The following is a 128,509-nucleotide window of genomic DNA, read 5'->3' as shown; positions in this document are numbered from 1 at the left end:
AGAGGACGAAGGCAATAAATGCCTTTGGAACAAACCCACAAACCGCTGATGATCAAGTAAAACCTTACCATCAGATTCCTTCATCTGGTCAAGCTTCCTCTTCATGTTTGTAGCATAGTCATGGGCGAGCCGGTGCAACTACTTATTCTCATGCTTGAGCCCTCTAATCTCCTGTTTGAGACTCATCACTTCAGCAGCCAATGATTCAACTTGGCGGGTTCTAGCAAATAGGCGTTGGGCCATATTAGACACAGAACCTGCACACTGAACACTAAGAGCCAGAGAGTCCTTAACAGCCAACTCATCAGACCGTTTGGAAAGTAGTCTGTTATCTTTGGGAGTAAGAAGGTTCCTGGCCACCACTGCAGCGGTCATATCATTCTTCATCACAGAATCCCCAACGGTAAGAGGACCAGTAGGGGATATGAAGGATGGGCGCCATATGTTGTCTGGAGAAGGCGTGGCTGTCTCTTCTCCAAGGTTCAAGTCAAAACGACGGTAGGAGGGTCTAGACATTTTCAAATGTGTTGAAGAAGGAAGAGGTCAGACAAATCAAGATCTTAGAAGTGCAAGAAATGAGCTTCTACTGGTAGAGATTCAAGTGTGCTGTGGAACTTAATGCCAGCCTCTATAAAAATCTGCACTCGACGGAGCTTCAGAAATCGAAGAGGCGTTTGCTTTCTCAAAAGCTGGGCTGCTCAGAGACCACGAGGGCCGATCTCAGAAATCGAAGAGGCGTTTGCTTTCTCAAAAGCTGGGCTGCTCAGAGACCACGAGGGCCGATCTCAGAAATCGAAGAAGCACCTGCTTTTTCAGCCTCGTCAGCACCTGTCACATGCACAATCAACTTTGCGGAAATTACGGGCAATCTGTCGAAGATTTCTGGTGAAGTAGAAAGCACGTGAATCTTACTGTTCAATCACCGCTCTCCATATGCACCATCAACTCCTCGGGTACCACATATAACTTTGTCAAAGATCTCTGACAAAGTTTAGGCACGAGAATTTCGAAGTTCCAGCTACCCTACTATTACCCATAAGGGTAAAGGAACAGCACCACTGCTTGACAACTGGAAAGTCCCTATGTGTGTCGACCTCCGTGTTTTGCGGCAAGACAGGTTGGCAAGAACGTCCAACCTTTACTCACATTCGAGAAAAGACTCCCAACATAATTACTTTCTCAAAAACCGGAGTAGCACCGCTTTCCGAATCTCGAGAGTCAGATCCTCGACGGGATTGCTTGTTCGAAAACCGAAGAGGCACAACTCTCAGAACTTCGAGAGCCAGATTTCCTTAGATAAAGCTTGTCTGTAATCTTCACACGTAATATCAGCTTTCCAGATGCCACATACCACTTTTTCAAAGTGCTCTGACAAAATTAAAACACGTGAAGCTGGCAGCTCCCACTACATTGCTGTGACCAAGAAGGGTAAAGGAATAACATTACTACTTGTTATTGGGAAATCCCTATATACATTGACCTCCCTCCTCAACGGACAGGCAAACCTGCAAAAATGCTCAACCCTTTCTCGCATTCGAAAAGGCACCCTCAACATAACCTCTCGAAATACTCAGCTTTATTTCCCCCCGATAATACCTCAGCAAATAAGCCACACCAAGAACAAGAGTATCTCATATCATCAGGGTCGAAAGCAAGAGTATCCCATATCATGCTTTCTCCCTGTCTTTGTCTTTGTCCTTGTCCACACCTGCAGGACAAGGAGAAAGAGAGCAGTCAGTCGGAACCTGAAATCAAACCTCCAATTTGGAACTGACTGCCTGGAGCCTTTACCTGGTTGCTTACTTAGCATTGCTCTCGAGTACTCATCCTCAACTGCTGTCAAGGTCACGAATTCCACCGGCAAATACCTCATGACAGTTGATCAGATATTGGCTCTTTACACTGAAGCTGCCAAGCGGGGATGAGTCACTATGAAGGAATGTTCTGAAGGACCATTTAAATGCAAAGGTTGCACACCACTTCTGCCATGCAAAAGATTGAAGCAGAAGGTTCAACGGTGGGCTGAAACAGATCACTACAGCACGACACCTTTCCATACCACATTCATTATTCCGTCAACAGCAAAAGTATCCCATATCATCAAGGTCGAACGTACTCTAGATTTGATGGACTTGTTTTGACCCTCAAATTTTTTAGTTGGCCTTATACTCTGAAGGGCACCAGAAAACCCTCCAGCACAGTTCAAGAATAAGCCTGTGGAAAGTTACTTCTTCAAAAGCAAAAGTATCTCATATCATCTCTTATCCATTTGCTTCTCCTTATCCTGACAGTTGAATGAGAGACAAGGAGAAGAAGAACAATCAACCGGAAGCCGAAGTCAAATCTCTGATCCTGGGTTGCTTACTTGGAAGTTTGACTGCTTACCTTGTCTGTCACCTCTTTCGGCAGATCTCCTAGCTCGGCGACTTGGGGGACTCCTACTATAGGGTTTGTATCACACTTGACTAAGCCCGAAACTACAACTAAGCTTCAAGTGAAATTGATACATTACCTTGTGCGTCAACATCAGCTAAATACACCATTCCCGGATGGAGGAAAGGTACTTCCAGAGAAGGGCAGATGAAGATCAGACCACACTTCGGTACTTAGAAGTTTCGTGATTACTCAAGGGATTGGATCTTGCAAGTCCCCAACCGAGGAGTTTCCCTCACTCGGGAACTTAGGGGAGCACTGTTTGTACCATACTTGACCAATCCCGAAACTACCGAGCACCGGCCAACGCTATACTGTCAAGGACCCAGAAGAGTTCCCCTCCGACCAGGAGGCCAATCACTACTCGACACGTGTCAAGATTAGAAGCCAATCAGAGCGCAGCACGTGTCGACATCAAGAACCAATCACAACATGACACATGTCAATGTGACAAAGCTACAAGTTTTTCTATAAATAGGTGTCATTCCCCCACAATATTGGCTAATGCCATTTGTGTTAAAATCATTCACAAGAACTCACTAAATTGAGAGCTTGATCCTTTGTACTTGTGTAAGCCCTTCACTACTAATAAGAACTCCTCTACTCCGTGGACGTAGCCAATCTGGGTGAACCACGTACATCCTGTGTTTGCTTCTCTGTCTCTATTCATTTACGTACTTATCCTCACTAGTGACCGAAGCAACCAAGCGAAGGTCACAAAACCTGACACTTTCTGTTGTACCAAAGTCTTCGCTGATTTTGTGCATCAACACTTGGAAAAAAAAAATTCAGGAAAAACTAAATGTCTTTGGAAAATGAAATGTATTAAGAGCAATAGTTTGAACATTGAAAATAATGAAGTTTGTTGGATACACACACACACACATATACACCAAATTGGTCAGAACTAATGGTGATAATAATCATGAGGACAATTATACCAAAGACAATGATGATCATAATTGAATGAACTGTTAATTTAGTTATTGGAAATTTGATGTGGAGGATAACCAGGATTAAATATGCTATGAAACCAACTGTTATAAACAAATAGAAAGAATTGAACAAATGATTGGTATGTGTTTACATTGAATTTGAGATATTCGTTAAATTGACTGTGAATAAGGATTTTATGCCATTCAAAATCAGTTGTTATGAAAATATTCTTCATAGTGAAAATAATGAATTCAAAATAATGATGCAAATATAATTTGAAAATAAGTTTTATTGCAAAACTTACAATGGAACTTACAATTGATTCTGACGGTTGAGTCAGCAAATAAAAAAATGACTGATGAAAAGGATATTAGTGCATGCAGGCATTCTTGACATTTGAAAATCAAAAGTGTTTACAATTTTGATTTCTTTGGATATATAGTGTGAACTCATAAATTTTTTACTGAGAGAAAGTAAAAATTGAGCTTGGTTTCTTCTTCTCCGGAGACATCTTCTTAAAGACTTGGAAAAGAGACTTGGATGATTGATTACTTTACTGTGGAAGCAAGGGATGGATGGTGACTTGCTTTTACTGTTGATGAATAGTGGTATTGTTGGAATAATTGCTACTTTTACAATGGAATGTGCAGGTGACTGAGTGATTCCTTACTTTGTCGGAATTATTGATAGAACTGTATATGAAAACTTCACATGGTGACTTTGGCTTCTTATAATGACTTTGAAAAGATGGCAATTATCATGATGACTTGACTTGATGACTTTAATTTTCACATGGTGATTAACTGTGTTCACATGGCTTTATGCAAATAGGTATTGGGAGTCCTGGTAGTCGGCCCACTTGGCTGATTGTGTTTTTTGGCTTGCTGAGTTGGCTGGTTTATATGAGGATGCGTCTGAAGATTCGGAGTCTACAACTTCTTATTCTTCTTCAGTATGGAGTATCGCTACTTTTGCAAGTAATTGTTGAGCTAGGTCTTTGAGTTGGGTGGCTTTTTCTTTGCTTTTTAAGCTAGTTGACTTGGATGACTTGGCTATTCCTTTAAGTGATGATGATGGACTAATGTCCAATAATGACTGTTCCAGGATGGCTGGCAGGGATGGTTGTGCTAGTTGTGCCGGAATTTATGGAGTAATGAGAAATTCTATGAGGACCTAACTGATGATTGAATTTATCCCACCACTTGATTGATCTGATTCTATTGACTTCACCAGTTTCGACTTCATAATTCCACTTCATGATCCATGGGACTTTGTATTTAGCCATGAAAAATGGGAAAAGTGTAATTCTGTAGTTGAATTGGCTTCTGTCAAATTTGTGCTGGAAACTGGCAGAGATGACCTGCATAAGCTATTCTGGTAGGAGACTAGTTATTGGGCGTGAATTGACCACCATATAGGGAACCATGCAGGAAATTTTTATCTAAAACTCTTGTCAAAATTAATGAAACATGAATGACTAAAATCTTCTGTTTGGTGGAGAAAGATGTTAGTCCATGCATCAATGTAATCAAAGTAATTGTAATGGTTATTGGGAATGTGGACATATTGGGTATGAAGAGGTTTGGTTTTGTAAAGGGGGATTCCCCAATCTGATTCGGTTAAAATTTTTCCAATGTACAGAGAATGGTAGAGGATTTGGTTTTCATGGGTTTGCTGTAGAGAGGTTTGATTGAAATGGACCCGGTTTCATTGAGGATGACTTGATAGTATTTCAATGTTTTATGTGGTGCTATAGGATGATAATGGAAATTGGGTGGAAAAACTGTTGTGGCTAATTTTTCTGGTGCTTGTTCTTGATTGAGAATGAAAGGAATACTAAAAAGATATTCATTGGGGTTTTTCTTGACGTATGGTGATGTTTTTATATTACTAACTGGTTAGGATGATGATGATTGATATGTTGGTTTCCAAGGACAATGATGATCATAATTGAATGACCTGTTAATTGAGTTATTGGAAATTTGATGTGGTGGATAACCAAGACGAAATATGCCACGAAACCAATTGTTATAAACAAATAGAAAAAATTGAACAAATGATTGGTTTGTGTTTACCTTGAATTTGAGATATTTAATGAATTGACCATGAGTAAGGATTTTATGCCATTCAAAATCAGTTGATATGAAAATATTCTTTATAATGAAAATAATGAATTCAAAATAATGATGCAAATATAATTTGAAAATAAGTTTTATTGCAAAACTTACACTGGAACTTACAATTGATTTACTGACGATTGAATCAGCAAATAGGTGCACGCAGGCATCCTTGACATTTGAAAATTAAAAGTGTTTACAATTTTAATTTCTTTGAGTATAGTGTGAACTCAAAGAATTTTTGACTAAGAGAATGTAAAAATTGAGCTTAGTTTCTTCTTCTCTGGAGACATTTTCTTAAAGACTTGGAAAAGAGACTTGAATGATTGATTGCTTTACTGTGGAACACGGGACGCATGGTAACTTGCTTTTACTGTTGGTGAACAGTGGTCTTGTTGGAATAATTGCTACTTTTATTGTGGAATGTGTAGATGACTGAGTGATTCCTTGCTTTGTCGAAATTATTGATGGAACTTTGTCTGAAAACTTCACACGGTGACTTTGGCTTCACATGGTGATTTTGAAAAGATGGCAATTGTCATGATGACTTTTATTTTCACATGGTGATTAATTGTGTTCACATGGCTTTATGCAAAAAGGTCTTGGGAATCCTGAAAGTCAACCTACTTCGCTAATTGTGTTTTTTGGCTTGTTGAGTTGACTGGTTACTACGAGGATTCGTCTAAAGATTCGAAGTCTGCGACTTCTTCTTCTTCAGTATGGAGCATTGCTGCTTCTGCAAGTAATTGTTAAGTTAGGTCTTTGAGTTGGGTGGCTTTTTCCTTGCTTTTTGAGCTAGTTGACTTGGATGACTTGGCTGTTTGAGTGATGATGATGGATTAATGTCTGATAATGATTATTCCAGGATGGCTGGCAGGGATGGTTGTGCTGGCTGTGTTGGAATTGATGGAGTAATGGGAAATTTTGTGAGGACGTGACTGATGGTCTTTTGATGGTTGAATTTATCCCACCACTTGACTGATTTAATTCTATTGACTTCTCCAGTTTCGACTTCATAATTCCACTTCATGATCCACGAGTCTTTGTATTTGGCCATGAAAATTGGGAGAAGTGTAATTCTGTAGTTGAATCGGCTTCTGTCGAATTTGTGTTGGAAACTAGCATAGAGGACCTGCATAACCTCTTCTGGTAGGAGAATGGTTGTTGGGCCTTGAATTGACCACCATAAAATAGGATGCAATGATACTTGTTGTAAAAAGATTTCAGTCCTTAATAAACAAGAAGAACAAGAAGATATTCTTATTGAGTTAATCAGCAAAGTAGATGACCCCGAATTAAAGTCATTTTATTTAAATAAACTTAAGAAGTTAGTCTCTCCTGAAGAAACCAGTACTAGACAACCCCAGGTGGCCCAAAAAATATGTCTTAGCACAACCCTGGAAAGGTTTAACAAGGCTAAGAAAGAAATTACAGTCAAAGATCTACAAAGAGAAGTCAACAAAATTAAGGAAGAAATTAAGTCCTTAAAATAAGAAAACATAGAAATTCGCTCACATCTCAATAGTATACAAACACAAGCACTCTTTAGCAATAATGATGAAGAACACAATAGTTCTTCCTCAGACCAAGAATTAGAATCCAAGTCCATAGAAAATCCAACAGAAAACCTAGTTTTAGGATTACTACACAAAATTAGGATCCATAAATGGTATTCTAAAATAAAAATAATAATTAAAGACTTCCAGTTAGAAACAATTGCCTTAATTGACTCACGTGCGGATTTGAATTGTATTCAAGAAGGTTTAATTCCCACTAAGTATTTTCATAAATCAACAGAAATTCTTAATGCAGCAAACTAGTCAACAATGCAGTTAAAATATGAAATCCCAAAAGCTCATGTTTGTCAAAACAATGTTTGTTTTAAAACCCCATTTGTTTTGATTAAAAACATTTCAAACCCAGTTATTTTATGTCTCTCTTTCATAGCTCTTTTATATCCTTTCAAAGTACACCATAATCTCATAACCATAAAAATGCTAGGTCAAAAAATCATATTTGAGTTCCGCACGGAAACAGATCTTAAAAAATTAAGATAATTACAAAAAAAATAGTATCTCGAAAACCATCAATCTAGTCACCAAAAAATCACAACAAATTAATTTCTTAAGAGAAGAAATTAATTACAAAAGAATCGAAGAACAATTAACAAACAAATCTTTGTTACAAACCATTGACAACTTTCAAAAGAAACTTGTTAATGAAATTTGTTTTGACATTCCTAATGCTTTCTGGCATAGAAAACAACACATTGTTAAACTTCCTTGAAATAAGGAATTTAATGAAACAAAAATTTCAACAAAAGCCAGACTAATTCAAATGAGTCAAGAAGTTATGAAATTCTGCAAAACAGAAATCCAAGAACTTCTCAATAAAGGAATCATTAGGAAAAGCAAATCAACCTGCTCTTGTCCTGCTTTCTATGTTCAAAGAGGAACGCCTAGGTTAGTCATTAATTACAAACCTCTTAATGAAATCTTAGAATGGATACGATATCTAATTCCTAACAAAAGAGACTTAGTCAAGCTGTAATCTTCTCAAAATTCAACATAAAGTCTGGATTTTGGCAGATTCAAATTCATGAGGATGACAAATACAAAATTGCATTTGTCACTCCTTTCGACCATTATGAATGGAATGTAATGTCATTCGGTCTTAAGAATGCACCTAGTGAGTTTCAGAATATCATGAATGAAATATTTAATCAATACAGTCATTTCTCAATTGTTTACATTGATGATGTTCTCATTTATTCCAAATCGATATATGAGCATTGGAAACATTGCAATATGTTTGTTAGGATAATTAAGTCAATTGGATTTGTTGTCTCAACAACTAAAATTAAGTTATTCCAAATCAAAATTAGGTTTTTAGGATACAATATCCACCAGTCAACCATTCAACCAATAGATAGAGTAATTCAGTTTACAGATAAGTTCCCAGATGAAATCACGAACAAAACCCAATTATAGAGATTTCTAGGATCTTTAAATTATGTTGCAGAATTTTATCCTCATCTTAGGCAACAATGCAAACCTTTGTTTGATCGTCTAAAAGAAAATCCTTCACCATGGTCAAATACTCATACTTCCATAGTCAAAGAGATCAAATCACATGTTAAGACATTGCCCTGTCTTGGCATTCGAACCCCCAATTCATTCAAAATTGTTGAAACTGATGCCTTTGAAATTGGTTATGGAGGTATTCTCAAACAGTCAATTTCTTTCGGATCTCCTAAACAAATTGTTCATTTCCATTTAGGAGTATGGAATCCAGCACAAAGTAATTATAGTACTACTAAGAAAGCAATATTATCTATAGTATTATGCATTAGCAAATTTCAAGATAATTTATTAAATCAAAAGTTTTTAGTCAGAGTTGAATGCAAATCCGCAAAACATGTTTTACAAAAAGATGTTCAAAACATTTCATCAAAATAGATTTTTGCACGATGACAAGCTATATTCAGTATTTTTTATTTTGAAATCGAATACATCAAAGTTAGTCAAAATTGCATCCCCGATTTCCTAACTAGAGAATTTATGTAGTGGAAGAATGCCAGCAAAAAGACCTGATCAGATGAGGCTTCCAGCCACTCTACCACCACCACTAGTAAAACAGGAATCAAGCCCAGATTCTTCATCGGCCTTAGCCATTACCAACCGTTTCACTCCCTTAGGTTCCACAATAGGAACTTTAAGCCAAATTACCAATCACCACGTCCCAATTACCAAACGACATTAGTTAGTCAATATGATCCTTATTTAACCCCAACATAACAATCATCATCATCCCAACCAATCAGGTATACCAAAACATCACCATACGTCAAGAAGAACCCCAGTGAAAATCTTTTCAGTATCATTTTCAATCTCAATCAAGAACAAGCATAAGAAAAATGTCAAAACAGTCTTTCCACCTAATTTTCATTATCATCCTACAACACCACATAAAACACTGAAATACTATCAAGCCATACTCAGTGAAATTGAGTCCATTTCAATCAAACCTCTCTATAACAAAACCCATGAAAACAAAATCATCTACCATTCTCTTTACATTGGAAGGTTTTTAACCAAATCAGATTGGGGAATCCCCCTTTACATAACCAAACCTCTTCATACCCAATATGTCCACATTCCCAATAACCATTACAATTACTTTGATTATATTGATGCATGGACTAACATCTTTCTCCATCAAACAGAAGATTTTAGTCATTCATGGTTCATTAATTTTGACAAGAGTTTCATATTGAATTTTCTTGCATGGTTTCCAAAATGGTGGTCAATCCATGGCCCAACAGCCAGTCTCTTACCAGAAGAACTTATGTAGGTCCTTTCCACCAATTTCCAGTAGAAATTTGACAGAAGTCGATTCAACTACAGAATTACACTTCTTCCAATATTCATGGCTAAGTACAAAGTCCTATGGATCATGAAGTGGAATTATGAAGTTGAAACAAATGAAGTATACAGAGTCAGATCAGTTAAGTAGTGGGATAAATTCAACCATCAGAAAACTATCAGTCAAGTCCTCACAAAATTTCCCATTACTCTATCTCCAGTAATTCAGGCACAGACAGGATAACCATTTCTGCCAGCCATCCTGGAACAGTCATTATCGGACATTAGTCCATCATCATCACTCAAAGGAACATCCAAGTCAACTAGCTCAAAAAGCAAAGAAAAAGCCACCCAACTCAAAAACCTAACTCAACAAGTACTTGCAGAAGCAGCAATGCTCCATACTGAAGAAGAAGAAGCTACAGACTCTGAATTTTTAGACGCATCCTCACAGCAACCAGCCAACTCAACAAACCAAAAAACACAATCAGCCAAGTGGGTCGATTATCAGAATTCCTAAGACCATTTTGTATAAAGCCATGTGAACACAATTAATCACCATGTGAAAATTAAAGTCATCATGACAATTGTCATCTTTCAAAATCACCATGTAAAGCCAAAGTCACCATTGAAGTTTTCAGACAAAGTTCAATAATTCCAACTAAGCAAGGAATCACTCAGTCATATGCACATTCCACAATAAAAGTAGCAATTATTCCAACAAGACCACTATTCACCAACAGTAAACACAAGTCACCATCCATCCCGTGCTTCCACAGTAAAACAATCAATCAAGGCAAGTCACCATCCATCCCATGCTTCCACAGTAAAGCAATCAATCATCCAAGTCTCTTTTCCAAGTCTTTAAGGAGATGTCTCCAGAGAAGAAGAAACCAAGCTCAATTTTTACATTCTTTCAGTTAAAAATTTCATTGAGTTCACACTATACCCAAAGAAATAAAAAATGTAAACACTTTTAATTTTCAAATGTAAAGGATGTCTGGGTGCACCAATATCCTTTTCATCAGTCATTTTCTTATTTGCTGACTCAATCGTCAGTAAATCAATTGTAAGTTCCAGTGTAAGTTTTGCAATAAAACTTATTTTCAAATTATATTTGTATTATTATTTTGATTTCATTATGAAGAATATTTTCATAACAATTGATTTTGAATGACATAAAATCCTTACTCAAAGTCAATTCATAGAATATCTCAAATTCAAGGTAAACACAGACCTGAGATTGATTATAAAGAAATATATTCTCCTACGAGGGGTGCAATATTACAATGATAATGTGTAATATATTGCAGAAATATACCAATTATTTATATGAACAAATATATCAAATCAAATGTATAATCACTATCGAACTTATGAAATTTAAATTGGAAAAAGGAATAAGAAAATCTGGCCTGTGAACCAAAGAAAGGTGCAATGTCGCTGCCCTAAAGCTATAGACACCTCCCTACGTGCAGGTTATGGCGGTGCCTACAACTCCAAGATACAACCCAAAGCCTCACAGGATGTCTGATCCGATATGCACGCCAACAGCAGACGGGATTGCTAAGTAGTGATCAATTGCCCAAGAATTATGAAGTAGGAACGCAAATAGACTGACAGAGATGTGAGAATTGAGGGAGACAAAAAAATTTAGTGTATATTGTTTTCTGTCTGAGGTTTTATATTTAAAGAACTTCTCATACCCTTTTGAAAAGGAATATGACTTTTCAAATAAAACACAACTCTTAAATATTATAAATAAAATAAAATAATAATAAGTTTTGAATCTTTAAAATAATTAAAATAACCAACAATCCCCAACAAGATTCAAAACTTTATGAGGAATAAAATAGACACAATTGAAGAAACGGAAGTTTGGGCAATTTGTATACCATGCAATGGGTGTAAGTGTCTTTTGGACTTGAACCTATACTTAGTATTCATAGTTTTCATCTGAAGGAATCATAGTGAAGTACGTCTTGAACTAGATTCCTTTAATTCAGATTACAACATATGACACACATAGTATTGATCAAAAACTTAGCGCGAGTTAGCACTATTAATGGCCATGCGCTTAATCTTGATTCTCATAAGTGTTTTCAGAGAACAACCCAATTCTCACAGTCGCGGCCTCACGACTACTCTCACTTAGGTGAGTCCTCCAAGAGTACATGTGACATGTACTCTGCGGGAGATTGCCTGCCTTAGAACTCATTCAAGACAATGTCTTTCATTAACATCACATATCATCAGAACAAATGTCATAGGGATGAGCAGGGGATTTTATTTCAAATCTCTTATTTTAGAGTGCTGGAATATAAGTCACGCATTGTGGATTGTTTCTACCCATTGAACCTTCTTCATGGGATCTCCAATCACAAAGGTTAGGTCTCTTCCCTAGGTGACTTCCTTATGGGTTTAAACTCATCCCCCTCGACAAATCTAGGACTCAATTTCTAGATAGACCTTTGGTCAGTTGATCGACAATGTTCTTTTCCGACTTCACATAGTCCAAAGAAACAACTTCTTTATTTAATAAGCTTCTCACAGATTTGTATCTAACATTAATATGTCTATTTAATTTCTTATTTGTATGTGTCTGTCTCACTAAATCTATCACAGCCTTATTATCACAATGTATGGAGATGACAGGTATAGGCTTGCTCACTAATGGAATATCAAGCAAAACATTCTTAATCCATTCAGCCTCTATACATGCAGTATCAAGAGCTATGAGTTTAGATTCCATTGTACTTCTAGAAATTATTGTTTGTTTCTTAGATCCCCAAGATACAGCTGCTCCTCCCAATAAAAATACATAACTTGAAGTAGATTTCACTTCGGAGCTATCAGTGATCCAATTTGCATCACTATACCCTTCTACTACATAAGGAATAGTTTATAGAATAATCTATAGTTCCTCTTAGATACTTAAATACTCGCATTAAAGCATTCCAGTGTCTTCACTTGGATTATGAGTGTATCTACTTAGCCTTCCAACCGCATAAGCTATATCATGTCTAGTTTTATTTGCTATATACATCAAAGACCCAATCATTTAAGAATACTGGAGTTGACACACGGGTTCACCGCTATTTTTAAGTAAGCACACACTTGGTTCATATGGTGTCGAGACAGGATTGCAATTGAAAAAATTGAACTTCTTAAGTATTTTCTCAATTGAACTAGCTTGGTTTATAATAAAACCTGCTTGTGTTCTTTCTACTTTCATTCCCAAAATAATATTGGCTTCTCCTAGATCCTTCATATCAAATCTCTTTGATAAATAAGACTTTACATCTTTCACAATTTCCAGACTTGTTCTGAATAATAATATATCATCAACGTATAGACATAAAATAACACACTGTCCATTGTATTCCTTATAGTAGACACATTTTTCATGCTCATTAATTTCAAAATCATATTCTAAAATGACTTTATCAAACTTCTCATGCCATTGCTTAGGAGCTTGCTTGAGTCCATATAACGATTTAACCAACTTACACACTTTATGTTCTTGGCCTTTCACTATAAATCCTTCGGGATGCTCCATGTAAATTTCTTCATCTAAGTCTCCATTCAAAAATGTTGTTTTAACATCCATTTGATGAACTACTAAACTGTGTATAGAAGCTAACACTATAAGAAGGATCCTAATTGTGGTAATCCTAGACACAGGAGAGTAAGTGTCAAAATAATCAATTCCTTTCTTTTGAGTGAATCCCTTGGCTACTAGCCTAGCTTTGTACTTGTTTATACTTCCATTAGGCATCAGTTTCTTCCTAAATACCCACTTACAACCAATTGGTGCAGTACCGAGTGGTAAATCTGTTAACTCCCAAGTGTTGTTTTGTAAAATAGACTCAACTTCACTATTTATAGCTTCTTTCCAAAATAGAGCATCGACAGAGATCATGGCTTCCTTATATGTTGTTGGATCACCTTCAATTAGAAACGTATAAAAATCATCACCAAAGTTCTTCTCCACTCTAGGTCTCCTACTCCTTCTAAGTTCAGCTAAAGGTTCTTCTTCATTTGAAACTTGATGGCTAATACTTGTGGAGGCTTTGTCAGTACTAGTGCATGATCTATCTACCACTTGCTTTTGCATTCTAGTCTTGAAAGGAAATATGTCTTCAAAATATGTTGCATCCCTAGACTCTAATATAGTGTTATTCGAAATTTCATTTATTTCAGAGTTGATGACTAGAAATCTATTGACACTACTATTATGAGCATAACCTAAGAAAATAGTATCCACGGTTTTAGGTCCTATCTTCTTTCTCTTAGGTTCTGGGATTGCAACTTTAGCCAAACACCCCCACACTTTCAAGACTTGGAGATTTGGTGTTCTCTTTTTTCCAAATTTCATATGGAGTAGTAGTGTTGTCTTTAATAATTACTTTATTTAATATAAAACATGCAGTCAAAATTGCTTCCCCCCACAAATTTTCCGGTAATCCAAAACTCAAAAGCATTGTATTCACCATGTCCAATAAGGTCATATTCTTCATTTCTGCAACTCCATTTGATTGTGGAGAATAAGGTGCTGATACTTCATGTATAATACCATGCTCTTCACAAAAAACACTAAGATCGGTAAGAGTGTACTCACCACCTCTATCAGACCTTAGTCTCTTTATCCTTTTCTCTAATTGATTTTCCACTTCTGTCTTATAAATTTTGAATTTACCAAAGACTTCATCCTTGGTCTTTATTAAATAAATATAACAATACTTCGAACAATCATCTATAAATGTGACAAAATACTTATTACCAGCTCTAGTAGGTAACCTGTTTGAGTCACAAACATCACTATGTATAAGCTCTAAAATTTGGGTATTTCTTTCGACGGACTTAAAAGGTTTCTTGGGTTGTTTTACTTGTGCACAAATTTCACACTTATGCTTGTGATTCATGTTTGACTTTGGGACTAGATCCAAATCTATCATTTTCTTAATTTTGAACAAGTTTACATGTCCCAAATGTCCATGCCAAACATTACTAGATTCAACATTAAGAACTTTTGGAATATTATTGCACTCTGAAGAAACACTTAACTTAAATAATCCTTCACTGATAAAACCTTTTCCAATAAATACATTATTCTTGGTTATTACAACCATATTTGATTCCATTACAACTTTGTAGCCTTGCTTTACTAAGCATGATCCACTAATTAAATTTCTTCTAATATCAGGTACATGTCGCACGTCCTTCAAAGTTAAGACCTTTCCAGATGTCATCTTTAGTTCAATGCCTCCAATTCCAAGCACTTGCGACATTGAGTCATTTCCTGAAGTTATACGTCATCCACCTGATTTCTGATAGGTTTTAAAAAATTCATGATCAAAACAGACAAGTACGTTAGCTCCAGAATCTACCCACCAATCCTTATTTTCATAAGTAAAATTGACAAAGGAATTATACTTAAAATGTGTTTGAGAAGATTGTTGCTCCATCAGCATATTCACTTGGGATTTTGGACCATTATGATTTGACTTATACTTGTTCTTCTCACTCTTCTTGTAGAAGAAATCCTTAGCCTTATGATTGGTTCTTCCGCAAATGAAGCAAACCCCCTTCTCTCTCCCTTGATCCTTAGTCTTGTGAAAGTTTTTATTTTGGTTGGGTGATTTGAATTTAAAATTTGTTCTTCTAGGTTTGAAATTCCTCTTATTATTTATGGTGAACTTGGTTTTGTTTTTTCCATATTTGTTGGTGTCATTCTCAACTAAGTTCACAGTTGTTTGTCTTTCGGTTTCCTTCTTTTGGCTTTATGCTTCTCTTCGATCCCAATTGAATTTATGACTTGAACCAAAGTAAATTCTCCTTGTTTATGCCTTAAGGTTCTAGCAAAGTCATTCCAAAATTGAGGCAATTTATCAATAAGGCAGGAGACTTTAAAGTCCTCACTAAACTTCGTTCCTGTTTTTTCAACACCTCTTAATAGCTCTTGATACTCATGTATTTGTTCTCCCACAAACTTATTATTTACCATCTTATAATCATTAAAGTTTGAGACCGTGAACCTATCCATCCCAGCATCTACAATTCCATATTCCGCTTCTAAAGTTTCCCAAAGTTCTTTGGCAGTGGATGTAGTAGCATGGCACACATCATAGAGATGATTAGAAAGGGCACCTAAGATTCTATTGTGACAATGGTATTCTATGAGTTCAAGGTTTAGTTTAGAAGACGACTCTTTAGAAGAGAAATCTTTGTTTGATTGAGTTTCTTCAAGTGCATATGCAAATCCTAAGACAGTTAACCAATACTTCACTTGTTTTTGCCACCTACGGAAATTATGGCCACTAAATTTTTCAGGCTTAACACTATTGGCTGCTTCTAGACTTGCCATTTGTTATGGAATACTGACTAATAGTAATAACAAGTGAGAGAGATATAAGATTGCTATAATACTGCAAAAATTAAAACAAGTATGTCACTCAAAAGTTTTAACAAGTATAGGATAAATTGTATTACTATGCAATAACCACATACCAATTAATCATGCATAGATTTAATTAAAGCATGAAACAATTCACAAATATCAGTTTGCAAAAATAGTCAAATTGTAATAATCTCGTTCAGATTTAATTAAAGCATAAAACAATCAACAAATGTCAGTATGCAATTGTAGTCAAATCACGTCTGTTCCAAAACTATTCAATTGTACTGTAAATTGATGACTGTTTAATATTTAATAACTAATTGCAGTTAATTATTATGGTTTTCAAAGATGCACGGGTTCGAACGATGCAATAAACGTGATCTTGGCTTTTAATAATTATTTGATACATAATCACACACAAACTGTAATACTCACACACTGATGCAATTATAGTCAAATCACAGTATACAAGTAATATTTAATTATTAATTGTAGTTTATCAAGATTATCAACCCTAGACAAAGTTGACAGATTTGCAATATTAAAATGTTTTAGTACTACAAAATAAAATAAAATAAAGAGAATGCAAAGAGTCCAAAAAGCAATGAATTAAAGCAAGGTTTGCCTTCTCTGACAATTCAATGACAGGACGCAATGAATTAAGCCTTCTCAGACAATTCAATGACAGAGACTCGAATAAAACCAATGCACAGATTAAAAAACGACAGGACCCAGAAAAATAATAATAATAATGCAGAGAGCTAAAAGTGTATGAATGACTGAACCCTAAAAAAAAATTCCATTTCAACACAGGAAAACTACAATTTTTAGGGCTTTTAAGGTACTGTAAAACTACAGATTGTAAAGTTTGCAATTATATTATCACACTAATACGGCTTTAGATTGTGTAATATATTGCAGAAATATACCAATTATTTATACGATCAAATATATCAAATCAAATGTATAATCACTATCAAACTTATGAAATTTAAATTGGGAAAAGGAATAAGAAAATCTGGCATGTGAACCAAAGAGAGGCGCGATGTCGCTACCCTAAAGCCGTAAACGCCTCCCTACGTGCAGGTTATGGTGGTGCCTACAACTCCAAGATACAACCTAAAGTCTCACAGGATGTCTGATACGATATGCACGCCAATGGCAGACGGGATTGCCAAGTAGTGATAAATTGCCCAAAAATTATGAAGTAGGAATGTAAATAGATTAACAGAGATGTGAGAATTGAGGGAGACATAAAAGTTTAGCGTATATTGTTTTCTGTCCTAGGTTTTATATTTAAAGAACTCCTCATACCCTTTTGAAAAGGAATATGACTTTTCAAATAAAACACAACTCTTAAATATTATAAATAAATAAAATAAAATAATAATAATAAGTTTTGAATCTTTAAAATAAAATATTATTAAAATAATTAAAATAACCAACAGATACTAATAGAGAGACTACTTAATGAAATGATACTAATAGAGAAACAACTTAATGAAATAAAGAATCCATAAAAAAATACCTATTGAAGTACATGAGAACCCATTTTACTCTAATGACAAACCTCAAATTGGATGGCCGCAGCTTTGCTGTTCCGAATTATGTGTCTCTTCTGTGTCTCCTAACCTGTAGAAGAACCCACAATCCCAAGACATCCCCCCAAATCGTCTTTGTTTCTCCTGCTAATTCAACCCAAAAAACCCAGAACCCACAATTCTCTCTTCCAACAATTCAATACCAAGCTAGGTTCTAAAAAATGCTAAGTGTTAGTCAGGCGGTAGGCTGGAGCTTAGCGCCTAGGCGGTCTAGACGGATTTAAGTTAATTTATTGTATATCTTGTAAATAAGTGTCTATTTGCACTTCAAAAAAAAAATTAAAAAAAAATATATATATATACACACACACACTTGTATTGAGAACAAAATAATAGTAAATTGCAAAATAAAAGTAGAATAATACATATATTAGAATACATAAATTGCAAGTATCCAACAAGCTTACAGTTTAAAAACACATTAACTATAATCATATATTATTTTGGGCCTGAAAAAAATAGCATTTTACAATCATAAAAGGCTGGAGCCCAATAAGCTCCCTAGCCCCACCAAAACCCTCTTTACTTTTGCATTCTCCATTTATCCTCTTTCCTTCGTCAGTCGCTGCTTCTACAAAACCCGAAGAACCAGAAATGGTTAGATGCATCAAGAACCCAGAGAAAGCCAAAAGAAGGGCCAAGGTGAGCTCCAAATTCAACTACCTTCTCCGTTGATTGTTTAATTATCTTAATAAAGATAGAGTTTTGTCTTAAATTTTTGTTTAGGGCTCAAAGAAATGAGGTGGATCTCATTCCTCTTTGGGGCCATCGATGCCGATGAAGGTATAGCAACCGCATAGCGGGCCGCCTAAACTACCTAGTGGCCACCTAGGTGCTTGCCTAAGCCTTCACCGATTTTTTCTAACGTTTCGCTCCAAATCGCCTCAAAAGCCTACTGCCCAGCACCTAGGTGCCGCCTAAGCCGCTTTTTAGAACATTGTTCAATACAAACAAACCCAGAACTAGTACGGTAATAAGGATGAGGTTGAGGACGAAAAAGATAACCCAGAACCAGTGGGCTGTGGGAGTCTAAACTGGGTTTTTGATTTGACCCAGAAGAAGAAGATGATTATGATGGGTTGGTGAATAAAAAAAGAAATTGGTGATTGAGAGCGAAAAGGGTTGGCGATTGGGGCCAAAATGGTCGGCGATTAGGGCGACGGGTGGCTGTCGGGGTGATGAGTTCTTGTGGGTTTATTACTTTATTTGTTTTCTTTATTTTTTTAATTTTTATTAATTTTATAGAAAAAAGTTAATAATATTTCTGTAGGGTTAAATTGGGTGACACGTGTTGCAAAATTATACAAAGAGACACAAATGAGACATGAAATAAGGGTACAACAGACCCACGACCAAATTGGATAGTGAGAAATGGATTGTAAAGATGGAGTTGTACACCTAGCGGTGGAGTCACATAGAGGCCAGGCTAGGCCTAGGCCCATCCTGAAATTTAACGGATATATATGTTTTGTTTGCAAATGTTAACAATAAAGATAGCTTGTAGTGCCTTGGTAAGTGGAGTATGACTTTTTCATGGAGATGCCACCTTCTGTTAATTTTGAGTTATGAACTTAACTTTTTGTTCAAATCTTCCTTTTTTATTAAAGCTCAAATACAAGTTTTGTTCTTATAATATAATCATCTCAATACTAAATTTTCCTTAAATGGTTTAATGGCAGATCACTCTTGTTTGATAAGTTTTCAACAAAAAAAAGGGAAAGAAACTTTAAATATTGTTCTACTTAATTATATTGCTACATTTGGTTTAATTTATTTTATATGCCTTAAAAGGTCCCTTCTAAGAGAATTTATGGCTCCGCCACTATGTACACATTTTGTCTAGTCATAAAGATTTTAAAAATCAACATGCCGTAGATGCAACAATCATTGACATATGATCAGTGTTTTAAAAGGCTCGCCTTAGGGCGCAAGGTGTTGCCATCTATGTTTAGTGGGAGTAGGCGGAAGGTGTTGTCGGAGTGCGCCGAGGTGCACCTCATGGCGTCCAGGTGTCTCTGTTTTCTATTTTTTTTTTTTTTAAAAAAATCTCAAACCCAAAACAACACCGTTTAGGTATGGTAATCACTCTTCCCTCCTTATCTCTCTTTCTTCTATTGTGTTCTCTTTGCCTTCATTTCCTTTCTCGCAAGCGACCTTCGACAGAGTACAACCGCCAGCTTTGAGCAGCAGCGGCCGCCACCTTTCGAGTAGCACCGCTGTCACCCCACCACAACACCCAGCACTAACATTGCTGCCAGTACACCCACAAATCCTCAATTTTTAAGATTAAGGTTTCTTAATTTGTGATTTTGATTTTTTTTTTTTTAATATAATGTTTGTGTGTGTTCTACTGTTGTGCGTCAACTCCTATAATTGCAATGGTTGATGCCATGAGCCTACTTAAAAATATAACAGTAATGGCGTTACTCATGGTCCACATATTGGTTAGGCATTCAAGAATATGCATTGAATGTTTATTGTTTAATCATTGAAAATATGACTTATACTAAAGAAGATTTTGCTTGGTAATGGACAAAAGATTTTGATCCTATCACCAAACACTTATATTGTTGTTATTGTAATCACAAATGCACAAGTTCAATTTCTAGATTCAACCATCACTTGGGTGGCGTAAGTTCGGGATGAATGATTAGTTGTAAAACAGTCTCATGCAATGTGAAGGCACAATTCTTTGCTAATGTTCAAGAAACTAAAGAAAAGAAGAAAGCTAGCCATTATCTGTCTTGTGGTGACAGAGAAGAAAGTGAAAGTGTGGATTTGGACTTGAGGACATATTATGTAAGTACTAGTAGTAGGAGTGTGAATGTCACACCTTCACAACAACCCAGTTCTTTTCAACCACCTAGGTTAGACCCATTAATAGGTATGTTTAATTAAAAGCTCATCAAGCCACTTAGAATACACCTTTCCAAAAAAAGGAAAGAAAACAAGCGTGCAGAGAACTTGCGCTATGGTTCTACACTAGTGTCATTCCATTCAATGTGGCAAACAATAAATATTATGTAAAAGCAATGCAAGCGATATCCGACTTTGGTCTTGGTTTTAATGCTCCTATAAACCATGAATATAGGACTTGGATGCTCAAAGAAGAAGTTGAGAATGTACAAAACATAATGAAATGACATGTAAAGACTTGGAAGAGATATGGATGCACTATAATGTCAGATGGATGGTTGGATGGCAAAAGTAGGTGTCGAATCAACTTTCCTGTCAATAGCCTGCAAGGTACTTGGTTCTTGAAATTGGTTGATGCATCGGCCTCCATTAATAATAAAGATTTGTTGTATGACTATTTGGATGATGTTATTCAAGAAATCGAGGAGAATGTAGTTCAAGTTACATCCGACAATACTTCGAACTACAAGAATAGGGCAGCAAAACTTATGTAAAGGAAAAAGAAGGTGTGGCGGACTCCATGTGTGGCTCATTGCATTGATTTGATACTAGATGATATTTCTAATATGACATGGCTTGATGACACACTCACATGTGCTAGGTGTTTTTCAAAGTATCTATATAGGCATTAATGGGTACTAGCTTTGATGAGAAAAGTACAACAACAATTCAAAAATTCTTGGTCCAATGGTGACTAGGTTTTGCCATTTCTTCCCTTGCACTTCAAAGCTTACAAAAGCAAAAGGAAATTTTTGTTGCTTTGGTTTTCTTTCAAGGATGGTCAAAAAGTACATATGCAAAATTCCGTGAAACAAAGTTGGCTAAGCATCATGTGTTACATGATTGTGAGTTTTGGGCAGAGTTTCCTTTTGCATTAAGAGTGTTCTTCTGCTTGTTTGTGTCTTGAGAAAAGTTGACTCGGAGGAGACACCCCTTTAGGTTTTATATATGAGTTGATGGATGTCGCAAAAGAGAAGATTGCAAACAATCTTAACAAAATGGAGAAAAATTTATGCTTATTTGGAGAAGGATATATTGTAGATGGGACAATTAACTTCATCAACCACCACATGCGGTGGGCTATTATTTGAATCCACATTTTCAGTATGAGGATAATTTCTTAAATAGTGATGAAGTGCAAAGTGAGTTGTTTGCTTGCATGGATAGGATGCTTGGGAATGGAAAATAGCGCGAAGATGCGGATATCCAATTGGATTCATATGATAAAAGGCTTGGTGAATTCACAAATCCTATGACAAACTAGGATAAGGCGAACACCAAGTAAGACTTAATTAGTCAGTTGTTAATATATTTTTATCATTAACCTTTAAATTACTTACCTTACTAATATTGTTTTTAGCAGCTTAGTGGGAGCACTTTGGAACTAAAATACCTGAGTTAATGAAGTTTGTTATCTGAGTTCTTAGCCTTACTTGTAGTGCGTCGGGATGTGAAACGAAGTGGAGCACATTTCAAATCGTAAGTAAATATATTATTAGTATTCTATGTGTCATTTTCTCTTACAATGATTTTACTTGAACAATAAAATTATTTTTTTACATTTGTTTGATTTATTTGTAGATTCATACAAAAAGGAGGAATAGGCTTGAACACAAAAGGCTTAATGCTTTAGTCTATGTAAAGTACAATTTGGCTTTGCAAGAGAAGTCTTAAAAGAAGTAAGAAGTGTGATCCCATTATTGTGGAAGAAATTGCTCTTGATGATGAATGAATAACAGAGATAGAAGATCCTTTTCTTCCAGAAGATCCTAGATGGCTTGAGGATGAGTCATTGTACAATGTTTAGGCCGTAAAGAATGTGCCACTCTCGGTTTATTAAGGTGGCCTATACATTTGAGAGCCTAAAGAGCCTTCTCCTCCTCCTCCTCCTCCTCCTCGTGAGCCTACTCCTCCTATTCATAAGCCTACTCAATCTCGAGGCCTTATTACTTACAAAAGAAAATGGGTTAATGAAGTAATCTCAAATCTAAGAAATTTGGAGTATGATTCAGAAGATTCGTTTGATGAATTGATGACATACCCTACAAGTTCATCTAGACGTGGTAATGAGGAGGATGATGTAACCTTTGATTTAGATGAATGATTTCTTTGTTTGTACTACCTTTTGAATGATATTATCTTTGAATGATGAATTTAGATGATATTATCTTTTGAATGATAAATTGATAAGGGATGTTTGTTTTACAAAGTAATATTTTTATATAATTATATGTATAATATATAAAACATGTATATTAAAAAATTTACTCTCGTGAGGCTTTGCCTCACACCTAGACGGGACTATCCATGAAAGGTCTCGCTCATGCCTTTGCCTTTAATACACTGCATATGATTTATGCTTAATTACACTCGGGAAAGCTTGCACATTATGGGAACCTCCAAAGGGAAGATAATAGGTCGTCTTTCTTATGACTGTTAGGGTACGTGGACCGATTGCATGGATGCTAAGTATGGAACAAATATTAGGTGATGTTTCTGAAGTTAGCCAACAACGATGTTCACAAAAAGTATTTTTGTATCACCATAACGGGCATGGGAATGTCGTGTATGCCCACTTGAATATTCTTAAGCAAAATTGAAAAAAAAGATTAAAGCCCCTTGTTGTTGCTCTTATGGACTGTAATTTATACGGGTTGTGTTTTTATTCTATATATAGGTGTGGCTCAACGTACATTTTCTATGACAGTTCACAATTAGTCACCTCAAACATGATTTGGTTGAGAGCTTAGGACTAAAACCTATAGACTCGGACGAGTACAATATACCGCTTGAGTGTAGAAAGACAATGAAAGGTAGGAAAATTAATGACATCAAGATTTTGATGAATGAATAATTTATCAAGGATGATGAGAATTTGGTTAAGGTTAAATATCATTGAGCATACATGATATGTCATCGATTGTTGCATCTACAATGCGGTGATTTTAAAAAGCTTTGTGATTGGACAAATGATTTCACAAAAGGTGTTCATGTATCATCATCATTGTCATGAGAATGCCGTGTATGCCTACTTGAATATTCTTAAGCAAAACAACAAAAGAATCAAAGCTCCTAGTTGTTGCTCTTATGGGCTGTAATTTATACAGGTTGTGTATTTATTCTGATTACAGGTATGGCTCAATGAACATGTCCTATGATACTTTATGATTATTCACCAAGTGTAGAAAGACAGTGAAAGATAGAGAAATTAATGACATCAAGATTCTGATGAATGAAGAACTTATCAAGGATGATCAGAATTTGGTTAAGGTTCCAACATCATTGAGCATACATGATATGTCATAAATTGTTGCATATATAATGCCCTAATTTTAAAAGCTTTATGATTAGACTGACTATAGTACCTGCCGCTTTGCAATCCATTCCTCAATATCCAAGCATTTGAGGATTTCCACTAGAGCAAAATGGATCCCCGTGTACTTCATTTGGTATTTTTTGACAAAGTTTTTATTCTTCTTAAAGTTTGACACAAGTACTAACATCCTTTTTCAACACCATATGATCTCACTTCTTGTCGTATTTTTGTGCTGCTTGTCTCGTGACGGCATAGAGAACCATGTGAGTTATCGTCTTCTTTAATGGCTTTGTGAGATGCTAGTATAAGACCGTTTCCTTCCTTTATTTCTGCACAAGGTGTATGACTCACCTTTATGACATCAAAATATTTTCTGGTATTAGACTGGATTGGTTGTTTCGTTGTTTGGTGTTCACAGAGACATTTAACCAAATAATGTGTGAGCATAAACCATGAATCACAAACAACCAGGCATGGAGCAGATGCTCGTGGTTTTCAGCACACGTTCTCAGATTATTTGTGTAAGGGAACTTAATTCCTACTTATTTTTTTAGTGCATCAAGTTCAGAGGTATTTTTCTACCAATTTTGGGTTCGGGGGGTGACAAATACAGAGGAGACATAATTCCACACAAATTTCTAGCAATTTTATTGGATTGATTTTCTAGGTGTTTTTTTCAAGACGTTAAGGATGCCGTGGTGGATTTGATATACAAAGAAATAATATTGCACCATCGATGGTGCCTATTCGGAAAAAAAGCTAAAGTTGGAACGAGTAGGGTGGTGTTATGGGACTGTGATGAGAGATATTTGTCAACGTGTTCCATGAGATGCCCAATTACGAATCCACTCTACACGGTGAAGCATTAGCTGCAAGAAGATGGTTCAATTATTGTAGGAATTCTGACCTACAATGGTGATTTCAGAGAGTGATGGTTTTGGTGACTATCCCGCTTTCCATGGACCCACAACAAATAGACAGAATTCATATTTATCAACCGGAGAAATTAGGTTTACATCCTTATTTTTGCTACTCCATTGATTAAAATCTTATTTATTTTCAATTTTTGATCAAGGTCCTTGGGTGTTAATAACATCATTAATTATTTGAATAATAAAATAATTTTATTTTTAAATATATTCCTTTAGTGTTAAAAATGTTACAATTAGTATATTTATATTTATGGCTAAAAGTTTTATCATTTATTTTTATTTTTAGTTTGTACCTATTTTTAATTTGCACCAATTTTTTTTTCATTTTTAATTTGTACCCATATATTAGTTTCTTTTTGTGCCCATATTTTTTAAAGTTTTATTTGTGTTTGTACCCATGTGTATACCGTCACGTAATATTGTATATTTAATCAATGATAAAAAAATTACATATGGTATATTTATGTTTTATGCCTAAACTTTGTATCATATATTTATATTTTTAGTTTGTACCCACTTTTAATTTGCAACATGTTTTTTAAATTTGTAGTATTTTCATTTTAGTTTTATTTTGTACCCATGTATTAATTTCTTTTAGAGCATATATATATATATATATATATATATATATATATATATATATTTTTTTTTTTTTTTTTTTTTTTTAAATTCATTTGTACTCATAATTTTTTAATCTTTTATCTGTATCCTAACTTATTTATAATGTACCCATTCTTCTTTATTAACGTACCACTTTGTTATATGTTAAATGTACCAATTTTTTTAACACTATGGATACATTCTTTTGCCATTTATTATTTCTTATTTTTACATAGTTTTTATCCATTTATTCAATCAAAATGTTTGAATTTTTTTATTGTAACCGTTTCTAATAGTATTATAATGAGGGATTTTAAATTTACGGGATTATAAATCTCATAAAATATCAAACGATTAAGGTCAAAACTATAAAAATATTAATATTAATTGTAATATAATGCGGTGTACAAAGTCAAGGGACTTTGATCAAACTTTGAATACCATTAAGGTTTTAGTCAAAGAATGTTAAAGATTAGGAACCGCATCCAAAGTATCTCTTATCAACCTAACACCATTGTATCGATATTGCAATATAGGAATCAAATTCACCTAAACTAATATGAAAGTCCTAATAATACAAAAAAAAATTTATGGCAGAGATTCTCAATCCAGGTATCTGTTTGAAAATATTAGTTTTAGGTAGGGGTGGGCAAACGGGTATAGGAACCGCAGGTAGGGGCGGGTAATTTAGGTTCAGGATGGGTACAGGGCAGTTCTAATTTTTTGAGAATAGAAATGGGGAGAGGCGGGCCGAGCCCTAGGATTTGGAATAACGAGGTCCCGAACGGTCCGTTTATAACAACCATTTCCATTAGTAATTCTCTAACCCTAATCCATTATCCATTCCATCCCACTCCCAAATTTCATTCCTTCAAAATCCCAATCTTTCCTTTGCATCCAAAGCGTCGTCAAACGACGACACCAAATTTCATTCCTTTGCACCTCACTCTTCTCCCCCTCGACAATGACGACACCACATCACATCACCATCAGAGAAGACGAAAATTGCAAGGCTCTAGTTTGAAGAAGACGATGGGCTCAAACAGTTCGAAGAAGACGAAAGGGAAAAACTCGGCTGCTGACCACCCAATCTGGTCTGAATCAGTTGATTTTGCGATGCTTGTTCGGTTCTGCCTCTGCTCTCTCACTCATAGAATCCCAGCTGAAACTCTGAATTTATTTATTTTTCTTAACTTGAAATCCAACATATTGGTCGACAAAGAAGCAGTTGTAATTTCTTTTTCCCCAAAAAGTCTATGTATCTGTGAGTTCTATTGCAGTTAGGGTTTTGTGAATGATGTTGCTAATCTGTGGACTACAGTTAAGAGGAATAAAATATTGAAGGCAAGGCATGAAGAAGAAGAGAGGAAGCCTACACATTAAGCTCACATGTCCGTTGGGGTCTCGCGTCCTGAGAAAAAGGACTGAGGAAGACAATAACTTCAGGTGGGGAAAATTTCTTCTCCCACCGATTCTCTTCTGTGATGAGGAAGACGGCCTCAACGAGGTCGTCCCTTTGTTTGTTTGTTTGTTTGTTTTTTTTTTTTTTTTTTTTGTGAATTTTTTGTGGGTTCTTAGAGAATTTGGGTTTTCATTGAACATACCCTTTGTCTTTTATGAATTTGTAGCCACCGCCTCCTCCACCTCATTCTGCTTCAATCTCAGTATGCCCAAAACCGAAAAAAAGAAGAAGTAATTGAACCCTTGGCAAACGGGCCGATATTAGATCCGATTTCCAAACTCAAAATCCCTTTACCCGACTCAGCCCGCCCCGTTAAATTTTAAATGGGTAAGGTCTGGTTCCTCCAAATTTGGGCCCAGCGCGGCCTGTGCCCAGCCCTAGTTTTAGGTTTATATTATTGTTAGGTAATTTTGGTATATTACATATTAAGGTTTCTTGGGTTTAGGTCTCTATAAATATTGTAATTTAGTATGAGAAATAAGTTCAAATTACAGTGCTCAATTTGTAGCTGTCTTGACAATGTTGTTTATTTGTTTTTCAATTATTTAAATAATATTCCTAGTTTCATAACTTTGTTCGTATTTTGTTGTGCGTATTTTGATTTTTCAAATATATCAACATGTAAAGCAGGAACCCCATGGTGTGGTGCATTGTCTCGCACAATAGAGGATAGTCATTCTATGTATAATATTAGGTGCGGGACCCTTCTTTTCCGATTCATCTGGGTTGAAATTTTGTCAAATTTTTTATTGAGGCCGTCTACATTCCATCATCTCGTCTATTATTATTTAATATTGTACTTCCTTCCAGAAAATCAATGACATTTAAATATGTGGATACGTTGGTGGGTGTGTTTCTCACTATTATGATCTAAAATATCTATAATATTCCGATATTTCCATTGAAATTTCTTTGTTTTTAGACTACCGATATTTCCTATATTATCGATATTTTAGACCTTGCTAAGTCACTTATGTATTTTACCATGCAATGTATAAAGTGTAAAATATTGTACTAATTCATTATATATAAATTATTATGGTGTGTTTAAACTTCCTTCATTAATTACTACATATTTTCTACACTCACAATGTTTGCCAGCTCGCTATATAATCAACTTAAATCAGTTATATCTATCATGCAATGCATTTTCTTCCAATTTTTTGTGATAAACTAATAGATAATTGACTAAATAAACATTCTGCAAAGTTTTAATAAAAATTTCAAAGTTTTTCTTACAATTTCTGTGGTTTTTATTCAATTTTTATCGATATCGATAATATCCCGATATTTCCATCGAAATTTCCGTGTTTTTGAACTACCGTGTAATAACGCCGAGCTATGTGCTAATCTACATATAGGATGTGAACATGCAAATATTCTTCGAGTGCGTTTTTTGCAGACCTCCTGCTCCAAGATAATCACTACTCTCTTCTAGGGCTGGGTTCGGTTCTGATCGGTTCGGTTTTTTGCCAAAACCGAAACCAAACCGAAATTTCGGTTCGGCCCAAATTTTTTTCGGTTCGGTTTCGGTTTTTTTTTCGGTTTTTTTTTTTTTTTTTTTCCTCCAAAAAATGCAAAACAACCACAACAACATAAGATAGACCCCTGTCACTTGAATTACTTCTCCTTCTATCCTCCTGTTCCTTCTCCCTCTATTTCCTCCGTTCTTCTGCTTCTTTCTCCCTCGCTAACCTTTCTTCTTCCCTTGCCTTCTCCTTAGATTCCTGAAAAATTAGGTCCACGTTTTTCAGTCCCTGAGCAAGAAATTATATTTTTCCTTAACTTCAATAATCATTAATCAACAGAGAGACTCACCTTGAACTCAGCGATAAAATCTCGAACCATGCCATAACCAATATGTTGTTTCCCTGTAACATGAGACTGAGTTCTCTCTACAGCATCATTGGCCACAAGAAATGAACCACAGATATCACAGAGTGCCATTTTTTTCTCATGTGCTAGCATCAACACTTTATCATTCTGTATTTCTTCCTTACAGCATTTACTCGCTGAAATCATCAAAAGCCGCTCTCTCTCTCTCTCTCTCTCTAAAAAGCTCAAATCGTTTTGTAGTCATGAAGTTAAAGCCTTTATATTCAACAAAAAACCCAAATCCAGAAAGAAAGAAAAAAACCCAGAAATCCATCATAGTCTTTTAATTTTTTATCATTTGGGTAGTTTTGAAATCGAACCAAAACCATGAAAGAGTCGAAGAAAAGCTTGGATCCTCATCTCAGCTGTGAAATCTATCATAGTCGATTTCTTCTCCGCCTCGCCGAGGATCTCGTCGATACAAATTAGTACCGCATGCAAGGATAAGAAAATATAAAATTAATGAAACCTCAACTAATAGTGTTCATAACTGAAGTTACCCAAAACAAATTGCAAAAAGTATGACACGCACTAGATGTAATGGGACGGTAATTGAAAATAAATTCTGCAAAACGCATCAAATTGAAAACAAAATATGTAGAACAAACATGAGAGAAATTATTATAAGACTAACCTTGCAAAGGAACGAAGTAGTGGGTCGAGACTCGAAACAGCAAGAGGTCGTGGGTCACAGGTCATGGCGGTGAGAAACTGAGAGCAAATCAGTGACGACGAGTGAGACGGCGACACTTGCAGGTCGCTGTGAAGGAAGAAGACGAAGCGGAAGAGCGGCGGAGTTGGGAAGGAAGGAGAGAAGGTCCAGAGTACAGAGGAGAGGGATAAGGGAAAAGGGTCGCGCCGTCGTGGGTCGCCTGAGAGATTGAGAAAGACAGAGCGATTGAAGTTGAAGACCCAACGAGAGAGAGAGGAGGCTCGGCTGCGCTGGGTTAGGGTTACACTGGAGGAGAGGAGGCAGGGAACGAGAGAGAGAGGAAGGGAATGAAAAAAAATAAAAGGTATGGCTGCTAGTGGCTAGGGTTAAAGGGTTTTGTTAAGTTCTCCAAAAAAATTAAAAAACATCTCAGACATCCTGGAGGTTCGAACCCGTGCGTTAGGGGTTGAAAAGGTTCACCGAAACCAACTTAGCAACAAGGTATGTTTTGTTATGATTGTATGACTAAACTATTTATAATATTTAAAAAAATAATTAAATATATATATATCGGTTCGGTTCGGTTCGGTTTGACAGTTTCGGTTCGGTTTTTTTCGGCCTCGGTTCGGTTTGGTTTTCGGTTTTTTTCGGTTTTCGGTTTTTTGAACCCACCCCTACTCTCTTCCATAATTGTGTCACATGTCTATGTAACTAACCATTGTTACCTTATTACATCAATCATCAATTGTAAGGATATATTTTAAGAAATTTTATCGAAAAGTTTCTTGTACTATTCACTTTAATGAAAAAATACATTTTTACACTAAAATATTAATCTTGATACTATTCATTTTCTCATTTATTTTGTCCTTATCTTTAAAACTCAAAGTTTTAAAACTCTTTTCATTAGTTTTCCTTATATTTTAAGGAATAAATGGTAGATTTTTTTTAATTGTTAATCTTTTCCTTAAAGATTAATTAAATGCATAAAGTAATTATTGTTAGTAAAACAGACACGTGAAACAATCCTACCAGAGAAATAGCGGTTACCTTGGATTAGGGGACTGAGAAATGTACCAACAAGATCCTCTCCGGATCCTTTTGATGAGGATCCTGAGGATTTATGAATTGTGTTCGTTCATCGTATATCGTGTAGTTAATTTTTGTCAAGTACTATATGTGTTGAATTTTAAATAAAAATATTTAAAATAATTTCTGATCGCATGATATATGATGAAATAACAAGATTGACGGATCTCCAAGATCCTCACCAAGAAGAGAATCCGGTTCCAGAAATGGACTCACATTCTTGAATGTGAAATACAATCAAAATCCAGTTTAATCATTTTTTAGTCAATAATTATTGCCAAAGATATTCATACCCAATTAGATATCTTAAATATTTTAGATTTGACTAATATTTTGCAAAGATGATGTATGAGGTGCAACTTGAAAAATAAACGACTGTCAAATTTATATCACGTGCCAACATTTTTTTTATATGCATTTAAAAAATAATAATTTAATCAGAATATTAAATACTAAAATAATTAATTGAAAAAAAAAACCTAAAATTCATGTCTTCCCCTTCCCCATCCCCAGCCGCATTCTCCCTCTCCCCCTGCAAACCCCATTTCCTCATCCGTTGTTGCCATTGATGCCGGCTTCGGCCCCTGTAACCTGGACCTGGGTTTGGGAAAATTTAGGATTTGGACGAAGATGCTGACGACGTACTGGAGGGGATGGAAGATCCAGGGTTGGGGCTTTGCATTTGCAGGTTTGGGGTGGAGAGCGGCTGTGGAAGGTTGTTTTTTTTTCTTTCTATTTTTGAAGGGTTTGTTTTTTTTAAATAAAAAATTAATTGTTTGTTCATGTGGCAGAAGTTGTCATCCACATAAGCAAAAATGTGAGACCCACTGTAACCACGTCATCATTTAACAACTAATTTAACAAAATTTTTAACGGTTGTATGAAATTGAAATGAAATGATAACTAAATTTATAAGATTAAAATATTTTAAAGATATTGTATGAGGTTATAATTACACCCAAACTTGAGGACGTAATTTACCCTTTATTTTTTTTCTCTCAAATTATGAGAATGAAAGTTTTGAACTATTGCCATATTTGTTTCTCATCATTTTGTAAGTGCTGGATTATTCTAGATTCTATGATTAAGGTTTTCTTCTTTAATCCATTAAGTCTAAATTAAAACCCTCTCATTCTCTTGCTCAGTGGAGCCACCATAGGAACAACTTCAAAAACCTTATGAATATTTGTTTATGTTTTGTATTGGACTTCTAGGAATAACCACGACAAACCAAATTACAATCTCCTTCACTAACTTCTTCAATTTTCTTCTAACATATTTGTCTTCATGTTCTCTCTTCTTGTGTGCGACTCTATTGATTACAATCTCCTTCTCCCACTTCTTCAATTTTCTTCGAACATATTTGTCTTTGCGTTCTCTCTTCTTGTGTGCGACTCTATTATGCACACCATGTGCTTGATGAAATATCTTAGTTGTCAAGCTTTGGTAGCCTTCAACATTACTCTACAATATCTTTCATCCACTCTTGAAAAGCCTCTACATAATAGTAGTTGTCGACATATCTTGCCATAAGCTACTGATATATGTTGGCAGAAATTAGTGAGTGTCGGCTAGGTGCACAACAAAATGGCCCAATAAAATATTTTTGATTAATATTATGATCCTGTTGTTAAAAATCTTGGTTCCGTCACTTGCTGTAACATTGAGTTGTGCTATCGCTTCTAATTAAAAAATAAGAAGAAAAGAATTAAAGGTCATTCCAACCAAGAACTTTTAATAATGTGTCACAGTTGTTCATCCCTATAAAGGAAAAGATAAAGGGGGGGGGGGGGGGGGGTGAATAGTCAAGTCAATTGCAATAGTATGCATACAAGTCAAGAAATCGAAGTCCAACCTCAGCCTTATTCTTCAAACTCAGCTGTTATTCATGTCTCTTATTATTTATTTTGATTGCATACCTGGATTTTAAGATCAAGTTAGAAAATTCTGAAAACACCAATCCTTGGATTCTTTTTATTGAGTCATCTCCCAAAACAGAGTCCGCAAAAACCCTTCTTTCCACCAAATTCGTTTTCTTTCTTCCCTTCTGAAAAGAAAAAACAGAAACAAAACAAAACAAAGAAGAAGAAAAGCAGCTAGATTCATATCAGAAAACTTGAATTCTGTCAAGGGAAAGATAATGGATGATAAGGAGCCTGAGTTTGGAGCTGATCTGGATTCCAGCCAAATGTGTGAGAAATTGTCACCATCTGTTTTGCAAAACCAGAATGGCAGAAGCCAAGGAGAGCTGCTGCTGCAGAAGAAGAAGAAGAAGAAATTGAAAAAGTTGATATCAATCAAGCTCTCCAAATCACCAAGCCTGAAGCCGTCCCGAAAGAGATCCAGCAGTATATCCAATCACCATGTATCCTCCACTGATGGTTCTTCTGATACAAGTACTGAAAACCTACAGGCAAGTCTGTTAAATTCTTGATCTCTTTTGTTTTTTTAAAGGATAATATATGGCGAAGAGAATAGAGGATTAGGCGAGCGGAACTACACATATGTTGAATTCTTATTGCCTTTGCTTACCAATTAAAATAGCTGGAAATTGACGATTTCCCTTCTTTTTTGTGAATTTTCCTGTTTTGGTTTATGTGTAGAATTCCGCAAGAACATTAACGAGACGGTCTAGTTTTAAGCCTGCAAAGAATTTGACGAGAATTTCCAGCTTAAAATTTAGAAACCCTTTGATGAGGAAGTGCTCTGGAGGAACCCAAATGAATAATATTAATCTCAAGAAATCAAGAATGTCTAAGCTTGCAAGTTCTGCCTGCTCAAGAATGTCAACCAGCGATGCAGAATCATCATCTCCAAGATCCGTTAATTTAAAGCCGAAAACTTTTTCTGGTCACAATTCAGCGTTGAATGTCCCAACAAAATCTATGATGACAAAACACTCTGAACTCCCTAAAGTTCCGGAATTCAGAGTACAAAGAGCTACATGTTCTTCGGCCCTCAAAGCTTCCAAGTTGCCTGAAATTGGGGATCATGAGGCAGAGGGAACTGAATCTGAGGGGGGTTCGGCCGCCAAGGTTTGTCCATTCACTTACTGCTCACTTCATGGTCATCGCCACACCAATGTACCCCCACTCAAGCGCCTCATTTCGATAAGGAGGCGCATGTTGAGGGCTCAGAGGGGAGTGACACGGGCAACTCAACCGTTGGAGAGAGTGAAAAGGTCTGGCAAAACTAAGGAGGATCAGACGAATCACATGGCCTGCAATGGAAATGGCGCAGTTCATAAAATGAATGCTATGGTGTCACTCCCTGCAGCGGATGGTGTAAGTCCGGAATGTTGTTGCATTGGTACAGATTTGGAAGCCACCAACACAGACTGGAAGGAAGAGAAAATTGCAGCATCTAATCACAATGAAGGTGTTCAATCCACTTGCACAGATGATCCCAGCAATAGTGATCCTAAATTGTTTGGAAAAACTATGGAGGTCGATGATTGCACAACTGTCAAACTACCCAATAAATTGGAAAGACCAATCCCTCAAGAAGCTGTGCAATCAACAAGGAACAATGAAATCTCTGCTGCTTCTGATTCTCAAGCTTCGAAGGAACAAAATGCAGGTAAGGAGGACAAAAGTGGAAGTAAGCATGCAAAGGATCAGAAATATACCCGAATGTGGCAGTTGATGTACAAGCACGCTATAAAAGGTGTCACTCCAAATGTTGATGACCAGCTCCCTCTTAATGGATCAGACAAGGAAGAACAACTAGAGGGTGCCAACACCATCTGTGAAAATGACAATTTAAGTTTCTCCGAAATAGATGATCATACAGCTTTCGTAAATCACAGCGCAGGAGGTGAAACTACTGAGATATGCCGCCATGATGCCATTCAGCTGGTGCAGGAAGCATTTGATTGCATTCTTCTCCCGGAAATTCAGGACTGCTCATATGATGATGAATCATCTACTAGTGGCGTCGGCTCAGACTGGGAAGCATTAGAACAGACTACGGATGAGAGTGGGGAGCGGAGGACTTCAATTGCCACCAGTCGTTCGTCTGAGGACAGTACAGCACAAAATACAAAAGAAGCGAAAACAGTGTCAGAAGTTGGAGAGAAGACTGACAAGAAAACACCCAAGAGCTGGAGCAGTCTGAAAAAATTCATTCTCCTCAAGAGATTTGTCAAGGCAGTTGACAAGGTGAGGAACCTCAATTACCCGAAGCAAAAATACTTGCCCTTGGATCCTGATTCAGAAGCAGAAAAGGTCAATCTAAGGCAGCAAAAGACAGAAGAGAGAAAGAATGCCGAGGAGTGGATGCTTGATTATGCACTTCAACAGGTTATATCTAAACTACCTCCAGCTCAACAAAGAAGAGTAGCGTTGCTCGTCGAAGCTTTTGAAACAGTTCTCCCGTTTCCAGAAATTAAGAGTAGCCAGAGGTCCAATGTAACAAATTCCACTGAATCAAATATTCAAGTCTGCAATGGTTTGTCAGTTCAAAATTTTATTCATCAAGGTGAAGAGAGTAACTCGAGAACATCTGCCGGAGTCTTGCTTGGGAATGTGTCATGTCCAAAGAAAAGTTTCAATGAGTATCCAGATCAGGTCAGTGATTTTCAAATGCAAGAGGAGCAAAGTCAAGTGAATTTGCTCAGGACAGACCACTGTTTTATTCAAACCAAGCGAGATGTTACTGTTCCTGAGGCCACTGGTGAAGATCAGAAGAAGAATCAAATTGTTTCTATAAATGCTTGCTATTTGGATGACAAAGTCATTGACTTAACCAATTTTGCTGTATCAGAAACCAAAGATCCATGGTTATGTGATGATACCTCCTTGAAGCAAGATGAACACGGTAGGATCATTTGTGATGGTCCTAGCAACCTCGGTCCGATATTGGAAAACATCAAATCTGAGACCAATAAACTAATGGCCGACACTGCCGAAAAATTGAATTCATCTGAGGACCAGAGTACTGAAAATCATGTGGGCTCAACAGCAGATAACACGGTGGTCTCTTTAGCTTCCATAGGATCAACTGAGGAGCAAATGGCAGCAAGAGAAGAAGTGAGCGGGGTAGCACATGAAGGCCGGTTGGAAAAGCAGAAATATACGAACTTATGGTTCTTAGTGTATAAGCATATGGCATCAACTATCGATGCAAAAGATGGAGACAAACCACTCGAAGGAGCTGAAGAGGAACAAGTAGACGACGCCAACGGATTGCCCGAAATAGATCAAGAGAAAAGTCACCATGAAGACAACAAAAAGGTTGAACTCCGCCATATTGAAGCAATCAAGCTGCAGGTTGAGAAAGCGATTGATGAAATTGTTCTTCCAGAGAACCAGGATGAATCAGATGATGATAAATCAAGCACTAGAGGATCAAGTCCAGAGCAGGAACCTCCAAAAAATAAAGTTGTCATAGAAGGGAAATCTTTCATGTCGAAATCCACCAACTCTGCCAAGTTTGATAATGCTACCATTCAAGAAGAAATTTCAGTCGGAGAGGCGGAAGACAAACCTGCCAAGAAAATGTCGAAGAACTGGAGCAATCTGAAAAAAATGATTCTTCTTAACAGATTTATCAAGGCAATGGAAAATGTAAAGAAGTTCAACCCACGAGGGCCACGATATCTGCCCTTTGCGCCTGACCCCGAAGCAGAGAAGGTTAATCTAAAGCATCTATACATGGATGACAGGAAGAATTCCGAGGAATGGATGCTTGATTATGCCCTTCAACAAGCTGTTGCCAGATTAACTCCAGCTCGGAAAAGAAAAGTATCACTTCTCGTAGAGGCTTTCGAAACAGTCATTCCAACCGATGGAATTCCAAACCCATTCAAGCCACAAGTTGCTCACTGACTTCAGGTAAAACAAATAATCAAACAAAGCATTACATTTGTTTTCCTAAATGATCCAAGTTTAATCTGCGGCATGCTCAGGTAGTCAAGCTTGTGAGCTGCTCTTATGTTTTGACGATACATGTCAGTCTAGCTTGAGCTCGGTTCTTTTTAAAATTGGTTCACAAAATTTAGACTCTTGAACGTTATTGGTAGATGCTCACCAGTCTATTTTAAAACATTTTGCAGGTATGGCCAACTCGAAGAGGGCTCCATGTCCATGGTAGGAACCTCAGTTTTTTTTTTGTTTTTTTTGTTTTTGGTTTTCCTTGGTTTTTTTCACAGTTAAAATTGTAGTTTATTGCATCATATAAAAGGCAGAAGTGCACAATATACAGATGTAAGTCATCATCAAATATTCGTAGTGTCTTTTAAGCTATATGTATGCCGGAACATCATTTGAACTTGTTTCCATTGTTTAATTCAAAGACCTTTCGAGACCTCAGAACTTGTTTGCGAGCTTAATTTTTCACTGTGTCCGTATTAGCAGAAGTTGATGTCTGCTTGTATGTGACCCATATCGCTTCAACCTCTATTGAAGCGGCACCACTTTGGAAGCACTTGACAGGTTTCTGCACTTCATAATGCTTTCTTTTGGCAATACACCTTGGAATCTCTTCCAGAATGAACGATCGTATGGAGAAACCAAGGGCTCCAAGAGAGGACGTATGCTCTGAAAGACGATTTGTTTGTTGTATCCAGAATCAATATAAATTGCCCCTGCTAGAGCCTCGACGATATCAGCAAGTACCTACATAAAAGAGATATCATATGAGTTTTTGAGAGTAATTCTTAGACAATATCCTTGAATTCTGATATCTTCAGTGAATGCTTGTTAGACAGACATTTGTTGTAACATGGATAAAACCATAAAAAGTAAGAAAACATAGGCGAAGCACCCTAAGTTTCCAGTCCTAGAATCGCTAAAAAATGCAGCAGAGAAATAATGAGCATGATACGCGTTAGAAACCAACATTGCTGAAGTATGTCTCAGATTTTAATCCAGAAGTTGATTCCTTAGATAGCGATCCGAAATTGTTAACTGTGCGGTCAATATTTCTGTGGACTATGTCCGAAGCAAGAATGTGCTTGTGTAATCCAGCCTTCACAGCAGATAGTGCATAACACTTATTGTTCACAGAGGCAGACCTCAGAATAGTTAAAATTCCTGGGGACATCATCTCAGGATACTTATCGTAAAAATAAGTAGTGATCATATAATCCAACACCGCATCACCAAGAAATTCTAGCCGCTGCACAACAAAGAATGTACATCTGAAAAGTTAGGAACACATAGTAGGGAAAGTAACAAGTGGCCTAAAAATTAAGTGAAATTGTTTAACTGATGATGTGCATTAGCTGAATAAGCTTGCGGCTTTCGGGACTAAACTTTTATACATACCAGCTTCCACATTACAGACAGAATCCAGTAAAATTTGAAGTTACAAAAACTACATCGTTATAAAAAGTAGATACGCATGGAATACGTTTCATCTTCGTCACATCATTGGACATACCTGGTAACCTCCGGGAATATAAGAACCATGGCTTAATGCTTCCACGAGAAGAGAAGGATCCTGAAATTTATAGTCAAGCAATGACTCTAAATGTCCAACATCAACGGGAATCTCTGACTGCACTTGTAAGTGCCTCTCATATCGTATGTGGTCTAAATCCACCTCTATACCAACCCAGTTCATGAAATATATGGCATCTAGTTCACCACCTGTGCTAAGAAATGCACCGATTAGTGCCTCAACTACGTCCGCAACAATTTTAGCATCGATCTTCCTTGTTCCCCCAACATAGATGCTTCTTTTATCAAAAAGCAACTCCTCATTTAAGAAATAACTTCTACAATAATCTCCAGGTATAATCCACTTTTTTGGATCAAAAGTCTCGTTACGAATAAAACCCTACAACACGTAAACAATGGCAGATTAGTCAAGCAGGAAAGTTTATAGAAAAAAGTTCTACAAGCATAGCGGTAACAATTTGAATGCAGCTTTCAGAAAAATTCACGAGGATAACAAGATTATAACCCGAAATGAAATGATTGAATAAATAATTGTTACCGAAATTTTACGGTCACATCCAAGCTTGCCCAGGGAAAGATTAGAAATTATGTGTTCCTTATATTCGCTAAGGAGGCCCTCACGATCATTTTGACAGGTTTTGAAAAACTGCTGACTTGCAGCATACTTAAGAAAGGAATCTCCAAGAGTCTCCAAGGATTCCAAATCTAAGTTCTCTTGGCAACCTTCTGTAGTAATAGATTCCAAGACCTACAAAGAGAAATTTAACAGCAAAAATTCAGAAATCTAGTACCTTATCAATACATAAATGGTTCATTAAATATAGGACAATACCCTTCCGAATGAAAAAATGTAGTATACCTTAATGGTTGGGATGGTAACATTTTGCGGCAAATGATCCAAAATCATCTGTTTCAAGTTGACAGCGAGTAGTAATGACTCAAGCCGATGCATGATGGACGGAACAAGTGAGAATGAATATAAATTGCTGATTGATATAGGTGACATGATTATAGTGCAAAGTTCTGGCGGCAGTTGAACGGATGCATGACTTGATCCTGCAAATAAGTGACACACATTAAGCTTCTTATTTGATAACGATTAATTATGAGATAAGATTGGATTAACTTTTGATTCTGCAAGACTTTGTGCCAAAAAAAATTAAAATGCGTTCTCAACGGTATCAATTCGATTTCAACTAACAACGGAATAGCAAGTTAGCAACCATGTGCATTTTCCTCTAATCAATATATGTATGTATATGTTTTAGAGGTGGATTATGAACTATTGATCAAAATTTTCATCCAATAGGAAATATTAAAGCAGAGCAGAAAACAAACAGAAGAATTAAATGATACCAGGCTTCCTATCTAAAAGAGGTTAGGAATTCAGACCTCTTTTTCTCTGTTGTCTGGACCACAGAAGATAATTTTGTAGCCGAAAGATGCCTCGCCCATTAAGCAATAACTGTTGATCAAAACGCATGTTGATCCCATGCCTGCAGTAAGGAAACCATCCGAGTTACTCAAAAATAGCTTGCATATATCATTTTTATCCAACATAAACTGAAACTACACCGAATACTTCATGATTTCTTTTTCTTTGGAAACGCTTGATCCTTAATGCAACAAGACATGCAAATACAAAAGAGGTAACAATAGAAGAACATACTTTGCTTCATAGTAGGCTTTGTAGGTAATAGATTTGTTGTCCCTCATTAGTGAGTTTCCAGTCAAGTCATCCAACAGGCCAGTGATGCAATACAGGCTATCGGTATGAGGCGTATAGACCACGGAATTCTGGATCCTGCATGTACAAACCATACCATTTTTGGTATGTAGTGGAACATGGGAATTGTTGTTTGGTTGAGGACAATCTACACAAACACGATTCTCAAAATCTTTGTTACAATGGGACGACGTAGACATAACACTGTCTAAATCAATGATGGAAGTTCTCTGGTGTATCCTTGCTGCTGGTAGCAAAAGGTAATCAATCGATTCAGTCCCATAGTTTTGTCCCAAATGAAATCTTTCTAAAACTTTCTCCAACTTTGTCAATTCATGATCCACCAGAATTCGAAAAATTGTGATTTGGAACCTTCTGCAAACAAGAACCTGGCAAATAAAATTACACAACCAAGATTAACCATTTTTTTTTTCTGAACAAGATTAACCATTGATATATATATTTTTTTATCATGTCATTTATCACTAAAAGTAATAACACACTGGAAACCGTACCTGCTCTGAACATAGATTAACATCTCCAGCATATTTAAAGTTTACTGCTAAAGGACCCCTTTGAACTTGTAATTCAAAATTCATATTTGCAATGGTATCACGATCAAGTTTATTCCTTGTGGCAAGTACGATATCACTAACTGGAATATCGCAATCAATATTCTGCTTCAGCTTAATTAAGTAGCAATGATACATTACACTAGCATCATTTGAACACGGTGGTTTGACCAGCTCGGTTGGAACATAACGAGGTTGTTCATCATCACAAGGTTCACGCCCTGCAAGTATAACACTTACAAATTACAAATAGAAAAAAACAAGTTGTATGAATCATATATATAAATTTGTTAAACAAAAATGGTTAGAGAAGTTACCAACTTACGGTACTTACCAGATAATAAGTTATGTTTAAAACTAGGGATACTTTGGATGCGATCTCTAATCCTTAACATTCTTTGATTAAAACCTTAATAGTATTCAAAATTTGATCAAGGTCCCTTGACTTTGTACACCTCATTATATTACTATTAATATTTATATTTTTATAGTTTTGACATTAATTGTTTGATATTTTATGATATTTATAATCCCTCATTATAATATTATTAGAAACGGTTACAATAAAAAAATTCAAACATTTTGATTGAATAAAAACTATGTAAAAATAAGAAATAATAAATGGCAAAAGAATGTATCCATAGTGTTAAAAAAAATTGGTACATTTTACAAAAAAATTGGTACATTTAACATATAACAAAGTGATACATTAATAAAGAAGAATGGGTACATTATAAATAAATTGGGGTACAGATAAAATATTAAAAACTATGAGTACAAATGAATTTTTAAAAAATATAGGCGCTAAAAGAAATTAATACATGGGTACAAAATAAAACTAAAAAGAAAATACTACAAATTTAAAAAAAATGTTGCAAATTAAAAGTGGGTACAAACTAAAAATATAAATATATGATACAAAGTTTAGGCATAAAACATAAGTATACCATATGTAATTTTTCTATCATTTATTATATATACAATGTCACGTGACGGTATACACATGGGTACAAACACAAATAAAACTTTAAAAAATATGGGCACAAAAAGAAACTAATATATGGGTACAAATTAAAAATGAAAAGAAAATTGGTACAAATTAAAAAATATTTGCAAATTAAAAAAAGGGTACAAACTAAAAATAAAAATATATGATAAAAAAATTTAGCTATAAATATAAATATACTAATTGTAACATTTTTAACACTAAAGGAATATATTTAAAAATAAAAAATATTTTATTATTCAAATAATTAATGATGTTATTAATATCCAATGACCTTGATCAAAAATTGAAAATGAATAGAATTTTAATAAATGGAGTAACAAAAAGAAGGATGTGAACCTAATTTTCCTTTAAAAATAATTATAAGAGGCAATCAAGGTATTGAAAAAGGTAAGAGATGTTACCAAGTTCTTGTGTGGCTTCTCCCACAGCGAGAGGATCAGCAGAGTTATTTCCGTCTTTCTCCATGTTAGCTTCTCACTACAACATTCACCAAGTTTCCAGCAAAAATAACTAAATCAGCAAACCTATTTCGCTAAATTGCAGAGTCAAACAGAGTACTGGAGTAACTAGAGTCCAAAACGCAAAGGCTCGTTTGATAACTATTTCAGTATTCAGTTTTTAGCGTTTAGTTTTCAACAAAAAAAAAACAGAAAACTTGTTTGCAATTCAGTTAAAAGAACATTAAAACAGGAACTACAAACCGAAAGCGAAATGGTTATCAAATAGCCCAAATAATAAACCAAATTTATTGATTCCCAAATTGCAAAGTAATAAACAGAAAGTGGGGAACTCACAGAAACCGATCCGCGCAGCGCGTAAGAGTGAAAGTAGGAAGCACAGAGAACTGGAGAAGTGTAGGTAAATGTAAGAGTAACAAAGAAGTGTGTCTGTAAATGTAAGAGAGTAACAGACAAGTTTATCTTTAAAAACAACTGATGGAGCTTGAAGCTGCAAAAGCCTAACTGGATTACTTTGGAATTTCAAAAGACACTGGATCGGATTCTTCGGATGATGATGAGTAATATGTAGTCATATTTAAAAACTTGGTGAGGAAGCAACTTCCTCTGTAAGTTCGTATCGACTCAAGTCTGATGAGAAAAAGAGAGAACCGCCCACTGAAGTTCTTTTGGGTGGGACAGAATAAGACACTGCTTTATGGGTCCGCTCATATGTATGTTTTTATTTTAATTTTATTTATTTATTTATTTATTTTGAGCAAACAATATCATCTACACTAAGAGGTGAAGGAGTGGGCTAAGCCTAAGAATGATCTAGCAATAATGTGGTTCAAATTCGTCTTTGGCGAGAATTAAACCTAAGTTTCAAATTCGCCTTTGACGAGAATAGAACCTAAAATCTTTCACTTACAAGTTATCATTAATAGCCAAAATTTAATACTCAATTTCATAAATGTCACTTTTTATAAAAACTTTCAAATATAACATAAAACTCACATTAATAGACCTAAAAACCCTCAAAATCCAAAACCCAATTACACAAAAAAAGCTAAAACACTTGAATAGATCTCCTGTCCATTGTTGTTCAAAGTGCAAGGCTTGGAGGGGAGTTGGTAATATCAAACTTGTGCAAGTTAGTTTCTGATTTATTTGTAACTCATTGAATATGGGGGTCAATGGAATTTTTGTGGGAGTTGTATGGAAGCAACTCAACCACTCCAAACTTGGAACTCTTCTTACTCCGAGAAGAATATAATTGCAAAAGAGCTCATAAAGCAAATGAAAACTCCTATAAAATTCTTGAACATAATTGACTTGTTCGAATATATATAATCGATGGTCATCTATCTATATAAGCAGCAAATTACATTCAGAAGGGAAAAATTGCCTATTTGATAATATAATGCAAGTGACTAGATGATTTTTTTTATGAACAACTCACATTCAACAATATTATTCCCAATCAACAACTCCATATCAAAGTCTACCAGATGATCTTTTTTTGTTGAATTATTTGTGTTTTCCTATATAGCTAGGCAATTGATACATCATAGACAAGCGTCTGCAAATTCTCATTGATCTCCATTTCATTGACTTTTTGTTGAGGTAAAGTAACATATTCATTCATAGATAATAGGAAAACGTATGTAAACATGAGGATAGGGTGCAATTACGTGGGCTTTGATAAAAACCTTGCCAGGGATTTCAATCTGGACAAAAGGAAAAAGAGCGTCCCGCATCAAAATTAAATATGAATTATATCCTAAAAAAGAAAGTCACAAATTATATCGAGTGGTTCTTCAAACCATGCTCGTTCTGCCTCCGAAAGCAATCCAAACCGTGCTAATTGATGAGCCACCCAATTTGCCCCTCTCCATGTATGCAAAATCTTCAAAATTGGGAGTGATCGTAGATAATAACGCACCTCCTTAATTACTGTACCAACACTACTACAAAAGGGCCTTATAGTGTTAGTGGGTGGTGTCGGTTTAATATAATATAGTAACGGATAAGACAGTTAAACACCTACTGAACATGACGTCGGATTTACTATCGCTTATAAGCGTCATAAAATGTCTATGTCGCTTTTAAACCAACATAAACATTTAATGTCGCTTATAACCGACATATATTTTAATAATTTTTAAATACTGGCGTCGCTTTTAAGCGACATAAAGTATGGGTATCGCTTCTAGGTGACACTAATTATTGTTTTTAAATATTTTAAAGCCTGCGTCGGTTCTGAGCAACATAGATTTTAGTTTTTCTAAATATTTTGAAACTCGATGTCGGTTGTAAGCGACATATTGATCGCCTTTATATACTCTCCCTATGTTTTCTTCTTCCTCTCTTGCATATTTGTTATTTGTTCTTTCAATTTATAAACCCTCCCCGTGTGTTCTTGTTCCTCTTTCTCTCTCAACTTTCTTATTTGTTCTTCTAACGTGCAATTCATTAAAGCTTGTCAGACTATGGTGTCAGTTTTAATCGACACCAAGGTTAACTAAAGCGACGCCATTTGAATTTAAAAAAAACTATGTCAAAAAGTGGTTGTTTTTTTTTTGGTAAAATCAGAAAGTGGTTGTTTGATTTAATGTATCAGTAAAGTGTGTCAGGCGTGGGGTCAGTTTAAATCGACACCAAGGTTAACTAAACCGATGCCACGTTTGGTCCAATAAATGTTGTTAGAAAGTGGGTGGATTTAATTAGACGTAATGCATGTCAGCAGTGGGTGTCAGTTTCAACTGACACTAAGCCCCACTTATTGCGACGCCAGTGGGTTTTAATATGACGTCAGGCACTTAATGTCGGTTTCAACCGACGCCAACTCAGCATCCATATTTAAACCCCTTTTTCCCCATTTCATCCGTGCTTCATTTTTTCCCTAATTTCAATCTCTCCTTCTCCTTCCCAATTCGGTCCGTACTTCCATTTCATCTCCCTTTTCACTTTTTAGTTTTTGTACTTCTTCTTGCAGATTGTTTTGCTATGGATCATTTTGAAGATGAGCATGCACGAAATCCAATTCGAAGAGGAAGAAGTCGAAGGTGGTCCATTTTTAATTTATTATGGTTATTACTTTCAGTTTTTTGTTTTGTAGTCTATCTAGTATGATGCCCAAATTGAAAATTGTTTTTTGGTCCTTGGTTTTTTTCTGTATTTATAAGGAACAACTCAACGACGATGGGGACCCTCAATTCCCAACTGGAAGGAACAACCTTGTTCTTTTGATGCTTCTGGAAAATGCATTAGTGAAAATTCTAGTGCTTTTTCAAAACATGTAGCGGCAAAGGTTAGAGATTATAGAAATATTCCGTTGGTGAGAGATTGGCATATGATCAAGGAAGATCGCAAGGATGCTTTCTGGAATAGAATAAAGGTATAAATATTTTTTTGTTACTTGAAGAGAGTGTAATAAGTCAATGTTTATCGTAATAATTAATTTGCTTGATTTTTTTGATGAGTATAGGAAACTATTATTTTTCAAGAAAAGGATATGGCAAAAATGCCCATGATCCGTCACATGACACTTCATATTGCGGAGCATGCGCATAAGGAGTATAGAAATAAATGAAAAAAAAAAATTATATTAATAAACCGATCAAGGAGCACCAGAACACACCTCCTAATGTGAATCCTCGACAGTGAGCTGATTTGGTGTCCTACTGGAATAAATAAAAAATGAAGGTAAACTTTTTATTATTTAGTTTATTATAGCTTGAAATTTGTTTAATAATTTTTTTTTTCTTCAGGAGATTGCTGCAAAAAATAAGCATAATAGGCGGTTAAAGACAATGAACCACAAAACTGGTGCAAAATCTTTTGCAAGAGTTAGGGCATGTATGACACTTGTGCTAGCATTTATAGTTTCTATTTCTTTTTTTTGTATGTTGTATTTGTAATGTTGGATTTGGTGTTTGTTATGACGGATGAGTTTTTGTATGTTATGTAAAATATAAAATGTTTGTTATGAGTTTTTGTTAATGGTTGCCTTGACCTATATATGATATATTAGTTGGAATTATTTTTATATAATTTTTTTGTAATTATTATTAATTAAAAACTGAGGAAGATTTATTAAATTTTTTATTTTTAATATATCTAGTGTCACTTATAAGCGACGTTAGCACCTATGTCAGTTTTCTCGAGATGTTAGGTAATGTTGGTTACGATCGACATCAGTTTGACTATTTTATTTATTTAACTCAAGTGATGTCGGTTGGAAGCGACAGTAACTGTGATATTTAATTGTTTATTTGTTACCTAACGTCAGTTTGGAGCGACGCCTTTGTTCCTTTCTATGTCGCTTATAATCGACGTCAGTATCTATGTCAATTTTCAGCGACGCCTTTGTTCCTTTTTATTTTATATTATTTTGCTTCATGGTGGCGGATTAAGGGGCCTCAGGGACGTCAATACCCTTTTTGTGACGGTAGCATTGGTGTCGCTTCCTCTATCCGACATTGCACGATTTAATGTCGGATTTTTACCAATAATCCGACAGTAAGTGGTGTTTCTTGTCGTTTTTACTCCAACAGTAATATCCCCTTTTGTAGTAGTGCAAAATGGGAGTTTTCATCGTGGTCCTTCTGGTTATTGGCAGCAAGTACACTGGAAGAGTCTCCTCCAAATTAAATCGCCTCAACTCCTAGTTCCCTGGCCAATTCCATCACTGTACATGGAGCAAGCACCTCCGCGAGCAGTGGTGAAGTCACACCCCCTCCACCTTCTGAGTTCGAGCAGCAATAAATTCTTCCACATCATTTCGAAAATCTACGTAGTTATGAAGAGGTAGCAGCTGAGAATTTTTTCCATTACACTACCATCTACATCCTTATGTTTATTTGGTTTTAATATTGAGGGTATTTAAGTCTATTTAAGTGGACTTTCTGTTATTTTTAAAGATTTTATAAAAAGTAACATTTATGAAATTGAGCCATAAATTTTGGCTATTCTTATTAAAACTTGAGGAATATTACTAAACCATACTATCAAGTGGCCCGTTCATATGTTGGGAGACCATATTGTAGTAAAGGCCGGTACTCTTTTCCCTAATTAGATGTTTTTTTTTTTTAAACAAACCGTAATCAAAGTTTTGTTCCATGTGATTTTTTTCGGAAAATATTTTACGCCCACTTGTTTTTTTGTTTTTTTGTTTTTTTATTCCCCATTATATTTTTCAGGTAAACGTGTCTTAAGATGCAGTACTATTCCAATTTTCATTGCATAAATACACCACTATCATGGGGTACCATGCTCGTTGGTGCTAAAACTCGACACACACCAATTCTATCCATACACTACTTGGCTTGAGTCTCAGTGCCACTAGAAGAAAAAAGCTCATCTATCACAGTGAATGCCCGTGATAAATTGCAATCCACCACGGACACTGTGCCCGTTAGTATTCTGGATGTGATAAAAAGTCTCAATTTCTACCACGGGTTATGCCTGTTGTGAAATGCAATATAACCACGGATTGTACCTGTGGTAGATTGAGATCTAACATCACGTGCTAATGCCATTGTCGATTACTAATTGACCACATCTAATGGCCGTTATAAATTATTTTCCAAAATTAAAAAAAAATAAAACTATTTAACAAATATATATATATATATATCTGTATTTATTTATTTTAGTACAAAATAACCAACAAAATTGCATATTTACTACATATATAACTGAAACAAGAAATGATTAATCCAGCCCACCTTCAGTAATTTTCACATAGAACCAAAGCATCACATATATCTCAAAACAAGTATCAATGTTTATACTTACTACATGACAACATGTCAAATAACAGGAGGAGTAGAAACAAGGAAACCATCACCTAGGCCCTAATTAATTACATGTTGTCAATAAATAAGGGGGACCATTATTTTTTTAGGACAAGGGGAAAGGCAAAATTTCCAAGTTTCCAACTTGTACAGTTGCAGCAGTCACTGTATCCAAACGGTGTTGGCAGTGTAACTATTTGACTGCAATCTAATACGCCTTGGCACATAGCTCTTTGACTAAAAGGCGAAGGTAGATGAGTCAGTTTTCTGCATGAGAAGAAAAATAAACATACAAATTACTTTTACCTCAAGACATAAATTAAAAGTTCCTTAACGAACTTGATGCTAAAGCAAAATGAATATGAATGATTTGAAAGAAAGCAGGGGGAAGGAACTAAAGAAGAGCAATGGATGGCATTTTAAACACTACCCATACTATAAACCAACATAAAGATGATCATCCTGAGGAATACCAGAAACAGCTTCATGATAATATGCATTTCAAAAATAGGTGAGTCCAAGGTGGTGTTTTTATAACTCTTACCTTGGTAATCCATTCCAACATAGACCAAGAGGCCATAGTGTTAAAGTAACATTTATGTGAAAACATGATTTCTTCTGTTAAGGCTCCCAATTACAGTTGTAACCTAAGCTACAAAGTTAAGTTGTTGAAATCAGTGGCATTGAACGACATAACGGAACTAATCCGTTCCCACAACAACACAATTATAAGTGAAAATTAACTAGGTGAAAATCCAATCACAGTAAACACAATAGAAACTAACAAGTTCTATGCTTCTAATTAAAGTTAAAATTTTACTTATATAGAACATAGTATCTCCTTGTTCATACCTGGCAAAGGACATCCATAGTGCTCTGCCCTCCACTTTCAGCTAATAGCTTGACCCGAAACTTCTGCACCCCACTCTTTGCGTCCTCTTGCGTATCGACCTTGGGTACTGCCTGGACGATCTTGTTCGAGCTCACCGGTGTGGTTTTCCCAAATGGGATACTGATCGACCTCCCGTAATCATCGAATAAAGTCGAACTTGACGACTTGGGTGCGGTGCCGTGAGCTCCATACAACTCCACCTTATCACCTCCGTAAGCATAAACACCGTCACCATACCGCATCGGGACCTGCATTACACCGTTTCCCATATGGATCCAAACCCAAATCAGATCGGCTTCGGTTGTATCCCCCATACCTATCATCTAAATAGGACCCGCCGGAGCCACTGTCGTGATCGAATTTCAGAAAATTCTTGTATGGATTTTCATATACAGAACACATACATGAGCATATTGGAACAAGCTTTGGGATTTTTACCTTACAGAAAAAGCCATGGACTTGGGTGCGCAGTCGACAGAAGGGAGGACGAGTTCGCGAGGAACTCGCTGGGTTTGCAATTAGAGATGGTTTTGTTTCTGATTCCAAAAAGGTGGAATTGGGCTCAGGTATGCAGAGGTGGAGGCGTTTGGAAATTTTTGAAGAGGAAAGGCACAGAAGCTGCGAGAGAGAAATGAAAAGGAGGAGGGGGAGTTAATGCGCTCTCTTTGAAAATAAGGAGTTGAGATTTTGGGCGCCAAGCCAAAATTTTGACAGCCCTCCAAATTTTTAATCTCCCGCCTCTTCCAAATGCTTTCAATTATGAACGATAAAATCATCCACAACGGGCTAAAGATGTGGTGAATTCACAAAAGATGATGTGGTAGTTTGAAGTAACCAATACGAGCATATCCTGTGGTAATTATGATATTCCATTACGGATTTAAATGTCCGTTGTAGATTATTCGCTTTTAACAATGGGCCAAAATTTAACCGTGGTGGATTAATGTTATCTACCACGGGTTAAACTTGGTTGTGGTAATTGAATAGTTTTTACCACGAGCTATATATGTCCGTGATAGAATTGACGTGGTAGATGAACTGTTTTGTTCTAGTGTGCCAAGATAAGGCTTGAGAGAAAGATGATTGCAGGCGTTTCATTTTTTGAGGCTGTCAAGAGACTATGTTGTGTTCTGTTGTGTTGATGTGTATTTGCACAAAACTTGATTTCTAATCAGACTAAATGATCGTACACCAAATAGGATGCTGATTCGGTTGGATTTTTTCCATACTTGAGGACTTTACATTCTTGTGACTTGTTTTTCCCAAAACTTAATAATGAAAAGAAATGAAGGAAAACGTTATGTTACCTGAAATTTATTCGTACATAAATAGAAGAAATATAGATTTTGTGTTGCCTGTGCATGTTAATTTTGATCTATTTTACTTATACATTATCTTAAGTGAGGATTGATTTTAGTTGTCGTGGTTCCCACATGCTAAGTATTGGAATATGCCCAATAAGAACAGTGTGATGTTTTTGTTGATGCAAATTTCTGCGGTCTCTTCCTTTGACGAAAATGCACTTGCAAAATAATACACCTAAAATTAAGGTCAAAAGCCTCACATGCCCATGATAAATTTTTTTTGGGGAGGGGGTGGGGGTGAGGGCTTTGGTCAAAGAATCTCCGATACCAAAGTTTGAATTCTGAAAATAATGTATTTGAGTGTTTGTGGGTAGCAAAAAGATTCCTTTTTTTTTTTAACAAGTGATATTATCTACACTAAGGGGAGAGGGTGAGGTTAGCTTCACAATGGGCTACCAATAATGTGGTTCAAACTCGACTTTGGCAATAATCAAACCTAAGATCTCTCACTTACAAGTGAAGATGAATACTACTAGACCATAGTACTAAGTGGCAACAATAAGCCTCTTGAATTTTAGAGATAAATGAAGTATTTATAGGAGAAATGGAGGAAGTGGGCTGTCCCTCTAGGGTTTAGGGGTGGTCAGTCCAATGGTGGATTTTGGGTGGAATATTCCAAGATATTTGTGTAAATAAATATCTTGGAGTAATTAGGTAAATATCCTAAATAAATGGAATTAGGGTAACTTACTTGAAAGAGGTATTCTTTGATTAGGAATATATTTATGATAAGAATAAGGAATTATCCTATTATAAATACCTTTGACTTTTCTTAGGGGCAGGGGTGTCTTAAGCAGTCGTTGATTTCTATCTGCTCTACCTCGACAGACATGGTGATGAGACTACTCCGTACTCATTTAATAGGGGCAGTCTTGTATTTCTTGGGGAATAATCCACGTGTCAGCTCCATGATTTTGAGATTATTTTTGGCTCCACAGTTTTCACTTTGCTCTGCCATTATGGTATTGGTTGCAACATGCTCATAGTAAGATCATAGTTTGAAGTAAAACCCATCAAAAGTGAGAGAGCGACTCCGGAAACCAATTACATCTATGTGCTTGCACTTCAATACAGAAATAGAACAAGAACATAATCCTAAAGTTTTTGAACTCGTGTTGTTTTTTATCTCCAAAAGGTACAATTTCACCACAAAACAAGCCAATTAATCTGTTCCATTACAGGCAATTCGGATGAACATTAAACACTCACGCATAACAAACATTCAAAATCCAACAAATGGGTGTTCATAATTTCAAGCAAAAATGCCAAAATTCAAAGAAAATAATGAATTAAATAATAATAATAATAATAATGAATTAAATTCAGAAATTTTTTGTACTCACTTATCTCCCTTGATCTTGAACCAAGTCTCAACACATTACTTATGAGCAGCATCCAAATCCCCCTTGCAAGAACATCCCAAGTCAATCGGAACCCCAGAGGCAAGGTCGGTCCCACCACCTCCCTCCAAACCCAAGTGGCAAATCCCGCAATTCATCTTTACTCAAATGCACCACCGTCTTCACCTCCAAAACCCCACTCTCTAAATCCACCTCCTCCATTGACCAATCCACATCTTCTTCGGAATCATCCAAGACCGATGCGACTCTGCCTCCGGTGGCCGAACGACGGTGGTGGGTTGTCTCGGGAGCCGACATTCGTGAAACCCAAAAAGATAAATGGCGTGAAATGGCGGAGGGAAGTGTTAAAGTTGCGGCATTCAGACATCAAACATGGTGGGGTTATGGAGTAGGTGGCGATGTTTTTCTCTCTCCTCAATCAAAATATAAATATCTCTCTCCCTCGATTACTGTCTTTCTTTCTCACGAATTGCCATCCTTTCACCAATCCCCTTTCTCCTCTATTTTTGAACTGGTGACCCAAGATTTAGATCACATTTAACTTTTAGGTGGCAGTAAAATTCCCAACTCACAATTCCAAAAGCTTGGTATGTAATGGATGATAATTCATCCACAAAAAATCGCATGAAAGTCGCAGGTGGGAGTTAATGAATCAACATGAGCCAAAGCCCAATACGAGTGATGCGGGTTTCTTTACGATATTTGGTGAATAATATTTTTAATTTTTTAAAGGTTTGTTTATGAGTTTTGATTTCAAGGTGCAATATTTATGAGTATTAATTTCTGGGTTCGTATGTGTTATGACTGTTGGGTTTCTTGGCTTTACCTGTATTTTGTGAGTTCGTGGGTTCCATTGCTGGGGTCAAATATTTCTTGGCAGGATTCAATTTTTCTAGAAAACTATACACTCTATGTACACGAGATGCATAAACGAGGTCAAATTTGGGTTTTTACTCAATTATTGTAGTCTAATTTTGACGTAATGTGATGAACAACGACACAAAATCACATCTTATATGATTCGAACCAACGACATCAGGTTTTGGAGACTTAAGCATGCTTTGTTCATGCTTTGTGTTGTGCATCTTTTCATTTAAGAAAGCAAACATTGTTAATGATACCAAAAACTTCTCCCTTTTCCATTTACTAACAAAAAGTACATGACAACTAAATTTGAAGAAAAGTAAAGGAAAAAAAAAAAACAAAACGAGTCCCTATTAAAGCCATTAACATATCACAAAAAATGTTCATCCACCAACATTGCACCGTAGCATTTTACATGTGCATTTATTGTGCATGTACTTTGAATGTATTGTGCTTTTTTTGTGCATGGCATGTGCATTTTCTTGCATATCAGTTATTCATGCACAATATCCAAAGAAAATAATAAAAAGAAAGACAAGCATTGATGAGTGGGAAACAGTGGACGCAAGTTAGATCGATGACATGGTAATGATGACACCTTGGGCTTGTTTTTTTTGTAATTATGCCTAGTCTTGAAGAGAATCCTAAGGCCAACATGCTAATGCTAACTGGGTTTATAGTAACATGTGGGAACATTTTGATTTTTGACGGGGTACAATACTGGGTATGTTCCAATTTGTGTTTCAATTCAATTGCAGAAATTTCACAAAATTTTCCCGGTTTGTGCATATGATGTGCATATGTCGTGTAGGTTGCGTGCATAAGGTGTGCATGTCTAACACATGGCATATCATGTGCATATGATATTAAAAAGTGATATGCATATTATATGCATTTAATGTGCATTATGTGTGCATGGTATGTACATGTTATGTGCATATAACAAGGATACATAGTACGCATGTTTATTATCATAAAATACTTAGCTAATACATTGCACAACAATAAAATGTCATATAATCCCATTATGGTCGACGTGGTTCCTTTCCCTTCGCTAGTCGACGAAAATCCTCAAATCCCTTGTTGTGTTCCTCATCTATTTCGGCATTTTGATAGGAGCATATTTATGCGACTGAGTTAGCTTGTTCTCATGCATTTATGTTGTTATTTCTTAGTTAATTATATATTTTAAGCTATTTGCGTGTGTTTGTAGATCCATAAGCTTTATGAAGTAATAAAATGCATTTTAGAGCAGTTTTGGGCTTGGAATGAATAACACACGCATGGAGCAAGGTGGATGGACGAAATTAAAGACTAAAGAGGCTAGGAATGTGTTAAAGAGAAAGAAGAATTAATGTAAAAAGGACAAAGAGCTCTGCCACAAAAGAATGTCACTCCACCATTCACTTTTCCATCATTGTCGTGCACTACCATTGCACTCCCTTTGGATTCCTATACCGTGCATCATCATCCATGTTCCCTCCATTGACTCATTTGTTGTATCATTCCACCTCCATTTCCTTTCTCTACCATGTGCACAATCATTCATGTTCCTTAGCTGCAACACCACTCCATTTTACCCCATGCTTTGCATCATCACTTCATTTTCACCTTTGAATCATTTCAAACACCACTCATTGCACTTAATTGCTACACCATTCCTTATTCCCTCCATCATTTCAGATTTATGCATCATTACATTGAATCATTGCACTCAATTGCTACACCATTCCTTGCACTCAATTGCTACACCATTCCTTGTTCCCTCCATCATTTCAGATTTCATGCATCATTGCACTCAATTGCTACACCACTCCATGTTCCCCTCCATTGCCATGCACTTCCTCTATAAAAGGAAGTGTGTGTAACATAAATTGAGTTCATACTTGGTTAGATCATTCACTCCTATTTCAACACAACCTTCATCCAACACACATCCATTCATCTTCACATCCATTCCTCCATACAAATAAACCTTCAAACACTCACCAACACCTTGTGCCGTAGCAAAGGAAGAGAAAGAAAGTGTTTGGACGTGCTTGCTGTCCAACTTGGATCGTTGGAACGTTTAGGTGTTTTCTTTCTTTTGTTTCTAATGTTTAAATTCATTTCCTTTCGTTTTGTTGTAAATATGAGTTGCTAAACCCCTATTGGTTAGGAGTGATTTCAAATTTCCTTTCGTTTTGTTGTAAATATGAGTGGCTAAACCCCTATTGGTTAGGAGTGATTTCAAAGCCATGATTATGTGTACAATATAATTTGATAAATTCCAGTTATAAACTCTTGAATCGTGAATGCAATTGGTTTAACTATTTGATTGATAACTTATTTGTATTTGTTAATTAAGGGTCGACACTTAATTGGCATGTATAAATCCGTTGCTAGAATATAAGGAAGTTTCACATAATCGTTACAAACTTATATTCACATGTAGTGAAGGTCGCTTATAAACGATCGCGTTAAGTTCAATTCCTAGCATGAGTGACATGATGTCATAGTTCCAAGTGCTTTGTCAATGCTTATGATTTTCATTAAACATAATGATCTTTGATTGTATCTCTATTATGATGTCATGTAGGGAACTTTAGAAGAATGTTTTGGGTTGTCGAATGATGTCATCCAATCCAATAAAACAAGGAAAATCTGAGAGTTAATTAGTGATGTCACGGTTAATTTGGAGCATTGTCATTCATAATTCAATGAAGTAGTAATTGGAAATCGAGTTGTTTGCATACATGTCATGTATGGAGAAAAAGCCTCTAGCTATCCTATCCATCATCTTATTTCTCAAATTTGTTTTACAATCTGTCTAGTTTTTCATATTTGTTTGTTTGTTTCAACTTCGTCCAAAACTCAATCCCCCTTTACTTTAGTTTGTCTAATTAGTTAGAATTTGTTTTAATTTGTGTTTTTAAATGTTTTGATTCAAGTAAAAGTAAATTTTCGTCCAAAGTCATTCCTAGTGTCTAGTTTAAGTTTATTTAGTTGTTTTAAGTTGTTTTGAGTATTTTAAGTTTGCTTTGAGTCTTGTGAGTCTTGTTAAGTATTTTTAAGTTTAGTTTTATGTTTTTGAGTCAGTTTAGAGGTTATTAGCAAGCCCTTCTAATCTCCGGTCCAAAACGATCCCTACTTATACTTATACTATAGTTGTTAAAAGAGGGTTAAATTTGTGTGTTAAATTAATTTTCGCATCACATTTCCCTCCCAAGAACGCTCATACGACTCAATATGGGCCCGACGTTTCTGGAACAATTCAAAATTTAGGAATGTGATCCTTTATCTAGACGTGTCAGCCTTCGTTTTATGATTGCTTACACGGTAAAGCGCTTCGTTGGCTTCACTGTCGAGGTCCACAAGCTATTTTTCTACCTTCATTAGCTTGTGGTTCCAATACTCGATGATGCTCGTCTCATAGTCGAGTCACCTGCGACCTAATCTATACTTTTCAGTGGCGTCTCCGAGTCCACAGAGCTAAATGATGATGTAAGATTTGCCTTCGGCGACCTTGGAAGTGGAGGAGGTTTCATGTTGTACCACCCGTGGAACTCTGCGTTAAAGCCCTTAGTTTCATGTGGGAACTTGGATATGTTTGTGTTCTTAATTGTTTTGGCTATCTGAGAAGTCTAATTTTTTAGAAGAGTTAATGGTTATTACAACTATGTGTGAGAAGCGTATTTATACATAAGTCTACCATGATAAGGATGAAATCAATTGGGTAAAAGAGGGAATGTGTTGAAGGTGTTTATGTGGTGAGGATGCGATGCATGTGAGTTTCAAAAGTTATAAGTTTCCCCACCACTACTTTTTTGTCCCCCAACTTGAAAGATGCTTCCAAATGTTGTTACTTCATTTCCAACTAAAGGTTAGTGTGTTATCAAATCTCACACTCCTTACATCATGTTGTGCATGGGTTGGTCCAGACATATCTAACTATTTTGGAATGGTGGGGATTATACATTCATAGTTTCAACAAGACATAGGTTCGAAACTTGGAGGTTTTTACATCTTTTTCTTTTTTCTAAACCCATTGTTATGGTTTTAACTCATCGTCTAAAGGACCTTTTTGAAACCCAGAATCCAACACCTTGTAAATACTGATAACTATATACAAGCATAGGGCAAATCAAATAGAGATGACAAATGTGCATATCATGTGCATATCATGTGCATATCGTGTACAATTTCTTTCATATTAAACTAAGACTTGTAATTCACAAACATTTTTAGACAAACACCCATTCCATATTGAATTCACAAAAATTTGCAAGTTCATAAAAATTAACAAATGTTGAGCATTCCGTAACAAACTCACTTAGCCAAATCCACAAACACAACTCCATGAATCTTCAATACCCTAAGAAAAAATTAAAAAGCAAAATTCTTAAAATTGAAATCCAGAAGTCTAAAATAACAAAACCCATAAACAAATAAAGATTTCCATAACACATTTCGAGCCCTCTCTTCCCCATCCCTCTTTTGTTTGACTTCTCATCTCTACAAATCCAAAAAAACCTAATTGAACAAACAAGTAATTAGTTGCAAAAATGGAGACAATGACTGAGTTAGAGAGAGAAAGAGATGAGAGAGAGAGAGAGAGAGAGAGAGACGAACCTGATGGCAATGGAAATATGGCTGCCGAAGCTTCACTAGCCGGAAAGAATGGAACTTTCCAACCAAAACGACAAATTTGGTACAAAAATCATATCTTTAAGGATGAAACACTGATGCAAATGAGAAACCCCCACTTTGAAGTTTCACTCTCGACTTCTCTCTCTTGGAAATCGAAGCTCAGAGATTTGAGCTCAACCTAGAAACGCTAAGCTCACAAAGCTCTTTCGACATCCTCTCTTCCAAATGACAAAAATGATGAAATGAGTTAAGGGTTTTTAGTATTTATATGTGAGCATTTCCCATTTTGGAGTATTTCCCTATAATTTTTTTTTAAAAAGATCACTATAAAAAGACTTGCAAATCTTTTAAGGTCAGTTGTGGGACACTCACAAAGATGAAGACACAACACAAGACTTTTAAAGACTTTGAGTTAGAGTTAGTAAATTTGTGTATACATATATATTTTTAAGAAATATTTTTATTTTCCATAAGTATTTTGTTAAATTGCGCATTTGTAAAAACTCCAATATACGTACTTACTTTTTACTTTTAATACACGTTATTTTGACATATTTTTAATTATACAAAAAATACCTTTTGTACGTAACTTTAACATATTATTAAAAAGATAAAAATGGTAAAGTTTTAAATTAATTAATATTTAAATTTTAAAGCAATGGCTTGAATTTTTCAAAGTACCTTTTAGTAGAGTTGTCGAATAGTACATGTATGTATTTATTTTTAGGAAAACTAATGAAAAGGACTTGAAAACTTTGAGTTTTAATGATAAGGACAAAATAAAGGGTAAAGTGAATAGTATCAGGACTGACTTTTTAGTGTAAAAATGTGGTTTTTCGTTAAAGTGAACAGTATCAGGTGCTTTTCATTAAAGTTCCCTTTATTTTTTACGCACTAGTATACTTTGTATATCACTAACTATGTGTTTTCTATCAAAACTAGAGAAACACAAAGAAATATTTCTTAAAAACCTTTTTTAAGTATTTTTTAAAAGAACAATAATTGCGTTTCTCATTTGAGAAGGATGAGCTCATTCTCCTGCACTTGCAAATATTGGATCTTCATTGTAAAAATATCATAATCATAATAATTAAATTTCTTAATTTTTCTTCAAAGATAATCACTATAAAATTCATTCGAAATTGTTTAGTCATTTCAAATGTATAATCAAATGCATCAAATAAACGGACGATTTCGATTATGAATTTTTTTTTTTTTTTGGTGAATATACATTATTTGATAGTGAGATAATTATGGATGGTTCGGGATGAGATCCAAACCGAGAAGTATAACCCAAATCCCGAACCAATCCTTTTCGGGACAGGATTTTGAAAACCGAAATCGAACTGAAATTTCGGGATTCCTAAAATGTTTTCGGTATTTCGGTACGATTCGGAAAATATATCAACTACGAAGCAAGGGGTGTTCCCCTCCTGTCACAGACAGGTTCATGCATAAAAGGTTGGTTCCTTCTTCGACAAGATTAATTGACATGCATGCCCAGAAGTTCAAGTTATTCAAATTGACAAATCCAAATCCAATTGCAGAAATCCAAATCCATAAACAATCAAAATTGCAGAAACCCCAATTTTCACAAATCCTAGAAATCAACCACAAAAAAGTAATTCCAGTCGTAGAAATCAAACCCTAGAAATCGTCGGTGAAGGAGCGCAAACGACGCCTCCATGAACACTGCGTCTCGTTGTACGATTTCGAGACGAGAATTTGAGATAGTGAGACCAAGACCGAGTCCAATTTGGACATTCAAAGAGAATCATAGTGTGTCACTGGTGTGGGTGGTGGATTTGCGATTCAGGCGAGGATTTGGGTGGTGTAGGAAAGATTGTTGGGGGATGGGGTGGGATGGGGAGACTAGTTGAGAGAGAGACAGAGTGAGAGGGGAGGGTCAAGAATCAAGTGAGTCTAGTGACCGGAGAGTTTTCGTTACAAATGAACGGTTGAGATTAATCTCAACCAAATCCAACTGCCTATAATAATTAAAAGTGTGTATTTAATAATATATTTAATTATAAATTGTTATATATATAATTTTTGGTTTGGGACGCGATCACCAAACAAGGGCATATGGGATCCCGAATTGTATTCAATTATTCGGGATTGGACCCCGAACGGTTCGGAATCTTCAATTCGGGACGATCTTGGTTTGAATTTAGGACTTTTTTTGTTCGGTTCGGGAATTTTGGTATTTTTTTCCACCCCTAAAGAGAATGAGTTCATCCCCATATAGAAAATGCAAATTGAAATTGACAAAAGTGACTTAGATTGTACACAATGAGGAAAACAGTGACCAAATTGGTTAAATTGAAAACGTTAACCGTTCTCTAATCATTGAAATTTTACGTAACACAATTGCAATATAAAGTTGACGAAATTCTATTTCGTTTATTTTTTTTCTTTGCAGAATTTTGTCGTCTTTATTCTGCAATTATGCAACTGTTCGGAACTTCATACATTCAAAAATGATAAAAGTCGTAAATCCTGCATCCATCTGCATTTCCATCGTATCATTACCCTGTGAGAATTTGCTCAAAGCCTTGACAAGCAACATCGCCAACAAACACAACGCGACATTTGGGTGCATCGAATGCAAGCTAAACAGAAAAGAGAAATCAAAGGAAATAAATGAAAAGCATTCACGCATTCAAGTTTGGGACTTGGGAAGGAAAGCTGCGTGGAAAACAGAGAGGGAAAGGAATAAAGAGAGAGCAGAAAGGGTGGGAGAGTAATGTTTGACTGATTACAGCGTTTTTGAGAATTCTATTTCTTTTGGTAATCGATAAGCTTTTATACTTGTTCACTTTTCAACTAAGTAATCAAAGTCGGCCAAGGACCAATCAGAAACATCTCAGTTTTAATTTCCTCTAATAATAATATTTTCGATTAACAATTAGAGGAGTTATATGGCTTTCATCTTCCTCACAAAATTACTAAGCTTAAAACAAATTGTGCAATCCATACATATGCTTCCCATTTAAATAGCAAAAAGCATAGCTACTTTTCGTCATTATTCACGATCATGCTATGCAGTGGCGAAGCTACAGAGGCGCAAGAAGGGGCGGCCGCCCCTCCGGTAGTAGGAAATCTCCACTAAGAGTGAGGATTCCGCCCCTCAGATCTTCTAAACCTACTAGTATTTGGGCTGGTGCGCTAAAATGCTCTACTGGGTTTTAATGTTTTCAAGGAAGAAGACGACCTAATGATGTTTAAATACCAAATGACATCGTCATATGCTATTGTTTATAAAGCTTTGTTCCAGTGTTCCCTTTAATGAAACGGTGTGGATTGTGGGTTCTTTTTAGTTTCTTTCTTATTTTTTAATTTATTGATATGGGCTCCTTTCTAACCTCACTACCGTTTGTTTAGTTGATTAAATATTATTGCCCAAAGATACCAGCCCACCATTTCAATTATCTTCCCTTTATCTCATTTGTTTAGACTGAAGAGAACCAATAGGTTGATGTTTGTTATTGTTCCTTTTTAATTCTTGTTATTATGTTCAGGATTTAAAGTTATTTCATCTTATTTGCTTTTAATCCTTGAGAGATAATGATTTTGAGGAGTTGTTTCCTGATGAACAAAAGTTTTGTGAGAAAAATAATATTAATGTTCCTAACTTGACTTGCATTTAGTACCTGGAAAATTAAAGCATGAAGCTCCAAGACTCACGAACTTCACTTACTATCGTGTGGATCTCTATTTTCCTTTATATGCAACTTAAAGAATTGAATGATCGCTTCAATGAAGTAAATATCAACTTGCTTCTTTTGTATGACATATTTGAGTTCGGTGAATAATTTTGCATCTTTTGACCAACAAAAAGTAGATCATTTCTCCCAACTTTATCCTCAAGATTTTAATCATGTGGACCTCATAATTCTAATTCAATTTGATAGTTATATTCATGATTTGAAGATGCATAGTGAGTTTTCATTATTGAAAGAAATTAGTGATTTTTCAAAGGAATTGGTAAAGACTAGGAGGTGTGAAAACTACAAGTTAGTATATAAGCTTCTTATATTAGTTTGGGTGGAGAGAGCTTTTTTTTGCTATGAATATTGTCAAAACACTATTGTGTAACAAAATGGAAGATCAATGGTTGAGTAATAGCTTGGTTGTTTACATTAAGAGATATGTTTTTGTTTTTACTAATAATAAACCTATTATGCAACGTTTTCATGTAATTTGTTCGTATTGATAAATTATGAACGACATTAATATTGTCTACTATCTAAAAGGTTGACCACATTTTTTTGGAATGTTTTACCTTTTAAATTTTACCCCTCCCCTCAACATTTCCTAACTTCGCCATTGATGCTATGACACATCTATTGACAAAAATGTTGTTAATTATAAGGAAAACTATGAAAATAACTTGAAAACTTTGAGTTTTAATGATAAGGACAAAATAAATGGTAAAATGAATAGTACCATGATTGACTTTTTAGTGTAAAAATATGGTTTTTCGTTAAAGTAAACAGTATCGGAAGTTTTTTTTGTTAAAATTCCCTTAATTATATACGTGTAAGATTGCAAATACTGTGACAAGTTTCTCTCAAAGGTGGCGTGATAATACAATTTCGTCCCCCCACATCCAATTGCACAAAATGGAAAAGTATTCAAAAGCTGGAGGAATTTCATTCCCCCTTACGTTTTGTTTGGCTTTGTTTTGTGTTTTTATTTGGGTTTGTATTTCAGTTGTCTTGCCCTTTGCTGTGAGATGGGCTTTGATATATCGCAAAACTTTATCGTGTGAAGATAGTTTACTTGCTTACTTGTTAGAATAAAAAGCTGGTTCTTAACGCTCCATGAAATTAGATTCCGGCCAAGAACAAAAGCCCGAGGGAGAGCAGCCTGCTTCTATTTTCCTTTATATGCAACTTAAAGAATTGAATGATTGCTTCAATGAAGTAAATATCAACTTGCTTCTTTTGTATGACATATTTGAGTTCGGTGAATAATTTTGCATCTTTTGACCAACAAAAAGTAGATCATTTCTCCCAACTTTATCCTCAAGATTTTAATCATGTGGACCTCATAATTCTAATTCAATTTGATAGTTATATTCATGATTTGAAGATGCATAGTGAGTTTTCATTATTGAAAGAAATTAGTGATTTTTCAAAGGAATTGGTAAAGACTAGAGGTGTGAAAACTACAAGTTAGTAAGCTTCTTACATTAGTTTGGGTGGAGAGAGCTTTTTTTTGCTATGAATATTGTCAAAACACTATTGTGTAACAAAATGGAAGATCAATGGTTGAGTGATAGCTTGGTTGTTTACATTAAGAGATATGTTTTTGTTTTTACTAATAATAAGCCTATTGTGCAACGTTTTCATCTAATTTGTTTGTATTGATAAATTATGAACGATATTAATATTGTCTACTATCTAAAAGGTTGACTACATTTTTTTTGGAATGTTTTACCTTTTAAATTTTGCCCCTCCCCTTAACATTTCCTAACTTTGCCATTGATCTTATGACACATCTATTGACAAAAATGTTGTTAATTATAAGGAAAACTATGAAAATAACTTGAAAACTTTGAGTTTTAATGATAAGGACAAAATAAATGGTTAAATGAATAGTACCATGATTGATTTTTTAGTGTAAAAATATGGTTTTTCGTTAAAGTAAACAGTATCGGAGGTTTTTTTTTGTTAAAATTCCCTTAATTATATACGTGTAAGATTGCAAATACTGTGACAAGTTTCTCTCAAAGGTGGCGTGATAATACAATTTCGTCCCCCCACATCCAATTGCACAAAATGGAAAAGTATTCAAAAGCTGGAGGAATTTCATTCCCCCTTACGTTTTGTTTGGCTTTGTTTTGTGTTTTTATTTGGGTTTGTATTTCAGTTGTCTTGCCCTTTGCTGTGAGATGGGCTTTGATGTATCGCGAAACTTTATCGTGTGAAGATAGTTTACTTGCTTACTTGTTAGAATAAAAAGCTGGTTCTTAACGCTCCATGAAATTAGATTCCGGCCAAGAACAAAAGCCCGAGGGAGAGTAGCCTGCCTTTATTTTAGGGCGGATAGTACGGCACCTAAAAGTTGGAAGAAGGGGGGATTTTTTGGTTGGGGTGTGATATCCACACACCTTTTTTACTTCTCTCACATCTTTTTTATTTTTGGCCGTCAGATCGGATGAATTGAAGAAGATCAACGGATAGAAATTAACAAGCAGTGTGTAAGAAGTAAAAAGATGTATGTGGATAGCACACCCCTTTTTGGTTAGACGCTTGGAATTGGAGCATTTTTGCGGAACGCAGGATGGTTTGTAGTGTTGTCACACAAAATAAGCATACCGCCCAATAAAGAAGGCAAATGATCCAACTAAAATGGCAGGGCAAGTAAAAGTATCTCATTCTCACATGCAAGTTTTCAATCATGAAGAGTTTCGTCTTCTTCTGCACCTATTGCCTACCGAAAACAGAATAGCTTCTCCCGCAAAATTTGTCCCCTTGCTAAAAAAATCAAACTCATAGTCAGGCATGGAATGTAGCAAGGAAGAACACCAAATCAAGAGCGGAGTCTCATATGGAGTCATTAAAAAGGGAGAGGTCTATATTTCATTAATATCAACCTCGATGACAATTTAAACTCACTCAATCACCGATACTTAAACTCAAATACACATTTGTAATTTAACTTTGGCACTCTTGTTAATACATATTTGTGACTGAGCAGATAGCATGGATAAATCTTTAAAAAAATTTAGAATTTCAATCAGAGATTTCAATGGCTCTGACGTCGGGCTTCTTCTCCTCCGCCTTTGGAACAGTCACACTCAGAACTCCATTCTCCATGGCAGAATTAATCTGATTGGCCCTTGCATTCTCCGGAAGCTGAAACCTCCTCAAGAACTTGCCACTGCTCCTTTCCACTCTGTGCCACTTGTCATTCTTGTCCGCATTCTCTACGTTCCTCTCTCCGCTGATCTTAAGCACCCTGTCGTCATCCACCTCCACCTTCACCTCCTCTTTCCGAGACAATTCAGGGAAGGTGGTGGAGAGGGATGAGGAGGAAGGGAATGGGAAATCCTTGAAAGGGTCCCACAGATTGAAGGGAGAATGGGTCGAAGATACTGTTGCTTCCTAGTCGGGAGTTGGGGATGAGCGTCATTGTGGAAAAAGTGATGGGGTTTGTTTGCAAAAGAAGTGGATTTGGTTGCGTATTTATAAGGAACCGACGACGAATTATCGAGTAAAGACTTTAAGGATTGAGGCTGGAAACGTTTGTGCGAGTTTCTCTCGAACTTTCTAGGACGCTTGAGAATAATCTGTACTCGTACGACATAGTTGATGACGACGAATGGTGGATCACCTGGAGGTATAATACGTTAGGGAGATGTACAGTGCGGGGGCTTCGACAAAAACAAAAAAAAAAAAAAAAACAAGTGCGGGGGTAGTATGGGCCGTTCCATTTAATCGGACGGCTGAAACATAAGATACCGTCTACGTTATAAGCGGGTCGTTTGATATGTGTACGGAATATTAATAAACAACATTATATTGACCTATTGATAAATAATAATATCAATTTTATATTAACAATATCTACTATAAATACCAATAACATATTGACTAGGTCTGTCAATTTCTGACACAATTCGTTAACCCAACACGAAATTAATAAGTTTTCGGATCGACACGATAAAGAATTAGGTCGTTATCGGGTAACTTGATAAGCACATGTTAAGATAACGGGTTGGTCCGGGTATATACATAGGTAGCCCAATACAGGATAAGCAAAATATTAATTTAATAATTTTATATACCCCTAAAAAATACTATAATAATTATATATATATATATATATATAGATTATTTATACTCCTAAAAAATTATAACAATTATATATATACACACACACACACACTAAATTAATTTGATGACCATTGGATCGGCTAAGATTTAATCTTAACCCTCCATTGTCCATTACATTGGAGCCCAAACTATCCTTCTCTCTCATTCACTCTCGATCTCTCCAGACTATCCGTCCATTGTACATTAGACATATATGTTTTTTCTTGGTGGCAAATGAAGAGTTTTCATTATCTAATACTTTCTCAGTTAGCACGAGATGTGTTTACAATTCCCATTTCAACTATTGCATCAGAATTTGCATTTAGTATTGGGGGTAGAGTACTAGATCAGTATCGTAGTTCATTGTTGCTAGAATCAGTTAAAGCTTTGTTGTGCACACGAGATTGGCTCTTTGGAAAAAGGAGGTAATATATTTTTATGTGGTATAATACTATTGTTTTATTTCTTTTCATAGTTATTTTGGTATACTTCTCATAATTTGAATGACTTTTAATGTTTGGTTTTTCTATACTTAGTTTATGCGGAAGAGAGTTCTGATGTGGAATACCTTACTGAAAACATCATCAACATAACTCTTGAAGGCAATAGACCAAGCCAAAATTCCAATATAATTTCCCCATGATGATCGATGAAAATTGAAGGATTTTGTAAAAGGAATAATATGCAAGCTTTGAGATTTAACTTCTGAGAAATGCTTCACAATCTTGAAAAGAAAAACTCCTTCATTTTGCATATCCTTGCAAATTTGATATTTTGTAGTAGACTAGCACTGTATTGATGCTTTTTTATTAAGCTCTTATTTTGGAGTGTAGATGTAGTACTTAACGACAAATGAGTTTTAATGTTTTGAAGTAATATTTATGTAGCAATGTGGTATGTGCAAATTTAAGAAAAAATAATATTTTTCTTAACGGGTCATAACAGGTGTTATGCTTGTAAATTCACTATTATATATATAATAATTCACCTTGTTTACACTTTTGTTTTACTCTTCTACATAGGTTTTACATTATATTTGTGTTTTGTAGGTTGTAACAAGCAAAGAGTGCAAAAGGAGCTATAAAAGGCTTTTACAATCCTATGTCATCAACACAGCTTGTGCAAAGCAGTCGAGTTCGTCGATTAAACTGTATTGACTCGGGAAGAACCAGGAGATGTGCCATATATGTTTGGAAATCCATGGATGTCTATTTTCCATAGAATTTTACGGTTCTTGAATATCATTTTTCTTGAGAGAGTTACGGAAGTTTTAGTACATGAATGTCGGGCTAAACGCGCATACAAAGTTTTCTACAATTGTTATCAACTTGGCAGATTAAAGGAGGGTTAAAATTCCTTTTTATTAGGAGTTTTAACCAGTTGGAAGAAGCCAACAAGTTTGGAAGGAAATAAATAAGAAGACTAATAAGATTGGACTTTAAAGCCCATTGAATTAGAATGAAAAAAGAAGGCTAATTGCCTTGTCGATTACAACTAGAAGGAGAATGAAGGAGGATCCCTAATCAGACTAGCAGGGGGCGTGAGATATAAAAAACAGAGAAAGAACAACCCACATCATAATGGAGAAAAATGAAGGACCAGAGCACCATTCAGCAATTCGTCATTGAATGGTTTCTTCTTCTCCTTTTACTTCCTGTTTTGTTTATCTTTACTTTCCATTTAGATCATGAGTAACCATATTTCATAGTTGGGACTTGGTTGAAGTTCTAATCATGTTTCCTTGAGTATTTTTGATGCACTTTTGTTACAAGACAATTTGTTGATGCTTTAGTGATTAATTCCAGTTTTGATTCCAATCTTGTTGAGTTATTTTATGATTGATCACCATAGAATAGCTTTGTAATTGAGCTTGTTTCGTGGGTAAATTTGGATGATCGAGTCTTGTACCTATGCCGAGTAACAAGAGAACTAGTTACGGTTCTTGGAATTCATTATCATGGATAACCGGAATAGATACCATGTTCTAGGATTCGTGTGTTTGTCGATTTCCATTGTATTATCTTTCTCGGAGTGCAACTTAGTAGATACCATGCTAAATACTTCGAGAATGAAAAGAGTTAATGTAAACACCCATGCCTAATTCGCTGTTTAGGGAAATCAATAGCTTAAGGAGTAGATATCATGCCTTTAGGTTGACAAACGTAAAGCATCAAAAATATGTTTTGTATCATAGTGTATATCGGTTGTTTAGGCGAAAAAGGTTAGAGATGGAAGTCAAAGTCCTAACCGTTCAAACATCGTTTTTCAAAACCCTTATTGCTAATTACTTTTATTTGCCTACGTTCTTTATAATGTGTTTTTATACTTAAACTTAAGACATCGCAAACTATTTTGTTAAACCTTGCATATTTGCTAGTTTTGTGAATTAATTAATTTAAATTGTTAGGAATCATACTCTAGATACATATTAGTGCAATCCTAGTGGGAATGATCTCGTACTTGCTTCTATACTATGTGTTTGATCTTGTGCACTTGCGAGTTTAAAACGTGCAATTAGTAGCTTAATATTTAGGTTGCTAAATGCATAACAAGTTTTTGGCACCGTTGTTGGGGATTGTCCCTTAATTGATGTCTAGAATTTGTATTTCTAAGGTCATTTTTTTCCCTTCTCTTCTTAGTTAGTTGTAGTTTAAGAGTCATCATTTTTATTTTAATTACTTTTAGTTATTTATCATTGTTTTATCTTATTGCATAATCTTTTGTGCGTAGTTTCTAAAGTTTCTTTGTTGGTTTTGTAGTGCATTCAAGGAAGACGCTCACTCCATCTAGCGATTCTTCCCATTGATCAACTTTACGCAATTTGAAACAAGCGCGAGGGCAGCTAGCTAAGTCCAAACCAAAAATGGCTGACGAAATAGTCAATCCTAGAGTCCCGATGCGGGATAAGTCCAGCCTAAGAACATCTTATTTCCGTCTTGTATTGCCTTACAACCTAATGTTGAAGGGAACATGCATCTATCACCGCAGGTGCTTACCATGGTTCCTCATTTTAGTGGAAAAGCAGAGTAAGATCCTCATCTTCAATTGACATAATGATTTTTACAATTTTTAATCCCACAACAATGTTCAGGCAATAATTTCTTGTCTCATCTAAAAGCCAATCTTGATCCTTAAGCACTTTCAAGCTAATTACCATTACCACCTCAGACAATACTATGATTATTAAAACCATAATAATTATTAGAAAGTTATTAAAAATCATGGATGTTTGGTAGGTCTTTGTAATTGGTTTCTAACGATCCTAGCTAATTGTTCGTCAAGTGTAAAAACAATTTAAGTGGTGAAAGGGTCCAAAATTCGTATCCCAACTCCACCTTTGATAAAATAAAAGTAAAAATAAAATACAACTTAGATTTAAACAGGACAAAAATATCTGATTATTAATGTTGTGTTTGGGTAGTTATTCTTTGGTTTCAGGCATTAGAGCGCTGAGCATAAGACCTACAAAAGCTACCAATAAAGAGGAGCACTCTAGCCGTAGTCTTTGATTTCAGAAGGAAATGGAAATTCTAATTTCAATTGCCTAAAAAATTCGAGAGTGCTTGGTCACACCAATAGGAAAACAGTTTGGCTATTTGATTAATTACCATTCCAACCTACAAAATCTTGAGGGGTGAGATAAACAAGCTTTTTGAGAAGAGAGATGTAGTGAAAGGATTGGTAAATGCTGCCAAAAGGAACGGTGAAAGTATCAAACCTGATGTCCATAGTTGGCTAAAGAATGTGAACAACATGATCCAAAAAGTGTCGCATTTTGAGGATGAAATTAACAAGAAAAGGAGATGTATGTATCGATGGAGCTTGAGTCGGAAAGCCTCTAAGATTACAAGAGATGTTCTTCAGCTCCAAAACGAAGGAACATTTGAAAATGTGGTCCAACCTGCACCTCCACCAGAGATATGGTCAGCATTCAAAGAAGGTTTTAAGGATTTTAAGTCTAGAATGGTAAACATGAATGAACTGATAGAGGGTTTGAAGAGGGAAGAAGTAAGAATGATTGGGATTTGTTGAATGGGGGTGTGGGTTAAACCACAATGGTGAAAGAAATCGTCAAAAGACTGGATAAACTGAACCTGTTTGATAAAATTGTAATGGCAACTGTGTCTCAAAGTCCAAGTACTAGGATGATCCAGTCGGAAAGTGCACAGGAAATAGGTTTGAAATTTGAGGAGGAATCCGAGTCCGGAAGAGCACGAAGGCTACATAGGAGACTCATAGAAATAAAGAGGATCCTGATTGTATTAGATGATGTATGGACAGAGCTTGATTTTGAGGCTATAGGACTTCCTTGTGGAGATACTCATAAAGGGTGCAAAATTTTGTTGACATCACGAGATTTGGAAGTTTGCAACAGGATGGGAAGTCAACAACTTATTGTAGTCCCAATTTTAACAACAGAAGAATCATGGGAGCTTTTTAGAGAAACGGTAGGTGAATCCTTCGATGATCCTGATTTACGTTCCATTGCAAAAGAAGTTGTGAATGAATGTGGAGGTTCACCTGTTGCTATAGTAACTGTTGGAAGAGCCCAAAAAAGGAAAAAGAAGCATGAATGGGTTGATGCCCTTAATCAGTTGCGAAAGTCTATCCCAGAGAGCATCCCTGGACTAGACGGCAAAGTTTATTCTAGCATAAAATGGAGTTATGATAGATAGGAGAGTGATGAAGCCAGGTCATGTCTTTTACTTTGTTGTTTATTTCCAGAAGATTATGATATTCCAATTGAGTATTTGGTTCAATATGGGTGGGGTCGAGGATATTTTAGCAGCAACGTTACTTTTGAAGAAGCAAGAAATAGAGTGTATTCTTTGGTTGACAAATTACAAAGAAGGTTTTTATTGCTAGATAGTAGCATGAGGGAGGCTACAAAAATGCATGACGTAGTTCGCGATGTTGCCATATCGATTGCTTCAAGAGATCCACATGGATTTCTGGTAAGAAGTCATGCTAAAAATAATGGGTGGCCAAATTTAGCTACATGTGACCATTACACTACAATCTCACTTGTTGGCAATTTGGAGATTCCAGTTAGTTTGAAATGCCCAAAACTTGAGCTTCTACAGACGATGAATGGACGTTTTTCAGAAGGTAGCATGGACATCATTTGTACTGCGATGAAAGAACTGAAGGTTTCAGCTTTGGTAGAAATGTATAACTTTGACTCATCAAGATCACCAGGAGTACTGAAGAACCTGCGGACCTTGTGTCTAGATAATTCTATTTTCTATGGCTTGTCTACTGATATTATTGGGGATTTGGAGAATTTAGAAATCTTCAGCTTTCGTGGTTGTGATTCCATGCGTGAGTTGCCCAGGGAATTTGGACAACTTAAAAAATTAAGGTTGTTAGATATGACAAATTGCACTGGTCTTCAGCTGATTCCAAATGGTATCTTATCCAGCTTATGTAAACTTGAAGAGTTGTACATGCTTAATAGTTTTTGATGGATGGGAACTTGAAACAGGAGGAGAAGATAAGGGGATGGCAAGTATTTCTGAGGTGATATGTCTCTGTCTGATCATTTGAAGTTTCTAGCCGTACATATACCCAATGCCATCCACTTGTTTCCAAAAGACGTAGTCTTGAAAAGCCTAACAATAAGATTCCATATACACTTGGAAACCCAACCTGACTTGATAAGAAAAAAGAAGCGTGAACGACGAGTACATTGTGCATTCGAAAATAAGTTGGTGATTGATACAAGTGATGCAAGGGAGTTGTAGAGAGTCAAACAGTTAGACTTTTGGTGAAAAAATCTGAAAGCTTGAAATTGCGCCATGTTAAGAATTTGTATGTCCTCACTGATTTAGACCAAGAGGGGATTCAACACTTGAAAGTTTTATCACTTGAAGATTGTCCAAATACCGAGTATCTTGCAAATGGAACAAGTGGGACCCAACAGACACTCTTTCCTCGCATACATACAATTTGTGTTAGGTGGATGCTGAAACTGAAAGCAATATGCCCTAACAACCAACTTCCGGAGAGCTTTAAGATCCCTTGAATTGAAATATTGTATTGTCTTAAAATATGCATTTTCACTATTAGTAGCGAGAAACTTGGTACAACTCTAGAACTTAGTTATTAGCAGCTGTGATCAAATGGAAGAAATTGTCTCGAAGCAGCAGAGGAAACATGAGAAGGCAGTTGATATGATAGCTTTCCAAAAATTAACCAAATTGACACTCCAACGTCTAGATAGTTTCGTTGGTTTCTTCCAAGCCAAACCAAGAAGGTATGTCCCAGGAAATTGCTTCCTGACGCTTAAATTGGTCTATAACTTTTGTTTGACTGACAATGATTGTTTTTTTGGGTTTTTGAACATTAGTTCTTGCAAAAAATTAAAATTAAAAAAAAACCTGGTACTAGATTACATATTCAATTTAATCCCTTAAAATGTATTTTTATTAAAATTTATATTCAATTTTTGTTATTTAATGTGTATTTTTATTTAATCTCTCCACATTAAATTTTAATTTTATTAATATGCACATATTTAGTTCTTTAATTATAAATGAACGTAAATGAGAAAATATTAAAAGAAATTTGTGATACAAAAATATATAAATACATAAGTATAAATGATTGTGTTGAAATATATAAAATTGACTTTTTGTTTTTGTACCAAAATATTTGAACCTACATGATTGTACGAAATATATTATAACAAACCTAAATGTATGTACCGAAATGTATTATATTGAATTAATATACCTAAATGTCAATACCGAAATGTACATACCAAAATGTACATACCGAAATGTATGTACCGAAATATACTATATTGAAATAATCTACCTAAAAGTCAATACTCAAATGTGTGTATCAAAATGTACGTACTGAAATGCATTATATTGTATTAATGTACATATATATTTGTATCAATGAATATACTGAAATATTCAAATATATTAATGTACCAAAATGAAGAACATACAAAATTGTTATTGGAATATATCTTATAAAAAAATTAGTTGCCTAAATGTAGACATTAAAATATATTATGATGAATGAAATAAAAATTAAATTTAAATGTAATTAATACGTTAAAATAAAAGTAAAAAGATAAATAAAACATCAAAATATAACTAATAAAATAGATGATTAAATGTACTAGGGACTAAAATTGGATTTTGATCTTACACAAGGTTGTCTAAGACTCATCTTTTTTAAGGATTAAAATGAAGTTTTTTTTTTTTTTTTCCAGGTAACAACGGCAAGGGTTGAGCATCAATTTGCAGGAATATTTGAAAAATCAATATTTCCATCAAAGTGCATTTCATGGTTACAAAGTATAGAAGAGGTAAATATGGTATATATGAAACATAAAGGCGTGCTATTTGATCTGAAAAGCCATATAGTTATGGATGGGCAGGTAGTTCCAATATTTTTTTAGTTACGTAAGTTGGTGATAATCTGTTGTTCATTTACACACTTGTGGAAAAACATTCCGTTTGGATTTCAGGCCTTCCAAAATTTGAGATATTTGGAAATAAAATGGTGTTCTCTAGAATATGTGTTCTTGCTTATAATTGCTGGGAAACTTTTGAATCTTGAAGAGGTTAAGATATCATCATATCCGTGTTGCGAGTTATATATTAGTTAGAGTGTAAATAGTAGTTTATTGTCTCACATTGGTGAAGTACATATGTAATACCAATTGTAACTCCTATATATACTCCACTTTGGAGATTAATGAAGATATAAGAAATTCCCAAATATTGTCATATATATTTTTGGTATTTACCATGTTTAGTTCAATATGGCATCAGAGCAGTTTGCTCTTGGTGACCTGTGTGCTTTAATTTTGTGCCCACAATTTTCGTGATTTCCTTCGTATAAAAAAAAAAAATCAATACTGGGGCCACTGATCATGTGACTAGTGACCCTAGAGTGTTTGATGAATTATGTGACTATGTTTGTGATCCGTATGTTACTAGTGCAAATGGAGCACGTTCTCCTGTGAAGGGTGAAGGCACTATCTCTCTGACTCAAACCTTATCATTGGTCCGTGCTTTACTTGTTCCTGATCTTAAATGCAATCTTTTGTCGGTAGGAAAACATCTTGATACGTTATATTGTTCTGCTCACTTCTACCCTACGTATTGTTATTTTCAAGATATTCAAAGTCAGAAGATAATTGGTCATGGTAAAAGAATAGGGGGTTTGTACATCTTGATTATGGAGGATACTGTTGTTTTTGGTTCAAATAATCATCAAGTTTTAAGTGCTAAAGTGGATGACAGACATCAAATTTGGTTGTGGCATCAACGATTGGAACATCCAGCATTCAGTTATATGAAACATCTATTTCCTTCTTTGTTTCGTACTTGCAGTGATTCAGAGTTCAAGTGTGAAACATGTGTAATGGCTAAGAGTCATCGTGCTTCATTTCCTGTAAGTGATTCTAAAGCTACTTTGCCATTTGATTTGATACATTCTGATGTGTGGGGTCCAGCGAAAGTTACTTCTAATAGATTCCGTTGGTTTGTTACTTTTATTGATGATTATACTCGGTTAACTTGGGTGTTCTTGATGAAGAATAAGAGTGATGTTCCGTTACTTCTTCAAGAATTTTGTACAATGGTGTCTACTCAGTTTCAGACCAAAGTTAAGGTCTTCAGGTCTGATAACGGGGGAGAACATGTGAATCACACTTTGGCATGTTTTTTCCGTGATCATGGTATTATTCACCAGACGACTACTCCATTTACACCCCAACAAAATGGTGTGTCCGAACGGAAGAATCGTCAAATAATGGAAGTTGCTTGCTCCTTGATGTTGGATAAATGTGTTCCTAATCATTTGTGGGGTCATGCTGTTTTGGCTGCTATGTATTTGATCAATCGTGTTCCAAGTAGGGTTCTTGATTTTCAAACACCGTTGGATGTGCTACAACAACATGTTTATCTTGTTTCTGTATCAAAGCTTCCTCCGAAAGTGTTTGGATGTATTGCGTATATGCATGTCTACTCTCATCAGCGGAGTAAACTTGATGCATGTGCTCTTCGGTGTGTCTTTATTGGGTATGCTAACAATCAGAAAGGCTATAAGTGTTATCATCCTTCGACTCAAAAAACTTATATTACCATGGATGTCACCTTCCATGAGGAAGTTTCGTATTTTGTGAAGCCCTCTTCCGACTCTCCACTTCAGGGGGAGAGGGGGAGTAAAGTGCAGATTCGAAGAAATGGTATGGATGATGTGTTACAAGCAGAGTTGGGAACATCACTTATTATGTTGCGTGATACTGATCAGTCGACTACAAATAGTGATCGGTCACCTATTATTCCCGAAACTATTTCTACTGACGATAGATCAGATGTGCCCAGCGAGTTGCTTGTTAGTATGTCTGACGAATTGCCTTCTAATGATCGGTTGCCTGCTGCTGATATGTCTAACGAGTTGCCTGATGATGGTTCGTCCAATGGTGATTCTTCTAACAGTTTGGTACAAGATGGTGGCATACATGAGGTAAATTCTGACGATTCTTCTACTTATCAGTTGCCTCCACGAGCTAATCGTGGAAAACCTAAAGTACAATATGAGCCTGATATGCATGCCAAAGCCAAATATCCTATCAACAATTATGTGTCTACTCATCGTTTATCCAAACCATATGCATCTTACATATGTCAGCTATCTAGTGTATCAATTCCAACAAAATTGCAAGATACCTTGTCTGACCCTAAGTGGGTTAATGCCATGCAAGTTGAGATGGAAGCTTTGGAAAAGAATTCTACCTGGGATTTGGTTCCTTTACCAAACAGAAAACAAACCGTTAGATGTAGATGAGTGTTTATAATCAAGCACAAAGCAGATGGTTCTATTGACTGGTATAAAGCTACATTAGTTGCTAAGGGTTATACTCAAACCTATGGGGTAGACTATCAAGAGACATTTGCTCCTGTTGCCAAACTTAATACTGTGCGTGTTCTTCTGTCCTTAGCAGCAAACTAGGATTGGCCTCTGTTGCAGTTTGATGTTAAGAATGCTTTCCTTCATGGTGATCTTAAGGAGGAAGTGTATATGGATCTCCCACATGGTATTGGAACATCTCCTGGAAAAGGTGTTGTATGCAGGTTACGAAAGGCTTTGTATGGTTTGAAACAATCTCCTAGAGCGTGGTTTGAGAGGTTTACAAGTTCAATGAAGAAGTTTGGGTATATCCAGAGTCATTCAGATCATACTTTGTTTCTAAAGCGACAAAATGGTAAGCTAACTGCATTGATTATTTATGTTGATGACATGATAGTGACTGGTGATGATCAGAAGGAGATACAACATCTTCAAAAGTACCTAGCTACTGAGTTTGAGATGAAAGAATTGGGTGAATTGAAGTATTTTCTTGGAATCGAGGTTGCACGATCCAAGCATGGTATTTTTCTGTCTCAACGGAAATATGTTCTTGATTTGTTAGCTGAAACAGGTATGCTAGATTGCAAACCTGTTGATACCCCGATTGAGCAGAATCATCGTCTGGGCTTATTTCTAGATCAAGTTCCTACTCATAAGGAACGGTATCAGAGGCTTGTAGGAAGATTAATTTATTTGTCTCACACTCGCCATGACATTGCTTATGCAGTTAGTGTGGTAAGTCAGTTTATGCACTCACCTAGTGAAGCTCATATGGATGCAGTAACTCGTATTTTGAGATACTTGAAGATGGCTCATGGCAGAAGCCTGTTTTTCTCCAAGAATGGTCATTTGAATGTCGAAGGGTATACATATGCAGATTGAGCAGGTTCTATCACTGATTGACGATCTACATCTGGATACTTTACATTTGTGGGTGGTAATTTAGTTACTTGGAGAAGTAAGAAACAAAAAGTGGTGGCTAGGTCAAGTGCAGAAGCTGAGTTTTGTGGTATGTCGCATGGTGTATGTGAGTTGTTGTGGTTGAAAAAATTGTTGAGAGATCTTGGGTTTAACCCCAAAGGTGCTATGAAACTTCATTGTGATATAAGGCTGCTATTGAGATTGCTCATAATCTAGTGCAACATGATCGAACAAAACATGTGGAGATTGATCGACATTTCATTAAGGAAAAGTTGGATGCTGAAATTATTATGTTTCCGTTTGTGAGATATGAAGATCAACTTGCTGATGCTCTTACTAAGGTTGTGTCTAATAGTGTGTTTTCCAACTCGCTTAAAAAGTTGGGCATGCGTGACATCTTTGCACCAACTTGAGGGGAAGTGTTGCGAGTTATATATTAGTTAAAGTGTAAATAGTAGTTTATTGTCCCACATTGGTGAAGTACATATGTAATACCAATTGTAACTCCTATATATACTCCACTTTGGAGATTAATGAAGATATAAGAAATTCTCAAATATTGTCATATATATTTTTGGTATTTACCATGTTTAGTTTAATATTGGTATTTACCATGTTTAGTTCAATAGTCTGGGCATGGTAACTATAGTCAGAAACATAGAGGAAAATGAAGAAGAGGCAACAAAAGACATGATTTTGTTTCCAAAACTGAACACATTTGAACTAGTAGACCTGCCTCGTCTCACAAGTCTTTGTCCAGAGGGATTTACATTTTTATGGTCATCCACAAAAAATATGCATGTGAAAAAATGTGATAAATTGAAGACATTGGGTGCTGTAATTCTACAAAGAAAGAAGTTGGATAATAAGTTTGAGAAGGATTCAACAAGTCATGATTTCAGCACTTCTCCAACACGTTCATCAAATTGGTGCCCTGCTGGATGTGGATGCACACCATATTCAAGAGCAAATGCCCCCCGCTCTATTGAAATAATATTGCCACGTCTAATCAATCTGGAGGTAAGCTTTTAAATCAGGTTCAATTAACCTCTATAAGTACAATCTTTAATTAGTATTGTATCTTGTTGTTGATCATGTTTAATTTTCTAGGTTACACCAACTAATCTTGAGGACTCAAATGATATTGATAATCTCGAAAATCTTGCTGTAAGTGACTGTGATTCAATGGAAGTGATTTTCCAACTCAAGGGACCGAAGCATGAAGAAAGTAGTCACTCTGTTGAAGCATTCAATAAATTGAGGTCCTTGCGGTTACATAAGTTGCCGAGTTTAACGCGTATTTGGGAGACGGGTAGTTCACAACCGATGTTCACAGGAAGCAGTTTTGGAAACTTGATATCGTTGCAGGTCGATTGTTGCTACCAGTTGAAATACTTGTTTTTGTCGTCCATAGTCAAACTGCTTGTGAGTATAGAGGACATAGAAGTTAAGAACTGTGAGCAGATGGAAGAAATCATTGCCGCAGAAGAAGAAACTGATGAAATAATTACATTACCTAAAGTGAAGTCCATCAAGCTTGAAAGTCTGCCAAACCTGAAGTATTTTTGTGGTGAAGCTTATACTCTGAAGTTGGCGTCTTTGGAGTTATTGGAGGTTATTAAGGTCCAAAACTTAAGGCTATTTGCTCCTAAGCTTGTTGACACACATCCCCGATTGCAAGTACGCACCGCGTTGGGAGTGGCTGAATGGATTGAGGACCTCAATGCCACTCTAAGGAATATTTACTACACAAGGTACGCTTTAATTTAAGGTTTCTAATTTCCAATCACTTTTGTGTCTACCCGGAAGACCGCATCATCAATATACAACCTATGGGACATCCTCCTATATTGGAGTTGGTGAAGGGGGCTCATGGTGAACCAGCAGTATAGGGGTCTCTTTCAGTTGTGGACACATAGTTTCTCCTAAACAATGATGTCAATATATAAGCTTTCCAAGACTACGGTAATGTTTCAAGCTGTTTGTTCCAACTCTTGCAATTCTTGATGCATGCGTGGGAATTCTAATGTTTTTAGGGGAAACTTTATATAACTCTAATTTTTTGAGCCAATAGTAGGAATGGTCCAATTTATTAAAATAAGTTCAATTCTTTAAATTTAATTATTTAATTATCAATAATTATTTTTTAAAAGAAAAAACTTATTGTAAAAATCAAATTTCTTCCCAATTATCTCTTTGATTATCTATTTTTATATATATTTTTTGTTATTTCTTGTTCTTCCTCCTGTTTTAACCCATTTATAGATTTTTATTTTATTTTTATAATCAACCTATATCATAGGTTAATTGTATTTATCTACCTATATGACAGATTTTTTTTCATAGTCAACCTGTCACCAGATTAATGTGTCTTGCTTGTAGGTATATTATGTTTTTTTTCTACCTTTTAGTTAGGTTTCATATCTCACTTATAGGTATAATATACATTCATATATTTTGCTACTTGACTTAGGGTAGAATGTTTTGCAGATAGATTTATGTTAGTATATTATTATTATTTTTTTGTTTATAAGATATTAATTAGATATTTTGGAGTTGAAAAATGCATAATATTAAAAGATTTTAATTGATTTTTAATATTTTTAGAAAATATAAAAGGAGTATAAAAGAAATAAAAACATATAATTAGATAACTGGAGTCACTTCTAAAAATACTCTATATTTTTGGACCTGGATCTAAAAGCCCCATGTTTTTACTAAGGACCGATTTTTTTTTTATTATTTGTCAATAAGGACTGAAAAATAGGCAGGTTGATAATTTATACTGAAGTATTTATGCTCGATCTGAAATTTCTAGTTAGTCAACCAACAAATAGGTTCTGGTTTCGAACTAAAAGCATAATAATATGGCAAATACCACGAATATTTCAACTACTAATTTAGGCAAAGCGTAATCAACAGTTCATATTTAGTTTCACAAAAGTGCTCTCAAAATTTAGTCAAATACCATGTATATATGTGCGTATGTTCACACTAAAGTGTATTTAAGTAATTAAAAAAACTCAATTATATCTCAAGAAAACATGTCTTTTATTTCTATTATAGGAAGGATGAAGACGTATTCGAGAATGAAGATGACGAACACAATTGATTGATCAATCACAAAGGTTAGCATGTTTCCATCTCCAACATCTTTAGTTTTGGTAAAAAATGATGAAAATTATCTATATAGTACTCAAAAAATTATTCTATCCATGTTTTATAGAATATATACAAACATATATTAATACTTAAAAATTAAACGGTTTGGATCGTCGAACCCCTGTCTGCTACCTGAATCATTTTTTCGAGGTACCCAATAGCAATTAAGATGTGAGGAAAATGCTTTTTGGATTAGCAACGGCCTCAAGAGAAAACCTAGCTTTATTAGATTCCACAATAATATTGGAATAACCTTAAAATTAATTTAGCCTTAAGCCGCTATTTCCCGAAACACATATACAATAAGCATAAACGTTTCAACTTATTTCAATTTCATTGATTCCTGATATTTTCCAATGCATGCAGGACAACAGTTTAAAGAAGGTTGTGGCTTCAACTATTCGTTTACTAGCATATGTACAAACCAATAAAAAGTCATTTGTTGCACCAGAATTTCATTCCAAAAATACTATTTATGTTGCTTATTTTGTGTATAATTAGTTTTGATTGCGATTATTATTGTTTGTTTCTAAATTCGCATTATTAGTGTTTGCTTATTTGTGATTGAGGTTGGTTATATTCTTGTGTTTCAATTTATAATTGATAATTTGGAAATGTTGTCTCAAGTTTCTTTGCTATAATGGGAGACTTACGTAGCCACTAGCTACCAATATTCTTTGACTAAACTTCATCTGTTTTCAGTTGTTTATGAAAGTCTGACATTAATATATTAATTCCTAATTTCGTACCACATTTTAACAGTCTTTCCAATGGGAATTTATCAAATATAACAAAAAATTAACCCTTAATTTCAAAAATATCAGTTTTTATAAAAACTTTCATATATATATTCAAAATCTCACTTAAATAGACATAACTACCCTTAATTTATATAAATAACTAATTGTTAGACTTAACACTTCTTATGCTATAATCTCTAACTAAAACTTTCTCCTTTTTTTTTTCTTTTCTTTTCCAAACGAAGAGCAAAAATTTTCTCTCAATTTTATTTTAATAGATAATCAAGGAAACATTTCTTTCTCACATGGTTCACAGAAAACACTTTAGTATGTTATAAAAGTGAACTATTAGAGTAAAGAAATAAAAGTAATTATTTTTAATCGTCGGAAATTTAAAGAATTGTATGTACAACCAAAATAAACAATAAAATGATCAAAAGAAAATATTTATTCATAAAACTCCAATTTAAAAGGGTTCTACAAAGTTGGATAAAGTTGAACGGGATTCCTACAAGTTTGTTTATAATGGCCATTTGAACCACATTTTGAACACTTTCGAGTTGATTTTTCTTCTCCACGTGATGGGATCCTCTTTCCTTTGCGCCTACCATATCTTCGTGTAATTGGTGGTAGGACAATTCTTTCACTCACATCATCAGTTACTATCCAATCAGTTTGATCACCAACTGGCCATATAGCTTCTGCATAGGCAATGACCAAGGAGTTTGTAGTATAATAATGAGAACACATAGGATAACATGACAATTGTCGGTGTCTACATGTAGCACAAGCATGTGAGCAAGGGAGTTGGTCAAGATCAAATTGTAGGCATGTGCAACTCTTTTCCTCTAAATTCACAACTTCAATACGAGATCCATCATATACATGAAATGAGTAAGTTGCAATGGGCGATACCTACATGTTCACATACATATATATTACTCAAACAAAAGAACTAAACAACCAAAAAAAATATTCCGCACAAAAGCAATTCGCAATTAGTGATCTGTAAGAGAAGTGGATGAAGGATGAATACCCTGAACTGCTGCATAAAACTACAAAGGCAATTATATAAAACCATAGCAGCAATTACGTTGAAGTTCACAAGATATGGTTTTTAACTTTTTTCTTGTCAAAGCCTAGTTTTTTTTTTTTTTTTACTTTAGCCTTTTACATTGCAAACATACATTTATTCTTTACTAAACATGGCAGTGATGGATAAAGCTACAGATGGGATACAAGAATCGGTAAAAATAGTTTAAAAACTTGAGAACAAATGAAAGTGTACCAAAATTAAATAGACAAATTGAACTAAAATCTATTTAAGTGAATTCAAAATACCTGTAATGATAATCCTTGCTTGTTATTTTCTCGCACTAATTTGTCTGCCCAATTTGTCAAATGTGTATTCATTTTGGCTGCCTCAGTTCGACGCTCATAAAACCACTTCTGGGGAATATTCATTCTTAAATACTCAAGAAATCGTGTGATAGGTAGTTTTCGAGTATCTTTGATGATTGCATTAAGACATTCAACAATATTTGTTGTCATGATGTTGTACCGTTTTCCATCGAAGTACGCACGAGTCCACTTTTCATATCCAGCCGAATTAAGATAATCACTCACCTTAGAGTCGACTTTATATATTTCTGTCATAAGACGATGAAATTCAGGAATTCGATATGCCTTAGCAGCTGTAAAATACAGTTTGTGTGCTCTCTCATGCTTAAAATGATGCCTAATGTTTTGACTTATATGAAATATGCATGCACCATGATGGGCATTGGGGAAAACAGTTGAGAGAGCCTTCCAAATGCTTTCATGTCTATCAGAAACAAACACCAAGTCATCAATTTCCCCAATTGCTTCTTGTAATTTTGTCAAAAACCAATTCCATGATGCGTCATTCTCTGCATCTCCAACTCCGAATTCTAGAGGGTATATTTGTTTGTTGCCGTCCATGCATGTGGCAACAAACAAAGTGCCAAGATATTTACCCTTTAAAAATGTCCCGTCAACTGCTATTACCGGCCTAATAACACTTCTAAATCCTCTTATGCAAGGTCCAAGTGACATGAAACAGTACAAAAAGTGATTATTCTCATCTGTTTCAATATGTGTTATCGTACCTGGATTTTTGGCTTCTAACACAACAAAATAAGATGGAAGTAACGAGTAAGATTCCTTTGGTGATCCCCTAACCAACTCCAATGCATGTTCCTTAGCTCTCCAAGCCTTCACATAACTTATACTCACACCCATGTCCTTCCTCATATCTTCTATGATGTCACGTGGTTTATGTAGTCGTGATACACCCTTGTACTTAGACTTTATGCATTAACCAATAAGAGAACTACTTGCCTGTCGATGATGGCGATTTATAACGTCTAATGAGCATGAGTGCATAGTAATGTATTTTCTGACCTTGAAATATGATGATTGTTGTAATTTAGAAGTGGATAGTTTCCACTTGCATCCATCGCCGACACAACCAACTTCAAACCTTTCTTTGCTTCATCTCTTCACTCTGAACTCGTAATTGTTCTTCATAGCATGAATACCTAACTTTTTTTTTTAAATCCTCCTTAGTCTCGTACAATTGGCCTACAACTATATCTCCATCTGAATTGTACAGGTCTGCCTTGTCTAATTCATGTACAATATTTGTACCCTTGTGAACATTTGATCGGTTAGAGCTGGGTTCATCAAATTGCACATTAACAGGCACATCATCACATACCATCCCTTCAGGAGGCAACTCATTGAATTCAACACTATCTTGGAACACATTATCAGACTCCATCTGTGGCAAAATTTCAAATTCTTCATGATACGATGCATTCTCAACTTCTTGATTTACCAAGTCGTTATCTGAATCATGTAGCACAATATCTTCCAAATCACCTTGAGTAACAAAGTTAAGACCTGTTTGTAATGGGTCATCATTATCTTCTGAAGAAAATACTTTCTGCTTTAATGTAACACACAAGGGAATCTTCCAAGGCCTCGAAAGGTTTTCAAAAATAAATGCCCTCATATCATCATCAACTATATTTGCAGGCCATGTAGTTTCCATTGCGTTATATATAACTTTCATACTTATCTCATACTCATTTGGGTCCACATTCACAATACCATGTACTTTCTTTTGAAGCTCTGCAAAGTAATTTTGTCTGAAACAAGTAATTCTCTCATTTTGCAATTTTTGTACGTTGAGTCAGCCCACCTCCCACCATAGTTCACTAAAATTGTCAAACTAGACATTGTCCTGAAATATAAACAAAAACAATAGAAAAAAAAAAGTGACATACAGACACACCTAAGATTGATATATATGTGCAAATAAAGAGGGTGTTGTGAAAACTGGACTCAATCATGAGAAAGGTTGGGCGTTAATATATACACAAAGCATCATGCATTTGAGCAATGGAAGAAGGACCTTGTTGATTAAGGTGCTACTCTGGAAGTTAACTTCCAATTACTTTTACACATTGAAAATAATTAAATTAATATTGCTTACCAAACCAACATAAGATGAATAAAAACATAGAAAGAAAAACTTTATTCCGTGAACCCTAATTGGAAAAACTTTATTCCGTAAACCCTAATTTTTCAAATATGCATTGAAGAACTATTAGCTTTGCCTCTAAGTGATTGGCAAAAGCAATTAGATTTGTCAATCTTCCGTTGACACAAGAAACCTAATTTTTCTAATTTTACAAAAATTGACAGTTTGTTCTTCAATAAAATTCAACCGAACGAAGAAACTACAAAAGCAAAGAGAAAACATACACTAGGAAGAATGAAAAACTTTACCATCTACACTCACCTTTGTACGTTTAGGGTTGCACAATGTCTCCACAGTAGCCGATGCCTTCACTATATCTCCACCATTTTTTAGGTTTTGCCGTCCAAAATATCAATCTAATAGGGTTTTGGTTTTTCTAATTTATTTGGTTTTAAAGTTTAAGGGCATTTGTGTCTATTTAAGTGATATTTTAGATATATTTGAAAGTTTTTATAAAAACCGACATTTTTAAAATTAAGGGCTAATATTTGGCTATATTTGATAAATACTCCTTTCCAATAATTTTATAATACCTATTCAAGGTTCTATAGAGTTCAATGCCACACCATGTTATTGACATGCTTTAACTATCTGTTGGAATTTTAATTAGGTATTTCAAAAATACAACTCCTCATTAGTAACTTTAATATTAGTCAATTTGTTTTAAAGTCTTTACTTCGGTTTTTTATTTGTAAAACTAAAAACTGAAGCATTAACTAATTTATAATCGTTGTGGCTTTAATGGCCAACGTTCTAGACCATACTAATTGGCCTTCACGTGTATAGCCTATTTGTCCTATATAATAGCATCCTCTCTTTGAGGCTAATGTCAATTTTTATGAAGTGATCTTTTCTTTCCTCAACGGACAAACCCCACCTAGTTAAAAATAGTCCCATCATCCTCTCCTCTCCTAATCTCTTGAATTATCTCAAAAGCTATTATAATTTCCACTTCTTATATGCTAAAGGAAAGAATCGAGTTGTTCACTTGATCTAAGTATTGTGAGTGTACGCTTACAAGGATCATAGTGTATCTTGGAGAGTAGGGTACCATAACCTACTACACCAAAATACTGTCTTAGAGGGGCGAAATTTACTCTTAAGGATAGTGACTACACGCCTCAACCTAAAATCTTGTTCTAATCAAGGATCAACAAAGATCATTCTCTACCCAAAAAAGATAAGTATTTTATCTTATTTGGTTTATTTTATTTAATAAATTGTGGTGATAAAATTGTGATGTACTAATATTAATTTTATATGATTTGTTGTAGAAGAAGTAGCATCCGAATCGCCAATATGTCCAACAATCTTAAGAGTAGATTCTTTGGGATGCTACTTAGAATACTGCTACAACCATTCTGATCATTCTAATATATTAAACCATTAATTGGAGCAGATGCTGAGCAAAGCCGGTGTTGGGGGAGTGCGACCGGTTCAATGGCACAAGGCCCCAAAATTTTGGGGGCCTTCAAATTTTTTTTTTGAATATAATAATATATATAAAAATATTAATCAAATCAAAATATATACATAAAAAAAATCTGATGGGCCGAAAGCCATCAGACTACTACCCTTCAAAGTCAGACTACTAGTACCTAAAAACCATTAGACTACCTACAACCTGTACGAAAATATATAAAAAAATAAATAACAAAGGGCAAAGTTAATCAGCAAAGCCAACTGACCGAGGCAAACAATTCAAGCAAAGTTAATCAGAGAAGCCAACTGACCGAGGCAAACAATTCAAAGACAGAGTATTCCTCTCATGCCAAAATCCCATCGCTACGTTCCACTTTTCTTCTTTTCACAGCAGACTACCAATACCAGAGCACCGGAATCCTAGACGTTGTGCCAGTGTCCCAGACTCCCAGTGTAATTCCCTTCCCTCTTCATCCCATTGTTATATTTCCCACAAACTATTAAACCCTAATATATAAATTTATGAAATTAAAAGAAACTTCCAAATTATCAGAGTGATGGAGACTTTGATCAAAGCATGATATTTACTACTTTAAGTATATTGACTCGAAATTTGAAGATTTGGGTATTTTTCATCTATAATGATTTTTTTTTTTTACTTTTCAGGGCAAAATCAAGAGAAGAGCAATCACAAAAAATTGCTAGATGCACACATATTACGGACTATCAGGTTAAGTGAAGCTTCAGTTCTGGACTTTTTTAAGTTTTGTTTATTTGGTTTCTTTAGATTGAACTTATTGTTAGTTATTAGTACTATGGTTATTTTGTAGCTTTCTTTGCATTTAATAATATTTAGAAACATATGGTTAGTTAGTTTTAAAATTTATTTCGATATTACTTTTTAGCATCAATACGTTCAATTTTTTTTTCAGATGTCTATAAGAAGGGCCCTTTTTATGAATTTCGCACAGGGCCTCCGAAATCTCAAAGACGGCCCTGACGTTTAGTACATTGATAATTCGAAATGAAGCCTAATTGCATTATATAAGGAATGTATAGATAAGTAACACAAATTATGTGTCATTAGATAACTAACGGTTTTATTTTGTGGGGGGTTTTTCTGTGGACAAATCAAATATGGGGATGAGCCTTAGAGGAAATGTTCTAACCTTTGGTGAATATTTGAAAGGAGTTTTGACAAGTAAGATCCTTCTTGTTAATTACTTTATTTCCTTTGAATTGCATTGATAGCTATAACAACTTATTAGCAAATATATAATTGACGTCTGACATCTAATGGAGCTTTAGTTTCTTTCTTGTTTGAACAAACTATATCTTTTTCTCCAAGTTTGTTACAAGCATAAAATTATGTGACCTCTGCTACGTTTTTCATGCTATTATGGGATATTTAGATATCACCTTTTGGTGCCTTTACATTGTGGGGTGTGCAACTTATTAGTTCCTCAATCGTGATGATTTGATATCATCTTATGTGAGTATTTTTTGTAAGTTAATTTCAGAATACCATTTAAATTGTGGGGGTTACATGTTATTTCTGATTGATAGAGTTTTTCTTATTTGATTAAGATGATGATATTATTTAACACTTGTCAAGAGAGTTAATGGAGCTATGAAAATCATATTAAATAAAATTTAATTAGAAATTGTGGGTTTGTCACCATTTTGGTTAAATAGCTTTATTGTGGGGGTTACTAATTTTTAATTAATTTATGCCAATTGAGTATGTTGATTAATATTATTTTCAAGTCAATTATTAACATTCATATCTTCTGTAAATAATATATTGAATGAGAATTACAATGTGTTATGCCATAGTTTGACGTTATTGCATTACTATGAATTAGTGGGGGTGTGCATATCGTTAACTAGATTTCCAGGGGCTAAACATATTTTGTTTTTTTGTTCGCATATTTCTTACTTTTAAGTTTACATACACGTTGAGTTATTTGATATCCATGTTATAATTTTTATGGATGCAATGTTACTGCAACTATCCTATAACTCCAGGTAAGTGCTATTAATAATTAATCGATTGAGCTTACAAAAGGGATTGGCTTCCAAACTTCATATATTTGAACAAACGTTATAGATACCTTAATCAATTTTGGAGTTTGGTATTATTTTGGGACACTTTGGATGCGGTCCCTAGCTATCAATATTCTTTGATTGAAACCTTGTTAGTTTTTAGTTTTTGATTGAGGTCCCTAACATTAATGTAATAATGTAAGTTACTATATTTTTAAATTAAAAATTAAAAATTAAAATTTGTAATTGTTTATATTAATAAGATTTTATATAAAACCCATAATTTATGGGATTAAAAATAATAAAATATAAATTATACTCTCTATTATATTGTGTGTGTGTATACATATCTATGGGTACATTAACCAAAATTAACAAAAAAAGTTATTGTACCAAAACATGGATATATTCTCAAATCAACGAAAAAGAATGTACCCATATAAGTTTAAACATGGATTAAAAAATTTGAATGGATTTTATATTTAAAAAAGGGTACATTTTACATATAACAAATTGATATATTTGAGAATGGGTACATTTAAGATTAAAAAAAATTGAAAAATTATATGAATGGGTACATTTAAGATTAAAAAAAATTGAGGATCTTTTTATATATATAAAAAAAAAACTAATAGGTACAAACTTAATTTAATTTAATTTTTTATTATTTTGGAAATGTTTGAATTGAAAATTAATTAGAAGTTTAATAGAGATGTGAGTATTAAACCCTAAATTAATTACTAATTTTTATATTAAAAATTATATAATAAACATGTAAATTTATTATCACATTAATGATAGGGACTTGAATCAAAATTTGAGAACTAATAAGGTCTTAGTCAATGAACATTAAGAACTAGGGACCGGATACTAATTTTTCCGTATTATTTTGGTATATGCCTTGAAGAATTTTGTTGCAGATTTTTGAATTTATGTCAGGCTTTAGTCCTCGCAAGTGATGTAGTCTCTATCACAATTTACTCTCGTTTTGTTTTCGGTATACAACAATCATCAAAGAGGCTATCTTAATTATTAAATATGAGTTCTGATAGTGTGCCATTAGTAATTGGCTATTACTGCTTACTCATAATATTTATTCGTGTTTTGACATTTACTAACGTGCTGTAATATCTATGAGATAATTGTTGAATACTTGCAAACTATTATTTTTATGTCTTCAACCTGTGGGGGTGGGGAGCCCCTTCACTGAAAAGTCTTTTTGCAGATGGCGACATACTAGAAAAATGGGGGCTACATCTCAGCATAAGGCATTGGAAAAGTTATATTGTGGGTACAAAATACATAAGAGGGGCTGGTTTGGTATTGCTGTGCTTTGAAAAAAAACTGCTGTGAGAATAAGCGGCTGTGCTGTGAGAATAAGCGGCTGTGAAATAAAGCTAGTAGAGTGTTTGGTAAACTTTTTTGTGAAAGTGCTTTTGGAAAAAAAAGCAGGATGATAGTGTGTCTTTTCATTAAAGGAGCACTGTAGCTCCGTGTGCTTTGAAAAAACTGGCTTTTTTTCAAAGCAGCAAATAGCAGCTTCAGCTTTTCTTTTGATTTTCAGCTTATTCTCACAGCAGCTTCCAAAATAAGCCATTTTTTTCAGTTTACCAAACACAAAAATGACCCTCAGCTTTTTTTCACAGTGACTTTTTTTAAAATCACCTCAATCCCAAACGGGGCCGTAGTCTCTTGATTAATGACTGATGTGTGACATGCAGGTTGAAGAGTTGAGGCTAATAAGTGGTCTAAACTTTTTTGAGATTTTCCATTATTTATAAGACCATTGTGTATCTCCCTTTAGGGAAGATGTCAGGTTTATCTAAGTCTATGTGTACTGATAGCCTAGCTATGACAGCTTGAGCTAAATATAAATTTATTTAGCATATGCATGTTCACTTGATATAATTAATTTGAATCTTCCTTCCTTATTTTTGGTAATGGGGCTAAGAGAATAAGACAGGTTACGTTCTAAATTGATTAATTCACATTTCCTCGTTGATCTTTATGGCTGCTATATTGTTTTTCACAATGTCAATAAAATTTAATTAAGAGACAATAGTGACATATCAATTTTATAGCATCTTTAAACTTTGGGGATATCTCCATCTCAATTTACTTGGAGGAATTAAATTAGATGCTTTGTTCAATGTGAATACGAGTTTTATATAATGAGTTTTACCATACATCTCTCAGATGTCATCACTAATAAGTTTGTACGAGTAAATTTCAGGATATCATTTAAAATTGTAGGGGTTGGAAGAGTCCCGTGTACACAAAAAATTAATTACAGGTGATGACACAGTTGAAAAAGTGGGGGTATGCCAAGTCTCTTGTAGCCACTATAATATTCGATAAAATCAATGAGATGATTTCTTCTTCAAATAATTTTATTGTTATTGTGAAATGTCATACTCAAATTTTCAATTTTGCTTTAACACCTTTATGAAGGAAATGAGCGAGTGTATATTATTCATACGATGTAATTTAGCAGATGTATTATGCAAGATATGCAGGTGACACAATTTAACAGGTAAACACAAAAGTTTTAGTAAAAGCTATGGGCATGGCCATGCTTGAGTACTGATTTTGGGATGTACTTCTATGATAATCTAAATACTACATTGTGAGGTGCTAACAATCATGTGAACTACCTTTTTATGCACCTAACGTGTTTGCAAGATGTTTCAAATGCCATATTGAGCAAGTATACTCCAATACGAACAATGTGGAATACTAATAAGCATATGAGGAGATTCTAAGATTTAATTTCAATTTATTATGTTGCGTGAGACTAGCACTTAAATGGTGGAAACGAAGAGCTTGGAAAATCTCTCATGGATTACTGCAAAGGTATATTTTGAGCACTAAATATACTTAAGATACTATCAATTATGTTTATGGTACAACGATGCTTGTGGTATATATTGTACGTGCTAATATCATATTTTGGAGAGATATATATATATATATATATATATATATATATATATGCGAGTTCATTTGGATTGGATCATGAGTTGATAGCTTTTGGAAAAGATATTTATTGAGGCTTAACAACCTCTTTGTTGTATCCCATTTTATATGGACAAGGCCCTGTGTTTGGTTTGAGATAACCCACTATTTGTGGAAGAGACCACTTTGTTTGGTTTGAGATATCCCACTATTTTTGGAAGAGACTTGCTGGTTTATTGTGTGTGAGGTCAGATATTTATGAGGGCATTAAGCTAAATAACTTGTGCATTTGCGTTTGATGTAATTATTCAGAGGTCAGAAATGGATTTAGCTAATCCTTTGACAAATACACTAAGCTAAATGCTGGTGATGATTATGACGTCGAGGGGATGAGACTCATGCCTATGACATCGATCAAGAGTGATGGTAAACCAACTTATGTGAATGGAGATCCCAGGAAGTAGGTTCATATGGGTAAAAACAAGTCATTTGTTGATCGGGCGTGCACTATCAAATTTATGATATTGTGAGTTTATCCTTATGGTGTAAATAGTGCAACAACTGCAGGGTACAAGGTTGAACTTATGTTCTTAAATAATACCATAGCCTATATATATGTGGTGTGCTTGACTGTAGTGCACACTTGATGGATTCGCCTATTTGAGTGTGGGAGTGGGGCTGCTTTCTATGAGAGCTTAGGCAGGTTCTCTAAAGCACTCATGAATATCCAGGTGGGCACATTGCCTATTAACGCCGACCCGCTAGAACATGCTCGATTCCAAGGATTCAATGTAGATGGTTAGTCCTATGATTCACGCAAAGAAATATTGCTTCATAGAAAATTTAATTTACACCAAATTTATGTGAGTTACGGCTAACTTGTCCTAAGGTTGGTTCATAGTCCAAAAGACACCAGTTCTGATGCGTTGGATTCTTACTTTCCTATGGTACTTCCTTATTCTCTTTAAACTTGTGTTTCTCAAATTCCCTTTTAGTGATTCGATTTGTATTTTGAAATATGTGGGGGTTTGTTGGAATCTTAACTGGGTATTTCAAAATACAACTCTTCATTAATAACTTTAATATTATTCAATTTATTTTAAAGTATTTACTTCAGTTTTTTATTTGTAAAACTAAGAACTGAAGCATTAACTAATTTATAATCGTTGTGGCTATAATGGCCAACGTTCTAGACCTTGTTAAATGGCCTTCACGTATAGCGTATTTGTCCTATATTGCATCCTATCTTTGAGGCTAATGTGAATTTTTATCGAGTAATCTTTTCTTTCCTTCAACGGACAAACCCCACTAGTTAAAAACAGTCCCATCATCCTTTCTTCTCCTAATCTCGTATTATCTCAAATGCTATTATAATTTCCACCTCTTATATGTCAAAGGAAGGAATCGAGTTATTCACTCGATCGAGTGTACGCTTACAAGGATCATAAGTTGTTGAGTAGGGCGTCATAACTTACTACACTGAGACATTGTCTTAGAGGAGCCAAATTTACTAACCTCAACCAAAAATCTTGTTCTAATCAAGGATCGATAAAGAGCGTTCTCTACCTACAAAAGATAAGTGTTTTATCTTAATTGGTTTATTTTATTTAATAAATTATGGTGATAAAATTGTTAAATACTAATATTAATTTGGGTTAATCTCAGTTTACTACCCTGAAGTTTATTAGTTTTCAACATTTGGTACATCAAGTTTTTTTCCATCCCAGAGTGGTACCTAAAGTCATAATTTTGGAACACTTTCATACATCCGTTAAGATTGTTGTTAAATCATCCGTTAACTGCTGACGTGACGCTCTATGTGGATAATGATTGGACGCCAAGTGGTTATTAATATATATATATATTAAAAATGGGCCGTCTCCTCCACTCCCTCGACACTCCAACCCTCCCTCCCTCCTCCTCCCTCACTTCTCTCATCTGCACCCACCTAACCCTCATCTCCTCTTCGACTTCCTGCACATCCACCCTTCCCCTTCCCTCTTCGACTCCACTCTCTCCTCCTTGATAGCACTAGATTCCAGCAAAGCTCAAACCTTGACCTGCTTGCAAGATTACAAATGGCGGTGGAAGAAGAAGAGACAAGGTAACATAATTGGTTTGTAAAATTGTATTTTTCTTACCCCTTAAAAGAGAGAACATATGGCTATATAGTAGCCCAATACAACATGAAACCCGTAAATTGTAAACAAACTCCCTTAAAGAACTACAAATAGGAAAAGGACCCCCAAATCTATCTTACTTATTACATTTTAGTCTATTCCCAATACTTGTGATCGAAGTAATCACAAGATCATAACAATGCCTTCCCCTTCAGAGCGACCTTGTCCTCAAGGTTATACTACAAATTCTGGAAATCGTTTCTGCAATTTATCAAAATCTTCCCAAGTGGCATCTGCAGCTTCCTTGCCCTTCCACTGCACTAGAAGTTGAACTCCAACCGTATCCCCCTTTTTGTACATCCTTATAGATAAAATTGCTACAGGTATGTCTTGAACCAAGCCATCCTCAGACACCAAAGGAAGTTCAACCTGGGGAATTACATTGTTTCCGATCTATTTTTTGAGATAGCTAACAAGAAACACAGGATGAACTTTGGACCCCTAAGGAAGTTGCAATTTGTATGCCACAACACCAATCTTCTCAAGAACTGCATAAGGACCATAGAACCATGGTTATAACTTGTGATAGCTATGGTTCACCAATGAGTGTAACTAATAGGGCACCAACTTCAAATAAACCATATCTCCGACATTAAAGTGTCTTTCAGTCCTCTTTTTATCTATTTGCACTTTCATGCGATTTTGAGTTAGCTTCAAATTATTCTTTAACACAGATAGCAACCCATCTCTTTCAATCATGCATTGTTCCACAGAAGCTACTTTAGTGGAACCAATCTCATGTGGGACAATGTGAGGTGGGGGAAAACCATATACCACCTCAAAGGGAGTATACTTCGAAGAGGTATGGTATGCAGTGTTAAAGCACCACTCCGCCCATGGCAACCACTGAACCTACTTCCACGGCTGCCGTATAACAAAGCACCTTAAGTAGGTCTCCAAACATCGATTCATAACCTCAGTCTGTCCATCAGTTTGATGATGATATCCTGAGCTCATATAGAGTTTGGAACCTTGGAGTCTAAAGAGTTCCCTCCAAAATGCACTAACAAACACTGGATCTCTATCATTCACAATGCTGTTAGGCATGCTATGCAACCAGAAAACATGCTCTATGAATAGTTGAGCAACTATAGAAGCATTGTAGGGGTGAGCAAGTGCAATAAAATAGCTGTACTTTGAAAGTCTGTCCACAATCACCATGATAACTGATTTTTCCTTACAATTGGGCAATCCTACTATAAAATCCATGCTAATATCAGACCAAACCCTTTATGGCAAAGGTAATGGTTAAAGCAATCCAGGTGGTGCAATGGTTTCAAACTTATTCTATTGACATATGGCACATTCAGCAACGAACTTAAATCCCCTTTCATTCCTTGCCAATAAAACCCCTTCTTAGTTCTCTGATAAGTTTTAGCTACCCTTTGATGACCTGCTGCTGGCGTGCAATGATGCTCCTCCATTAGCTTGGTTCTCCACTGAGAATTTGGACTAATTACTACCCTCTTCTTGTAGCATAAAAACCCATTATCGATAGAGTATTTAGCTAAAGCAGGGTTGGTGGTGCCCTTAAGTTTGTACTCAGTCACCTCTTTAAGTTTGTCCATAATCCAAGCATGATTCTCATTATACCTTCTCAAGTCATCCATCCATCCAAAATATGGATAAGATATGGCAGCTAATACCATAGTGTCCCCAACAACAATGTCATGATGATCTAGTATTCGAGAAAGTGAATCTACCACTGTGTTTTCATTTCCACTTATATACTGAATTTCATAATCAAACCCAAGAAGTTTAGCCACCTATTTTTGCTGGAACTGAGTGTTGGTTCTCTGCCCCAAGAAATACTTCAAACTGCTATGGTCAGTCTTTATAACAAAGTGCCTTCCTTGCAAATAATTTTGTCATTTCCTTACTGCATGAACTATGACAATAAGCTACCTCTCATAAGTAGATAATGCCTGGTTCTTAGGCCCAAGTGCTTGACTAAAAAATGCAATTGGCCTTTGATTTTGTTGCAAAATAGCACCTATAGAAGCATCACATTCTACTACAAAGGTTTGAGAAAAATCTGGAAATGCTTGAACCTGTGGTGAGGACATAATGCTCTTGAGCTGTGTAAAAGCTTCACTAGCTAATCATTCCAAGAAAAACCCTCATCTTTTGTCAAATTGTACAAGGGTTGACATACCTTCCCATAATCGGGAATAAATTTTCGATAATACACAGTAAGCCCCAAAAATCCCCTTAACTCCTTTACATTTCTTGGTTAAGGCCACTCCTAAATTGCTTTGAGCTTGGATGGATCGGCAGCCACCCCATCCTTAGACACTATATGTCCCAGATACTCAACACTACTTTGACCAAAAGAGCACTTAGACTTTTTGAGATATAGCTTATTTTTATGAAGCACAGTGAGTACTTCCTTCAAATGAACCAGATGTTGTTGCTAAGAAGTGCTATAGATGAGTATATCACCAAAGAAAACAAGCACAAACTTCCTGAGGAATGGTTTAAACAAATCATTCATCAAATTTTGGAATGTTGCATGTGCATTAGTGAGCCCAAAAAGCATCACAAAAAATTCATAGTGACCTTTATGGGTTCTAAATGTTATCTTTCCCACATCCTCAAGTTTCATTAGAATTTGATGATATCCGGATCTCAAGTCGAGCTTAGAAAAATATTTTGAGCCATGTAATTCATCCAACAAGTCATCAATGAGAGGAATATGGTACTTGTCTTTAATTGTGAGTGCATTCAATTCCCTATAGTCAATGCACATTCTCTATGTGCCCTTCTTCTTCTTGACTAAAAGTACAGGAAATGAAAAGGGATTATGGCTTGCCCGTATGAATCCTGCATCCAAAAGCTCCTGCACAGCCTTCTCAATTTTCGTTTTTTGAAGGGGACCATAGTGATAAGGCCTTAAGTTTGGAGGTTTAGCATTAGGACCTAAGGTAATAGAATGATCAAGTGATATGGATGGTGGCAGTTTAGGAGGTATCTCAAAAATGTCTTCAAATTCTCCCAACAAATCTTGTAACTCTTGCAGCTGCTGAGAGTTGAGATCACTAGCTTCCAACTTATTAGTTTCCAGAGAATAAAGACATAAACCAAGATTAGAACTGTTAAGTTCCTTATCTACGTGATGCAAGGGTAGTTCCTGAATGAATGGAACTGTTGGGGAACTATGAACCAACTTAAATTCTGAGCACCCTTAGAGAATTCCATAATTAAGAGTTCGAAGTCCCACAGAACTGGACTCACAGAAGAAAGCCATTGTACACCCAACATTGCATCACATCCTTCTAATGGCAAGGCATAAAGGTCCACCGAGCACTTATAACCACCCAATGACAGTGGCATATCCTTACAACACCTTCAACTTTTCACTTTACCCCCATCTGCAATCACAACTTCAAAAGGCCTTGTAGCTTCAGCTTGATATCACCACTGCTTCAGAAGCTTTGAATCCACAAAATTGTGAGCACTTCCAGAATCCAATAGTATCTTTACTGAATGTCCTTTCAACATACCTTCTACCTTCATGGTTTGCATTGTTTGGCTAGCAGTGGTGCCATAAAAAGCGCATTCAGTAAGTGTCATATGATACAATTCAGAAGCCTCAAGCTTCTCCTCAGTAATACACTCATCAACACCATCCATTAGATCTAACATAAGAAGTTGTTTTAACCCACATTTGTGACCCTTTGTCCACTTATCTGAACAAAACTAACACTTTTCTCTCTCCATCTTCCGTTGAACTTTTTCAAGGGACAGTCGCTTGATTGGCAAATTACCTGGTTTAGGGTTAATGGGAGGGGAAACAGTGGTAGGTACAAAATGGTTTTTCAACACAGGGGAGGATTTAGCCAGATTACTCTTAAACTCAGTAAATTTGGCATCTAATTGGACTGCAATTGCAATCGCATCATGTACAGTAGCAGGTTTGAGCAATTTAACATCAAACTTAAGCTCTTTTTTCAAACCTCCTGTGAAACAACTCTTAAGCAACACAGGACTAATATCAGAAGTACGATTAGCCAAACGCCTAAATTCAGAGATGTAATCCTTCAAAGTACTTGTATGGCGCAACTTAAAAAGTGCTTCTGCTGTGTCTTTAAATTCAAGTGGTCCAAACTCCAAGCACAAGGCGCGAGTGAACTCCTCCCAAGTCAGTGTAGTGCGCATACAATCGCGCCACTTAAATCACTGCAACACTTCCCCATCGAAATGGAAGGAAGCAGTAAACACGCGAGAATCAGGAGGAGTGTTGTAGTAGGAGAAGAATTGGTCGGCTTTGTAGATCCAAGCAAGCGGATCATCGCCATAAAAAAATCGAGGAAACTCGACTCGTTGGATCTATGGCGGTAGTGGCTGATGATCATGGCCAAAATGATTCGGACTCAGAGGTCGGTGAGTAAGTGTAGATGCATGAGGATCGGGACAGTCAGGAACTACAGAACTGTAATACCACTCCCGCTTGATCGAGAGTGCAGCTCTAGACGGAATTGCTCAAAGTAGAGCTGCAATTTAGTGTCAAGAGTAGCAGCCACCGCATTGTCAACCAAGAAAGAAAGAGAAGCCATGGAGGCATCGACTGAAGCTTTGAGCAAAGCCATGGAATTCTCAAGCTCAGCAACACGGTCGTCTATCAAAGAGATATGATTGGTGGTAGTAACATGGGGCATGCGCGGAAGGGAAACAGGACCAGAGGCTGATACCAATGATAACACCAGATTCCAGCAAGGCTCAAACCTTGACCTGCTTGCAAGATTACAAATGGCGGTGGAAGAAGAATAGATAAGGTAACAAAATTGGTTTGTAAAATTGTATTTTTCTTACCCTTTAAGATAGAGAACATATGGCTATATAGTAGCCCAATACAACATGAAACCCGTAAATTGTAAACAAACTCCTTTAAAGAACTACAAATAGGAAAAGGACACCCAAATCTATCTTACTTATTACATTTTAGTCCATTCCCAATACTTGTGATCGAAGTAATCACAAGATCATAACACTCATCTTTCCGATAGACCACCTTCGAGCTTTCCTCCCAAACCCTAATTTTCCCAATCCACAATTTTGTACTAGAAAGTGGATGCGAGCAGAGCACGTTGGTGCAATTCATACTTGAGATATGCATCAACCCAGCTCCATTAGCCAGCTTATCTGCTCTGTCCTCAGCTGCCTTTGACGAAACAGCTACCCCTGACACCGCCCCGCCGCCTTTTTCTTGCTCTAAAATTAATTAGGATTAGAGCTCTTTCTCCCATTTCATTCTCTCCATGATTTTACCTTGGAAAATTGGGATTAGAGCTCTCTGTTGCTTTGAAATAAATTGGGATTAGAATTCTCTGTTGCTCTGAAATCAGATCCAGTCCGTTTATCTTAGCCATGTTTTCCAACGGTTAGATCAAGTCTGTAGATTTTTAGAGGTTAGATCTCTCGCATTTCCTTCACTCCCTTTCACTGTTCATCAGCTCTCTGTGTGTGTACGTGTGTATTTGAATCTAATCGTGGAAAATTGAGTTGGATTTTGTGTAATTGGTTTTCATGTATGTGGATTGTGAAGTTTTGATGGATAAGGGAATGAATGGTTTGGATTTATGAATGGAATTGAAGTGATTATAATCAAGATTAATATTAATAATTTAATTAATGATAATGGAAAAGGTTGGTGATTTTAATAGTTTGGGAATTTATAGGTGGTTCCACACTTTGAAATAGGAGTTGGAGGTTGATGACGACGAGAAGGTTGAATTGAAGGGTGGGTTTCGAGGAGAGATGATAGGAGCATATTTAGGCCACTTAGTTAGTTTGTTTCCTTGCATTTAGGTTGTTAGTTCTTAGTTATTTTAGTATTTTAAGCTATTTTCGTGTGTTTGTAGGTCCAATGGGTTAAAATGGCAAAGAAGTGCATTTTGGAGCCTTTTGGAGCAATTTTGGGCATCAAATGGATTGCATACGCTTGGAGCTAAGAAGATGGATGAAATTGAAGATCAAATGAGCATAGGATTGAATGATGATGTGAAGAATTGGATTCAAGACAAATCAAAAACGAAGAGTTCAAAATTGGAAGCCAAAGTTTCTAAAGTTGGAAGTTTCTATTCTTGGAGGTTTCCATTCTTGATAGTTTCTATTCGTGGCTTGGAAGTTTCCTAATCTTTCCTCACCTATGTTCCAGCCACAAAGGGATTCCAAAACATATTAGGGCACTTAATTGGTTGTTCTAGAAGCCCTAAACCTTCCCTAAAGTCCTTGCCGCACAAAAGCATCATTTCTTTCCTATTTTCTGATCTTAAAACCATATTCCCTTTTATTCAAGAAACCAGCCGCACCTTTCCCCTCTTTCTTACCTATTTTCTGACCCAAAATTACATTCCCCTTTGTTCTAAAGCCTTGCCATACAAGGGGATAGGATTCTTACCTATTTTGTGCCTCAAAACACATTCCTAAATCTATCCTACAATTTCTGCCGAATTTCCCTTTCCTTTTCTCTTTAATTCCTGCACCTTTCTTGCCTATTTTCCATTAATTTCTGATTCCAAATTTAATAAATTCGTAACCCTTCCTTTCCCTATAAATAAGACCCCTTTTTGACCATTCTAAGCACTCCACCCTTCACCATAACCAACCTATAACCATCCTCTACCATATTTTTCTACATTCATACATCCCTCAAACACACGCATCCCTTTAGTGCCGCAGATTGCAAGGAAGGAGAAAGAAGGAACAACCTGGTGTCGTGCCTATGCCCAAGCCTTGGGAGTGTTGGAGCGTTTCTAGGTGTTTTCTATCTTTGAATTCAATGTTTAATTTAAGTTATCTTTGTGTAATTGCGATTATGAGGAACTAAACCCCCCTTCGCTAGGGGGGGATTCGAAACCATGTTTATGCTTGCTATATGATTTGATTACTTCTAATTGCGTTTCATAAGTTGGGAATTCAATTTGCTTATCTACATGAATTAAAACTGATTTGTGTGTGTTGGTTGAGAGTGCACGCTTAATTTTCATGCATAAGTTTGATGCTAGGATATAAGGGAATTTCACCTAATCGTTATGAACTTATATTCGAAAGTAGTAAAGGTTGTTGATCACAATCGTGTTAAGTAAATTCTTGGCATAATTTTTATGCAATTCATAGTAACGAGTGCTTCACCAATGCTTATGATTTTCATAGAACTTAATGATTTTTGCTTGTATCTTTGTTATGCAATTCATGCAGGGAACTTGTGAGGAATGGGTTGTCGTATGCAATTCATCCAATTCGATAACATTAGGAAAATCTGAGGGTTAATTAGTGCAATTCACGGTTAATCTGGGGCGTTGGGAATTCATAATCTATTGAAAAACAATTGGAAATCGTTTCGTATGCAAGTGTGACATGTGTGGAGAAGAACCCCCTTAGCTAAGCTTCCATCCATTCACTTTTATCAATTTCGTTTTAAAATCTGTTTTGAGTTACAAAGTTTTTGTTTTGTTTTAAATTTCGTCAAAACCAATTCCCCCTTTATTTTGAAGTGTTAGATTAGTTAGAAATCAATTTAGTTTGAGTTTTTAAGTGTCTTGAGTCAAGTAATAACTTATTTTCGTCCAAATTTGTGTTAGGTGTTCAAAACTGCCCAGATTGTGTTTCTAAGGCAGTTTTGAGTGTTTAGGTGCTGTTTTGAGTCTTTTGGTTTGTTTTGGTGTTTTATAGTTTAGTTTTGCATTCTTTGAGTCTAGTTTAGTGTTTTAAACTTTGTTTTTACATTTTTGAGTCAGTTTTTAAGTGATTTAGCAATCCCTCCTAATCCCTGGCCTAGAACGATCCCTACTTACATTCCTTACTACAATTGATAAAAAGAGGGTTTAATTTGTGTGCTTATATATTTCGCATCAAGAGAAGAGAGGGAGGGTCGGGGTGAGGTAGGAGACGATCTTTTTTTTTTTTTTTTTTTAAATTTTTAATATCCACATGGCGTCGAATCATTGGCCATGTGGGTGCCGCCACGTCAGTAATTAATGGTCGATTTAACAGCAACCTTAACGAATGTATGAAAATGTCCCAAAATTATGATTTTAGGCACTACTCTAAGATGAAAAAAACTTGATGTATCAAATGTTGAAAACCAAGAAACTACAGGGTAACAAACTATGACTAACCCTATAAATTTTATGTGATTTGTTGTAGGAGAAGTAGCATCTGAATCTCCAATATTTCCAACACTATCAACCCGGAATATAATCGTTAGGGGTTTCTACAAATTCACAGATAGAATAATTACTACAAGTCTCATCTTCGAAATGCATATAGAAAATTGAATAAAAATTTGAAATCAAGAATCAATCCCAAAACTGAAAGAAAAAGAACTTACATTGGAGGACAACCCACAAGGAGAGGATCATTTTTATGTCTTGGGTCGAGGTCCAATTCCTCCGACATTGGCCAGAAGTTGGCTGAAAAACCCTAGGTCATTGTTCTTAAATTTGAATTTGAGGAAAATTGCCTACGAATTTATAGAAACTAGCTTGGGGATTGGAAAAAGGACGGGAAGAGCATTTTGGATGTGTAGTTTGACAGTCGTTGATGACCCAATGGATGATAGAGCTGTTGCATCGGCAGTCGTCAGCTTGTTTAACGAGCTGTTGACGTGAAAAAGGAGAGAGAATGTGGGAGGGAGGAGAGAGAATCCCAATTTTTAATATTTTTTGAACAAACGAATATTATTTATGAGACGAGGTGGGCTTAACCTGATAATGAACTAACAATAATGTAGTTCAGATTTACCATTGATGATAATTGAATCTAAGATCTCTAAGTAGAGGAATACCATTAATTCTTTCCCACTTTTAATACACGTCTAACATAAAAAGAGAAAAAAAAATTTAAAATAGAAATGAAAAATAAAAGTGAACTGACAGCATAAGGTAATCACCCATTGTAATACAAAATTATCATACTATCCTAAAACTTTGTAATTCATAGGAGCATATTTATGCGACTTAGTTAGCTTGTTTTCTTGCATTTTCATAGTTTGTTTGTGTTTATGATAGCGTTTTAAGCTATTTTTGTGTGTTTGTAGTTCCAATTGACAAAGTTGGCAAAAAAGTGCGATTTGGAGCATTTTGAGGCAGTGTTGGGCATCAAATGGATAGCTTATGAGTGGAGCAAGAAGGATGGACGAATTTGAAGTTTATGAGGCTATGAATGTGCTGAAAAGATGAAGATATTAAATTCAAGACAAAGAAGATAAGGAGTCAGCTCAAAAGAAGGAACATTATCCAAAATCTTATCCAACCTTATTTTATCTTATCCTATCCCAATCTTATCATGCCTTAAATCTAGCTGCAAGGGGGACTCCTTATCACATTAGAATGCCTAATATATGATTCTAGAAGCCCTGAAATAATGCAAATAACCTGATCCTTCTTCCCCCTAGAAATTTGACGAATTTCCTACTCCTTTTCATCCTTGGAATCTGATGAGAATTGCCCTTGTTCTTTGCTGATTTGGAGTCCTAATTCAACCGCTTTTGCTGTGCCTTTTATCCCTATAAATACATATTTTCTGCCACAATTCAAACCACCACCCTCTACCATCAAATCACCACACCATCCACCAAAATTTCGTGCACCACACATACAAAAGCCAAAACATCAGAAAATACATACATGGGCGCAGATTTGCAAGGAAGTAAAGAGAGGAGACCCTTGGAGTCATGCCCTACCATTCAAGCTTGGATTGTTGGACGTTTCTAGGTGTATTCTATCCTTAGTTTTAGTTTCAATGTTTATTTCAATTTACTTTTCAATTGCTGTGAACATGTGTAACTAAGTTCTTATTAGTTAGTGGTGAATTCGAAGCCATGGACATATGTTAATATGAATTGATTCCTTTCAGTTATTGTTTCGTAAAACATGAATGTGATTTACTTATCTATTTGATTGATAACTTATTCTTTGCATGCATGAATCTGATGCTAAATTATAAGGGACTTTCACCTAATCGTTAGGAACTTATAATTACAAGTAGTGAAGATTGTTAGTCACAATCGTGTTAAGTAGATTCTTGGCAAGAGTATCATGCAGTTCATAGTTATAATTGCCTTGTCAATGCTTATGATTTTCATGGAACTTAATGATCTTTGAATGTATCTCTATCATGCTGTTCATATAGGGAACTTGATGAGAATAATTTGGTTGCGATGCGTTGTCCATTCAATGCAATGAATTTAGGGAAATCTGAGAGTTAATTTGTGCATTCACGATTAATTTGGGATATTGTCGTTCATGGTTTAAAGAAACAATACTGGAAATCGATTTATGTTGCATATGTTTATATGTGGAGAAGGATCCTCTAACTAACCTATTTCACCATTCAATTCACCCAATTTCATATCTAGTTTGCTTTAGTTTACAATCTATTTAGTTTAATCAAAATCATCCAGATCAACCCCCCTTTCAATTAAGTGTCTTAGATTAGTTAAAAAGGTGTTTTAATCTGTCCAAATTAGTGTTTTAAGTTTCACTAGTGTTAATTTCGTCCAAATAGTCCTTAGAACCTGTTTTGAGTATTTTTAAGTTAGTTTTGCTAATTTGAGTGTTTTAGGTCAGTTTAGAGTCTATAGAGTCTAGTTTTGTGTTTTTAATTCTAGTTTTATGTTTTAGAGTTTAATTTAAGTAGATTAGCAGCCCTAGTTAATCCCCGGTTTAGAACGATCCCTACTTGCTTAATACTACAATTACATATTCAATAGGATTTAATTTGTGTGTCGAGTTAATGTACACGTCAAATTTTGGCGCCGTTGCCGGGGATTAGCAAAATTGCTAATCAACCTGTTTTGCTTATTTTACTTTTGATATTTGATTTAGTTTTCTTTCTTTGATTTTAGGTATGAGAAAAGCAAGACATGGCAATTGCTAATATTCAAGCTCAAATAGCGAATCTTACTTCTCAATTGTCGCAGTATGCCGAAAGGACCACAAGGCAAAGTGTCCTTACATTTGGTGCATCTTATAGGCAAGAATATCAAGCAAATCAATGTCCACAAAGAGGTTGGGAGAATGTCAATACCTGGGGTTATCAAGATCATAATCAATCAAGGAACAACTTGTTTTCCAACACGTAAAATTCATATTGGAGTGATCATTCAAACACTATGTGGTGGGAACCTCAACCAGTTCAACACGAAGCATATTGGTAGCCATATGAGGAGTTCTATTCAAGACCTGCGCATCTACCACAACCTCATATACAACCTGTCCAAACCAATTCAGGTACATCCATGGATAATGATTAAATTGTTCAATTACTAACCTCTTTGGTGCAGGGGCAGCAAAATCAAAACAAAACAATGCTCAATCAAGCTAAGGAGGTGGATGAGTTAAAGAAACAAATAGGCCAAATGGTGGAGTTCATGGGGCAATTCAAAGAGCAAGGCAAACTGCCTAGCATAACCGTTGTGAATCCAAAGGGAGGATTTGAATTCGTTGAGGCCATTATGTTGAGAAGTGGAAAAGAAGTTGGAACGAACCCCCAACCATCAAAATCTTCCCAAATGGGGGACAAGAAGTTGCTGATTGAGGAGGAGGAAGAAGATACACCCACGGCAAGGGAAGAAAAACCCTTACCACAGGCCCTTAAAGCTTTCATTCCATCCAATTTAGGTGAGGTTGTTCCAAATTAAATTCTTTCTAACCCTATTCCACCAAATGTACCTTTTCCTCACAGGTTTATGCAAGCTAGGAGCGAAGAGAGTGAAAAGGCCATCTTAGAAGCCCTTCCAAATGTGCAAAGTAATATCCCGATTTTTGGTACAACGAATCAAGTTCCATAATGTGTTGAATTGTTCAAAGAACTTTGTACACCTAGAAGAATGATTCAAGAGAAAGAAGTGGATAGGGGATATCAAGAATTTACCAAAGAGGATGTACCTGAGACAACCAACCTCAAAGAAGTTGCAGTTTATGATACAGGACAAGTCACAACCCTCCCACTAAATCTGGCCAAGTCCAACATTCCAGAAACTTTCAAAGAAGTGGTGTTTGTCCTTGAGTTCTTGTCGGAGCAAACAGGTAAGCCACCTACTCAAATTTCAATTTTGTTTTATACTAATATGTTGTTAATGATTTAGGCACCCACTCTAGAATTTAAACCATTACCGGATCATTTCAAGTATCACCTCCCATTCAAAGATCAATTTCATGCCGTGGGACTTAGGGGAGTTTGAATGGAAGTATCATTCGGCTGGAAGACGTTAAAGCAAGCGCTTCTTGGGAGGCAACCCCTATGAATAAAGAAGAACTAGGAATCTCTAGCTTCACAACCAGATTTGCGTTCCTAAACTCTACTCTTTATTGCATTTACTTTGCCATGCTTGTCATGTTTGTTAGTTGTGTTGTTTCCCAGCTTATGTGTGAGTCTATGTTTGAAACATTGAGGACAATGTTTCATTTAAGTTTGGTGGGGTAAACAAGTGTTTTTATTGAAAATTTCGTGGGTTTTATCACCTAGCACCACTAGAGTTGTTTTTCACTGTTTTTAAGTGTTTTTAGTGTGTTTTGAAGTGTTTTAGTGTGTCTTGAAAGAGTACTATGAAAATTTGAAAAAAAATTAGAAAATGTTTTGAAAAACCCAAAAAGAGTCATTTTAGAGTCGCTTTTGTGTGTTTGTGTCTTAGGGTATCTTCCAACACAATGATGAGGATTTGGTTTTTAATTGCATGACTGTTAAATAAAGTTACAAACATAGGTGAAATTTTGATATGCTCTATGGTTAATACTTGGTTGTAGTTGTCGTTTACGAATTCACATGTAATCACAAAGGAAAAAAAATCAGTTTTTTAACATACTTGAAGGAAGGAACTCAAGCTAACGCTACAACCCTAAGAGACTTGAGCCTAAACTTTATTTGGAGAGTTATTAATCTGTGATTTCTTGTTTTCTAAAGTCGTTGCATGATCTCATTATTCTTTGCTAGGTTGCTACATAGAATGCGTTTTATCACTTTAGTTCCAAATACTAGAACCCATGCCCGTTTCATTCAAAGCTTAAAATTGAGTGCATAACATATAACAAGATGAAGTTGTTAAGTAGTTACCACCATAGCCAAAAAGCCTTCATCCCATGCATTTGTTTTGTAGGTTTAACCCATTTGAGCCTTAGTTAGCCTATTTTCTTTTTTAGCCACATTATCCTTACCTAGCCTAGATTAGGACTACCCATACCATTTTTCTCAAAGGATAGTGAAGCATGACTTAGAGGGAATTCTTTTTTATCAACATTTTGCAGAAAAACAAGTGTGGGGGAAGGGATTTTTGTGTGTGTGTGCCAAAGTTTTAAGAGAGGCATGGGTAGAAAAGAAAAAAGAAAAGAAAAATTCGTGGAAAATAGAAAGAAAGAAAAAAAAGTTGTGAAAAGAATGAAGAAAAGTTGAAAAATATGTGAAAAAGAGCTCACACGTTGCATGAATCTTCCCTTGTGTTTAAAAGTTGATTTTTGCATTCAAAAGTGATTTCTAAGTGTCAATTTCATTAATTTGCTTACTATGTCTTTAAGAACTTTTGTTTTCCTTTACCTTTCTTTGTTAGCCAATACCCTTAGCCCCGTTACAACCCTTAAACTTATATCTTGGGTGTTATGTGTTTCAATATGTGGAGTTTGGGATTGATATGAGCATATGGTATCCCTGGTTCTCGCGTCTAAGTAGTTGCATTTCATTCATAAGATCATATATATATACATGCATTAATAATTCCAGAAATTGCCTTCTTTGTTTAAAACATATGTGAGTACTAGTCTACATGTTTACATCAATCTTCTCACATATAACTAGTGTAGAGAGTGTAGTCAGAAAATCTGTGTGAAAATAGAGAGTATATCTAGGGGGGAATTGAGGGAATTCTCTAAGACATGTTACTACATTTAAAATGTTGTTTTAATTGATTAAATGCGAGCTAGTAAGTGGTGACTTTGCTTAAGTATGTGCTCGAGAGTAAAGATAGCTAAAACCTATGTAAGTAGTGATTTTTAATGTGTCATGTTTCATTGAAAATCCCTGAGGCAAATGTTGGAAGGTTTATGTTATGTTTTGTTTATTTTGTTTGTTTCGTTTTGCATGAGGACTAGCAAAAGCTAAGTGTAGGGGAATTTGATAGGAGCATATTTATGCGACTTAGTTAGCTTTTTTTCTTGCATTTTCATAGTTTTTTTGTGTTTATTATAGTGTTTTAAGCTATTTTCGTGTGTTTGTAGGTCCACTTGACAAAGTTGGCAAGAAAGTGTGATTTGGAGCATTTTGAGGCATTTTGGGCATCAAATGGATATTTTATGAGTGGAGCAAGATGGATGGACGAGTTTGAAGTTCAAAAGGCTAGGACTGTGCTGAAAAGATGAAGAAATTAAATTCAAGACAAAGAAGATAAGGAGTCAGCTCAAAAGAATGAACATCATCCAAAATCTTATCTAACCTTATCTTATCTTATCCTATCCCAATCTTATCATGCCTTAAATCCAGCTGCAAGGGGGACTCCTTATCACATTAGAAGGCCTAATATCTTATTCTAGAAGCCCTGAAATAATGCAAATAACCTAATCCTTCTCCCCCTAGAAATCTGATGAATTTCATACTCCTTTTCATCCTTGGAATCTGATGAGAATTCTCCTTGTTCTTTGCTGATTTGGAGTCCTAATTCAACCCTTTTTGTTGTGCCTTTTCTCCCTATAAATGCATATGTTCTACCACAATTCAAACCACCACCCTCTACCATCAAATCACCACACCATCCACCACAATTTCTTGCACCACACATACAATAGCCAAAACATCAGAAAATACATACTTGGGCGCAAATTTGCAAGGAAGGAAAGAGAGGAGACCCTTGGAGTCATGCCCTGCCATTCAAGTTTGGATTGCTGGACGTTTCTAGGTGTATTCTATCCTTAGCTTTAGTTTCAATATTTATTTCAATTTGCTTTTCAATTGCTGTGAACATGTGTAACTAAGTTCTTATTAGTTAGTGATGAATTTGAAGCCATGGACATATGTTAATATAAATTGATTCCTTTCAGTTATTGTTTTGTAAAACATGAACGTGATTTACTTATCTATTTGATTGATAACTTATTCTTGTGTGTTGATTAAGGATGCATACTTAGTTTGCATACATGAATCTAATGCTAAATTATAAGGGACTTTCATCTAATCATTAGGAACTTATAATTACAAGCAGTGGAGATTGTTAGTCACATTTGTATTAAGTAGATTCTTGGCAAGAGTATCATGCAGTTCATAGTTATAATTGCCTTGTCAATGCTTATGATTTCCATGGAACTTAATGATCTTTGAATGTATCTCTATCATGTTGTTCATATAGGGAACTTTATGAGAATAATTTGGTTGCGATGCGTTGTCCATTCAATTCAATGAATTTAGAGGAAATCTGAGAGTTAATTTGTGCATTCACGATTAATTTGGGGCATTGTCGTTCATGGTTTAAAGAAACAATACTGGAAATTGATTTATGTTGCATATGTTTATATGTGGAGAAGGATCCTCTAACTAACCTATTTCACAAGTCAATTCACCCAATTTCATATCTAGTTTGCTTTAGTTTACAATCTATTTAGTTTAATCAAATTCGTCCAGATCAACCCCCTTTCAATTAAGTGTCTTAGATTAGTTAAAAAGGTGTGTTAATCTGTCCAAATTAGTGTTTTGAGGTGCACTAGTGTTAATTTCGTCCAAATAGTCCTTAGAACCTGTTTTAAGTATTTTTAAGTTAGTTTTGTTGATTTGAGTATTTTAGGTCAGTTTAGAGTCTATAGAGTCTAGTTTTGTGTTTTTAAGTCTAGTTTAGTGTTTTAGAGTTTAATTTAAGTAGATTAGCAGCCCTAGTTAATCCTTGGTTTAGAACGATTCCTACTTGCTTAATACTACAATTACATATTCAATAAGGTTTAATTTGTGTGTTGAGTTAATTTACACATCAATAGAATCTTCATTTTAACTTTGAATTTCATTTTGCTTGCGCCTACGCATTTGTATTGATGAGGACTACGAGAAAATACTAAGATGACAGGTCATACATGAGTTTTTGCTAAGATTTTTTTTGGATTTTGCAATATGGCAACCATGATTTGCAGAGCACACCATCGCAGAGCTCAATATCGACCTGACTTGTGGAGTCGCAAAGAAGAAGAACGTGTATCCGTTTCTTATATAACGGTGTCATTTTTGTGAATTGAATGTTCCAATTCCAACATCCAAAATACCACAATTCGAAATTTTTCATACTATAATTGGAATGTATCTTAAAATTATGAAGTTTTGGATTGAATTACCACTACCAAAAATGTAAGCATTGGTCATGCCATGATGTTGCTTTATGTTGGATTTCGTTAGAGATCGTAATTAATCAATCAACCCTTTTTGTGTCTCCCTCCAAAAGCTCAAATTGAAATCTGAACTACCTAGCTAATAAGAGCTTTTACAACCAAGATCTCCATTGTTCGAGCATCAAAGTTCTCTTAAACTTGCTGTAGTTGCGAGCAACGCGCCATGAAATCTCCTTCATGGACATCTCATAAATTAAAAAGATATGGAGAAGATTAGTGTGACTCCTAAGCTAGGATTACACCTCTCTCTCCCAAAACCAAACCCTAGTTCTGCAATCTTAGCCGTCGGCCCCTTACTCTAACTTGGGGTTAGCGGCAGCCCCTCCTCACCCTCCTCCTAGTCCCTCTCCCTCCTCTCTTTAGCCTCTGCCAACCCTCTGCCTTTTTTCCCATTTCACTCACCCCCTTCCATGTGCCGTCCCCTTCCATGCACCTCCATCCCCCACATTTCACTCTCTCCCTCTCCCAATGCCGTTTTCTTCCCTCGCGCCTCTGTTTTTTCCTTTTTTTTTCTTTTTTTTCCCTTTCCGTTTTCACTCCCTCTACCCATGCGCCTTCTTCCCTCGCGCCTCTGTTTCCCCCCACATTTCACTCCCTCCCTCTCCCAAGGTCCCTTCATTTTTTTTCCCGTCTCGTCCTTCCCTGTTCCTTTTCCCCTACCTTTTTGAGCAACTATGTCCCTTGATTTCGGGTCTTATTCCCAAATCTAAGTTTTGTCTTTCTTAAGGTCTTCTAATTGATTTGGATTAGATTCTGGGTTTGGGTTTGGACTGGGGCTATATGGTGGGTCGGAGTGGGGTTCTTGGGTTGTTCGGTTTGCTTTTTAGGATTTTGGGACTCTTCTCAACTGATTTATGGCAACACCGCCTTTCACTGGTTGCATTTTTGTTGCTGGTGGTGTTGAGCCAATTGAATAAGTTAAGCCTTTTGGAGGATTAGTCTCTTGGCTTTTCTTGTTCTCGTGTCCTAGGTGGGGTTTTTTGGACTTGGTGGCTTCAGCTTTCCTAGGCGTCGGATATCCTTAGTGGCGTCGACTTTCCTGGGCACCTGCAATGATTGGTGTGCCTACTGTTATTGCTTCCCTTGATAATTTTGACTTCCGAGGGCTTTGCCCTTGGAACTATCGTTCAATCCTTTTTGGGCTCATGGTGGTAGTGTGGATATAGCGGTGCAATAATGTGGGTGGCATTGGCTTGGCAACCCCTCTGCCATCCATGTTGTTGCCGATATCCAGTTGAATATCAGAGTGCACAACGAACAAGACTAACAAAATAATAGGAATATTATTAAATAAAGGAGAATGCCGAAATGGTTACAAAACCCTAAAATGCTACATTGTTACTAACTTGATTCTCAAACTAAATTACAAGCAATATTTATAGGGAACTAAACATAAGAAACCCTAACTTGAATGGGTCAGGCCTAAATCCTAAACTAACAAGCAAAACCCAAATACTAAAATAAACCTAAATACTAATATTTTCCAACACCCCCCGTCAAACTCATGGCGGTCCATGACATGGGTTTGCCAAATTAGATGTGGATGCAAAACTCCAAATTCCGATGCTGATGCCAATGCCAACTTTCAAACAAACAAACAAAAAATCCAACCAATTTTTTTTTCCTTTGCCCGCATGGGCCTTAAACAAGCAACCAATATTTTTTCTTGTTTCTTCCTTTTTTTTTTTACTCCCTTGTTTTTCCTTCTTTTTTCCTTTGCAGCAATACAGACTTGCGGATACTCCTGCAGGTTGCGGCGTTCGAAGGTACAGAAGCAGAGTCATTGGACAAAAAACGAACGAACAATTTTTTTCTTCTTGGAAACAATCAATACCAACTAACAATCTGAACATGAACGACAACGGAAACAAACAAACAGATACCAACCCGAAGCAGATTAAATCATGAAGGATCAAGCCTGCTCTGATACCAAGTTGGATATCAAAGTGCGCAACAAACAAGACTAACAAAATAATAGGAATATTATTAAATAATGGAGAATGCCGAAATGGCTACAAAACCCTAAGAGGCTACATTGTGACTAACTTGATTCTCAAACTAAATTACAAGCAATATTTATAGAGAACTAAACCTAAGAAACCCTAAATCGGATGGGCCAGGCCCAAATCCTAAACTAACAAGCAAAATCCAAATACTAAATTAAACCTAAATACTAATATTTTCCAACATATCGTTGCCATAATTGTGACCCGTGCCAGTGTTAACATGTTTTGTGCAGGTTTTGGGTTGTGGTGGTGTTTCAATGATGATGGGGATTCGGGCTGGTACCCCTCTATGTGTTGTCCTAGCTTTTGCTGGCGTCCCATGCCTTCTACCAATTCTGCACTAGTCTCTGCTTCCCACGCCTCCTGCCAATTCTGGACTTGCATCTCCACTATGGACACGTCATCGATTTTTTTCGTTTTCCAGTGTAGTTTTATGTTTTATTTGTATTGCTTTGGTAAGTTATTTTTGTCTCTATGGCGATTGTGTAGCCTCCTGCTTGTGATGGCTTTTATGAGGGTTTGGTACTTGGTATGTCATTCTATGAGGCATATCGGTTCTGGATCCCTTCGTCCTATGGTTGTGGTTTGTGTGGTAGCTGTTTAGGGGATTAAAATTAATTTTTTATCAGGCTAATTACTTCCAAATCAAGAAAATTGGTCACTTAAGCATATGTAGGGCCGGCCCAGGCCCAGTGCAGGCAGGGCGACCGTCCAGGGCCCAAAAAAATTAGAGGCACCAAAATTATCAGGGTAATATATTTATGTATTTTTTATAAGAGTATAAATTTATAAAATTTGGTTCAAAGACACATAAATTTAACTAGAAGTGGTGGTTTGTCATTTGAAAATATGGAGCTTTAATAAAAAGTGTTTGGGTTAACTTTTATTTAATGAAAAATCACCATAAATTATTATTTAATAAAAAAGGCTTAAATTTTAATCATAAGAACACAAAACTGTTATCCTAAGCCCTACAAAATTAAAACACACGGGCTCACCAAAAAGCCCAAACTGCATAACAACTAACGAAATAATTTTTTTTCCAACCCTTGCCCCTAACGGAAACTCCATTCTGTCAACCAATTATGTTAGAAACAGACTTCCCTTTTTTGACAAATAAACAAGTGGAGTCAAAAGGCGATCCGAAGGAAGACCATTGGAACTGGAAGGCTGAGGTATCAGCGCAATGTGCCTCGCAGATTCAAGAGCTGTTTCGGAGAAGGTAATAATAATCAAATCATTTTTTGGGAGATTTTTATGGTCTTGCTCTGTTTGCTTGTTCTTCATTTGTTTTCTTTGGTTTGAGTTTTGTGCTTGAATTCGTTTTCATACTGGGAATTTTGTTTTGAATAGGCACCGAAGCTGCACCAAGGAATAAGGAAGCAGCCGCAACTGCTTAAGTCTTCTCAGCAGTCATTTTGATTGCAATTTGGGTACTCAACTACAGCTTTAGAAAGCGATTATGATTCTGCACAAGTTCTATATGAAGCTGTTTGTTTGTATTTATTATTCCAATTTTTCTCCCTATTGCAAAATTGTAATGCCTATTGTGCCCTTCAAATCTCCACAAGGTTGTAATTCAATATTTTTTTTTTTGTATGGAAAGCTGCTCATTGGACTTATATATATGCATATTTACATTATATCATGTTTTTCTCCTCGATGTTTACCAAATTAATGGCTTAAGTGGACTTCTTCAATGAAGGAAGCAATAGCCTCTTCATTCTTTTCCTCCATGTCTGCCAAATCAATCTTATAGGTTCCCAACATCCAGCAACATTCATTAGGCTCCATGTGAATGTCTTTGTTCTTTGTCCAATTATATACCCCTTGAAGGCTACATTATAACATTAGATATCCAATTATTTTACAGGATATTGATAGAATTGTACACTAATTAATTCTTGAACTGAATACAGGTATTATCACTATTTCGTAAACTTAACAATGACTATTTCTTAAATAGAAAACGGGTACTATCACTATTTCTTAAACTGAACATGGGCACTATCGCTAATTTTTAAACTAAACATGGTTACTAACATTATTTCTTAAATTGAACATTTTTACTAATGCTATTTCTTAAACTTAACACTGACTATTTCTTAAATTGAATACGGTTACTAACACTATTTCGTAAACTTAACACTGACTATTTCTTAAACAAAAAAGGGGCACTATCACTATTTCTTAAACTGAACACGGGCACTATCGCTATTTTTTAAACTGACCACGGTTACTAACACTATTTCTTAAATTGAACACTTTTACTGATACTATTTCTTAAATTTAACACTGACTATTTCTTAAATTAACACGGTTACTATCACTATCACTATTTCGTAAACTTAACACTGACTATTTCTTAAACAGAAAACAGGCACTATCACTATTTCTTAAACTGAACACGGCATTATTGCTATTTTTTAAACTGAACACGGTTACTAACACTATTTCTTAAATTGAACACTTTTACTGATACTATTTCTTAAACTTAACATTGACTATTTCTTAAATTAACACGGTTACTATCACTATTTCATAAACTGAACACAGACTATTTCTTAAATTGAATACGGTTACTAACACTATTTCTTAAAAATTGAATACGGTTACTAACACTATTTCTTAAACTTAACACAGACTATTTCTTAAATAGAAAACGGGCACTATCACTATTTCTTAAATTGAACATGGGCACTATCACTATTTTTTAAACTGAACACGGTTACTAACACTATTTCTTAAACTTAACACTGACTATTTCTTAAATTAACACGTTTACTATCACTATTTCATAAACTGAACATTAACTATTTCTTAAATGGAATACGGTTACTAACACTATTTCTTAAACTTAACACTGACTATTTCTTAAATAGAAAATGGGCACTATCACTATTTCTTAAACTGAACAGCGCACTATCGCTATTTTTTAAAACTGAACACGGTTACTAATACTATTTCTTAAACTTAACACTGACTATTTCTTAAATTAACACGGCTACTATCACTATTTCATAAACTAAACACTGACTATTTTTTAAATTGAATACGGTTACTAACACTATTTCTTAAACTTAACAATGACTATTTCTTAAACTAACAAAGGTACAATCACTATTTCGTAAACTGAACACTAACTATTTCTTAAATTGAACACGGTTACTAACACTATTTCTTAAAATGACACTAGTATTATCACTTAACACCAAGGATTTAAATATCGATATTATCGGCGATATTTCGCCGATAATATCGTTTTTTACAAAGACCGATTTTTTACACATATCCAATCATTTATCGTCAAAATATCGCGATATTATCGATAATATCGCGATATTATCGATATTACCGATAATATCGTCGAGCTCCGTCGTCAGCGACCGGAGCTGCCAAGATCTGCGCGATTTGGGGGGGGGGGAAAGAGTCGCGAAGAGGAGTCGCGGGGGCGCGAGAGTAGCGGAGAAGAGGAGTCGTGAGAGGGGGGAAGGAAGAACGGTTGCGCAGCTGGGTGGTGGATTTGAGCGGTAGGGGGGAAGAACAGTTGCGCAGCTGGGTGGTGGATTTGAGCAGTTTGAAGAAAGTTTCTACGGAGGGGCTGTGGGAAGCGGTTTGAAGAAAGTTTTTGTGAAAGGGTTGTGGGAAGAAGAGTCGCAGAGAAGAGGGGTCTGGGAATCTGCAGAGAGGGGGGGACGCTGGGCTTTGGGAATCTGGAGAGAATGGTTTGGGGGGGTGGCTGGGAAGAACAGTTGCGGAATGGAGTTGTTTATGTGGATTTGAGTGGTTTGAAGAAATTTTCTGTGGGTTTGAGTGGTTCGAAGAAAAAGGAAGGAGAGGACTGCAGGAGCTGCAGAGAAGAGATGTGGATTTGAGTGGTTTGAAGAAATTTTCTGTGGGTTTGAGTGGTTCGAAGAAAAAGGAAGGAGAGGACTGCAGGAGCTGCAGAGAAGAGATGGGGGGACCGGAGAGAAGAGATGTGGGTTTAAAGTGTAAAATATTGTACTAATTCATTATATATAAATGATTATGATGTGTTTAAATTGGATTATTATTCATTAAATTGGATTATTATCAAATTGGATTATTCATTAAATTGGATTATTATCAAATTAGATTATTATTCATCACCATGTTTTATATTAGGATTATTTTTTTATGAAATTGGATTATTATTCATTAAATTGGATTATTATGAAATTGGATTATTATTCATTAAATTGGATAACTACTCTTCACAATACACTCACTCTACACATAGAGATGATGAAGATAGTGAAAATTTTGAACCTCATAAGAACTCTATGTGGTACTAAGTCACTTATGTATCTTACCATGCAATGTATAAAGTGTAAAATATTGTACTAATTCATTATATATAAATGATTATGGTGTGTTTAGACTTCTTTCATTAATTACTACATATTTTCTACACTCACAATGTTTGTCAGCTCGCTATATAATCAACTTGATAATGTTAAATCCATCATGCAATGCATTTCTTTCCAATTTTTTGTGATAAACTAATAGATAATTGACTAAATAAACATCCTACAAAGTTTCAATAAAAATTTCCAAGTTTTTCTTACAATTTCCGTGGTTTCCATGTAATTTTTATCGATATCGATATTTTACCGATATTTCCATCGATATTTCCGTGTTTTCGGACTACCGATATTTCCGATATTACCGATATTTTCTTCCTTGCTTAACACTGACTATTTCTTAAGCTAATACGTGTAATATCACTATTTTTGTATTTCATAAACTGGACACTGACTATTTCTTAAACTGAATACGGGTACTATTACTATTTCTTAAACTTAACACTAGTAATATCATTATTTCTTAAATTTAAGACTGACTATTTCTTAAATTGACACAGGTACTAACACTATTTCTTAACCTAACACGAGTACTATTACTATTTCTTAAACTAAACACTGACTATTTCTTGAATTGAACACGGGTATTATCACTATTTCTTAAATGCTTCTTACCTTTTTTTTGTTTTTGCTAAAAAAATTATAATGAGAATCTCGACAACAATTTCATTGAAGTTAAAACACATCATTGAATATGATAAATGTAAACTTTCTCACATTATAGAAAATGACAATTATAAATGTATCAACAACAAAATTAACTAATTAATTATTTTCTCAACAATGTGAGTTTGAATGTGTATAGAAAGAAAAACCAAAGCTATTGCGCACCGTAATGAATTGGTTACATTGTATGCCTAACACATAAGAATGTAAAATGTGAAAGTTAAATCAAGGGCAAAAGACAGTTTACTACCCTCATGTTTAGTGGTTTTCAACATTTAGTACATCAATTTTTTTTCATCCCAGAATCATACTTAAAGTGTAAATTTTAGGACAGTCTCATACATCCGTTAGTCAAACTGTTAGTTCTCCCGTTAAGTGATGACGTGGCGCCCTGATTGGACGCCATGTGTCATTAAAAAATATTAAAAATTTATTTAAATAAAAAAAATATTAAAAAATATTTAAATAAAAATAATATTAAAAAATAATAATAAAAATTTTTTTTTTCTTCTTCTCTTCTTCTTCTTCTTCTTCTTCTTCTTCTTCTTCTTCTGGGTTCGGTTTCTCTCTTCTTTTTTTTCTTTTTTTTTTCTTCTTCTTCCCTCCTCCTTCTCCTTCTTCTTCCTTCTACTTCCTCCTCCTTCTTCTTCTCCTCAATAATATTTAAAAAAAATAAAAAAAATAAAAAAAACCCACCTGCAAAGAAGGAGAAGGAGGAGGAAGAGAAGAAAAAAAAAAATACCCGAACCCAGAAGAAGGAGGAAGAAGAAGAAGGAGGAGGAGGAGCAGAAGAAGAAGAAAGAAAGGAAAAAAAAAATCGAATCCAGAAGGAGGAAGAAGAAGAAGAAGAAGGAAGAAGAAGGAGGAGGAGGAGGAGAAGAAGAAAGAAAAGAAAAAAAAAACCGAACCCAGAAGAAGAAGAGGAAGAAGAAGGAAGAAGAAGAAGGAGGAGAAGGAAAAAAAAAACAACCGAACCCAGAAAAGAAGAGGAAGAAGAAGGAAGAAGAAGGAGAAGAAGGAGGAAGAAGAAAAAAAAAAAAAAAGAAGAGAAACCGAACCCAGAAGAAAAAGAAGAAGAAGAAGAAGAGAAGAAGAAAAAAATTTATTTTTTATTATTATTTTAATATTTTTTTTATTTAAATAACGGAAGAACTAACAGTTTAACTAACGAATGTATGAGATTGTCCCAAAATTTATACTTTATGTATGACTCTGGGATGAAAAAAAATTGATGTACTAAATGTTGAAAACCACTAAACATGAGGGTAGTAAACTGTCTTTTGCCCTTAAATCAAATAATAAATTGTAAGTAGTAGATTACTCTAATGAATTAGATAATTTCTCTTAAACTCACTGAGTAGTTGGTTCAAATATTTCATTTCTCTTTAGCGTAATTTGTTGTCAATTATAATGATGAAAATTTATAATTAACCAAGTTCTTTAACATGGTCGATCGATCTCCATTCGCTCTAAATGAAATGGGTTAAATCTCACTATATAGGTACACATATAGCAGCAGTCAGTCCACACACACACACAAAAACTACAAAAACAAATATTAATTCCAACCACAATCTCAATTTACAAATTTAGTTAGCAAGCTTAATGTAGAAACTCAGTGCAGGACTCAACAAGCTCGTCCATGGACCCCAACTGAGTCTCTGCATTCTTAAGCAGCAGAGTCAATGATTGCACATTAGACTAATCTACTACTTGTGCAGTAGAGTCAATGATGATGATATATGTAATCACCATCATTATTAAGCATTGGTGATTTGGATAATAAGGGAAAATGTAATGGGCAATGTGGTATTGAAACGTATTGAGACACATTTGACAGCATCTTTCCTTTCACTTTAGTGTAGAAAGACTGACCAGACCAAAGGCTCTTAGAGACTCCCAGTCACTGAAGAAATCTCCTTCTTTACATGTTTTGTTGCAGAAGATAAAAGAAAATTAAAAAATACGGGGATCAATCGTTTTCTTCGATCCAATCTCAGAACCCAGGTATCAAATTTTAAATCCCAAACACCCATTTGTTTTTTTTTTTTTATTACATCTTCCTGTATGTGTTTTTTGATTGACAAAGACAGAAGAACAACATAATATTACAAGCAACTGCATCATATTGAATAAAAACTCTATTTTAACTTCTTCCAACTTCTTAATGTCATCCCAAAAACCAAATTGCACTCTTTATCTAAGGATCGGTAAGAGATCTGAACGAATATCCTGTATCTTAGCTAGGGGGCCAAAAAGAGATCAGTTATTAGTAATTAACAAGAATTGAAGAATTGAAAATTATTTCCAATCTCTTTGTTTCTTCGTCGGGACCTTTTTGCCAATTTCTCTGAGATCGTCGTCGACTATCAGCAGTTGGTTCCCTCTCGTCAGCTTTGCATCCTCTTCTCCCTCCGATGATTCTGTCGCCATCTCCTCTTCTTCTATGCTTGATTCTTTGAACAGGAACAAGAAGAAAAAGAACCTAATTTGATCGAGTTCCTAAAGCCCAAAAATCCCTAGCTGGATAACAGAAAGCAATCAAATCAAAACTCAGTTCTTCGACATGACTAAACAAATAGAAAACAAAACTAACGTAACCCAAAAACGTCAGGGGCAAAATAGATAAATCAGTATGTTATTTTGGTTGGGCCATTTTAATTGAATTTGTTTAATATTGAGCTTTGTACTAACCATTAAATAAAGTTATAGGATGGTTTTTCATTAAAATTCAAAATTTCTAAGCTATTTTCATTAGTTTTCCTTTGAAAATAATGAGAAGGTCTTGGGTTCAAAACATCATGTGTGCTATTTACTTTCCATTTTTTACAAATTTCTTTTTATAAGAGTATAAAGGTCGTACCCAGTGCACAAGGCTCCCGCTTTACGCAGGGTCTGGGAGAGGTGAATGTCGGCTAGCCTTACCCCCATTTATGGAGAGGCTGCTCCCAAGTCTCGAACCCGAGACCTTCCGCTCATGGGCGAAGGCACTTGCCATCGCACCAAGTGCGACCTCTTCTTTTTATAAGAGTATAAATTTATAAAATTTGGTTAAAGGATCAAGAAGTTTAATTAGAAACAATGATTTTTGTTGTTTAACATTAACAAGAGGTCCTAAGTTCGAAATGTTATGTGCATGTTTATTTTTTTTTCAATTTTTACAATTTTTTGTTTGGTTGTTAATTTTTATTAGTTACTATCTAGTAGCTATATGGGTTGTTATTTTTAAATATTCGTTTTAATTCAAGTCTAATCTTCAACAAAGAATAATACATAGACCAAATTTGCAATTTATATGACATGTCATCAAAATGTTTAATTTAGTGCCCATTCATTAATAATACATATCAATTAAAGACTAGAAAACATCATTATTTTTTAGTCCCATATTGACAAGGTTAGTAAATAAGAAAAAAAACATCTCACGACTTATTGAAAAACACATTCAAAGTTCAGATGGAAAACAAAACTCATCATCTATCTACTTGTAAGCCCGAAGTTTTTTTGTTTCCCTCTCTCAATACAAAATAAATTAGTCTTTCTGTGTTTCTAAATTATTGAGTTTGAAGTGTTTTTCTAAGTATAATTTTTTCGATGTCTTATGTGTAAAAATAAATAATTTTGTTACATGAAGTTAGGACACTTTTTTTGACATTGTCCCGGGCCTCAAAAATCTCTGGACCGGCCCTGAGCATATGTACCAGTCTGGCACCCTTGTAATTTGGTTGTTCATAGTAAGGAAACTCTACCGCTTCTTATAAAATAATAATAATAATATTTACTCTACCTTTTCACCCTAAGTAAGAAATGAGCCTTTGTCAGCATCTTTCTGAAAATTTCACGCATTGCACGCTGATGAACTGGAAATGTAGATTTAATTCTAGCAACTCCAAGAAGAGTCTCACCATTTCAAACCAAGACCACTTGATTAAGAACTTTGAATCTTGATCTGTTTGTATCTCTATGCCGATAAGGGAACAAATTGGTGAACCATTTAGTCACTGGTTACGTGCAAAAATAGCGTGGTTAATAGTTTGGTTCTTTTTGAACTATGACCTATCGGTTACGGTGATAGTGCTGTTAGGGATTTTGAGTGGCATAAGTTGATTTTCCTTATACGTGGAATGCCACTATATGATATTTGGAGCATAACTGAAAATAAAAATGGATATAGAATATATTCTAGTCAAACGATTATGCTTTTGTTCCCAAGCACAAAAATTTCTGAGATTCTGCAGATGCAAAGTGTCCAAAACCCAGTATGTATTTGTGACATGCATACTAGTTCTGTCCTGTCCTTGTTTTATATCTAAATAAATTCTTATTTTTGCATAAGTATGTCATATATATGTTGGAGGAATTCGGGAGATTAATAGTTCTCCAAATTATTTGAGAATGATACAATGTCTTACTGCAGACTGGCAAAAACTATTGTGCTTCATTTGTTGGGTATTTAATTCGTGTCTAGTGTTCAAATTAATTTAATACCACTTAGAAGAGGCAAGTTGACCACTATGACATATGTGCATTCACCTAAAAGGAAAAACGAATCCTTTGAGAGGCGAAATAATGTGATGGCCATCACCAAAGTGAGTTTTGCTTAACTCATGATAGGTCATAGCTAGTATCATGAAGTTGCTGAATGGCGACACAAAAGCATTGTTGAATGGCGCCAACAAATGTTTTTCTTCAAAACACAAGTGGCTTTTATAAAGTCTATGTGAAGATACATAAAGAGATTTTATCTTTCCAGAGAATTCCTATTTCTTAATACGAAAAAAAATTTATTCATAGCATTAAAAGCAACCACGATATGAGGGAATTGTGGGGCTGCCTTAGCTATTTTTGAGAAATATGATATACTTAAAAAGAATGTAAAAGTTATTTGCTTCTAGAAAGAGATAACGATTATCTCTTATAATTGAAGTTTTAAGGTATTGAAAGGTTGGAGATCTTCTAACAAATACCTTAAATGTGGGGGAGTTTACTCCAATGTTAGCAAATTACTTATCAAGTCTGAACGCATGTTTGGAGGAATTATGTTGGAACAACAATTCTCGGATGAAATATAATTTCATAAAATGGAAGGCGCACCAGAAGTGATGGTCATCAACCTAATGGATCTAATTAATTAAAGGTTTGATTAGAGAGTAAGTTGTATCATCGAGGGGAATGGGTTAAAAGCCGATGTCTTAAGAATTGCCATAATGGCAACCTAACCTAGATGACTGGAGATCCCGAGATCTAGGTTCCAAGGCACAACCGAATTGTAGATGATTCAATGGGAGCACTATGGAGATAATCTCCTAATCATGTCTTATGATGAAATAGTGATATATGCAGCGTGTTTAGGATAAGCTTTGCTTTTAATGATTCCTATACTTGGAAATAACAAGTGGGGTATTACATGATACTCTTAATGGGAAGTCACCTATCTTGAGATGTGTAGATATTTGAAGTTGTAGTTTTGGTCATGTTATATCATAGGATTGATTGGCTATGAATCTAACTAAATGAAATTTTCGTTTCATTTTACCCCATGACTTGTAGAAAAGAGGGAAAACTTTTCCTTCTATGTAGGGCAGAGAATAGCTGTGTTTGGATAGAGTAATTTGTCCATGAATATATCTCATTTTTGAGAAAGGATGCTTTCACTACCTCACGCTATGAACAAACTGTTAAATGGAAAAGTCCTTACATCCTACTGATCTGTAAAGAGAAAATGTTTGATGTTTCATCCTTCTGTTTTAAGATTTGGGGATTGCATGAACTTGCTGCCACCTTTTACTTTTGAGTTTATTTGGGACTTAACCACTGTATGCTCTCACCAGTTGTCATTTAAAATGTGGTCTTTGGACTGCTATCTGTAGGAAGTACAAGAGCAGCACAGAAATACCAAGTTATTGAATTCCCTTCTACGATTGGACCGAGAAGTAAGGTAATTGCGTCATCCTCATTTTCCTCTTCCCTAGGTATTTTAGTTTTATTCATATAATTTGACTGAACTTATTCAATTGCTGTCCAAAATTAGCCGCATGTGCAGCGGACTTAGCCTCTCCTTATCCTGATTCTGCGCTTGGTTTTGAAGCTATCTGTCACCTTCTTGGGTCGGCACTTGCTTGTTGGCCAAAAAGAAGGAAGGTCTTGTGTTCAAAATTAATTTTGAAAAGCTTATGATCACATTGATTGGGATTTCTTAGTTAATGCGTTGGAAAGAAAAGGGTTTGGTGATAGGTGGAGAAGATGGATATTGGGCTGCTTGAAATCTACCAACTTTTCCACCATAATAAATGGCCAACCAAGTGGTAAGTTTGGAGTGTCAAGATGACTTAGACAAGGCGATTCTCTTTCGTTTTGATTGTTTAATCATGTCTACAACCTGATTGGTGCATTTTATGCAAGAAAAGTTCAGAGTCTGTTGACCATTTGTTTGTTCACTATCCGGTGGCTTTAAATCTCTAGTTGAATTTATAAACACAAATTTTCCTGTAATGAATGAAACAAGAACACATGTACAAAATAATATTTTTGTATTAATAATTTGGGGTTACAAACTTACAATCTCTCTCAAAGACTGTCGAGGCTTGATCTTGGATGAATGGTTGGAACTTTCTTTAGGGGCCTTCGGGGCTTAATCTTGAAGGTTGAGAGAAGTTTCTTCAAGGGCATTTGGGGCTTGATCTTGAAGGTTGAACGGGGGTATCTTCAAGGGCCTTTGGGGCTTGATCTTTGAGGGTTGAGGATGAACGGATTTTCAAGGGCTTTTGGGCTTGATCTTGAAGAATGATGATGAATGGATGTTCAAGGGTTTTTGGGCTTGATCTTGAAGAATGGGTTGGAGGATTTGTTGATGTTGTTGATCCAAATGGCCGTTGGGGCTTGTTCTTGGGATGAACAGATGATGAACAATGAACACTTTCTTCAAGGGCCATCGTGGCTTGATCTTGAAGAAGGATTTAACAAAGAACGAAGAGGGCTTTATTGATCATTCAAGATTTTCTTGATAGCATTAGAGTTTCAAAGCTTCAAGGTTTTGGTGTGATGTGTATTAGTGAATGAAAATGAAGGCCTTAACTTCCTATTTATAAAATTCCAAAACTTGATTTTTGGATTTAAATAATCAGATGAAATAAATCATTTCTGCCAGGTGTTGACACATGTCTTATTTGATAACTTTTCCGATTTATTTCAATTTTTTGTTGAGTCACACGTTACTTGTAAAATTTATGTGACACGTGAGCGTTGAAATTTTAATTATTGGTCAACATTTATTTTACCAAAATTTCGATGTCTACAAATGCCCCCACTTCAAGGCGCATCGTATACATGTGCTTGTCACGTGTAGTAGATGCGTTTTGAAGTCCCTTAATGTAGATGTGGATCCAAGGGTCGTCGAGGCTTGATCTTGAATTAGGCTAGAAATTTCTTCAGGGGCTGTTGGGGCTTGATCTTGAATTTGGTTGGAAGATTTTCTGGTTTCCTCCAATTGTTGATTTTCCATAGGCTTAATCATGAAATGGGTTGGAGGGCTTTCTGGTTTCCTCCAAAGGTCTGAACTTACTTCTTTTATCTAGAGCTGAATTTGATTCAAGGGTGGTGGACCCCTGATCTTAAATCAAACTTTTGATTTCTTCAAAGGCTATCGAGACTTGATCTTGAATTTAAATGGGACCACGAGCAGTTTCACCTGGCAAGTGAGATTAGACTTTGTTGGGGGTGAATCAACACGTGCAGTTGTTGCGTTTATTGATTATCCACAAGCTTTATGTTTCATTGTTACTCGTTTTATCTGTTCTCTAGGCAGATGTAGATGAGTACTCGAGAGCGATGCTAGGTAAGCAATCATGGAAGGGGTTCCAGGCAATCGATTCCTGACTAGAAGCTCGATTCCAAGTGCCGACCGATTGTACTCTTTCTTATAATCCTGCAGGTAAGAACAAGGACAAAGAAAATGATAAGGGGAAAGCATGATATGAGACACTTTTGCTTTAGATGAGACACTTTCGCTTTAGACCCTGATGATATGAGATGTTTTTACCCTTGAAGAAGCAGTGGTGATTTGCACGACGAGGCTTTGCTATTCGGCGACGGTGCCAGTGAAAAGTTATTGAGGCTTCTCAAGCTCTTTGGTTAAAGCAATGATGTCGAGCTCAGATTTGACTTAGACTCCTCTATCTAGATTATGCAGTTCTGTATGGAAGGGCGTCGTGCTATAGTGATTTGTTCCAGCTCATCATGTTGCATTTTTCTCTGCTTGTTTCTTTTGCATAGTAGAAGTGGTGCACAACCTTTTTCCTTTTAATGGTCCTTCAGAGCATCACTTCTCAGTGACTCATCCATGCTTGGCAACTTCAATATAAAGAGCCAGCATCATAGCAACTGTCCTGAAGTATTCATTGAGTAAGTTAGAGACCTACCAACAGTTGAAGACGAGCACTCGAGAACAGTGCTAGGCAAGCAACCAGGCAAAGGTTCCAGGGAACTAGTTCCAAATCAGAAGTTTGATTTCAGGTTCCGACTGATTGCTTTCTTTCTCCTTGTCTTGCAGGTAAGAGCAAGGGCAAAGGAAAATATAGGGGAAAAGCATAATATGAGATACCTTTGCTTTCGACCCTGATGATATGAGATACTTTTACTTTTGAAGAAATAGCAGATGAACCAGCACATGTAATTGTTGTGCTTGTCTCCACATGCTTCGATGTATCATTTTTCACTTGCCTTATCTGTTCTCCAGGCATCTGGTATCTTCTTCGAAAGTACATTAACAGTTCAAGATGAGTGTTTTAAAACAGTGCTAGATAAGCAATCAAGGAAGAGGTTCCAAACAGTCGGTTCCAAATCGAAATGCTAATTCCAAGTACCAGTTGAAAAAGGTAGGGAGAACAAGAACAAGGAAAAGGGTAGGGAGAAAGCATGTTATGAGATACTCTTACTCTCGACCCTAATGATATGAGATACTTTTGCTCTGGTATTACTTGGTTAAAGAGGTATTTTCAGGAAGGAAGAAAACTAAGAGCTCGTTTGGATGTGCTTTTAAAATGACTGAAAGCGCTGTTGATGAAAATATTTTTGGAACCAATTCTTAGTAAAAATACAAATAAATTCTGAAAAAACACTTAAAGTGTTTCCTTAAAGAAGCACATAACTTGTATTTCTTCCAGAAAGCACTTTAAGTGCTTTTGGAATAAAAAAATATTTTCTCTAAAAGCGCATTCAGTCATTTTAAAAGTACATCCAAACGAGTCTTAAGTGTGTTGACAAGTTTGGTTGCAGATGTATTCTTGGCAAGGAAGAAGATTTTGGTGTTTTGGATGTGTGCCTTACCATGGAGGATGAAGGTCGACATATATAGGGATTTCCCAACAACGGGTAGTGGTGCGGACGTGGCCTTGTTACCCACTCTTGTCGACGATAGCGTTGTAGTTGGAATAGTAAAATTCACGAGTTTTCCACTTTATCAGATATTTTGACAAAGTTGCACGTCATATCTAAAAAGCTGGGATTGTGTCTGAAAAGTGCTGACGGACTTTATACAGGAAAATCCGGCTTTTGAAATATGAAGAGTGGTGTCTCTTCAATTTTTTGAACGGGTGGCTGTGTTACCCCTCATTTTATAGAGGTATCGATTGTATTCAAAATGCACACTTTGACGATTGCCCGCTTGTGAAAATTATCTTTGTTGTATTTTTGAGATTTTACTCTATCCAACCCTTTTCTTTCATCATTTCTGAAAATGGCCTACCCATCTAACATTTGCTTAGATTTGATTCTCAGGAGTGGTACAGGTGCACCACCTCAGGGTAATATATGGCGCTCGTCCTTCTTATCTTTTAATGGCCCTCTTACAGTTGAAAACTCAATGATGAGGGATGCAATAACGGCTACGGTAGTAGCTAGGAACCTCCTCACTCCTAGAGATAATAGGCTGCTTTCAAGACTGTCCAATGAGTTGGCTATGTTGGAAATGTGCCCTAAAACCAATCATATGATGATACTTTACAGACATTTCACATGTTAAACTAATCTAGTTTAATATCAAGGGAAAAGATTATTGTTTTAAGCCGTCTCATATAAATGTTATATGCTTATTAAACAATAAGTCCAAGGAATATGTAATTAGGAGAATGTGATTTAAACAAGTTAGATTAATGAGACCATTCTCTTTCGTATACATATCCTAAACGTTCCTGATCATAAGATTGCCAATTGAGCATTGACAGTCCGTTAAGATCAGTACATGCTATGTCTTCTCTTAGTGAGAGTGACTAGTCTCGAGTCATTGGTGTGATTGACACCAAGACAAGCATGTAGGTGCTCAATAGCGAATGAGTCCACTGAACACAATCAACGATGAGTTCTCATACTCATGTCACATGAGAACTCATGGTTGGGATAATGCAAAGTAGTCATTTGACCTGAGGCATCATAATTGTTTTGTGGTTAAGTCCTTGATCTTTGATTGTGTTAAAGTCACTCCATTCGAGGGTGTCCACGGCATAGTTGGGGTTAAGCCACTTAGCCATGAAGGCAAGTGAATGCGCAACAAGGGATCTCTAACCTTCAAACTGTTTGAGGGAAAATACTCTATGATATGATTAAGAATCTCTGGCCAAAGTATTAATGAGATTTAGGAAGTCGTTCCAAATCACATTCAAGGTAATCATATAAGCACACGAATCATATTGGATAGTAGACATGAATAAACTATCAAACCAAACAATGTGGTCAAGAGTATTGTATTAGAGAAAGATCGTATTGCATTTGTAATCCTAAACTGAATAGGTTCTCCACCTCTTCTGATTAGCTTGGGTAACCATGATATGCTGCTAGGTGTCACTCATGGTTTGTGGAAGCCCTAAACGTGTATAATCACTAAAGGGAGAATTGAAAGTAAGTTTCAATTCACAATCGATTTGAAATGGTTTTAATCGCTCACTGCCTCGCTAAAAGGAACCTAATGGATCGTACACCGTGAAAGGTAGAGATTGAAGAAACAACGGAGATGAGTAAGAATAATTAATTGGTTTAATTATTTATGGCAAGGATTAATTAATATGTTAATTAATCAAACGAATAAGTTCGTTAAAAGACCACGGGTTAGTTTTGGGCCTCAAGGCCCAATGGGCTTCGAACGTCAAGCCCATTGACTTAAGTTGTAATGACAACTTAATGACAAATAATTCACAAAGGCCTTAAAAGCCCAATGAAACCCTATGGCCGGCCATTTAGTTAGAGGAGTGGGTTTTGGACTTATTTACAAGTTTACCACTCCAATGAATTAAGGTATAAATATGACTTTATAGCCAAAATTCATTTAGGGTTTCTTTTAGAGAATTGGAGAGAACACATCTCTCCCTTTTCTCTCTAAGAGGCCGGCCCCCTTAGAGGGGATTAGCTAGTAATCTTTCTCCTCCAAGGTCACTCATTTCTTCATCAATCTTTCCTTGGTGTGGAGACTTAGAGGTTCTCAATTTTGAGAACTTGGAGAAACCAATTCTTCCATCCAAATCCATGGATCTAAGAAGCAAGGAATGAAGGCCCTCTCTTTGAGTGATTAGCCTTTGCTTATGCAAAGAGGAATCTACAAAGGTATAATATTTCTCAACTAACAAATGTTGTTTTAAGTTGAGTCAAGGTTCACCAATCTACTAGGCTTTGAATTTCATGGTTAATGTTTTATTTTTAAGTGCATACAAGCATGATTCCGCCTTTTAATTGTTAATTGCATACTATAGATGTTGCTTAAATGAACATGTTTTTTCACAAAATTTCCTTCAGGCTATCCAAGACTCCTGGCTTTCAGTGTTTAATGTACAGGCTCTATGTCCAATATGGGCCAACGCCTACTTGCTTGAACTTGCCAAGTTGAATCGTTGACAACCGAGGTGGCAAATCTTAGACAATAGATCAGACAGCTTAAGTGCGAGAATAGAGATTTACACATGCTTGCAAATAATTATTCGACGAGCATGAAGAAGAAGCTTGATCAGCTGCAGGACTGAATGTCGGATTTAAAGTGACCATCAGAGGTTTGTGGTTGTACTCCAGAGGCATTTTCTGCCTTCGTCATCTGGAGTTTGACCATCAAAGATTTGTGGCTGTACTCCAGAGGCACTTTGAATTAGCATGCGGGGACTCACGTCAAATGTGTTGATGCGTCACTTTTGAACATGTGCCTTTGTCCTGCAACTTAATCCCACCTAAAACCCTTCATATGGTGCCGTGCACCATTCCTGAAATCTTCATAATTTTTTTTTTTGTCAGCCAACACCTTTTCTTTCTGTTCTATATATCCCCACATGGTGTAGGGAGAAATGCAGAGGAGCTTGGAGTGGTGGGAAGCTAGGCATGGAGCAAGGATGTAAGTAGGTGTGAGTTGACAAACTTTGGTTTTGTTAATCACATTCAAAGGCAGTAGCAGAGCAAAAGAGGCAAGTATATGTGAGTTGACAAACATTGGTTTTGTTAATCACATTCAAAGGCAACAGCCATGGCGGAGGTGCAGAAGCAGCTAGAGCTTGAGGTAGAGTGTAAGGCATTGATTCTCATAACAGGCTAGTCGTTTGACAGCAGTCATTGAAGCTTTTCGTTGATTTTGATCATGGTGGCCAGAATGACGAGCTTGAGGTGGTGCAAGGTATCAAGCTTCACGACCGGCTAGTCGTTTTACAGTGGTCATTGAAGTTCTTCGCCAATTTTAATCATGGTGGCTAAAGTGACGAGCTCAAGGTTATTGGCAGCTTCAAGGAGGAAGATGCAAAGCTGGTGGCCCAGGGAACACAGCAAGGGGGAGACGGAATTGCAGAAGACAACCTCTGAAAAAGCTTCCACCTCCGTCGGGGACTTGGGCTTACACTGCTCATCTCCTTCACCTTGTTGTAACCTCCTCCCGCATCAAAGGAGGACCTCTCATATAAACAATGAGCAGTTGAATTTGAGTGAAGTAGTTGTACTGAAAAGCCAAAGCTTTAAGCTTTTTTCTCTTTTCTCACAACTCAACTCACAAAAATGGTTTTTCATCACCACCAACAGCAAACTTCTCATGAAATGGCGTTTCACTCATTCGGCGGTCTCCACAATGCAGGGTGAAACGACGACATCGTTATATCTCCATCCAAGAAGAGCAGTAAATGCGCACCCTTATCAATCATCCTCCACCGTACGACTAAAAAATTCAATCACCATAAACGCAGATCAAAGCTATGGCTTCAATCTTACGTCATCATCATCGATCGTTCATTCTAGAGATGAATTGGGAACTGATATGAGAAGCGGATAGTGGTCTCGAAGAAAAGAGGAAATTGTTGCCCTATATTCCGACTAAGCATTGTACGAGGAGAATGGAGCAGATGGCATCGGTGATGAGGAACATAGTGAGAAACGTGGTGGTGCTATGGAGAGGGACACCTTTCCAAGTGGAGTTACAAACGGGGCAGACGAGGCTGCCACGAGGAAAGCTCGAGTGGTCCAGATCGCGATCTTGATTGGAACAGAAACCACACTTTTCAGCACACTCGTCGTCTCTCAGTAACAGATCACAGTTCGATTTAAAGTTATGGTTACGCAGCTGTGGCTGATCTGGGGGTTACAGAGATAAGTACTGGTAGAGGTTGATAGATTTGAGCTTCTGCAGCAGAAAAGGGGATCGAG

General features: G+C 35.6%; 4 protein-coding genes, 3 long non-coding RNA genes and 3 pseudogenes across 10 annotated transcripts; 6 read left to right on the top strand and 4 right to left on the bottom strand.

Moving 5' to 3' along the window:
* Positions 1–22,168: 22,168 nt before the first annotated feature.
* Positions 22,169–22,871, top strand: LOC126599502 (uncharacterized; annotated as a pseudogene).
* Positions 22,872–28,596: 5,725 nt separating this feature from the next.
* On the bottom strand, positions 28,597–29,958 carry LOC126599508 (uncharacterized). The gene is made up of 3 exons (XR_007615174.1): positions 29,587–29,958; positions 28,896–28,972; positions 28,597–28,804 (listed from the first exon to the last, which is right to left on the bottom strand). It is a non-coding gene; the product is annotated as an uncharacterized LOC126599508 (long non-coding RNA).
* A 2,541-nt stretch (positions 29,959–32,499) lies between these two features.
* On the top strand, positions 32,500–37,007 carry LOC126599500 (calmodulin binding protein PICBP-like). The gene is made up of 3 exons (XM_050265889.1): positions 32,500–33,106; positions 33,297–36,527; positions 36,749–37,007. The coding sequence occupies exons 1-2, from the start codon at positions 32,834–32,836 to the stop codon at positions 36,519–36,521; spliced, it is 3,498 nt and encodes a 1,165-aa protein (XP_050121846.1). The 5' UTR covers positions 32,500–32,833; the 3' UTR covers positions 36,522–36,527; positions 36,749–37,007.
* Positions 36,833–42,460, bottom strand: LOC126599501 (endoribonuclease Dicer homolog 2-like). The gene is made up of 10 exons (XM_050265892.1): positions 42,198–42,460; positions 41,805–41,880; positions 40,338–40,615; positions 39,766–40,211; positions 39,489–39,592; positions 38,956–39,152; positions 38,635–38,844; positions 38,077–38,475; positions 37,534–37,812; positions 36,833–37,310 (listed from the first exon to the last, which is right to left on the bottom strand). Exons 2-10 carry the CDS (start codon positions 41,866–41,868, stop codon positions 37,092–37,094), a joined length of 2,196 nt encoding a protein of 731 aa, XP_050121849.1. The 5' UTR covers positions 41,869–41,880; positions 42,198–42,460; the 3' UTR covers positions 36,833–37,091.
* Positions 42,461–44,762: 2,302 nt separating this feature from the next.
* Positions 44,763–45,845, top strand: LOC126599504 (uncharacterized). Its single transcript, XM_050265896.1, has 3 exons — positions 44,763–44,908; positions 45,029–45,240; positions 45,331–45,845. Exons 1-3 carry the CDS (start codon positions 44,866–44,868, stop codon positions 45,433–45,435), a joined length of 360 nt encoding a protein of 119 aa, XP_050121853.1. The 5' UTR covers positions 44,763–44,865; the 3' UTR covers positions 45,436–45,845.
* Positions 45,846–47,581: 1,736 nt separating this feature from the next.
* On the bottom strand, positions 47,582–49,206 carry LOC126599503 (protein FREE1-like). Of its 3 annotated transcripts, XM_050265895.1 has the most exons (3): positions 48,972–49,206; positions 48,494–48,781; positions 48,096–48,288 (listed from the first exon to the last, which is right to left on the bottom strand). In XM_050265895.1, the coding sequence occupies exons 2-3, from the start codon at positions 48,773–48,775 to the stop codon at positions 48,238–48,240; spliced, it is 333 nt and encodes a 110-aa protein (XP_050121852.1). In that variant the 5' UTR covers positions 48,776–48,781; positions 48,972–49,206; the 3' UTR covers positions 48,096–48,237. The 3 variants fall into 3 exon arrangements, with proteins under 3 accessions (XP_050121851.1, XP_050121852.1, XP_050121850.1); XM_050265894.1 differs by lacking the exon at positions 48,096–48,288 and adding an exon at positions 47,582–47,908 and having other exon boundaries at positions 48,494–49,203; XM_050265893.1 differs by having other exon boundaries at positions 48,494–49,206.
* An 11,789-nt stretch (positions 49,207–60,995) lies between these two features.
* On the top strand, positions 60,996–117,850 carry LOC126598651 (uncharacterized). Of its 2 annotated transcripts, none has more exons than XR_007614913.1 (2): positions 60,996–61,007; positions 117,716–117,850. It is a non-coding gene; the product is annotated as an uncharacterized LOC126598651 (long non-coding RNA). The 2 variants fall into 2 exon arrangements; XR_007614912.1 differs by lacking the exon at positions 60,996–61,007 and adding an exon at positions 62,155–62,166.
* Positions 63,283–63,915, bottom strand: LOC126598650 (class I heat shock protein-like; annotated as a pseudogene).
* Positions 68,099–77,197, top strand: LOC126598649 (probable disease resistance protein At4g27220; annotated as a pseudogene).
* On the top strand, positions 110,940–111,462 carry LOC126598652 (uncharacterized). Its single transcript, XR_007614914.1, has 2 exons — positions 110,940–111,030; positions 111,162–111,462. It is a non-coding gene; the product is annotated as an uncharacterized LOC126598652 (long non-coding RNA).
* Positions 117,851–128,509: the final 10,659 nt, after the last annotated feature.

This window comes from Malus sylvestris, chromosome 14 (genome assembly GCF_916048215.2).
Source record: "Malus sylvestris chromosome 14, drMalSylv7.2, whole genome shotgun sequence".
Taxonomy (NCBI): domain Eukaryota; kingdom Viridiplantae; phylum Streptophyta; class Magnoliopsida; order Rosales; family Rosaceae; genus Malus; species Malus sylvestris.
The sequence above is the reverse complement of the archived record's forward strand: the minus strand, read 5'-3'. Positions and strand labels throughout refer to the sequence as shown.

Excerpts from the sequence above, each read along its gene's own strand:
- LOC126599504 (XM_050265896.1), top strand. The coding sequence starts at position 44,866 with ATGAGCATGCACGAAATCCAATTCGAAGAGGAAGAAGTCGAAG. Across the intron at positions 44,909-45,028 it reads CGAAGAGGAAGAAGTCGAAG|GAACAACTCAACGACGATGG; the intron begins GTGGTCCATTTT and ends TGTATTTATAAG. Across the intron at positions 45,241-45,330 it reads CTTTCTGGAATAGAATAAAG|GAAACTATTATTTTTCAAGA; the intron begins GTATAAATATTT and ends TGATGAGTATAG.
- LOC126599501 (XM_050265892.1), bottom strand. The coding sequence starts at position 41,868 with ATGGAGAAAGACGGAAATAACTCTGCTGATCCTCTCGCTGTGGGAGAA. Across the intron at positions 40,212-40,337 it reads TTAATCTATGTTCAGAGCAG|GTTCTTGTTTGCAGAAGGTT; the intron begins GTACGGTTTCCA and ends TTTATTTGCCAG. Across the intron at positions 37,311-37,533 it reads CTGAGACATACTTCAGCAAT|GTACTTGCTGATATCGTCGA; the intron begins GTTGGTTTCTAA and ends TCTTTTATGTAG.
- LOC126599503 (XM_050265893.1), bottom strand. The coding sequence starts at position 48,856 with ATGATAGGTATGGGGGATACAACCGAAGCCGATCTGATTTGGGTTTGG. Across the intron at positions 48,289-48,493 it reads CTATGGATGTCCTTTGCCAG|GTTACAACTGTAATTGGGAG; the intron begins GTATGAACAAGG and ends TTTGTAGCTTAG.
- LOC126599500 (XM_050265889.1), top strand. The coding sequence starts at position 32,834 with ATGGATGATAAGGAGCCTGAGTTTGGAGCTGATCTGGATTCCAGCCAA. Across the intron at positions 33,107-33,296 it reads CAAGTACTGAAAACCTACAG|AATTCCGCAAGAACATTAAC; the intron begins GCAAGTCTGTTA and ends GTTTATGTGTAG.